Below are 144,179 nucleotides of genomic sequence, written 5' to 3' on the forward strand. Positions count from 1 at the left end.
GAACCAGAGACTTATAGAACTGCAATATTACCTCGTCCTGAATGCAATCCCCTGACTAATGAAGGCCAACATACTGTATGCCTTCTTAACCACCCTGTAAACGTGTAAGCAACTATCAGGGATCTATGCATGTGGACCCCAAGATACCTCTGTTTCTCCACAGTGTTAAAAAACTTCCTCAATGCGCAATAATCCACATTTATTTGATGTAGTAATAATGAGGTGATCTTTATTTGAATTGGTGTTCATTTATAAACTCGTGCATATAGTTAGACAAACACAATAATGACTGGTTCCTGAATCTGATGGGACATTGGTTGTTTTAAAAGCATTTAAATTCACCATTCCATTGGGATGAGTTTGCAAGAGATTCATCATTTTCGTATGTTGTATTTTTCCAGTGTGTACAAACATTAAAGTTTACGGACTTCTTCACATCTGCTCGCTGGACCTTTCACTGCAATCTTGTACAGTTACGCAACACTGCCTCTGATGAAGGAGGTTTTCATCTGCCGGATAACCGTCTGTTCACCATCTGAACCGCAGGAATTCAATTGAGATGAGCCCACACTCCATGAATTTCAACTCATAACGCTTTTCTGAATACAATGATTTCAGTGCAAGTAAACCATCCTGCTCCCTCTATTAACCTCTTCCTTATAAAATTCATTATAAATCAATGCAATGGGAACATTTTATTGGCTATAACAATATTATCAGATTATGAAAATCAACATAGATGAACTGCTATTTAAACATACAAAAAGAAATCTTAACCAATCTTAATACTTCAATAATAATGAACAAAGGAATACTCAGTTTTTGAAAACCAATAAACATTCTTGTTTTACCATAAGACTATAAACTACAATTATTGAACACTCCAAAAATATAAAGCTTACATTGGCAAAGGTTAATACAATGCAGCTAGCATTGATTCATTAGGAGAAGACAGTTTGGTTCAATAGTTTGGCAAAGTTTAGGGAATCAGAGCGTAGGAATGAGATCTGATGGCGAGGACCAGCTCTGCTAGATGAAGGAGGAGGAGGAGGAGGGTGGAGGGGAACTGGTTTGTTCATTTATTGAGAAAGAAGGCCTTCTTAATTGGGAATAGAGGTGTATAGTGACTGGACATCCATGGTGAAAATGAGGCAATCAGGGCCGGAGAACTGAAATTTAGTGAGGAGATCGAGAGCACAACAAGTGCCACAGATGTAGGTGGGAAGGGGCTGAACCAAGGGGGATAGAATAGAATCGAGGAATGAGGACAAGAATTCAGTGGGACAGGAGCAGGCAGAGACAATGAGCCTATCCAGACAGTCAGGTTTGTGGGTCTTGGGTAGGATGTAAAAGTGAGGAATATGGGGACAAGGAACTATAAATTTGATGGCAGGGATGGGAGTTCTCCAGAGCTGATGAGGTCAGAGATGGTGTCGGAGACAGCTTTCTGATGGTCTGGAGTAAGATCCTCTGCCTGACCTCAGCAAGGTAGAGGTTAGTGCACCACACTACAACAGCACACCCTCTGTCTGCAGGTTTGATGGTAAGGTTGGGATTGGTGCGGAGAGAGCTCAGAGGGGATAAGGTTGGAGGAGAAGAGAGGAGTGCTGAAGTCAAGGTGGTTGGTATCTCATCAGTGATTCAAGATGAAAAGATCCAGAGCTGGCAGAGAACCAGAACAAGGTGTCCAAGAAGAAGAGGAAGGCTGAAGCCTGGAGAAGGGATCATCAGTGCGGGGTGTGGAATTCTTGCCAAGGATGTGGGCTCAGGGATAGAGACAAGGGAAGGAAAGCCTGGTGTCTTGGCAGGCACAAAATTCACTGAGATGTGGGCAAACAGGACAAAGGTAAGGCCCTCGCTGAGGACAGAACATTCTTCCTCAGAGAGGGGAAGATCTGAGGGAATGGTGAAGACACAACAAGGATTAGATCTGGGATTAGAGGGGGGAAGAGGTTTGGCGCCAGAGGGGAGGGAAGGGTTGGGGTGTTCATGGAAAGTGGGGTAGGAAAAGATGGAGGCTCCGAGGACCCAAGTGTTGACAGTGGAGCCTGAGAGACCCAGCCTTGGAGAGTGGTGGTTGGGGTAGGGGAGCCCAAGGGCCCAGTGGCAGAATCACCTTGGCATTTTATTACTGGGGTACAGAATACAAGAGCAGAGAGGTTGTCCTAGAACCATAAAATGCTTGTTAGCTCACAGGTAGTGTCTGAACATTGTTCTGGATCCATACAACAGAAGGTTTTGCAACTGAACTAACAAAGTTATTGTGGAAGTTGTTGTGACTGGAAAATGTTAGGAAACATCTTCCGAGATTCTTTTCTCTGAAATATAGGGGATTGAGGGAAGATTTATTTAGTATGTTATTCTGCCCAGCTAAGAAAGAATAAATGGGAAGATCCATTTATTTTAGCAAGTGGTTCTTAAATCCATGCAAGTGAGGGATTTAAAATAATGATTACAAGATTTGAGGAGAGATGAGAAGAATTCTTTTTGCTCAAAGTGATAAAAATTCAGAACCCACAGTCTGGAAGGGGTTAGAGGCAGGATGCCACATTATATCAACATTAAGGCACTGTTGCCTACAAGCTGCAAATCAAGTACAGCAATATCAGGTTATATTGCATTATTGATTATCAGGTGACGCATGCAGCTGAGCCAATCATCTCCCACCATTATGTTTCTATGATTCTGGTTGGTTCTGTCAATCAGGATCATTTTCTTATTCTACTATCATTATCTCTGCACAAGATGTAGTTTCATTAAGTATAACTGAAGAAGCTGCTTAGATGCGTATGCCACAAGGTGAACATAAATACAGATTTTAATGATTTTCAACTCAAAATGAATCAAACCAAAGCGTAAGGTGAGCTTCTAGCAATTGCATAGGGACAAGCGATGGTGCATTTCCGTGCCAATCTGTGACGTCGTACTTTTTCCATCTTCTCCCCATGGGCTATGAAATGCAGAAAGCAAAACCAATAAAATCAGAACTAATATATTAATGAATCATTTTTTATTTATTATTATTTCTCTCTTCTTTTTCTTTTTGTATTTGCACAGTTTGTTGCTTTTTGTTTGCACATTGCTTGTTGTCCGTCCTATTGGGTGCGGTCTTTCAATTTCCCCCGGGATCAATAAAGTATGACTATTAGTTCTCGTGTGTTTCTTGTTTTTACTGTGATTGTCCACAAGAAAATAAATCTCAGACATGAGAAAATCTGCAGATGTCGGAAATCCAAAGCAACACACACAAAATGCTGGAGGAGTTCCTTCACCATTTTGTGTGTGGAAAGGAATCTCAGGGTTGTATATGGTAACATATACGTACGTTGATAATAAATTTACTTGGAGCTTTGAAGTATTTAGAATGTAAAATTTGGAATGTCTCCAAAAGTGCACTGATCAATACAATTTCTTTGTTTTTGTTTTAATTAGGTTAATGACTATCACAAAATGCATCAGACATTTTCATGAAGTCCCAATTCCCTCTGTTCAGACCACATCCCTCTAAACCCCACCCCTCCATGTACCTGTCCAAGTGCTTCTTAAATGATGTTATTGTGCCTGCCTCAGCACTTTGTTCCCTATACTCAGCACCCTCTGTGAAGGAAAGGTTGCCCCACACAGTTAAATTGTATATCTCTCACCCAAAGTTCCCATCCGAACCCTGGGGTAAAGACTATTACCTTGCATCTTATTTATGTCTCTCAAAATTTGAAACATTTCTATAAGGGCACACCTCATTCTCCTGTGTTCAAAGGAATAAAAATCTGGCCTGCCCAAACTCTCCTTATAACTCAGGCCCTCTATCCTGGCAACATCCTCATAAATTTTTCTATATTCTTTTCAGTTTAAGCACATCTTTCCTATAAAAGAGTGACAAAAACTATACTCAGTACTCCAAGTGCAGCCTCACCAATGATTTATATAGCTACAACATATTGTCCCAACTCCCATACTGAGTAGTCCGATTGATGAAGGCCAGCATGATAAATGCCTTCTTTCACAACCCTGTCTACCTGTGACACTGCTTTTAATGAATTATGCCCTTGTACTCTTTGGTCCTTCCGTGTCATTACACTCTCTGGCTGCCCTACAATTCATAATATAGGTACTGCTCTGATTTGACTTTACAAAATGCATCACCTCACCTTTATCTGTATTGAAATCTAGTTGCTGCGTTTTGGTCCACTTCCCTAAATTGACCAAGAACCCCTTGTGATCCACAACAACATCCCTCACTGTCAACATCTCCTCTTGATTCTGTGGCATCTACAAACTTGCTGATCAAGCCTTTTCCTTTGACATCCAAATCACTTACATAAATATCAGACATAAAAGGACCCAACACAAAAGAGCTGGCCAATGTTGATTGGAAGGATTGATGGTAGAGCAGCAATGGCTGGAGTTTCTCAGAGTAATTCAGAAGATGCAATGGGTTCCTTCCAAAGAGGAAGCATTTTAAAGGGTGAATGAGGCAACTGTGGTTTAAAAGAGTAGTCAAAGGCAGCATAAAGCAGAAGTGAGGCTATACAATATAGCAAAAATGATGGGAGCTTATAAAAACTAACAGAAGGCAACAAAAAAAGCTATAAGGAGAGAAAAGATGAAATATGATGGTAAGCTAGCCAAAAAATGTCAAAGAGAATAATAAAGGTTTTTCAAAGATATACTGACAAGAGTAAAAGAGAGGCAAGAGTGAATAATGGACAACTGAAAATGGCGCAGGGAGTGGGTAGTAAGGGGGACAAAAATGGCAGAGGAATTTAATAAACATTTTCTGTGAGTCCTCACTGTGGAAGACACTAGTTCTGTACCAGAAGTTCGACAGTGTCAGGGGGCAGATGTGAGTGTAGATGCTATTGCTAAAGAGGTGGTGCTAAGAAAGCTGAAAGGTCTGAAGATAGATGAATCATCTGGACCAGCTGTATTACACCACAGGGTTTTGAAAAATGTAGCTGAAGAGATTACGAAGGCATTTGTAATGATTTTTCAAGAATCAATAGATTGTAGAATGGTTCCGGAGGACTGGAAAACTGGAAATGTCACTACACTCTTTAAGAAGAGACAGAAAAGAGGGGAGGCCGGCAGATGAAAGGAAATTATAGGCCAGTTATCCTGAATTCAGTGGTTGGGAAGATGTTGGAGTCCATTACTAAGGGTGAGGTTTCAGGGTGCTTGGAGTCACATGATAAAGTAGGACAAAGTCAGCATAGTTTTCTTAAGGGGAAATGTTCCCTGACAAATTTGTTGGAATCCTTTGACGAAATAACAAGTAGGATAGGCAAAGGAGAATCAGTGGATCCGGTGTATTTGGATTTTCGTAAGGCCTTTGATAAGGTGCCGCACATGAGGCTACTTAATAAGATAAGAGTCCATGATGAAATAGATTGAATTTAGCATTTAATGGGAAATCTTAAGTAACAAATTTGTTGGAATTCTTTGAAGAAAAACAGGATAGACAAAGGCTAACAGGAGAGTTGGTAGATTTATGTACTTGGATTTTATATGAAAATAATATGAAATAAATAAGGAAGGTTTATTGCAGCAAAGTTAGCTGTATAAGGACAGCTAAAGTCTAATTAATAGGATTTGCATTTTAGACCATAAGATGTAGGAACAGAATTTGGCTATTCTGCCCGTCGAGTCTGTACTGTCATTCCATCATGTCTGATTTTTTTTCCTTTGACTTTCTGACTAACCAAGAACGTAGCAATGTCTGGTTTAAATATATTCAATGACATTGCCCCCATAGCCATCTGTGGCAATGAATTCCACAGATTCACCATCCTCTGGTTAAAGAAATTCCTCCTCATCTCTATTCTAAAAGGATGTCCCTCTATTCTGAGGCTGTGCCCTCTGGTCCTAGACTCAACCACTATAGCAAACATCCCCTCCATATCCACTCCATCTGGGCCTTTCAACATTGGGTAGGTTTCAATAAGACACCCCCTTGCTCTTCTAACCTCCAGCACCTACGGGCCCAGAGCCATCAGATACTCCTCATACGTTAACACTTCCATTCCTGGAACCATTCTTCTTACCACCATCCCCCCACCGACCCCCCCACCCCCCAACCCGGATCCCCTCCAATGTCAGAACTTCTTTTCTAAGATAAGGAGCTCACAATACTCCAGGTGAAGTTTGATGAATGCTATATAAAGGCTCAGCTTTACATTCTTGCTCTAATATTCTAGTCCTTTTGAAATTATTGCTAGAATTGCATTATAAATTACCACTGTCTCAATGTGCAAGTTAACCTTTAGAGAATCCTGTACAGGAACTCACTTTGTACCTCTGAATTTGAATTTTCTACTGTTTAGAAAATAGTCTATGCCTTTATTCCTTTTACCAAAGTGCACGCATTTCCCTACACTACATTCCATCTGCCACTTCTTTGCCCATTCTCCCAGTCTTTCTAGGTTCTTCTGCAGAATCCTTGATTCCTCAATACTATCCAACCCTCCACCTATCTTTCTATCATCCGCAAATTTGGACACAAAGCTGTCAATTCTGTCATCCACATCATAGACATATACGTGAAAAGAATCGGTCCCAATATTGACCCCTGTGGAACACCACTAGTCACCGGCAGCCAACCAGAAAAGGGACCCTTTAATCCCACTCTTTGCCTCCTGCCAGTCAACCAAGCTTCTATCCATGCTAATGTCTTTCTTGTATCACTATGGGCTCTTAACTTGTTATGCAGCCTCATGTGCAGCACCTTGTCAAAGGCTTTCTGACAATCCAAGTAATAACATCCCCTGACTCTCCTTTGTCTATCCTGTCTGTTGTTTTCCTCAAAGAATTCCAACAGATTTGTCAGGCTAATAGACTCCAACATCTTCCCAACTACTAAAGTTAGGCATCTGCCTCAAACAGGCTTCAACTATACCAGTCCCTAAGAAGTATGTAGTAACCTGCCTCAATGACTATCGCCCAGTAGTACTTGCACCCACAGTGATGAAGTGCTTCGAGAGGCATATCAACTGCTTGAGAAGCAATTTGGATCCACTCCAATTTGCCTACCGTATCAAGGTTAACAGCAGATGCCATTTCTTTGGCTCTTCATTGATAACAGCTCAGCATTCAATGCTATCATCCTCTCAAAACTTACCAATAAGTTTCTACCAGGCCTCATTACCTCCTTGTGCAACTGGATCCTTGATTTCTTCACTTGAAGGCCCCAGTCAGTTTGGATTGACATTAACATCTCCTCCATAATTCCCATCAGCACAGGTGCACCACTAGGCTGACTGCTGAGCCTTCTATTCTGTTTGCTTTCTAGTTATGACTGCGAGGCTAAGCACAACTCAGGTGCCATGTTTATGTTTGCAATGAAGCCACTGTCATTGGCCGAATCAAGGGTGGTGATGAATCAGCATATAGGAAGGAGATTGAAAACTTGGCTGAGTGGTGTCGTAACAACAACCTCTCACTCAATGTCAGCAAGACCGAGGAGATGATTATTGACGACAAGAAGAGGAAACCAGAGGTCTGTGAGCCAGTCCTCATCAGGTGATCAGAGATTATCACTTATTGATTTCTGTATGTTATGTGTGTTTGGAATGGCTATATTTATTAACTGAGTTGTTCTTGCTTGTTTATCCTGTAATATTATATTCGAACAGTTATAATGGATTGTCTTATCTGTAGTAATGGATTGGTCATAATATAATTTGTAGGACCCTGACTCAAATTATTAATTATTATTATTATTTTCTTTCTTTTGTAGCAGTTTGCTGTGCTTTGCACAGTTTGTGCATCCTGCCTTTCATTAATTCTATTGTGTTTCTTGTATTTTCTGTGATTGCCTGTAAGAAAATGAATCTCAGGATTGTATACGGCGACATATATCGTATGTATTTTTATAATGAATTTACTTCGAACTTTATAATTTCCTTTCTTTTCTGTCCCTTCTTAAAGAGTGTAGTGACATTTCCAAATTTCCAGTCCTCTGGAACCATTCCACAATCTAGTGACAAATTATTACTAATGCCTCCACAATCTCTTCAGCCACCTGGGGTGTAGTCCATCTGCTCCAGGTGTCTTATCTACCTTCAGATCTTTCAACTTCCCAAGCACCTTCTCCTTGGCAATAGTGAGTATTTCTGCCCCCTGACAGGCTCAAATTTTAAGCATATTGCTAGTATCTTTCACAGTGAAGATATATATATCCGACAAAATTGAATCCCTTTTTTATATCATTGGTTAGTTTAACTTCATATATCAGATGTTCTCTCTTTAGGGCTTGTCTAATTGCCTTCTGTTGGTTTTAAAAGCTTCCCAATCTACCTACCTTCCCACTAATTTTAGTGCAAGTTAATTCAGTTTCCTATCTGAAGCATAACTCACACTTAAAAGAGTGGTTAAAGTTGCTGTATCAATGGAAACAGCAGCCAGAGATGCAACTGAGTTGCAGTCAGGAATGAAAGTGAACTTGAACAAAATTGCAATGCCTAAACAGAAATAAATAAATCGAGTTACCATTGTGACAGGGGCCCACAATGCAGTTTTTAAAGGAGACACTTGCAGAACATGCAACAAATTAGGACACATACAAAAAGGATGTCAAGCAGACGATAAATAAATGTACAAGGAAGAGAAAAAGACAAAAAGTCAAGCTGAAGCTTCAAAAAGAGCACTAATCTGCATGCTGTTAATGAAAAATCTGGTAATGTTGAGAGTGACACAAGACTGAGTAGCCTCGAGATTTAAAATGTGAAAACTAACAGCAACAATATGGCTTACACCAGAAGTGAACAGCAAATTAACTTAAATGGAATTGGACACTGGCTCATCCGCTTCAGTCATTCCACAAAATGAGTTTGAACAGCATTTCAAGTATATTGATCTGAAGCCTGTAGATATCTAACTAAGACAACTACAACTTGATTGGAGATGCCATGTCCCTTGCAACAGAGTCAACTGAAGGTGAATTAAGAAAGGAACTGGATGATGCCACAGCATTGTTCAAAAATCGCATTGGAAATCTCAAACACATCAAGTAAACAGTGTTAAATGAAAATGTCACACCCAAGTTTTACAAAGCACATCCTGTTTCTTACATGATCTGCAATAAAGTAGCCAGTGAGGTAGATCAAATAGAGGGTGGAGGAACTCTTGCTAATGTTGAGTGGAGCCCATGGACAGCACCGGTGCTCCCAGTAGCCAAGAAGGATGGGTCTGTTGGGATCTGTGGGATTTTAAGGTCATCATCAACCTAGAAATGAAAGTAGATCAATACCCTTTGCCCAGGATAGAGGATATCTTTGCAAACCTTTCTGGGGCGAAACACTTCAGCAAAGTGGACTTAGCTGAGGCCTACCTATAGATGGAGAAGGAAAACAGTCCGAAGTATTTCTCACTCATAAACAACCACAAAGGGCTTTATTGCCATAACAAATTTATTTTTGGAGTAGCATCTGCACCTGTACTTTGGCAGAAAGCCATGGACCAGGTGATACAAGGTTGCCCAGGAGCTCTGTTACCTGGATGACATCATTGTTACCAGCAAGGATGACAAGGAGCATTTCCAAAATCTCAAGACAATGTTAAAAAGATTAGAAGATTAGAAGGCTCAGAGCACGACACAACAAGTGTGAATTCTTTAAACCAAGTATCATTTACTATGGTCACACTATTAACGCTCAAGGATTGCAGAAATGTACTGATAAAATTCAAGCAGTGATGGATGCCCTAAGGCCAAAGGCCATGTCACAGTTGTGGACCTTTTCAGGATTTGTCAATTACTATACAGGTTCCTGCCAAACCTGGGTACTGTGCTCCACCCCTTAAACTCATTTCTACAGCTCGGGAAGAAATGCAATGGACAGAGCAATGTGAAGTGGCTTCCCAAAGGAAAAGAAAGTGGTGACATCAGGCACTGTAATCACATTAAAATACAGATCATCCAGTGAAGCTTGCCTGTGATGCTTTACCTTAAGGTATAGGTGGAATCATGTCTCATGTTATGAGTGATGGAAGTGAATGCCCATAAGCTTTGCATCACATTCCCTTATTGCTGCAGAGAAAAATTTTGCAGGAAAGGCTCTAAGACGAATTATAGGTGGTGAGCCTGATGTCAGTAGTGGGTAAGTTATTGGAAGGCATTCTAAGGGACAGTATATATGGATTTCCTATAGGTGGGGTTAGTTAGGGATAGTCAACATGGGTTTGTCCATGATATATCATACCTAATCAATCTGATGGAGTTTTTCAAGCACATTACCATGAATATTGAAGGAAAGGCAGTGGACATTGTCTACATGAATTGTAGCAAGGCCGTTGACAAAGCTCTGCATGAAAGACTGGTCCTGCAGGTTCAGTTGCTTGGCATTGAGGATGAAGTGGTAAAATGGATTTAACATTGGTTTATTGGAAGAAGCCAGAGAGCATTGGTAGATGGTTGCCTCTTTGACTGGAGCAAGGTGATTAGTGGTGTGCTGTAAGGATTGTTGCTGGTCCTGATGTTGTTTGTTATTAATGGTTTGGATGATAAGGTGGTAAACTGGATCGACAAATTTACAGATGTCAGCATGAACAGCAATGAAGGCTATCAAAGCTTGCAGGGGGATCTGGATCAGCTGGAAAAATGAGCTGAAAAATGCCAGATGTCAGACTCACCTAGTGAACAACAGAACGTTGAGGAGTGCAGTGGAACAGACAGATCTGTGAATACAGATCCATAATTCCTTGAAGGTGGCATCACAGGTAGATGGTGTCATAGAGAGAGCTTTTGGCACATTGGCCTTTATAAATCAGAGCATTTGAGCACAAGATTTGTGATCTTATATAGAAGTTGTATAAGATATTGGTGACGCCAAATTTGGAGATTGTGTGCATTTATGGTCACCTATCTACAAGATATCAATAAGATTGAAAAATAACAGAGAAAATTTACAAAGTTGTTGTCGGGACTCAAGGACTTGAGCTATAGAGAAAGTTTGAATAGGTTAGGGCTTTATCCCCAGTGAGCATAGGAGAATGAGGGGAGATTTGATAGAGGTATACAAAATCATGAAGGGTATAGAAAGGGTAAATGCAAGCAGGCTTTTCCCTCTGGGATAAGGTGAGACTAGAACTAGAGATTATATGTTAAGGGTGAATGTTGAAATATTTAAGGAGAAACTTAGGAGGAACTTCTTCACTCAAAGGGTGGTACAAGTGTGGAAGAAGCTACCAGCGTAAGTGGTAGAGGCGGGTTCAATTGCAACACTTAGGAGAAGATTGGAGAAGTACATGGATGGAAGGGATATGGAGGCTTGTGGTTTGGCTTGGGTTGTTGAGTCTAGGCAAAATAACAGTTCAGTATGGTTTAGTTGGGCTGAAGGGCTGCTTCTGTGCTGTGGTGCTCTCACTCTATGACCCACTGCATTCCTGTCTGTTGCTCCATATTCCAGCATCTGCATTTTCTTGTGCATTCTTAATTTCTTAACCAGATTTAGAGACAGAAACTTACTCAGAGAATTCTTTCAATTATTATCCAAAGCTCTGTTGATTATTTTCTTCACCCAAGGGGCTTCAGGATCCAGGCAAACTTTCTTGCCATTTTTGAGTGTGGCTCTGGAAAGAATAAAATTACTTTAGTTTCTCAGCTGCCTGGCTGGCTGAAAAGTAAAAAAAAAGTACAGCAACTCCTCAATAACAGGAGCTGTCAGTGTCTGCATACTGCAGAAGATAGACAACATTCAGGCAAGGGCTGACAAGTAACTTTCAAACCACAGAGGTACTTGGTAATGGCCAGCTTCAGCTAAAGAGAATCTAACCACTTATCCTTGGCCTTCAACTTCATTTGCATCACTGTGTCCTCACTAACAATGCTGGAGCTCACCCAGCATTGTACCCAGAAAGTCAACTGGATCAGCCATGGTACAAATGTTCAAGAACAAGTGACAGGCTGGATATCCTATGGTGAGTGTCTCGCCCTTTGACAGCCCAAACCTTCCCTGCCATCTAAAAGGAACTAACCAGGAGTATGATGGAATACTTTCTACCTGCATGGATGAGTATATGACTCTCCGAGAAGTCTGACACCAGGTAGGAGAAAGCAGTCACGGGTGGCGCATTACTCATTGTTAGATCTGTTGCCTCACAGGCCCGGTGTTTCAGGCTTAAGGCCGGTGGTGGCACATTCTGAATGTGAGTGTATGCTCCATGTCCCAAAGGGGTGCTGACCGGCCTCTGGTTGGCTGCTGTAAGTTACCCATGGTGCAAATGGTTGGCAGGAGAATCAAAGAAGAATTAATGGACAATTGAGAGAAAATAGATTACAGGGAAATAAAAGGAGTAATGGGAATGCTTTGAGAGGTGGCATAGAGTCAATAGCTTCCTGTGTCATGAAGAATACTGTATAGAAATACATTCAACAACACTGTAGTGTCACAACAGACCTGCTGCCCACACCTTCAACTGCCTGGGTTCAATCTTGACATCTGGTGCTTCTGTGGTGTTTGCACATTCTCCATATGACTGCAAGAGTTTCCTTCTGGGCTTCTGCTTTCCGCACACATCCCAAAGCCGAGCAGGACAATTTGCCATTGTAAATTTTCCCTCAAGCGTATAACAGTGGAAGAATTAATATAAAAATTATTGCTTGATGTTTGGCACAGACTCAATGAGCTGAAGGGCATGTTTCTGTGTGGTATCTCTCTATGATTCTATGAAACTATCAGTATGATATAATTTATTAATGCCATATCCACCTCTCTAAACATCTGGGGCATGGCTCATCTCATTACTTTCATCAGGGAGGAGGTACGAGAGCCTGAAGACCCTCACTTAATGTTTTAGGAACAGCTTCTTCCCCCCCGTCATCAGATTTCTCATTGGTTACTACCTTGCTATTCCTCTTTTAAGCCATTTATTGCCATGTTTTTGTTTTGTAATTTATTGTCATTTTTAATAGCGTAAAACAACAAATTTCATGACATGTGACAGTGATAATAAAGCTGACTCTGAGTTTCCCCCACCACCAGCACATGCAATATCTATCACTTCGCAAACTTGCCCGGGCTACTCCAAAAACATCCTCCGAGCCTGCAGCCTCTACCACCAAGACGTTCAAGGAGAGTAGCCCCATGGGAACACTGCCATTTGCAGGTTCCTCTCCAGGTCACACACCAGGCTGACTTGGACATGTATTGTCATCCCCTCTTCGATTCTGAGTGAGGGTCTCCTAACAGCACCAGAGGAACTGAAGAGATTCAAGATAGCAGCTCACCATCAGCTTCTCAGGGCAATTGGCATGGACCATTGATGACCAGGTTCTAAAAATGAATGTCAAAATAAATTTCTTCATATCTAAATAGTCTAAAAAGCAATTTTGACCACCTTCTTTTATAGTATTTATGTTTTAGACTTTAGACTTCCAGAATTTGCAACATTTTGTTTTTGTATCAGTGGGGAAGGACATAGGCTGCATTTTATGATGTATAACACTGACATTACCCGGAGGTCATCCATTTCAACGTCATCCATATGCCTCATGTAAGAAGATTTAAACTCGTGACCTTACCCGTGAATTGATGCTGTTCATACTTCGAGGCTATATATTCACACTTGGAGGCTATATTTCATTAGGAGTTTGAGGAGATTTGGTACGTCACCACAGACTCTGGAAAATTTCTACAGATGCAGCTTGGAAAGCGTCACCATCTGCTACGCAGGCACCAATTGACAGAATCGGAAAAAGCTGCGGAGGGTTGTAAACTCAGCCAGGTCCATTATGGGCACCAGCCTCCCCACTATCGAGAGCATCTTCAAAAGGCAACCTCTCAAGAGAGTAGCATCCATCATGAAAGATCCAGGACATGCCCTTTTCTCAGTTACCAACAAGAAGAAGGTACAGGAGCCTGAAGGTGTACACTATTAAATTCCTTAACAGTTTATGCACCAAGAATACTATCTCACTATATTGCTCTCTTTTTGCACTATTTGTTTTATTTTATTACATATTCTTATTGTAATTTACTGAAATTTCTCATGTACTGTACTGCTACTGCAAAACAACAATTTGCAAGGCATATGTCAGTGACAGTAAACCTGATTCTGATTTGGACAACTTCCTGGTCAATATCACCAAGAGTTTTGCTGCTGAATTTCTCCAGATCCTTGACCAGTGACCAAAGTTATTGTACCTTAACCTCTCCAATATCTGTGAACAAAGATAAAACCAATACTTTAGAAATGCCTCTGTAATCGATCAGTATGACTTACATCACTTCAGTCTTTGGGCATTGAGGGCCACTTGGAAAAATATCAAAGTCTTCTATATTTTTCAGAGGGATGAAAGTAGAGACGTACTTGATACACTTGCAGTACAGCTCTCCCGTCACCACTGTGACAGACATGCCTGTACAAAAAATTAAAAATCATTGTTCAAAGTTCAGAGTAAATTTATTATCAACGTATGTATATGTCACCATATACTACCCTGAGATTATTTTTATGGACATTCATACAATATACAAAGAAGCACAACAGAATCAATAAAAACTGCACAGAAAGAAAGATGGACATAAATCCAATGTGCAAAAGACAACAAATTGTACAAATACGAGAAAGAAAAACCAAAATAATAATAAGGCAGCATCCATCATTAGGGACCCCCATCACCCAGGACATGTTCTCCTCTCACTGTTACCATCAAGGAGGATGTACAGGAGCCCAAAGGCACACACTCAGTGTTTGAGGAACAGCTTCTTCCCCTCTGCCATCAGATTTCTGAATGGACAATGAACCCGTGAACACCTCCTCAGTGTTTTCACTCTTCTTGCATCATATTAATTTATTTTTATATACAAAATCCACATTATAATTTATAGTTTTTATTAGGTATGTATTGCAACATACTTCTGCCACAAAACAACAAATTTCATGACATATGCCAGAGATACTAAACCTGATTCTGATAATAGTAAACAAATAAATAAATAATATTGAGAGCATGAGTTGTAGACTCCCTGATAGTGAGTGACGAGGTTGTGGATTCGGTTCAGTGTTGGGCTGAGTAAAGTTATCCATTCTGCTTCTAGAGCTTGACGGCTGAGGGGTAATAACTGTGCCAGAACCTGGTAGTGTAGGACCAAGGCTACGGTACCTCCTTCCTGATGGCTGCAGCAAGGAGACCATGACCTAGATGGTGTGAGTCCTTGATGCTGGATGTTGCTTTCCTGCAACAGTGCTCATTGGTGGGGAGCGCTTTATCTGTGATGGACTGGGCTGTATCCACTACTCTTGTGGTCTTTTCTGTTCAACAGCATTGCTGTGGCAGGAAGTGTTAGAGGAAGCTTGACTCAAGCACAGAGCAGTGGAGATTATTTAGAAGTGAGTCATCAGTTTAATAATAAACAGCAAAATAACACAAGGCAAGAGAGAACGGATACTTAACATGACAAGGCAGAAAGTTAACGGAAGGCTATGACCATCTGATTGAGCAGGCTGGTTTAATGGGTGAACAAGGACTGTGGATGAAAGCTAGGGTTAAATAGGCTTCAGGTAATGAGCTGAAAATGGGTGGCAGGTTATTTTTGCTAGCTGGGTAGAGACTGGGAGTTGCTTTCCGGTGCAGGCCTGATAGGAACCCTCCAGCTGCAGCCAGCACCCAATGGCCCAGGACCATCCAGATAGTTCCGGTGCCAATTCCTTGACGCCCGATTGACCCAAGATGAAACTGGACAACACCCAAGATCTGTCCTCTGGATCGTATCCCTCCCAGTCAACCAGGTACTGCACACCATGTTCACAATGACATGGATCCATCAACCAGCGAACTGCGTACACTGGATCACCTTCCACGATTCTAGGATCTGGAGGTGCAGGCTCGCATAGGTTGAGTGGTCCATGAACAATGAGTTTGAGGTGGGACAAGTGGACGATAGGTGTGATCCTGAGGGATGGTGGCAGCTAGAGACAGTAAGTAACTGTTTAATGGAACTTGAAGGGGTTGATTTAACAGGGTGAGAGCTTTCTGGAATTGGTGCAGTGGGGCAGATCTTGGGTAGACAGACAGACGTGGTTGCCAGGCCAAAGTAGTCTGGCTGGGCACTTCTACTAGTTGATCTGGCAGCAGTAGGTGCAGTTAACAGTTTACCTTGGCCCTCTCTTCCCTCTTCTAACAATTCCAGCAAACCAGGGCCCTGGTGGACAGGACCTCCCCTGTTGGCTCCTTCGCAGGGAACAACAGGAGCTGGTAGCTATGAAGCCCTTCACAAGGTAACATAACTGTGGCAGAGGAGATGTGGAGATAATGGGACAGTTCAGTCCAGAGCAGATACTTCTTCCATGAGGAAGGGTTAGAGGCCATGAAGCATCTCAGAAACTTTTCCAAATGTTGGTTGGATCTCTCTGACTGACCGTTGGTCTGCAGATGATAGCCAGAGGATAAATCACTGGGGTGCAGAAGAGGGAACAGAAGGCCCACCAAAAGTAGGAGACAATTTGTGGGCCCTGGTCCAACACAGTGTCCTGTGGGAAGCCATGGAGGTAAAGTACACACTGGAGAACCAGGTCCACCATCTTAATGGCACATAGAAGACTGGGGAGAGCAATGGAGTGAACCACTTTGGAGAACCAGTCAACCACTGTCATGACCACTGTGGTCCCATTGGAAGATGGCAAACTCATGAGGAAATCCATGGCAATTTGGGGCCATCAGCATCAAGGGGCCGATAGGGGCTGCAGGAGCCCAGAGGGCTGCTGGTTGGAGGAATTGGACTGGGCACAATGAGGGCCAGTAGTGATAAATACATCTGCATTAATGGTGGCTACCAGAACTGGCGACACAGAAAATCTGGGCTCCACCGTGCACCTGGATGGCTGGAGAGAGGTGAGGAGTGGGCCCACTGGAGTGAGTCAGCGTGCATGGCCACATATGTCGGCCTGAACGGCTTCGAGCTGTAGGGCCTAGCAGATCTGGTTCTCGGATGACTGGAGCAAGGATTTGAGAGGATGGAATGATGAGCTGAGGGGTCAATATCCCTGTCAGCAGGGTGAAAATGTTGTGACAGGGCATCTGCCTTAGTGTTCTTGGAGTTGATGGTGAAGCTGAATTGCTCGAAGAAGAGGGCCCTGCGAGCCTGACTTGGGTTGAGTTGGAGGGTCTGCAGAATGGAGATGAGGATCAAATGGTCGTTCCTGATCAGGAAGAGCTCAGTGTCCCCCATCAGTCCATTATTTTTCAGTCCACAGTAGTCAATGCAGGGAAGAAGAGCTCCATCTTTCTTTTTGTCAAGGAAGAATCCTGCACTGTCTGGGCACAGGGATGGTGGCATGAAGGCGTGTAAGCACTTCAGCGATGTAGTCACTCATGGCTTGAGTCTCGGGATGGGAGAAGCAGAACAGGGCACAGGATGATGAACGACTCCATCTGGAAGCAGCGAGGAAGATTGGAGGGTCGAGGTGAATGCAGCGAGAGTAAGAGCTGGCTCGGTGTGAGACGGTCAGCAGCCAGGTCTGTGCTATCGGCTTCAGGTCGGCGCGTTTGATGTGGATCGCTGGCGTTCAGACTGGGGTCGGCCTTCACTCTTTACAGAAGGGCTGAGTTTGTGCAGCTGCCCTCCTCGTATGTAGGTGAAACAACATTTCCCATATTCTGAGATTTACAGTATGTGATTATTGGACTGTACTTTACATCGACTTCCTTCAATTTTTCGGTGTTTTCTTTCTTCTGGCCGATAGGCGGGTGGATGTTGTGTTAAGTTTTGTGTGTAAGAGAGGGGGTTTGGGGCTTGGTGCTACTGTTGCTGTTCATTTCTGTGAGTGAGGGGGGTCAAGGGTCAGGGATTATTATGTGTGGGGGTTTGGTGATTGTTATTGTGGCTGTTTTTTGATGCAGGGAAGGGGCATTTTGGGGTCTGAAAGTTTTGTTTCTTTTCTTTCTCATGGGGGATTTGATGTCTTTTCTTTTCTCAGCACTCATGGTCTTTCTGTATTTAATGGCTATCTGGAGAAGACAAATATGAGAGTAGTATTGTACATGCACACTTTGACAATAAAATCAACCTTTGAACCTTTGAGATAACCTCAGAGGGGGGAGGTGCCCAGGAGGAGGCGGATTGTGCAGTCATGTGATCAGTAGGTGACTGGATGCTGGCTTCCATTTTACTGAAAGCAATGGCTACGTCGTGGTATTCCTGCAGGAGTTTGGTGAGCGGAAAAGTTTCTCTTTCTCCACAGATTTACTGAGGGAAGTCAACTGAGGCTGCAGCCAGGTGGTCTGGCGGCTGGGTCCCCAAATCAGCAACGAGCCGCATGACCTGGTGAAGTGAGGGTTGTGAGTGGAGAGCCAAGGCTAACCCAAGATGAGATGGGGGTGCTGGGCGAGTCAATCAGGAGGAAATGGATGGACTAGTGGTGCTCTCCAATGCCCATGTGCACCGGCCACATGCATGCTGTGACTATCGCAGACCCCAAGGGTCATCTGTTAATGGCCATGATGCAGAATGAGTGAGGGATAGTGTAGACACGGTAGGGCATCCCAACTACACACCAGGAGTTCAGTTTAGAAAGTTGCCTGCTGTGCTGGAATCCACCAGGGACTCCTGTGCTGTTGGACTGGGAGGGAAAACAAAGAAAGTGATGTTGGAACGAGGGGCCTGGTGGAGCTCACCAGATAGAAGGCCCCTTGCCTCTACTTGGCGGTGCCACTTTCCTGAGCGCAGTGGGATTTGATGCGTGATTAATCAGCTGCTTCGCAGTAAGCACACAAGTTGTTTCTCCACCAACACTCCCATTCTTTAGCGGGGTGAGGGGAGTACGGAAAGCTCTCCCTAACTGCATGGGTTCTGGCAGCATTACCGACGAGGATCCTGCAGACAGAAACAGGTTTGGAAACGAAACTCGTTCCACAGGGCACTTGTCAACATGGAGATGCAGAGTGAGGTCAATGGGCATCTCTTGGGTGGAAAGCTCATCTGTCAAGTGCTCCAAGAAACCGTGATGGTAATGGGCCAGCTGTGCTTCCACATTCCAGCTGCAGCCCGCCACGAGAGTCCCGAATTCCACAGTGTAATCCAGCACTGAGTGTGAGACTTGATGCAGGTGAGGAATCTGACTCTCTGCCTCCCTTTCACTTTTTAGATGGTCAAATACCCAAAGCACCTCAGCAGTGATTTCCTCATATTTATTGAAGATGGTGGTTTTATTGTTCCGGTTATCAGCAGTCTAGGTTAGAGCTCACCCAGTCAAAAGCGAGATGACAAGGGCAGCCTTGGCCTGGTCCGGAGAATACGGAGATGGTTCCAGCTCAAAGTGCAAGTTGTGTTGGGATAGGAAGTTGCGGCATTAAGTTGAGAATCCGTTGAACTGTTCGGAGCTCTGAGGGAGGTGGTTGACTGACTCTTGTTTGCTGTAATGAGATGGAGAGTTGGCTGAGAGTGACGAACAGATGATCAGTCATTTCCTACAGCTTCAAGATTGTGTATTCGTGTTGATGGATGACTTCCTATAACCGAGCAAGTTCTGCTGGGTCAATTGTGGGTTCACCCATCTTGTCAGGATATGTAGAGGAGGCTTGGCCCAAACACAGAACGAGGATGATTTAGTGGTGACTGATCATACTAATAATAAACTGCAAAATAAAAAGCCAAGAAAGACTACAAAACAAGAGGAAGTGGAGACTTAATACAACAAGGCAATAAGGTAACTGAAGGTTGGGAACAACTGGCTGAGGCTAGCTGGTCTGATGGGTGAACAAGGACTATGGATGAGAACTAGGTTTAAATAGGCTGCAGGTGATGTGTTTGAAGCAAGTGGCAGGTTACACTTGTTAGCTACGTAGAGACTGGGAGGTACCTGCCTGTACAGGCCAGACATAGGTGTTTCCGTACCAGGCTGTGATGCAACTAGTCAGTATACTCTCAGTGCATCTATCAAAGCTTTAGACGAAATGCCGATTCTTTGCAAACTTCTAATAAAGTAGAGGTGCTGCCCTGCCTTCTTTGTAATGGTACTTATTTGCTGGGTCCAGTTCATATCCTGTGAAATGATAACATAGAGGAATTTAAAGTTACTGACCCCCTTCACCTTTGATGCCCCGATGAGGACTGGTTCATGAACCTTTGGTCCTGTTGTCAGTAATCAGCTCTTTGGTCTTGCTGACATTGAGTGAGAGGTTGTTGTTGCAATAACAACAGCATTGTAGTAAGCACATTGATTTTATTTTACTTTATTTAGCAGTTCCTGATAACCATGTCTAGTTAATTAATGCTTACTTAAGGAGTTCTTCCGGGTCATAAATTGCTTTTTTAAAAATCTAATATTATGCTTTGTTCCCTTGCTAGTTGTGCAGTTGCCCATTAATACACGAGAGTGAAAAAAAAAATAGGAAGAGGAGTAGGCACCTTAACCCTCAAACCTGGCCCTTTTGCCCTAGGCCTCATACTTATTTCTGGGCCAGTTCCCCGTAGACCTGAATTCCCTGGCCTTTCAAAAGTTTACATACACTCCCCCACTCTTCTTTCATAAGAAGAAGATATAATTTCCACAACTTCCCCCACTCTTCTTTCATAAGAAGAAGATATAATTTCCACAACTCCCAGTAAAGAGAATTCTAGAGATTCATCACCCTCTATGATAATAAATTCTTAATTATCTCAATTTTAAATGGCAAGCTGCTTTTCTTGTAACTCAGTGTCCTTGGTCAAGACTTTCACACTAACTAAAACATTTAACCATTTACCCTTTAACTTCCCCCTTCAGTTTCAAAAAAGTCATTATTTTTCATATACCAGTACAAGCTCTTGTTTTGCCCATTCAAACTCAGTTATGTTGTGTCTAAAATGGCTCTTTATCCTAAAATTGTATGAGAGTAATTTAAAATAATTTCAAATTGAAAGTTGGCAGAAAGAGGTATGTGGGATATAAAAGGTATCGGGCATCCTCCATGGAAATTAACATCCTGTCTCACAGCCCACTTGTCACTCTTATAGAGTGAAACACTGAGCAGGTTGACCTCTGCACTTAAGAGGTGTCAGGAAATTCTTGACTCTATTTAACAGCTCTTGAAGCCATTTGAGTGCATTTTACATTCATCTGACTAAAAGACATGAATGCTTTTAAACTTATCTGACTGTGTACTCTCTCCCCACTCTGAACCGGTCCACCATTCATATTAGATTCAATTCTCTCCATTCCCCTTCTCCTTTTTATACCGTCCACCCCTGCCGCTCCACTCTCAGTCCTACCTGAGAAGCTGACTATTCACATCCTCCCACGGAAACTGCTCTTCCAGCAGTTCGCTTCTTTCTTGTGTATAAACATTGGTCAAAAGCTGGAGTCACTCCATTAGTTTGGCTCCAGTTCTTCGTGATGTAACTACTCTCTTTCCTCATGTGGTGTAGAACTGATTTGTGAACAGCAAGTAAAAGTATGTCTTTGCCATAATCAGGGAGTCAGCAACAAAGCTGATGCTCCTATCAATATGAATTGTTAACTACCAATTTTAAGGTTCTGGCTGATAGCTTAAACACCATGTGTTTCTGTCTTTAAGCTGCATGGTTTGTTTTAGTCAATATTGTTCCAGTCACTCCTCTAAGGGTTGCCATTACATTGAGAACCTAATTGACTGATGACGTTTTGGCTTGCAGCTAAGGGACTAGGCTTATGCAGAAGCACTATGCTATGTGGCTTTGTAGCTGAAGCACCTTGATACTGGTGTATTTGTGATGGATGATCACCATGGCATGTCTAGCAGTTTTCCCTGCCAGTCTTTCCTTTCAAACCAAACTCACTCATGTGGCTTGGGTTTAATATCAGTTGCTTGGTCACTATTTTCATAGCCACAGGCATCAGCCTCCACCTGCTCCCTGTCTGTGTTATGATCTACATTCCCGAATTGGCCAAAATCCTGCCCATCTCTAACCACCCCGACAATCCCAGCCACAGGACTGAAATCAGACAGAAATAACTTCCTGGGTGTCTGCATCTATAGTCAAATAAACTTCATCCGTCGTTGTCTGCAACTTTAACATGGCTCACAGCATCTTTCTACTCCAGCTGATGCGACCGTGCCCACAGCCACCACCACAACAGCCCTATCCCTGCTGCAGATTCGACTTTTATCCATCCCATTGTATGCAGAGAATCACAACCCAAGAGTTCTCTTCTATCTTTTGTAACATTGCCTCTGATGTCTGTAGCTGTAAAAGGCTGAAGAAGTAGGAATCTGATAGGGGAGGAGAGTGGACAATAGGAGCAAGGGAAGGAGGAGAGACATCAGGGAGAGGTGAATGGCAGGTGAGAAGAGAAGAGAAAAGGTAATAGGGGAGTCAAAGTGGGGAATGGAAGATGGAAGGGGAAAGGGGAAAAATTACCGGTAAGAGAAATTGATGTTGATGCCAACAGGTTGAAGGCTACCCAGAAAGAATTTGAGGTGTTGCTCCTCTATCTTGAGATTGGCCTCATTATGGGAGTAGAGGGGCCATGAACTGACATGTTGGAATGGGAATGTGGATTGGAATTTAAATGGTTAAGAACCAGGAAATCCTACTTGTTGCGGATGGAACGAAGGTGCTCAACAAAGCAATCCCCCAATTTAGAGAAGGTTGCATCAGGAGCAATGGATACAGTGGACAGTCCCAACAGTTTTGCAGGTGAAGTGTTGCCTCACCTGAAAGACCTGTTTGGAGCCCTGAATGGAGGTGAGAGAGGAGGTGAATGGGCAGGTGTAGCACTTCTTCCACTTGCAGGAATAAATGCTAGGAGAGAGATGAGGGGGAAGGGATGAATGGATAAGGGAATAATGGAACGAGTGCTCCCTGGGGAAAGCGGAGAGTAGGAAGAGGTTAAGGTGTGTTTGGTGGGAGGATACCATCGAAGGTGGCAAAAGTTGCGGAGAGTGATGTGCTGGATGCTGAGGTTCATGGGATGGTAGGTAAGGACAAGAGGAACTCTATCGTGTTAAGGCGGCGGGACGATGAGGCGAGGGAGCATGTCCAGGAAGTGGAGGAAATGCAGGTGAGGGGAGCATCAATGGTAGTGGAAGGGAAACCCCATTCTTTGAAAAAGGAGGACGTCTCTGATCTTGAGGAAAGAAGGCCTCATTTCCAGCATCTGCAGAACCTCTTGTGAAAATGAAAACAAAGTGCGCTCAGTGGCAGCACATTCAGTGAGTTGAAAATACAGCTTTCTAGCAAATGAATTTTAAGTGACAAGAGAAAAAGGAATAATAATGAGGTAACTTGATTAACATAGTAACTCAAATTACTTCTTTAAAGTCTGAAAGATGTATATTCAATTGCCATTTTCAATAACGAGTTGAGGAGAAATCAGGGAGAAGAAGTGTTGCCATACCGTGGGAAAACAGGAGGAAGTAGGACTCACAAAGCCAACAGAAACACGATTAATCTAATTTTTTCTGATTCATTCTATAATTACAATTATGTCTTTACGTACATGTTGGTGGCTGTCTATAAACTCAGGACGAAGTGGAACTACTAAACGCTCGCATTGGGAAATTCTGTTCATATTGGATCAACTTCCATGCTGATGTAAGACTGCCAGCACATTACTTCAACAATAAGGGACAGGTTACAATGGGACTTAGTGTGAAGCTTCATAAGAGGAAATAGTCGCTGAAGATTGGGATACTGGGGGCGATTGGAGAAAAGCATCAGGATTCCCAAGGAGACCAGAGGGGAGATCTGGCATTATTAAGGAGAGGCTAGAGTAGAAGAGCATGGTTCATGAAGGGAGGATCAGGATGGCCATGAAAGTCTCTATAGAAAATGGTCTACTCCTCCATTTTCTGATATAAGATTAAATTCCTATCTGATCTACCCCACACCCAGGGTCCATTCCCCCTCTCCTACCACTGAGAAATAATACAGTTCAGGTTTCCCCTCCAGAGGAAACTATTCTAATGTGCCAGCCCCAGAAGCTGATCATTGATCTGTTCGCAAATAAAAAAATGAAGATTGAAACTAGAACAAAGTGACGCACAGTGTCCCTGCATGCACACACATGCCCAGAGGTAAGATACGATCTTACTGTCTGAATCCCTTGCTAAACAATGGAGTGGACTCTGGCCCAGAGCCATCCTCACTGCTCATGCAGAACTTTTAAATTGTCGCTGAAGATTAAACTGTTAGTCTGAACATTTCTTACCTTGTGTAGATGGTACGTACAGTGCAAAGAGAGCAAAGATGGTGAAAGTAACCTTGTAATTCATTTTGTTCTAGCTGAGTAGTTTCTTTGTTAATGTAAATTTTCACTGTTGTACTGCTGTGACCTCCCTCTCATTCTTTATTGTGCAGTTAGACTTACAGCTGGAAACTCCTCTCTCAAAAACAGGAAGTTGTGCAATTATAGAGCCCATGAGAAGAAACACAGTATTCTTGATTGATGGATCAAATTATTCTTGTGTTCCAGACAGACCCCAGACTAAACTTGTGTGTGTGTTTTTGCCATTGCTCAAACCTTGAGGTTTGCTAAATTACCTCTACAATTTCTTCTGATTTTCACCTCTTATTTTGATCCAGCTGTGAATCTTTCAACTGTAACCCTGCCTCTAGGTATCTTCATCATCCAGTTTAAATACTGTTTAAATGTTTTCTTTGCTCAAGCCGCTACTCTAATGTCCTTTCCTAACCTCCTCTGTAAAATACTGATGGAAAATGTAGAATTATCTCAATTTCAGAGTCATCAGTTCTTGCATCCAATACACAGACAGGAACTGGTATTGTCTAATTTCTCTGCAAATGGAGACACATATACACTCCATGACTCTCCAAGCACCTGAGCTATGATTAAAACTATTATTTTATCTCCAATTCCTAAAGACTAGAGAAAAGACGAGGATCAGACCTTCTGCAGAAATTCATAGGAACCACTATCGCTGATTGCTGTAGCTGGAAGTTGTCACCTGCTTCAAAACGACAATAACTATACCAGTGCCCAAGAAGAGCAGGGAGAGCTGTCTTAATGACTATCGTTCAGCAGCATTTACATCTATAGTGATGAAGTGATTTGAGAAGTTGGTTGTGGCTAGAATCAGCTCCTGCCTCAGGAAGGACCTGGACCCACCGCAATTTGCGTATCACCACAGAAGGCCTACATGGACACAATCTCATTGGCTCTCCATATGGCCTTGGGTCACCTGGACAATACCAATACTTATGTTTATTGAACAAGAGAAAATTTGCAGATGTTGGAAATCAAAGTAATACACACAAAATGCAGGAAGAACTCTGCAGGCCAGGCAGCATCAATGGAAAAGAGTAAAGAGTCGACATTTTGGCCTGAGACCCTTCATCAAGACCGCTATTTATTGACTACAACTCAACGTTTATCATCATCATTCCCAAGGTTCTGATGGAAAAGCTCTAAAACCTGGGCCTCTATACCTCACTCTGCAAATGGATCCTTGACTTCCTAACTGGAGGACCTCAATCTGTGCAGATTGAAAATAACATCTCCACTTCGCTGACAATCAGCAGTGGCGCACCTCAGTATGCTTAGCCCACTGCTTACTCCCATGACTGTATAGCTAGGCACAGCTCAAGTGCCATCTATAAATTTGCTGATGATACAACCATTGTTGGCAGAATCTCTGCTATTGATGAGAGGGTGTACAGGAGCGAGATATACTAGCTAGATAAGTGGTGTTGCAGCGACAACCTTGAACTCAACGTCAGCAAGACCAAAGAGCAGATTGTGGACTTCAGGAAAGGGAAGACAAGGGAACATACACCAGTCCTCATAGAGGGATCAGAAGTGGAGAGAGTGAGCAATTTCAAGTTCCCAGGTGTCAATATCTCTGAGGACCTAACCTGGTCCCAACATATCGATGCAGCAACAAAGAAGACATAACATCAGCGATATTTCATTCGGCGTTTGAGGAGCTTTGGTGTCATCTAAAACTCTTGCAAATTTCTACAGATGATAATGTGGAGAGCATTCTAACTGGCTACACCACCTTCTGGTATGGGGGGGGTGGGGCTACTGCACAGGATTGAAGTAAGCTGCAGATAGTTGTAAACTTAGTCAGCTCCATTATGGGAACTAGCCTCAGTAGTATCCAGGACATCTTCAAGGAGCCATCCCTCAAAAAGGTGGCGTCCATCATCAAGGACCCCCCTCAGCCAGGACATGCCCTCTTCATCAGGTAGGACGTACAGAAACCAGAAGACACACACTCAATGATTCAGGGACAGCTTCTTCCCTTCTGCCATCTGATTTCTGAATGGACATTAAACCCATGAACACTACCACACCTATATTTTTGAACAACTTATTTAATTTAACTATTTAATATATATATACTTAGTGTAATTCAGTTTTTTCTCTATTATCATGTATTGCATTGTACTGTTGCTGCAAAGTTAACAAATTTCATAACACATGCCAGTGATATTAAACCTGATTCTGAATCTGATTCTGTATTCAGATGGTGCCAAGCTGTGATTTCTGTCAAGATGGTGATTCAAATATATTTGTTCTGTTAGTTTGTAGGGATGATTTTGGGGACAGAGAAGTGGGATAGTGGTCAGATTATGGTCTATGGACAGGGATGTAGAAGAGTTAGAAGTCAGGCCTCCATTCTGTGCTCCACACTTGAAGATCAATGTTGTGAATGGGTGATGAAAGGTATCTGGAGCCTATGCCTTTGATCCAGGTTTGTAGCCCACCAACCTGAACAGCTGATGAAGGACATCCGCAGGAGTCAGGCTGCCTCAGTTTGGTCCTGGGATTGGATGTCCATATGAGCAGGAGGCACGGGGAGGCATGAGGGTCGATCACTCAGCGTGCCCGGAGTTTGAACCTGGAGATTGAAGCCTCATCATTGGCTAGTGCGTGGGTCGATACCTTAGATCAAGGCCAGAGGGAAAATCGGAAGTCCAGAAGTCAAAGTCCAATGACTGAAGCCTGGAGACTGGAGACTGGAGACTGGAGGCCCAGAAGGTTGCAGGGCTGTTGGTGGGAATGGGAGGAGGAAAAGGATTTGTTTTGCTATTGTTGTTCTATTGCATGCTGTGTTCTGTTTTCTTGTGTTCCATGCTGTTCTGCCAACATTGTTGACGCCAGAATGTGTGGCAACACTGGTTGGCCCTCCCCAGCACATCCTTAGCTGTGTTAGTGTTAATGCAAATGGCACATTTTACTGTCTGTTTCGATGTACATGTGGTAAATAAATCTGAATCAGAACAACTAATGCTGTGGGAGCAAAGGCCCTGTGAAAAGTCACTTTGGTCTTAATCTTCCCTATAAGGATATTTGTTCCTGTTTTCATCCTAAAATGCCAGATGCATGAGTTAATATGCTTTTGTGTACTATTACCAGAACTGAAGTCAACAGACTTTGATGAGAGAACATCATTTTCCATTAACTACCGACACCTCACACCCCTCCAGTGATAGGAGAGGAGTCCCTCTGAAATCCCAGAACACCCAGTCCATTGCAGAAAGGTATGCCAAAACCACATTAAGGAAAGCTCTGTAGAAGAGACTCAGGTGATCCTGTTTTTAACAGCAAAGAACAGTGGAAGAGTTAATGTAATAACAACAATGTCCAAAATAAACAACTTAACCTGTGCCCCAACAGAAACAATTTAGGAACTGGTCCTTCCATTCTATTCCATAGGTTACCTTGACCTCATATAAAACAGAGAGGAATTTTAGGTTTTATTAAAGTCAGTGGTGAATAGATTTGATAGGTTATTTATCAAATTTGAGTGACTCACTGTCAGCAAACCTGACTACAGGGGGAGGAAGCTGGAGGCCCAAGAGCCAGACTTTATCAGGAGACCAGAGGTGGAGAGGGTCAGCAACTTTAAATTCCTCAGTGTTATCATTTCAGAGCATCTGTCCTGGGGTCAGCACATAAGTACCATTACAAAGAAGGCACAGCAATGCTTCTACTTTTTTCAAAGTTTGCTAAGATTCGGCATGTCATCTAAAACTCTTTTAAACTTTTATAGATGCATGGTAAAGAGTATAATGATTGGTTGCATCATGACCTGCTATAGAAACATAAATGTCCTTGAATGGAAAAGCCCAGTCCATCACAGATAAAACTCTCCCCATCACTGAGCACATCTACAAGGTGTGCTGTCACAGGAAAGCAGCATCCACCATCAAGGACCCCTACCATCCAAACCATACTTTCTTCTCACCGCTGCCATCTGGAAGGAGGTACAGGAGCCTCTGGACCCACACTACAGGGTTCAGAAACAGTTATTACCCCTCAGCCATCAGGCTCATGAACTAGTGGGGATAATTTCACTCTACTTTACTCACCCCCATCAATGAACTGTTCCCATAACCCATGGAGTCGCATTCAAGGACTCTTCATCTCATGTTCTTGATACCTATCGCTTATTTATTATTATTATTTTGTGTGTGTTTCTCTGGATTTGCAGTATCTGCAGAATCTCTTGTGTTTATAATTTGCTGCTCCACTGCAAAGTTTATTCTGACATCTTCCCACTTCCAGTCTTGATGAAAGATCTCGGCCCGAAACATCAACTGTTTGTTCATTTTCATAGATGCTGCCTCACCTACTGAGTTCGTCCAGCATTTCATGTGCGTTGATCAGGATTTCCAACATCTGCAGAATTGCTTGTGTTTATTACTTTGTTTTTTCCTACTGTGTTTGCATAGTTTGATGTCTTTTGCACACTAGTTGCTTGTCTGTCTTATGTGGTGCTTTTCATTGATTCTATTGTGTTTCTTTGTATTTACTGTGAATGCCCACAAGGAAATGGATTTTAAGGTAGTTGTGGCTTAATGGTGGCCACAAGTACTAAGTACTAAGTACTTGCATGATGGATGTAAACAAAACTAGCCTCAAAACTAACTTGTAGCTATGCTAGAAGATCTCTTGGTGCCATTTAGTATTTATTTAGGCCTGTACTCAGACTGGGAGAGATAGCATTTTAATAGTCTTTTTGGAAGTGCATATTTGTGTCATTTTCAGATTAAATTGACAATTGCTTTCTGAAATTTCACAATGACAATGCTGAGAAGACTTTTCATGTCACCTGTGACAGTTTAGATCCATGAAGGATAAATTAACCCCATTTATTTCACTGGAGGGTTTAGTGGTACATTATATCTATTTAACTCAACAACAGTTAAATAAAAATGGCAATCAAATGATACAAGGCAAACACAAATGCTTTTCTCAGCAAGGGTTCACTTTTCATGTATTACTATATGGATGGAATACAAACTTAGGCCGAATAATGCCAGGTCTGCACAGACAGGTGCCTCCCAGTCTCCACCCAGCTAACAGGAGTCACCTGCCACTCATTTCCAACTCATCACCTGCAGTCTATTTAAACCCAGCTCTCATCCACAGTCCTTGTTCAACCATTTAACCAGCCAGCCTCAAGTAGTTGCTCCTAGCCTTCAGTTACCTTGTTGCCTTGTTGTGTTCAGTATCTGTTCTCTTTTGCTTTGTGGCCTTTGTGGCTTGTTACTTTGCAGTTTATTATTAAAGTGATCGCTCACTGCTAAGTCACTTCTAGTGTTCTGTGTCCGGGTCAAGTCTCCTCCTGAAAGGATATATGAACCAGAACTTGACCCGTAGAGTTTGCCCCCTTAAAAGAAGTCATCTATTGACAGAAGCACATGATCCATAGGCAGTAAGAAACCACTGAACATCTGTTTGCCACTTTCAACCAACTCTCCATCTCGATAGAGCAACCCCACACCAGTCAATCTCCTCTTTTGGAGCCCTGGAGTCCAGTAACCAAATGCTTTGACAGATTCAAACCAAATGCTGCAACTCCCTGTCCTAGTATGACATGCACTTCAAGCTGCAGCCACCTCTGTGTTCTATGGACCATCAAGGATGTCTTTGTCATCTCTCTCTTGACTGGGCGAACTCTGACCTGGGCTACCGCTAACTTGGACAATAAAACCACCATCTACAACAAATGAGCTATTCACTGCTTGGTTGCATTGGCTTTTCAACCATCTGGGAAGTGGGCGGAAGGCGGCAGATCGGAAGCTTCATCTTTGTCAAGGATCATGCTCGGTGCTGGATTACACCATGAAATTCAGGACCCTTGTGGTGCAGTGTGGCTGAACTGTGAAAGTATTGCTGGTCCATTACCATCATGTCCACTAGGAGCACTTGAAAGATGAGCTGTCTACCCAGGAGATCTCCATCGACCTTGAATGCCTCATCACTCTGGCTCTCCTTATTGAAAAGTGTCTAATGGAAAGTCCCACCAGATCACCAGCCAGAGCCCCAGTTCCATTGTCAGAACCATTTCAGGCTGCAGTATCCTCATTAGCAATGCCTCCAGAAACCACACAGCTAGGGAGAGCTTCCTTACCACCCCCCTCCTCCTGCAGCCAGTGAATATGGGTGGAGAAACAACGTTCACTTACTTCAGAGCAGTCAATCACTGCAAATGGAAAAATGGCACCGGCAGGTAGAGGTGGGGCCTTCTATCTGGTAAGCTCCCCTCCCAAGCCCCTCATAGCTCTACTCACTCTCTCTGTCCTCTTCCACCCCCCAATGACTCTACACACACAGGAAGCTCTGGTGGATTCCAGCGCAGCAGGCAACTTTCTGGACTGAACTCTGTGTGTGCATCTTGGACTTCCTACCAAGTGTATCTCTGCATCTCTGCAATTGACAGATGTTCCATGGAGGTCTGGGATGGTCAGAGCATGCACACAGCCTGTGCACATGAGGATTGGAGAGCAGCGTGAGTCCATCTAATTCATCCTTATCGATTCACCCAATACTCCTCTCATCTTGGGTTACCACCGGCTCTCCACTCACAAGCTCACTTCAGCTGCTCATCCAGTTCACTGCTGGACTGGAGGTCCACCTGCCAGTCCATCCGCCTGCAACCTCAGTAGACTTCACTCTGAATCCATGGAGATGGAGGAAATGGTTGACCTCACCAAATTCCCACAGGACTACCATGAGTTAGCCATTGCCTTCAGTAAAAGGAAAGCCAGCACCCTGCCACCTCACATTCATCAACATCCTCCCAGACACTACCCCTCCTGAGGTCTTCTTTTCTCCTGAGAACCAGGCCATGAATAATTATGTCACTGAAGCACTATAGCATGGCTTCATTTAACCATCTCAGTCCCCAGCTGGTACAGGATTCTTCTTTGTCAGAAAGAATGATGGGAGTCTCTGTTTCTGCGTCAACCACTGTGGATTTAACAAGACCACCATTAACAACTGCTACCCTCTCCCTTGATGAATAGTGCTTTCAAAACACTGCACAGGGCCCAGATCTTCACCAAACTGGATCTACGGAACACCAACTGCATTAGAAGGATGAGTGGAAGACAGTATTCATAAAACTCACTGCTAATACTTTATGATGCCTTTCGGACTTTCCAACAGTCCATCTGTTTTCCAAGCCCTCTTTCACAAATTCCTCTGAGGCATGCTACACAGGTGTGTGTTCATTTACCTCAATGGCATTCTTATCTTCTCCAAGGATCCCCAAGATCATGTATGTCATGTCCAATCAGTCCTTCAGTGTCTCCTCAAAAACCAACTGTACTGCGGGTTAGAAAAATGCCGGTCCCACACCCAAGTCATTTCCTTGCTGGGTTCCGTCATTTATGGACCCGGAACCAATGCGCACGACTGTTGAATGCCCCTGTCGGCTCTCTCTCTCTAACAGCTACAGTGTTTCTAGGGCTTATCGAACTTCTACACCCATTTCATCAGGAACTACACCTGAATTGCCTTTCCTCTCACCTGCTTCAAGGATAGCCTGGTTTGCTGCCGTGGACCATGTTTTCGAGGAGCTTTAGAGACGTTTCACCACCGCTCCCATTCTCCTCCGCCCAAACCCCTCCAGATATTTTGTGGTAGAGGTGGATGCATCTGATGTAGACGCCAGGACCATACTCTCTCAGCAAAGACCAGAGAGGAAAGCACATCCTCTTATGCAAGTTCAACTCTACAGAGCACCCTTATGGAGTAGGGGACAGGGAGCTACTCGCCATTATATGGGCCTTAGAGAAATGGCTGATAGGGAACACCAAACCCTTCCTGGTTTGGACTGACCACCACAACTTCATGTCCATACAACAGACCCGCCAACTCAACTGACGTCAGGTTTTCTGGGTCCTCTTCTTCAAGCAATTCAAGAACACTAAGGTGGATGTCCTGTCATGACAGTTCAACCCAGCTGAAATGGAGATTGACCCTTAATTCATCATTCCCTCCTTCCAGATCCTCACTCTGATCACCTGGGATCCTGAGAAGCAGATCTGCCAGGGCCTACAGTAAAAGCCTGCTCCGGCCAACACGCCAAAGAGTCTCATGTACATTCTGGTGGTCATGCGCTTTGAGGCACTCTCGTGGGCCCATTGCTCACACCTCTCTGGCCATCCAGGTGCACAACAGACTCTGGCTTTTCTGCTCCCAATGTGCCCAGCCCAATTCTTCCACCCAGCGGCTGTCTGGGTTCCTGCATACCCTTCCGGACATGCAATGCCTGTGGTCCTACATCTCCCTGGATTTCATCACAGGTTTGCCACCTTCCGATGGGGCCTCAGTGATCTGGAAAGTGGTGGACTGGTTCTCCAAGGCAGCCCACTACATTGCCATCCCTAAGCTTCTGTCAGCCAATGAGATGGTGGATGTGATTCTCCAGCATGTAGTTCACCTCCATGGTTGCCCTCAGGACTTTGTGTCAGACTGGGGCCCACGATTCATCTCCCGTTTCTGGCGAGCTTTCTGCTCCCTCCTCCGCACTTCAGTGAGTTTATCCTCTGGCTATATTCTGCAGACCGATGGACAGTCAGAGAGAGCCAACCAGCAAATGGAGAAGTCTCAGTCATGTTTCATGGCCTCTAACCCTTTTGCTTTGAACCAGCCAGCCTCCACCAGTTGCTGCTCGCCTTCAGTTACCATGTTGCCTTGTTGTTACATATCCACTCTCTCTTGTTTTGTGTCCCCTCGTGGCTATTTATTCTGCAATTTATTATTAAAGTGATCTTTCATTTCTAAATAATCTCCGTTGCTCTGTCTTTGGGTCATGTCTCCGCTACATTTTCAGATAAACAAAAGCAAAGACACTGGCATCATGCACAAGGACTCAGCAAGAGAATTATCACTCATTCAGGAGATTTTTAGGGAGTGCCTGTCTTTCAAGGCCTTATCCATTAAGCTGTGTATGAGGAGGATTTGGATTAATAAATAAACAACCGTTGAGCACCTTTGCTCTGTCTGCTACAAAAATCTCCCAGTGGCCACCCATTTCAAATCAACTTCCCATTCCCATTCTGACGTGCCTGTACATGGCCTCCTCTACTGGCATGATAAAGTCAAACTTAGGATAGAAGAGCAACACCTCGCATTACGCCTAGATAACCTCCAAAACATCTATTTCTCTGACCTCAGTTAATTTCTCTTCCCTCTCTCCTTCTCTCTTTTTCCATTCTCCATTCTGGTTACTGTTCTCTTCTCCTCACCCACCTATCACCTCCCTCTGGTTCCCCTCCTCCTTCCCACTCTCCCATGGTCTACTCTCGTCTCTTGTCAGATTTCTTCATCTTCAGCCTTTTACTTCTTCCGCCCCTCCTCAACTGGTTTTACCTATTAATGTCAGCTTGTACTGCCCCCACCCACACCTCCATATTCTGATTTCAACTTCGTTCCTTTCTACTCCTGGTGACAGGTATTGGCCCAGAAACTCGGTAGTTTATTCCCCTCTATAAATGCTGCCTGCTTTGATGAATTCCTCCAACATTTTGTTTGTGTTGCTCAGATAAGCAGCAGATTGCCCTTTCTTAGTGGTATACTTTAATTCCCTGTGGGAAGTTGAGAATGTGCCAGTTTAGATCCATGCAGGTTATGTGGTCCCAATCATTTCAATACAGGGAGGCAGGTTAGAGCAAAATTATATCCGTTTAATTTACCTCAGTTAAGTTAAAATAACAATCAAATACATCTAATTATTTTTTCTGTGACTATCAGTGTCATGGTTTGTGTTCAGCATTTGTTGAATGTTATTCATTATAAGTCAGAGACATTCATAAACATTCAAAAACTTTGGGTGATACAGGGCTCAAACAGCTTTCCAGGCCTGTCCATGGGACGTCATTGTTGTCAGAGGGCCAACCCTTTACATTGTATCCACAATCAGCTCTGATCTGAGTATAGAGATCAAGCTATGGGCAAGAGTCGAGCAGTGTCAGCTGCTAAATGCTCCCAGGAAATTCCAGTCTGGAATCACATCACCAATAATCTGTGGAATCACAGAATTTCATACACAGCAAAAGTTCTTATTCCTATGGAAGTTTTGTGAGAGACTCTCATAATCCCCACCCACTTGATCAGGCATCACAGCACAATTTTTTTGATATTGAACTTGTCAATGAGCATGAAGCTATCCACAGCAAGATTGCTTGCCCCAAAATACCTCTCTCATGCTGCATGGTAAAGATGCCAAATAAACCCTAGTTGTACCTTCAGTTCAGGACTCGATTCTTCATCTGAAGTTTCCTCCAATGGATGTCGCGGGGAATCAGGTGCACCTTGACCAAGGCAGTCAAAACATAATTGGGGAATTAGTGAGAAGATTGGTGGCACCTGATAGTACTGTTGACAACGGCTTCTGTCAGTTGATTGAGAATTCATCACCACGTTGGATTTGTCATGTTTTTGTGAATATGACAAAACTGGGCCAAATTACCAAGCCTGATAAAACAATGAACCTTAGATAGACAAAGATTCTTGCTATTCCTGAATGAACTCGGGAAATGGTCACAGAATCTATAGAAGTAAGGCAAAACGCAGTGAAGTCATGGATCCTATAGAAATTAGAGGAGAAAGTATTTGGTGCTCTGAGGCAAATTAAGGTGGGTAAATCTCCAGAGTCTGAAAGGTGTTTCCTTGGATTGTGTGGGAGGCAAGTGCCGAAATTGCCGGGGCCCTATCAGAGATAATTAAATCATCCTTAGCGAAAGGTGATGTACAGGAGGATTGGAGGATAGTGAATGTTCTTTTGATGCTTAAGAAAGGCTGTAAAAATAAACCATGAAATTATAGGCCACTGAGCTGGACATCTGAGTGGGAAAGTTATTGGAAGGTATTATAAGGGACCAGATATGAGTACTTGGATAGATAAGGACTGATTAGGTATAATCAGCATGGCTTTGTGCATGGTAGATTGTGTCAAGCAGGTTCAGTTGCTCTGCATTCAACAGGAGTTAGTAAACTGGATTAAGCATTGGCATTGTGGGAGGAGCCAGAGTGGTAATAGACTGGGAGACTGTACCCATAGGACTGCCGCAGGGATCAGTGCTGGATTCGTCGTCATCTGTATCAATGATCTGGTTGATAATGTGGTTAACTGCATCAGCAATTTGTAGATGACACCAAGATTGAGGGTGTAGTAGACAGTGAGGACTATCAGAGCTTGCAGTGGTATCCAGACCAGCTGGAAAAATAGGAAGAAAATGGCAGATGGAATCTAATTTAGACGAGTGAAAGATGTTGCACTTTGTGATGATCAACCAGGGTAGGAGGAGTACGGTAGAACAAAGGGATCTGGGAATACAGGTCCCATAATTCCATAATTCATAATTCATTGAAAGTGACGTCACAGGTAGATAGGGTTGTAAAGAAAGTTTTTGGCACATTGGCCTTCATAGATCAAAGTAAAGAGTACAGAGATGGGATACCTGAGGATATAATGAGAGCAGTGGACAGAGGGGAACAGATGGACGTTATTTACTTGGATTTCCAGAAGGCGTTCGATAAAGTGCCACATAAAAGTGCCCATGAGATAAGGATGCATAGAGTTGGGTATAATGTAATAGCATGGATCAAGGATTGGTTAACTAACTGGAGAGAGTTGGTATACATGAGCGTTATTCTGGTTGGCAATCAGTGGTGAGCGGTGTGCCAAAGGGGTCAGTGCTGGGCCCGCAACTGTTCACAATATACATTAACGATCTGGAAGAGAGCCCCAACTGTAATGTATTTAAGTTTGCTGATGGTACTAAACTGAGTGGAAAAGCAAATTGTGCAGAAGATAAGGAGAGTCTGCAGAGAGATATAGATAGGTTAAGTGAATGGGCAAGGGTCTGGCAGATGGAGTACAATGTTGATAAATGCAAGGTCATCCACTTTGGATGGAAAAATAGAAAAGCAGATCATTATTTAAATGGTAAAAATTTGCAGCATGCTGCTGTGCAGAGGGACTTGGGAATATTTGTGCATGAATCACAAAAGATTGGTTTGCAGGCACAGCAGGCTATGAAGAAGGCAAATGGGATGTTGGCCTTCATTGCTAGAGGGATTGAATTTAACAGCAGAGAGGTTATGCTGTAACTGTATAGGGTACTGGTGAGGCCACACCAGCTGTTCTGGTCTCCTTACTTGAGGAAGGACATACTGGTGTTGGAGGTAGTGCAGAGGAGGTTCGCCTGGTTGACTCCAGAGAAGAGGAGATTAGACTATGAGGAGAGATTGAGTCAGCTGGGGCTGTACTTGCTAGGATTCAGAAGGATGAGAGGAGATCTTATAGAAATATACAAAATTATGAAAAGGATAGATAAGATAGAGGCAGGAAAGTTGTTTCCACCGTTGTGTGAGAATAGAACTAGGGGACATGGCCTCAAGATTCGGGGGAAGTAGATTTAGGACGGAGATGAGGAGGAGCTGCTTTTCCCAGAGAGTGTTGAATCTGTGGAATTCTCTGCCCAATGAAGCAGAGGAGGTTACCTCAGTAAATATACTTAAGACAAGGTTGGATAGACTTTTGCATTGTAGGGGAATTAAGGGTAATGGAGAAAAGGCAGGTAGGTGGAGATGAGTCCATGGCCAGATCAGCCATGATCTTATTGAATGGCAGAGCAGGCTTGATGGGCCAGATGTCCTACTCCTGCTCCCATTTTTTATGTTCTTTTCTTCTTATGTTATGTTGAAATTATATTAGACATTGGTGAGACCTAATTTAGAGTAGTGTGTACAGTTTTAGTCACATACATACAGGAAAGATGTAAATAAGGTTGAAAGAGTACAGAGAAAATTTACAAGCACGTTGCCGGGACTGCCAAGGTAGAAGGGAAGATTGAATAGGTTAGGACTTTATTCCTTGGAACGTAGAAGATTGAGGGGAGATTTGATAAAAGTATACAGAATTATGAGGGGTTTAGATTTTCCGCTGAGGTTGGGTGGGACAACAACTAGAGGTCATGGGTTAAGGGTAAAAGGTGAAAAGTTTAAGGGGAACATGGGGGAAGCTTCTACACTTAGAAGGAGGTGAGGGTGTGGAGCAAGCTGCCAGTGCAAGTGGGAAATGCGAGCTTGATTTCGGCATTGAAGAGAGATTTGGATAGGTACATGTACAGCAGGAGTATTGTCAGGGTCTAGGTCAATGCGACTAGGCAGTTTAAAAGGTTTGGCATGGACTAGATGTCCCAAAAGCCCTGCTTCTGTGCTGTACTCTTCTATCACTCTATGAATCATCAGAAATTATATCAGATGATCGGCCCCTTTCCTCCGCATAGAACAGTTTCACGGAAACTCTAATTCCTATCCACCTATTCTACTGCATGGTTGAGTAAACAAAAACAAATCGTAAAGACAATTTAACAAGAATGTGGAGAGTTACATATCAGCACATTGCTGAGAAGAACAGACTGAGTTAGTCTGGTGGTGTGTGTCTAGTGTGCTCTGTTTGCGCATGTTTGTGGGTATCGCATTGATAGTGTTGCTGGTACAAAGTCTTTCTATTATACCAATTTCAGCTGAGAAAACCACCAGGAAAGGGAAGAAAAATGTACACAGAACATTGAGTTTGTACAAACAGAATAGATACTAATAAACAGAGGAAAATAGATACACATTATGACAAAAGATGAACAAATAAAATAAGCTATCCTTATAACAGTAAAAAAAATGAGGAAACAATTTACAAATACACAACAAAGGAATGATGAGGTGGAATTTCTTTGTTAGGAGAAACTCAGTTTTAAAAGATTCTTTTAAATAGAAACAGTAAGAGACAATAAAGCAAAATAAATTTGAGAAACGAATGGGAAAAAACCTACCAGGAGCACGGAACGTGAGATAACAAATTAAATAATGGAAATCAAAATAGCAGCAGGTAAGCTGTTTGATTTGATTAGACTGAACTACGCCCACATTCCTTGATGCCCTGAGGCAGAGAGAGTGGGCTTTCTGCTTGTATCTCTGTAGCCTTATGAGAACTGCTCGCATTTCCTTGAGGAGTTTCAGGCTCTCTATGTAAATATGTGCCAACACACGAGTCAAAAATCTCCTTGTTGCTGCCAACACACACTCAAAATGTGCTGGAGGACCTCAGCAGGCCAGGCAACCTCTATGGAAAAGAGTAAACAGTCAATGTTTCGGGCCGAGGTCCTCCAACAAGATTGGAGGAAAAACGATGAGGAGTCAGAGTCAAACTACCTGGCCTGCTGAGTTCCTCCGGCATTTTGTCGGTGTTGCTTGGACTTCCAGCATCTGAAGATTTTCTCTTGTTTGTCCTAGTTGCTAACGTTCAGACTAATTCAAGTGTTGGACTCCTCACAGAATCCAAAGCTTCCTGCAGTTTCCCAGTGCTATTTCTGAGAAGACTTCTCACATCACTTGTGCCAGTTTAGATCCATGCAGGTTATATGGCCCCAATCATTTCAATATTTGGGGATATTTGTGTGGAGTTCTGCATAGGTACGTTCCAATGAGACAGGGAAGTTATGGTAGGGTACAGGAACCGTGGTGTACAAAGGCTGTAGTAAATCTAGTCGAGAAGAAAAGAAAAGCTTATAAAAGGTTCAGAGAGCCAGGTAATGTTAGAGATCTAGAAGATTATAAGGCTAACAAGAAGGAGCTTAAGCAGGAAATTAGGAGAGCCAGAAAGGGCCATGAGAAGGCCTTGGTGGGCAGTATTAAGGAAAACCCCAAGGCATTTTACAGATATGTGAAGAGCAAGAGGATAAAACGTGAAAGAATAGGACCTATCAAGTGTGACAGTGGGAAAGTGTGTATGGAACCAGAGGAAATAGCAGAGGTACTTAATGAATACTTTACTTCGGTATTTACTATGGAAAAGGATCTTGGTGATTGTAGTGATGACTTGCAGCAGACTGAAAAGCTTGAACATGTAAATATTAAGAAAGAGAATGTGCTGGAGCTTTTGGAAAGCATCAACTCGGATAAGTCGCCGGGACCAGATGAGATGTACCCCTGGCTACTGTGGGAGGTGAGGGAGGAGATTGCTGAGCCTCTGGTGATGATCTTTGCATCATCAATGGGGACGGGAGAGGTTTTGGAGGATTGGAGGGTTGCAGATGTTGTTCCCTTATTCAAGAAAGGGAGTAGAGATAGCCCAGGAAATTATAGACCAGTGAGTCTTACTTCAGTGGTTGGTAAGTGGATGGAGAAGATCCTGAGAGGCAGGATCTATGAACATTTGGAGAGGCATAATATGATTAGGAATAGTCAGCATGACTTTGTCAAAGGCAGGTCGTGCCTTATGAGCCTGATTGAATTTTTTGAGGATGTGACTAAACACAATTGATGAAGGTAGAACCGTAAATGTAGTGTATATGGATTTCAGCAAGGCATTTGATAAGGTACCCCATGCAAGGCGTATTGAGAAAGTAAGGAGCCATGGGATCCAAGGGGACATTGTTTTGTGGATCCAGAACTGGCTTGCCCACAGAAGGCAAAGAGTGGTTGTAGATGGGTCATATTCTGCATGGAGGTCGATGACGAATGGTGTGTCTCAGGGATCTGTTCTGGGACCCTTACTCTTCATGAGTTTTATAAATGACCTGGATGAGGAAGTGGAGGGATGGGTTAGTAAATTTGCTAATGACACAAAGGTTGGGGATGTTGTGGATAGTGTGGAGGGCTGTCAGAGGTTACAGTGGGACATTGATAGGATGCAAAACTGGGCTGAGAAGTGGCAGATGGAGTTCAACCCAGATAAGTGTGAAGTGGTTCATTTTGGTAGGTCAAATATGATGACAGAATATAGTATTAATGGTAAGACTCTTGGCAGTGTGGAGGATCAGAAGGATCTTGGGGTCCGAGTCCATAGGATGCTCGAAGCAGCTGCGCAGGTTGACTCTGTGGATAAGAAGGCATACGGTGTATTGGCCTTCATCAATCGTGGAATTGAATTTAGTAGCTGAGAGATAATGTTGCAGTTATATAGGACCCTGGTCAGACCCTACTTGGAGTACTGGTCGCCTCACTACAGGAAGGATGATGTAGAAATCATAGAAAGGGTGCAGAGGAGATTTACAAGGATGTTGCCTGGATTGGGGAGCATGCTTTTGAAAACTGGTTGAGTGAACTTGGCCATATCCCCCTGGAGTGATGGAGGATGAGAGGTGACCTGATAGAGGTGTATAAGATGATGAGAGGCATTGATCGTGTGGATAGTCAGAGGCTTTTTCCCAGGGCTGGAATGGCTGCCACAAGAGGGCACAGGTTTAAGGTGCTTGGGCTTAGGTACAGAGGAGATGTCAGGGGTAGATTTTTTTATGTAGAGAATGGTGAGTGCGTGGAACCGGCTCCTGACAACAGTGGTGGAGGCAGATACGATAGGGTCTTTTAAGAGACTTCTGGATAGGTACACGGAGCTTAGAAAAATAGAGGGCTATGGGTAACCCTAGTAATTTCTAAGGTATGGGCATGTTCGGCACAACTTTGTGGGCCAAAGGGCCTGTATTGTGCTGTAGGTTTTTCTATGTTTCTATGTTTCTAATGTAGGGAGTGCGAAACTATATCTGTTTAATTTACTTCAGTTAAGCTAAAACAACAGTCTAATACATTTAATTATTTTTTCTGTGATCATCAGTCTCATGATATGCGTTTAGCATTTGTTGAATGTCGCCTATTGTAAGTCAGGCATTCATAAACATTCAAGAGCCTTTGGTGATGCAGGGCTTTATCAGCTTTCCAGGCATGTCCGTGGGATGTAATTGCTGTCAGAAGGCAAATTCTCTACTTAGTTTCCATGGTCAGCTCTGAGCTGAGAATGGAGTGAACAATAGACAAGCAATGTCAGTTGCTTACTACTCCTAGGAAATTCCAGTCTGCAATCACAGAGTTCTGCACACAGCAAAAGTCCCGGTTCCTGTGGAAGTTTTGTGAGAGACTCTGTCATAATCCCACCCACTTGATCAGGGATCACAGCAGATATTTTTTTGATATTGAATTGTTCCCAAATTCCATTCAGGGTTCAAAATCAAAACAAAGCAATAGACTGCATAAAAGGGTTCCTCCTCATCTTACTTCCGAGTCTTTCGCCTCTGATCTAAATCTACATTCTTCGGTGTCAATCTGCGAATGTGAACAGTCATTGCAGATTACATAAGGGTCAGAGTCAGAGAGAGGCAGTCTATAGGTATGGTAATAGGTCAAGCACAAGTAATCATGAGTCACATAACAATGAGAACCCAGCATTCACCCTAACTCTAGTGCATGGTAAACCCAATGGATATGATAACAGTAAATTAAATTACAAACACAACTATGCGAAGAACACTCATTTTTGACTGCCTTGCTCGTATTGAAACAGAATCCTGTTTAAGAGGACTTTTGGCAGAGATTGTTACTGCAGACGTAGTCTGCACTATAAAAAAAATCATTATCCCTTGTGATTCAAAAGGCACTCAAAACCCAGCGCTGTAGATATAAGTAGTCTTTATTCGGTACAAGCTGATGTGTAGCGGAGAATCATTGGAAGAATCCTCCTGAACATCAAATGCACCAAGCTTTATACTTTTTAAATACAATGATGATCATCAAATGTGCCCGTGAGCATGTTGGGTGTGTCTGGATGGAAAGGGAACCAGTCTGGAACTTCTCACAGTCCATGCATGAGTTGAAAACAGGGCCCATTCATCTATTGCTTGCCCTTATAAGACCATAAGGAGCAGAACTAGCCCACTCGGCTATCAAATCTGCTCCACAATAGCATCGGGGCTGATTCATTATTTATTATCTCTCTCAATCACTCCCTAGAGAAATGGACATCCTTCTATTCTCAGGCTGTGCCATCTGGTCCTAGGTTTATCCTCTATAGGAAATATCCTCTCCACATCCACTCTTTTTAGGCCTTTCAATATTTGACAGGTTTCAATGAGAGCCCTGCTCGTTCCTTTAAACTCCAGTGAGTACAGACCCAGAGACATCAAACGCTCCTCATATGTTAACCCTTTCATTCCCGGACTCAGTCTTGTAAACCTCCTCTGGATTCTCTCCAATGCCGCTAATAGAAAGGTTGTGAGTGGTGGTAAAAATCTTCTGTGGTGTATATATTTCAATGCTAGGAGTATTGCAGGGAAGGCGGATGAGTTGAGGGCATGGATTGACACGTGAAATTATGACGTTATAGCAGTTAGTGAAACTTGGCTACAGGAGGGGCAGGACTGGCAGCTTAATATTCCAGGGTTCCGATGTTTCAGATATGATCGAGGCAGAGGAATGAAAGGTGGGGGAGTAGCATTGCTTGTTAGGGAAAATATTACAGCAGTGCTCAGGCAGGACAGATTAGAGGGTTTGTCTACTGAGTCCTTATGGGTGGAACTGAGAAACAGGAAAGGTATGGCCACATTAGTGGGATTGTATTACAGACCACCCAATAGTCAACGAGAATTGGAAGAGCAAATCTGCAGAGAGATAGCAGGCAACTGCAGGAAACATAAAGTTGTGGTGGTAGGGGATTTTAATTTTCCATATATTGATTAGGACTCCCATACCGTTAGGGGTCTAGATGGTTTAGAGTTTGTAAAATGTGTTCAGGAAAGTTTTCTAAATCAATATATAGAGGGACCAACTAGAGGGGATGCAATATTGGATCTCCTGTTAGAAAACACGTTAGGACAAGTGACGGAAGTCTGTGTAGGGGAGCACTTTGGTTCCAGTGATCATAACACCATTAGTTTCAACTTGATCATGGACAAGGATAGATCTGGTACTAGGGTTGAGGTTCTGAACTGGAAGAAGGCCAAATTTGAAGAAATGAGAAAGGATCTAAAAAGCGTGGATTGGGACAGGTTGTTCTCTGGCAAAGATGTGATCGGTAGGTGGGAAGCCTTCAAAGGAGAAATTTTGAGAGTGCAGAGTTTGTATCTTCCTATCAGGATTAAAGACAAAGTGAATAGGAATAAGGAACCTTGGTTCTCAAGGGATATTGCAACTCTGATAAAGAAGAAGAGGGAGTTGTATGAAATGTATAGGAAACAGGGAGTAAATAAGGTGCTTGAGGAATATAAGAAGTGCAAGAAAATACTTAAGAAAGAAATCAGGAGGGCTAAAAGAAGACATGAGGTTGCCTTGGCAGTCAAAGTGAAGGATAATCCAAAGAGCTTTTACAGGTATATTAAGAGCAAAAGGATTGTAAGGGATAAAATTGGTCCTCTTGAAGATCAGAGTGGTTGGCTATGTGCGGAACCAAAGGAAACGGGGGAGATCTTAAATACAAACAATAGGAATTCTGCAGATGCTGGAAATTCAAGCAACACACATAAAAGTTGCTGGTGAACGCAGCAGGCCAGGCAGCGTCTCTAGGAAGAGATGCAGTCGATGTTTCAGGCCGAGACCCTTCATCAGGACTAACTGAAGGAAGAGTGAGTAAGGGATTTGAAAGTTGGAGGGAGAGGGGGAGATCCAAAATGATAGGAGAAGACAGGAGGGGGAGGGATGGAGCCAAGAGCTGGACAGGTGATAGGCAAAAGGGATACGAGAGGATTATGGGACAGGAGGTCCGGGAAGAAAGACAAGGGGAGGGGGACCCAGAGGATGGGCAAGGGGTATATTCAGAGGGACAGAGGGAGAAAAAGGAGAGTGAGAGAAAGGATGTGTGTATAAAAATAAGTAACAGATGGGGTACGAGGGGGAGGTGGGGCATTAGTGGAAGTTAGAGAAGTCGATGTTCATGCCATCAGGTTGGAGGCTACCCAGGCAGAATATAAGGTGTTGTTCCTCCAACCTGAGTGTGGCTTCATCTTTACAGTAGAGGAGGCCGTGGATAGACATGTCAGAATGGGAATAGGATGTGGAATTAAAATGTGTGGCCACTGGGAGATCCTGCTTTCTCTGGCGGACAGAGCGTAGATGTTCAGCAAAATGTTCAGTAGATGTCCACCTCCCCCTCGTACCCCATCTGTTACTTATTTTTATACACACATTCTTTCTCTCACTCTTCTTTTTCTCCCTCTGTCCCTCTGAATATACCTCTTGCACATCCTCTGGGTCCCCCTCCCCTTGTCTTTCTTCCCAGACCTCCTGTCCCATGATCCTCTCGTATCCCTTTTGCCTATCACCTGTCCAGCTCTTGGCTCCATCCCTCTCCCTCCTGTCTTCTCCTATCATTTTGGATCTCTCCCTGCCCCTCCAACTTTCAAATCCCTTACTCACTCTTCCTTCAGTTAGTCCTGACGAAGGGTCTCGGTCTGAAACGTCGACTGCACCTCTTCCTAGAGATGCTGCCTGGCCTGCTGCGTTCACCAGCAACTTTTATGTGTGTTGCTTGAGATCTTAAATAGGTTTTTTGTGTCTGTATTTATTAAGGAAATTGGCATGAAGTCTATGGAATTAAGGGAAACAAGTAGTGAGATCATGAAAACTGTACAGATTGAAAAGGAGGAGGTGCTTGCTGTCTTGAGGAAAATTAAAGTGGATAAATCCCCGGGACCTGACAGGGTGTTCCCTCGGACCTTGAAGGAGACTAGTGTTGAAATTGCAGGGGCCCTGGCAGAAATATTTAAAATGTCGCTGTCTACAGGTGCAGTGCTGGAGGATTGGAGAGTGGCTCATGTTGTTCCGTTGTTTAAAAAAGGATCGAAAAGTAATCCAGGAAATTATAGGCCGGTAAGTTTAACGTCGGTAGTAGGTAAGTTATTGGAGGGAGTACTAAGAGACAGAATCTACAAGCATTTGGATAGACAAGGACTTATTAGGGAGAGTCAACATGGCTTTGTGTGTGGTAGGTTATGTTTGACCAATCTATTGGAGTTTTTTGAGGAGGTTACCAGGAAAGTGGATGAAGGGAAGGCAGTGGATATTGTCTACATGGACTTCAGTAAGGCCTTTGACAAGGTCCCGCATGGGAGGTTAGTTAGGAAAATTCAGTCGCTAGGTATACATGGAGAGGTGGTAAATTGGATTAGACATTGGCTCAATGGAAGAAGCCAAAGAGTGGTGGTAGAGAATTGCTTCTCTGAGTGGAGGCCTGTGACTAGTGGTGTGCCACAGGGATCAGTGCTGGGTCCACTGTTATTTGTCATCTATATCAATGATCTAGATGATAATGTGATAAATTGAATCAGCAAATTTGCTGATGATACAAAGATTGGAGGTGTAGTAGACAGTGAGGAAGGTTTTCAGAGCCTGCAGAGGGACTTGGACCAGCGAAAAAATGGGCTGAAAAATGGCAGATGGAGTTTAATACAGACAAGTGTGAGGTATTGCACGTTGGAAGGACAAACCAAGGTTGAACATACAGGATTAATGGTAAGGCACTGAGGAGTGCAGTGGAACAGAGGGATCTGGGAATACAGATACAAAATTCCCTAAAAGTGGCGTCACAGGTAGATAGGGTCGTAAAGATAGCTTTTGGTACATTGGCCTTTATTAATCAAAGTATTGAGTATAAGAGCTGGAATGTTATGATGAGGTTGTATAAGGCATTGGTGAGGCCGAATCTGGAGTATTGTGTTCAGTTTTGGTCACCAAATTACAGGAAGGATATAAGTAAGGTTGAAAGAGTGCAGAGAAGGTTTACAAGGATGTTGCTGGGACTTGAGAAACTCAGTTACAGAGAAAGGTTGAATAGGTTAGGACTTTATTCGCTGGAGCGTAGAAGAATGAAGGGAGATTTGATAGAGGTATATACAATTATGATGGGTATAGATAAAGTGAATGCAAGCAGGCTTTTTCCACTGAGGCAAGGGGAGAAAAAAAACCAGAGGACATGGGTTAAGGGTGAGGGGAGAAAAGTTTAAAGGGAAAATTGGGGGGGGGCTTCTTCACACAGAGAGTGGTGGGAGTATGAAATGAGCTCCCAGACGAGGTGGTAAATGCGGGTTCTTTTTTAACATTTAAGAATAAATTGGACAGATACATGGATGGGAGGTGTATGGAGGGATATGGTCCGTGTGCAGGTCAGTGGGACTAGGCAGAAAATGGTTTGGCACAGCCAAGAAGGGCCAAAAGGCCTGTTTCTGTGCTGTAGTTTCTATGGTTCTATGGTTTCTACATCTTATCCTAGATAAGAGGCCCAAAGTTGCTCATAATAGTCCAAGTGCAGTGTGACTAATGCCTTATAAAGCCTCAGCAGTACATTCCTGCTCTTATATTCTAAGAGAACCTCTCGAAGTGAAAGATAACATTGCATTTGTCTTGCTTACCACTGACTCAACCTGCAAGTTAAACTTTAAGGAATCCTGCACAAGGACTCCCAAGATCCTTTGCATGTCTGATTTTTTTTAACTTTATTCCTGCTTAGAAAATAGTCCACACCTTTATTCCTTCTACCTGTAGTGTAACGTAATTGGGAGAAATGTACATAATTCACAACCACCGACATCGAGTTAGGGTTTCACTTTAAGAGGTTGGTCTGACATGATGCCGTTGTTATGTGAAGATTTTTAGTATACTTTTGTGTTTGGGTTTTGGAGTTGAATAAAATGCGTCATGGGTTTCATTAACATAAAATGCGTCACTTTGTTTTATTTGTGAAAACCTACTTACCAAAGGGCGTGACATATACTTTCCTGGACTATATTCCACTTGTCACTTCTTTGACCATTCCCCTAAACTAAGTCCTTCTGCAGACTCTCTGTTTCCTCAAGACTACCTGTCACTCCATCTGTCTTCTTACCATCTGCAAACTTCGCCACAAAGCCATCAATTCCATCATCCAAATCATTGGCATGTATTGTGAAAAGGAACGATCAGAAGTACTGAAACCCACAGAACACCACCTGTCACCAGCAGCCAACCAGAAAAGGGCCCTTAATTCCAACTCTTTGCCTCCTGCCAACCAGCTGATCTACTATCCTACTGATCTACTGTAGTAATGGTATGGCTAGTATCTTTCTTGTAATACCATGGGCTCTTGTTAATCAGCCTCATGTGTGGCACTTGTCAAAGGTCTTCTGAAAATCCAAGTAAACAACATCCACTGACTATCATTTCTCTATCCTGACTGTTACTTTCTCAAACAATTCTAACAGATTAGTCAGACAAGGTCTTCCCTGAAGGGAACCATGCTGACTTTGGCCTATTTTGTCATGTGCCTCCAAGTGTACTGAAACCTCATCCTTAATAATGGACTCCAATATCTTCTCAACCATTGAAGTCAGGCTAACTGGCTTATAAATTATTTTCTTCTGTCCCCCTCCTTCTTAATGAGTGGAATGATATTTGCCATTTTCCAGTCCTCCAGGACCATTCCAGAAGCTAGTGATTTCATGATAGGTCATTACAAGTGCCTCCACAATCACCTCAGCCACCTCTTTCAGAACCCTGGGTGTAGTCTATCTGGCCTAGATGACCATCTCCCATTGTAATTTATATCCAACATTCTGGCTACTGTTCCAACGCCTGTATATAACTCCCGTCAGCGTCTTTTTACCCTTAACCCTACCCACAAGGATTCTTTATCTTCCAATCCTGCGTCATGAAACAAAAACAATATGGTACCTGTTCAAATAAAACATCAAACACCCAACGTGCAGAAAAAGAACAAAGAACTGCGTACATTCAAATATAAGACCTACAGTCCAGTATTGATCAGCTTTTTCGACATTGCCCCCATGTTGCACTTCAACTCATCCCACTGACTGCAATTACGCCCTCACAGTCTCACAACACAATTGATCAGCATGTATACCAACTGCTCCGTCATCCAAGAGACTCAGAGCCTGAAAGGCTCACCACCAAGCTCGAGGGCAGCTTGTATCCCACTGGTATAAGGCTATTGAATAGGTCTCCAGAACAATGAGATGAACTCTTGACCTCAATTTATCTTGTTATGATCTTGCAACTTATCGTTTACCTGCACTGCATGTTCTCTGTAGCTGCTACACTTCATTCTCCATTCTGTTACTGCTTTACCTTGTGTTACGTACCCCGTAACTGGGTTGCCAAACCAGCAGAAATGGATCACTCAGTTGGAGTCTGGATTACTAGAACTAAGAAAGTTTTATTAAAGAAACAAGCAACACAGCGATTGAAAGGATAATAAATGCAACAGTTCAGCAATGATAAACACACATGTACACAGAATTAAGATAACAGGATCAATCCAGCTCTATCATTGTCTAGGGGCAAATGACCAGTTTCAAAGTGACACAAAGTTCAGTCCAATTTAGTTCAGTTCACAGTAATCGTTGCCGTGGCGATGGACAATGTGGGGGGAAGGAGAGAGAACAAGAACGAATGATCATTCAGAAACGGCTTCCACACACAGTCGGCGATATTGCTCACAAGCAGCTTTCCGGGCGGGTCCTTTGTGATGTCACCTGAGGTCACCGACTGTGACCCCTCCTTCAGATGCGGTCGATCCTCTGCAGTGAACCCGGCACCCAAGCGAGGGTGGACACACACACTGGGTTCCTGCTGATCGTACCTTTCCACCCTGTGCGTTTAGGGTCCGGTACGTCCCACCGACTCGTGAGAGGTGCACCGCTTCCAGGGTCTCGTTACCTCGGGTGTCGTGTGTGTCCTGCCTTAGCGAACCTGTCCCTTTTTATCCCCCTGCTGGGGTATCGCCTGTCCATCACTTCAAACAGTTCAGGGTTCAAAGGGGGAGCCGCTCTTGACAATACCCAGACTGATGGCTCCTTCATTAACATCTCCAAATGCTGCTTCATTGTGTTCCTTATCTCTCCCTCCCCTGAGGACAGGTGGCAGACCAACTGCTGATGCCACTGGTGCTAGCCCAGGCCAGCAAACATCTTAATTTATGTGTATTCTCGTCACACTTGTATTACCTCAGTCCATGTGGAATGACTTGATCTGTATGAACAAGCTTCTCACTCTACCTTAGTATATGTGACAATAGTAAACCAATTCCATTTCCAATTCTTGATATCATGACCTGAATGGAAGAGGGGAACTGAGAGCAATGACATACCAGGAGATCGACATATGGAGAGTAAATCTCCTTTCTTACCCCAGCAATGTGAATCTTCACACATAGCCAGAGGGAGACAGGTAAAGTCAGACTGAGGTTGGTTTATAATCTTCTCTGCTCAGGATTCTTCAGCAATAAATCATCCCTCTCCAGATACCTTCCTCATTATTTGCCTTTATACTGTCATTGAGGCAGTCGTTAGTCTTGCGAGACCATGGATCTGTGCCTGGAAAGTCTTCACTCTCCAGGGCGCAGGCCTGGACAAGGTTGTATGGAAGACCAGCAGTTGCCCATGCTGCAAGTCTCCCCTCTCCATGACACTAATGTTGTCCAAGGGAAGGGCATTAGGAACCATACAGCTTGGCACTGGTGTCATCACAGAGCAATGTGTGATTAAGTGCCTTGCTCAAGGACACAACACGTTGCCTCGGCTGGGGCTCGAACTCACAACCTTCATTATAAATATGCTAACTTCAACATTAAAAAAGTTATTAGAACCACCAGGAAATAGGAAAGAAAGGTGTATCTTTAATTTTTAAAAATGTGAACGATAAACAGAGGAATATTGAAAATAAAATCAAAATAGAAGTTGGGAAAACTAAAATAAAGCAAAACTTTGAAAGAAGTAAGATTGAACACACAGAAAGACATTAGAGAAGGAGATCATAATGATTTGGAAAACGAATGTTAATATTAACCAAAAAGAATAATTGGATTTAGATTGGTAATGAAAACTGAAAGGCAATAAATGCAAAATGCGTGCGATGCAGACATCCTGAGGATCATGTGACAACCTTCTACTTCTGTTTCTCAAATTCATAATAGGAGTTGAAGAGAAAGCTATCTGATCATTGGATCTGCGGCTCTCTCAAGATATCACTGCTTTTATGACTCTCATTGAAAGACTTGCATGGAAGAGTTCAAAGTTCAAAGGTCAGAGCACCATCATTATCAAAGTATGGATAAATTATACAACCTTAAGATTTGTCTCCTTTCAGGCAGTCAAAAATCAAAAAAACCAAAAAGACCAACTAACACCCAACGTGCAGAGAGCGAAAATAAACACAATTTATGCAAACAATAAAGGCAAACAACAGCATTCAGAGCTAAAGTGAGTCCAGAGATATGAAGCCTGGAACCGGCTCACGGCCTCAGCTTCTGGGAAGAAGGAGCCATTGAAGTCTCTTTGGTGAAATCCGCCACTGGATTGTAAATATTGCAGTCACATTCTATAGTGGTGGAGAGAGTGAACACCAATCTGGGCAACAAGAAAGTTGAAGAAACGGTCTACTCTTTGGGCATTTTGTTGCCACAGACCTGGGAAGATTGGCGTATTCCATCATACCATGGACCTGAGATTGTTGAGATGGTCAATGAGTGATTGTTTCAGTGCATTCACTGTCCTTGTGTCCATTCCAAGATTTTCCACAGAAACAAAAGCCTATAGCTCTGTGAGAACCATTGTAACTGTGAGGACCACAGTAACTGTGAGGGATTTAGGATTCCCACTTCAGCAAGCAGAAACAAAAAAAACTTGAACTAGTACAGCTGACAGCATATGGGAAGACAAGGTGATGGAATCTGTAGGAATTTGGGATGGCTCAGTGTTGGAAACACTAGTTGGGGACAGGGATGAGGCAGATGCTAGTGGAAAGAGATGGCTTGAATCAGCTGCAATGAGGAGGCATTGTACATCAGATAAGCTGTGCAAGCAACGTCATCAAGATGTGCATCACCCACCATTTAACAGCACTGTGTCCGCTCAGAAAACCCTGTCAGACCACAGTGGGATTTGATCCACATCTGGAATTGTGCTTTCCATGCACAAGATATTGGATCACATTTGGTGTGTTAGGTTCAATAAAGTTCATGTGCGTAGCTTACTGAAAATACGTCATGTGAAAGTTTTCTAGCCTTAATATTTCTAGAAACATCACAGACCTGAAAATCCCCCTTTTGTCCACAAATTTTTATCAATTACATTGTTGGGACATCACTGTCCCGGAGCCTCTTGGTCCTGGCTGCGTTACCATTTTCAGGATGGTAGCAATTGGAACAGTTTGTGGTTGGGGTGACTCAGGTCTCCAGTGATCCTTCAGGCCCTTTTTACACACCTGTCACTGTAATGGGCTGTCCGCACCACTCTCTGCAGAGTCCTGTGATTGAGGGAAGTACAGTTCCCATACCAGGCAGTGATGCAGCCAGTCAGGATGCTCTCAATTGTGCCCCTGTAGAAAGTTCTTAGGATTTGGGGGCCCATACCAAACTTCTTCAACTGTCTGAGGTGAAAGAGGTGCTGTTGTGCCTTTTTCACCACAGAGCCGGTATGTACAGACCAGGTGAGATCCTCGGTGATGTTTATACCGAGGAACTTAAAGCTGTTCCCCTTCTCAGCCTCAGATCCATTGATGTCAATTCCTCCTGTAGACCACAACCAGCTCCTTTGTTTTTGTGACATTGAGGGAGAGGTTGTTTTCTTGACACCACTGTGTCAGGGTGATGACTTCTTCTCTGTAGGCTGCCTCATTATTATTTGAGATTAGGGCAATCAGTGTAGTGTCATCAGCAAATTTAATTAGCTGATTGGAGCTGTGGGTGGCGACACAGTCATGGGTATACTGAGAGTAAAGGAGGGGGCTTAGTTCACAACCCTGAGGGGCACCTGTGTTGAGGGTCGGAGGGGCAGGGGTGAGGGAGCCCACTCTTACCACCTGCCGGCGTTCTGACAGGAAGTCCAGGATCTAGCGACACAAGGCAGGGTGAAGGCTGAGGTCGCTGAACTTCTTGTCGAGCCTGGAGAGAATGATAGTGTTGAATGCTGAGTTGCAGCCTGTTGCCTGCAATTCTTGCAGCATTACAGGCTCAGGCAGTAAGTCTGTACTGTTCATGTATTTCATTATATTCACAATTCATCCATCCAAAGCGCATGAAGAATCTTCTCACTATTCCAAGTGGCTCCCACTGTGCATATGTAAACATTATGTAAGTTTTTGTAAGAAAATATCTTCGTAATCTTCTGTTCCTTTTAAAGGTCATTTGATGATTTGTGTTAATTATGTTATTTTTATTTCTTTCCCTCAGTGCCACCCTTAAAAATGGCAAAGGAGTCTGTCTGAACCCTAATACAATATGGGTGAAGAGACTTGTTAATCTGTAAATTTCTCATTTTTAATCTGATTAACAATGCTGTCAGGGACGGGGCAGTAAACCCACTTTGTTCAAGTGCAGAGTAAATTAGCCATGCAATAGACACTCATTGCTTTATCTGACAATGCACCCAAATCAAGCAGGAACGTATTTAAATAACCCTTGGCACCCCATTGTAACTGCTACTCCTCATGAACTTTGCCAGAGGAATGGCGAGGGATGTTATCATGAGGGGGCATCCTGCTCATAGTCCTGGAGTCCATGGGGCACAATAAAGGCAGGATAAAATCCCATCTGATATTTTCAATTGGAACTGTATGTGTGTTGCACATTGGCTCTAACCAGGTAAATTAAGACCATTCAGACTACAGAGAGATCCTTTAAATTTGGAATAATCCAAAGATTCCTGCAAGAAAATAATATTATCACATAGCAATACCACTGATTCTTTGAAAATATTTAGCATAATTTTATTAATAAATAAATTATGATTCTGTTTTCATAAATGATGCAACACATCCTCTGAAACAATACAATGTTCGTTCTATGTTGACATTTTCAGAGATTTTCAGTGAAAGCTGCAGCTCAGTGAGAAGTTTGACTGCCAAGATGTGCACAGGCTCTTTGCCAGCTCAGGCTTTTAATTCCCCACTGTGTTGCTTGCTGGTTTCTTTTTCAGACAATGAAACTGTAACTGAATTAAATTATTATGCTGTTACAAACACCTACTAAATCTGTTTAGCTAAAAATGTATTTGTTTGATTTTTGAATATTCTTAAAGTAGGGTTATAATCAATTTACACTGTGTGCATTGATGATGAAAGTAATTGACAGTAGTTCCGAACTTAAATGCAAAATAATCAAGGGGTTGGATGTGTTTTCATTCTTGATTAAGTAGTTTGTCAGATTACCACATTCAAGGTTATTTTAATGATAAACTGGTCAAGCTTTAATTTTTCAGTACAATAAACTGTGTAAAAATCTGTGGGATTTCACTTCCTTAATTGCAAGGAAGCTGGCAGCATTGCCAAAACATGGCTCTTACATGGCTTTTCACCAGAAAAAGCACGAAGTTTTGTAACCTGGTGTGTGTATCTACTGTTTGTTCACCTCATTTGTGGTCCTTGTAATGATTCAATATTCATGTTATTGTTTAATATTTATACATTTTCCATAATGTGCTCAGCATGGTCTCGATGGGCCAAAGGGCCGGTATCTATGCTTATATTGCTCTGAACTCTATGAATCTTGCATCGAAAAATGTTTTACATTGAATAATGTATGCATAGTAAATTGTATACATTTTTCATTAAATTGGATGCATATTGCTATAAATAATACTTAAAATATTTTATAAACAAACTACATAAAATAACTGCGACACACATCAAAGTTGCTGGTGAACACAGCAGGCCAGGCAGCATCTCTGGAAAGAGGTACAGTCGACGTTTCAGGCCGAGACCCTTCGTCAGGACTAACATAAAATAACTGTTAGAATCTGGTCTTTCTCTGAATTTAAGAGATTTTGAATGAGCCTCATGGTCATTTTCCGTTTAAAGTGTTAATTCAGTTTGAATGAGCATTAAACTGAAACTGTTGCGCATCCATCACCTGTGCACCTTCTTCAATAAATAGCAATGTATTCAACAACCATTAAAAAGGCTGTAAAACATTCATAATCTCAGAGCAAAATGTACTTCATAGGCACTGAGACTTGCCTAAGTTACTCAGAGTTGGAACAGGTAAGGTTGAAATCCAATGTCCACACAGCAGAATGTCACAAAGACCACAGTCAGATACTGTGACCAGTAATCAAGGAGAAATTAATCTTAAGGAATATAATAAGATATTAGGGCAAAGTATTTAGTATTTCTGTCTTTGCACTATTTTTAATTTAACCACTAAATAAACGTACGTATACTTACTGTAATTGATTTACTCTTTCTCTATATTTTCACCTATTGCATTATACTGCTGCCACAAAGTTAACAAATCTCACAACCTGATTCTAATTATAATTCTGATGATTATAAGCTTGAATATCAAGTTTTGTTGATCGAGAAGAGGGAAGGAAAGTTGGAGAGGTGAAATTCTGAATACGAATTTCAATCTTGAAGTCCTGGGCAGTTGCAGGCATGGACACCGGCAGTGGAATGCTTAAAACTGGGAATGTTAAATGGAATAAAGTTAAAAGTACAAAGATATCTCAAAGGTGGGAAAGCTGAATTAAAAGACCAAACTTTTCTGTTAGAATATTGAACTTGACAGCATATGGGAAGACAAGGTGATGGAATCTGTAGGAATTTGGGATGGCTCAGTGCTGGAAACACTAGTTGGGGACAGGGATGAGGCAGATGCTAGTGGAAAGAGATGGCCTGAATCAGCTGCAATGAGGAGGCATTGTACATCAGATAAGCTGTGCAAGCAACATCATCAAGATGTGCATCACCCACCATTTAACAGCACTGTGTCCGCTCAGAAAACCCTGTCAGACCACAGTGGGATTTGATCCACATCTGAAATTGTGCTTTCCATGCACGAAATATTGGATCACATTTGCTGTGTTAGGTTCACTAAAGTTCATGTGCGTAGCTTACTGAAAATACGTCATGTGGAAGTTTTCTAGCCTTAATATCTCTAGAAACGTCAGAGACCTGAAAATCCCCCTTTTGTCCACAAATTTTTATCAATTACATTGTTGGAACATCACTGCCCTTAACATGACTATGTTGTCACATATTTAACCTGCAACATCCTGCATTTCAGGATGAGGAAACACAGATTAGAAATAGCAGTGGTGGGGAAGCCGATATTAACATTTATTAACGGGATCCGATTTAGATTGAATCAGGCCTAGATCAGAGATTCACAAATAATTATGCAGAGTAACTTTAACATCTAAAATCCAGAAACAACTCGACAAAATTCCAATTTAAATGTTCACTAAAAAGACAGGTTTCACTCAGAAATAATTAAGTATAGCACTGAAGAGGTCTTTAAAGTGTGTCCATGTTATATGTGCAAATGGATGAAGCAAAAAAAAGGCCTGGACTGCAGAAGCGGAAATTTGAAAATTGCTGCAGTACGTTATTGTTAAATATAGAATTTTTCCAACCTGCTCATGTCTCAAGTCACCTAGAACTGGTCACAATGCCCCAGGGATTAAAATCATCGCACCACCACTACCTCCACAGCCACAGACTACCAGCATTTATCCTACCATTTCTATATCTAATCATTCAGAATAATACGGTATGGAACCAGGCCTTTCAGCCCAACCACACCATTCTCCCTGCTAGTCCCAGATGCCCGTGTTCAGCCCCTGTCCCTCCAAGCTCCTCCCCTCCATGTATCTATCCAAATGCCTCTTCAGTGTTGAAATTTTACCTGACTCAACCACTTCCCCTGGTAGCTCACTCCAGCTACTCACTATCTTTTGAGTATAGAAGTTACCTCGCAAGTCTCATAAATCTTTCCCTTCTTATTGTGTATCTGTCCCTTTTAGCTTTTGATTTCCCAACCCTGAGGTAAAAAACTATAACCCTCCACCTAATCATATCCTGCATGACAGTATGGCTGGCCTCTCCCTATAATTCAGGCCCTCGTGTACTGGCAGATCCTCATGAATCTTTCTCTATTCTTTTCAGTTTAACTGTGTCTTTCCCATAACAGGGTGAGCAAAACTGTACACAATATTCTGCATGTGATCTCCCAACAACATGTATAACTGCAACATAATACTCCAAAACTCAATGCCCTGAAGGATGAAGACCAACATGTTAAATAACTTCTCTTTCCTCTGTCAACTTTTTCTTTCTGCAAGTTGTGCACTCCTTCTCACAGATCCCTCTGTTCCACAACATTCATCAGTGTCCTACCATTCACCGTAAAAGTTGCGTATTGGCAGGCAGAGTTATACTAATTTGGCTTGATTGTCCAAAATGCATCACCTCACCCTTATCGAAATTGAAACCCATTTGCCATTCCTCTGCCCATCTTACTAAATGTTCAACATTTCTTTGCAATTCATTGTCACCTTCTTCACTGTCTTCCAAACTTCCTAATATTGATATCATCAGCAAACTTGCTAATCATGATGTGTACATTCATGTCCAAATAATTTTACATGCATAATAAATAACAGAAGTTCCAACACTTCCCCCAGGGCACCCCACTAGTCACAAGCCTCCAATCAGAGAATCAGACTTCAACCATCACCCTCTGCTTCCTATCATCAGATTCACACTCTCCCCAGAAGCTCGTTTGACCCAGCCTTCCAGATCAACTTACCAAGTAGGACCTTGTCAAAGGCCTTACTAAAACCCATAAATACAATATCCACCGTCCTTCCTTCATCTATCCACTTAGTTACCTCTTCCGAAAGCACCATTAGACATGACCTCCCACCTACAAAGCCATGCTAACCATTCCTGATCAGGCCTTAACAATGCGATTGAGGGTAGATCTCGTCCCTCTGAATTCCCTCAAGTAAATTCCCTACAACTGAAATCTGGCTCACTAGCTTGTAGATGTCTAGACTGTACTTGCTACGCTTCCTGATCAAAGGAACATCAGCCACACTTCAGTCTTCTGGAACATTCCAAGTGGCAAACAAAATAAATCTCTCCACAAGAGCCACAATGATTTCTTTCCTGGTTGCTCAAAAGGTCTGCGGATGAACTTGGTCAGGTCCAGGGGATGTGCTCACTTTAATATGCTTTGAGTCTGCCTTCCTTGATTCAAAACCTCACTACTTATTATCATCACTTCATTGGCATCCATAATATCCTCCTTAGTAAACACCAAAGAGAAAGTGATATTAAAAATCCCAGCCACCTTCTGCAGCTCCACGCATACAGATATAAAACAAAAGACCCTGATGGTCTCTAATAGGACTTAATTGCTCCATAGTCATCCTTTTACTGGTAGTATAACTGAAAAACCTCTTCAGATTATATACAACTCTGCCTGCCAAATCCATCTCATATCCCCTATTTGCTCTCTTGATTTCCCTCTTAAGCTTTGTCCATCTTATATTCAGAGGAATTCATTCATACTCAGCTGCATACGTGTGATGTATGCTTCTTCTTCAACCTTACTAGACCCTCACCTCGCCCGAACAACAAGTCAGCAGCAAATGCCATTTCTTTGGCTCTTCACTCAACTCTGGAACATCTGGACAATGAAGAGGCATGCGTCAGGATGCTCTTCATTGTCTACTGCTCTGCATTCAACACCATAATCCCCTCAAACTTAATCACTAAGCTCCAAGGCCTAGCAAGTGTGCAAGTGGATCCTTGATTTACTCTCTTGCAGAGCCCAACCAGAACAGATTGACAAAAACATCTCCTTCACAACCTCCATTAGCATAGGCTCAGCACAAGGCTGTGTGCTGAGCCCCTTGCCCTACTCACTTTACACCAATGACTATCAGGCAAGATTTCCTCTTAAGGAAGCATGCTGACTTTAGCCTACTTTATCATGTGTCTCCAATTACCTTGTATCTTCATCCTTAATAATGGACTCCAACATCTCCCCATACACTGGTCGGGCTAACTGGCCTATAATTTCCTTTCTTCTACCTCCCTCCCTTCTTAAAGAATGGAGTGACATTTACAGTTTTCTAATCCTCCAAAATCATTCCAGTATCTAGTGAATCTTGAGAGATCAACAACCTTCCAATCTGCACCTTGTAAGGCATGAAAATGCCCGACGCAGGCCTCTCATGGTCTGAGTCGACGTTCCCCCCACTCTCCCTCCTTGAAAGATCATTACGAATGCCTCCATAATCTCTTCAGCTACTTCTTTCAGAACTCTGGGGTGTAGTCCGTATGGTCAAGCTGACCCATCTACCTTTAGAACTTATAGCTTCCCAAGCACCTTCTCCTTTTTGATAGCAACTATACTCATTTCTGCCCCCCAACACTCTCAAACTTCTGGCATACTGCTAGCGTCTTCCACCGTGAAGACCAATGCAAAATACCAATTAAGTTTGTCCACCATTTCTTTGTCCTCCATTACCATCTCTCTAGAGTCATTTCCAAGTGATCCAATATCCACTCTCACCTCTGCCTTACTCTTTATAAACCGTGTCTGGAAGAACTTTTGGTCTTCTCTCTTATATTATTAGCGTAGATAGATAGGACAAAGGATTGGCTAAACACCTCTGTAATGTTCAAAGGCTTCAAAGGTTTGAAGGTACATTTAATGTCAGAGAAATGTATACAATATACATCCTGAAATGTTTTTACTTCACAACCGCCCACGAAAACAGAGGAGTGCCCCCAAAGAATGAATGACATTTTAATGTTAAAACCCCAAAGTCACCCCCCCAGCTCCACTCCCTCTCACATGTAAGTAGCAGCAAGCAACAATCTTCCCTCCCCCCACCAGCAAAAAAAAAGCATCAGCACCCGCCACCAAGCACTCAAGCGTGAGCAAAGCACAGCAACGACACAGACTTGCAGTACTCCAAAGAGTACTTGTTCACCCGGTATTTGACATACCACAGGCTCTCTCACTCCCTAATAAGGGAGAAAGAAATGTTTCTGTTTCATAGTAGGCGGGGAGACATAACAAACAACTCACTGGTTAACAACATTAAAAGTCCATTGCATCATTTTTTTCAAGCTCTGTGCCCAAAGATCTCGGGTCTCTGGGAGCACAGCCTTAGATCTTCCATCTCCCATGACACACTGATCTTCTGCCCAGACACTGACCTTCGATCCGCCTGTCTCCAGAGTCATGAGATCTCAGCCCTCCAAAGGCGAGTTGAGCTCTTAGGCCAAGCCCTTGGCATGCCAAATAACAGCCAGTTGTGAAACCCCGAGTGCAAATCCCATTCCCGCAAAGAACCGTAGTCAATGCGTAACTCCAGGTCAGGGTCTTCAAAAGAACCCTGAAAGGGAAAAATAGAGATATTAAAGATGGAAATGGAGCTGTTTCCGAAGATGCAAACAAAGGAGTCACCATTAGGCGCCATTAATCCTCCTAAGCTCCTAAGAACATTTTAATAATGTTTTTATTAAAATGGCAGCACCTCCTCCACTCCTACCTGTCCCTCTGTCACTTCTAAAGCATTGGGATTCAAGAATTTTGAGTTATCAGTCCTTCCCTTTCCTCGCCCTCTGTTATGGCCATAATACCCCAGTCCCCTTGCTTTGCATTGAAATGGAAGCAATTTCGAGCAGTGGTCCTATCTGTCTTTTTACTGTAAGAATAGTGATCCTGATTGCTGAGCTCACCCTCTTTGGTCGCTGCTCTTTGTACCTGTTTTCTTACTGACTTTGTTCTCTTGAATCCCACTCGCTCTGCCAATGCAGTTTAACCCCTGCCTGGTGACAAAATTAAGTTTCCCCACTGGGATATCGTCTCTCTCCTTACAGATCACAGAAAGAGACTCCAATTACTTGGAGCCCTTCTCCCATCACAAGCTCTTCAGCCATGCGTTCATCTAGCCTATCTTTCTTTTTCCTGGGCTCACTAATTTCTTACCCATCTCCCAGTTCTCATTCTGCAAGACCTCATCCTTTGTTCTACCTGTCATTTTTACCACCATGTACAATGCTGTTCTCCCTCCCCTACAAGGCTTTCCTGAAGTTGCTCAGAAACATCCTTGACCCTGGCACCCAGGAGGCAACACATCACCCTGGCATCTATTCTGAAACAACAGAACCTCCTGTCTCTACCCTCTCACTGTGTCCTACCTCCCCATCTGACCGACTGTACTCTTCCCCTCTAAGTCTCAAAGCCAGTCACAGTACCAGAGACTCAACTGCTGCTGCTGTGAAAGAACATCCCTCTCAAGAGTATCCAAGAGGCACACCTGTCTGTGAGGGCTGTGGCTACAGGGAAACCTGAAGTAGCTGCCTATTCTCCTTACTTCTCCTGGTGGTCACCTTTCTATCTACCTGTACCTTGTGTGACCAATCAGAAGAAGTCTCGTCTATGAAGCCTCCAGCTCCAGTTTCTTGACCCAGTCTGTTGCAAATCATACCTGGATGCACTTCCCACACACACATAGTCATCTGAGAGGCCATGAGGTTACCTGACATCACCTCTTTCAGAAGGAAAGCTCACCCCTCCTTTAGGAGAGCTCTCCCCTCCTTACCTCCACAGAATCAACGACTAAAGGCTGATTTATACTTGTGCGTCAACTCGACGCTGTAGGTACGGCGTCACCACAAACCCTACGCAGAGCCTATGCGGATCCCTATGCCGTAGCCTGACACGCACCTCCCCCAAAATATAACTACGCGTCGCAGCAACGCAGACCGCAACAACTGTGATTGATCCGCCTGGTAGCATCGCATTTCCTGCTACGCTACAATAGATTCCCATTGACCGACTGAAGGGCAGGGAAGGAACTCTGGCTGCAATGCTTTCCATAAAGCTTTGCAGACTCCAAAATTATGGAGGACACATTTCGCTTTTACGAAAAAAGATGCTCACTTTAAGCTTGTTTACCCCAAGAAAGACTATCATGACCATGAAGCCTTGCGCGGACAGGTGTGTGCACATGCGTGATGTGCCCGAATTGCAGAGCGACGCAGACACACCAACGCACAAGTATAAATGCTCACAATGCGCGTAGGCTACTTGCGTAGGTTACGGCGTCGAGTTGACGCTCAAGTATAAATCAACCTTAAAGATGAACTACAAAATGAATCCCTGCCTGCCCTTCTCACTGAAGTCTTAATATTAAGACCTGATCTCTTCGCACACATTTGGCGCATACTATTCCACCTCATGCCAAAGCCTTTTGAACCAAAGCCTCAAATGTCCACTCTTATATTAGCCCACTATCAAAATGACCACTCCAAAATAGCCACTCAACTCGACCATAACTTAATTTTGTTGACTACTATTAATTAGCTAATCAACTATTAACCAAGATAAGAGTCTATGGTATTACTAGCATGGATAAAAGATTGGCTGACTGGCAGGACACAAAAAGTGGGAGTAACGTGGGAATTTTCTGGCTGGCTGCTGGTGATTAGTGGTGTTTCACAGAGAGCAATGTTGTCACTGCTTCTTTTCATGTTATATGTCAGTGATTTGGATGACGGAATTCATGGCTTTGTGGACAAGTTTGCAGATAATACAAAGACAGGTGAAGGGGCAGGTAGTGTTGAGGAAGGAGGGAGTCTGCAGAAGGACTTAGAAAGGTTAGGATAATGGCCAAAGAAGTGGCAGATGGAATGCAGTGCAGGGAAGTGAATGGCCATGCACTTTGGTAGAAGAAATAAAGGTGTTGACTTTTTTTTTAATGGGGAGAAAATTCAGAAATCAGAAGTGCAAAGGGATTTAGGGATCCTTGGTCCGGATTCCCTAAAGAATAACTTGCAGGTTGAGTTAGTGGTAAGGAAGGCAGATGCAATGTTAGCATTCTTTTCAATAGGACTAGAACATAAAAGCAAGAATATAATACTTAAACACAAGAAATTCTGCAGGTGCAGGAAATCTAAATCAACAGACACAAAATGCTAGAGGAACTCAGTGGGTCAGGTAGCATCTATGGAAATGAATAAACAGTTGATATTTCAGGCTAAGACCCTTCTTCAGGACTGGGAAAGAAGGGGGAAAGTGCCAGAATAAAAAGTAAACACATTGGAGGAGGGGAAGAAGGATAGCTAGAAGAGATATGTGAAGCCAGGTGGGTAGGAAAGGTGGACTGGAGAGGAAGGAGAGGAGGTTAGACCATAGGAGAAAGGGAAGGAGGAAGGGACCCAGGGGTAGCTCATAGGCAGGTGAGAAGAGGTAAGAGTCCAGAGTGGGAATAGAAGAAGAGGGTAGGGGAGGGAATTTTTTTTTAACTGGAAGGAGAAATCAATATTCATGCCATCAGATTGGAGGCTACGCTGTCAGAATATAAGGTGCTACTCCTGCACCCTGAGGGTGGCTTCATCATGGCACAAGAGGAGACCATGGACCAACATGTCGGAATGGGAATGGGAATTAAAATGTTTGGCTCCCCAAATCTTCCTGTGCTACATGAAGACTGTATTGATCCTGATTCGTGCACCCAGTCTGAGCTTATCAATTTCATCAACTTTGGCTTGAACTTCCACCATGACCCTAAATTCATTTGATCCACTTTGAACACCTCCCTCCCCTTTCTCAGACTCTCTATCTCTGTCTCTGGAGACAAACTGCTACAGCAACCAGGTTGCTGGCACTAAGGCCGTATCTGTCTCACTAACGAGGGAGAGAGAGGTATCACTCCTTCCACAGCGAGCAGGGAGACCGACAGCTCGCTGTTTTGATGTTACAGTCTGTGGTATCGCTTTTATTTCTCCAACTAGAGAATAGGCAGCAAACTCTCTCTCACCATCGAGAGAGAGAGAGAGAGAGAGAGAGAGAGAGAGATCGCCTGAGTGCTGAGGTCTCCAACAGTCACACCCACTGCCTCGATGTTCCAATCTCCTGCAACACTTCAGTTGGCAAGGAACCGAGCCCCAAAGGCACGTGTCTTCTGGGCCATTCCTGGAGCTATTGAAAACGCTAGGCCGCTCGGAGAGCTCCAAGAGCTGGAACCCACTTCTGTGAAGAACCGCAGTTTGATTGCCACTGTAGATCATAGACTCCACCAAACTCCAGGCACCTTGAAAAGCAAAGAAGATACATTAAGGAGAGGAATTTATGCTGCCTCAAAGATGAAGTTGAAGAAATCTCCCTCTAGATCCATCCTGACTCCTCCCACCCAAAAAGTGAAATTTTGAGAGTACAGAGGTTGTACGTTCTGTCAGATTTTAAGGCAAGGCTAACAGTTTGAGGGAACTTTGGTTTTTGAGGGATATTGAGGCCCTGGTTAGGAAGAAGAAGGAGGTGCATGGCAGGTATTGGTAGAAAGGAGCAAATAAGCACTTAAGGAGCATAAGAAAAGCAAGAGAATGCTTAAGAGACAAGCCAGTAGTGCTAAAAGGAGACATGAGGTTGCTCTGGAAGACTAGATGAAGGAGAATCCTTGGGGCTTCTACAAATATATTAAGAGCAAAATGATAGCAAAGGGCAAAAACTGGTGCACTTGAAGATCAGGTTGGAGCGAATGAGATGGGGGAGATCTTAAATGGATGTTTTTTATCTATACTTATGGACACCGAGTCTGTAGAATTGAAGCAAAGCAGCAGTGAACTACATAAGAATGCTGAAGAGGAGGTGCTTACTATCTTGAGACAAATTAGGGTGGATAAATTCCCCAAGGTCTGACCAGGAGTCCCTTTGCATCTTGTTTTTTTTTTAACTTTTTTTATTGAAGGAATGACACAATACAGAATATATAATGGATTACATTTTCCTCCATTTTGCTTTAGTATCGTACCCCCAAAACAAACTCCCCCCACCCGCCCTCCCCGAACATATCATGGCAGCTAATATATTTACAACACAACAATTCACAAATACAAGTACAGACATTTCACAACCGTACTCCCACACTACTTCAATACGACAGCTCATACACATCTGCAACATGTCAGATGATCCAAAATACACTCATATTTACAATTCATCAACCACCCTGTGAGGCAAATTATAAGCGTGTTAAATGAGAGGCAACTTCCTAAGTACAATCAAATGCCCTCAACTAGTAGGTAATTCCTTAAGACTCCCAAAATATGATAAGAAAGGTCCCCATTTTGAATACAACTTTTTCACAGACCCCCCCAAAGTGAATTTAATCTTTTCTAATTTCAGAAAAAACATTACATCTTCTAACCAAGCAGCAGCAGTTGGGGGAGTGGCAGATTTCCAAACCAGCAAAATTCTACAGGCCAATAGCGATGTAAATGCAATGATATCCAACTGGCTTGCATTTAAACCCAAAACATCATCTGCCACACCAAATACAGCTATAAGCGGGCAAGGTCTCAGTGTCACCCCCAAAACCTCACTGATAATTTTAAAAACCAGTGCCCAATAGTCATCAAGCCGAGGGCATGACCAAAATGCATGTACTAAACCAGCTGGAGAGAAGGAACACCTGTCCCAGCCAGCGTCTGTCCCAGGGTATATGTCTGCAAGTCTGGCTTTACTTAAATGTACCCTGTGTAAAACTTTAAATTGTACAAGCCCCAGTCTAGCACATGATGATGAGAAATGAACCCTATTCAATACTTTTGCCCAATATTCCTCCGCCAGATCCATAGCGAGGTCGTTCTCCCACCTACTCTTAGTTTTGTTTAGATCTTGAACTCCCAAAGACATCAGCTGAGAGTATAGTTCAGAGATCAGCCCCTTATTGTTAAAGCTAAGAGTGAGCTTTTCCCATAACATAGCAGATGGTAGATCAGGAAAAGAAGGAAATTTTTCCTTGACAAAGTGGCGAATCTGCAGATATTTCAAAAAATGATTATACGGAAGGCCATACTTACCGCGCAGGTTATCAAAACTATCAAATATGTTATCAGTATACAAATCCTTAATGTGCATAAGACCGTTCAAACCCCATTGTCTGAAAGCTGAATCGAATGTGGAGGGAGGAAATAAATGGTTTTTATGAATGGGGCCCAAAACTGAAGCTGATATGAACTTATAGTGGCAGCGAAATTGATTAAAAATTTTGAGGGTGGAGAGCACAACCGGGTTAGATTTGAATTGAGAGGATTTCAATGGTAAGGAAGAATACACCAAAGCTGGGAGAGACGAGGAGTGGCAAGACCGTGACTCAAGCAGGCACCAGATTATATCTGGCCGGTGAAGCCAAAATAATACTTTTTGAATGTTCGATGCCCAGTAATAATGAATAAAGCTGGGAAGACCCATTCCACCTACGTCACGACCTCTTTGGAGAGTGTGCTTATTAACCCTTGGGACCTTATTTTCCCAAATAAAGGACATTATAACTTGGTCAACTGATTTAAAAAATAACTTAGATAAGAAAACTGGCAAACACTGAAACGAATAGAGAAATCTAGGAAGTATAGTCATTTTCACTGACTGAATTCTCCCAGCTATAGTAAGGGGTAAACTGCGCCATCTCTCGAAATCAGCCTTCATTTGGCTAACCTGAGGCCTGTAGTTAGCTTCAAACAGAGATGTAAAAGAGCGAGTAATATGTATTCCTAGGTATACAAAACCATCTTGAGATAAAGGAAAAGGCAAAGATTCCTGTTGGATCTGTAGGGCCAAGTTATTAATGGGAAAGCATTTGCTTTTTTGAAAGTTCAGTTTATAGCCAGAGAAGGCTCCAAATTGACCTAATAATAACACAATAGCAGGACTACTACCTACAGGGTCGCTAACATAAAGTAAGAGGTCATCAGCATATAGGGAAACACGGTGTTCCATGTCCCCTCTTCTAACACCTTGAAATAATGTAGTTGACTTAAGTGCAATAGAAAGAGGCTCAATTGCAATTGCAAAAAGAAGAGGGGACAATGGACAGCCTTGGCGAGTGCCACGTGTTAATGGGAAATAGTCAGATCGAAAATAATTTGTCTGTATACATGCTAAAGGCGAGTGGTATAATAGCTTAACCCAAGCTATAAATATTCTGCCAAATCTAAATTTCTCCAAAACACTAAACAAGTATACCCACTCCGCTCTATCAAATGCCTTCTCCGCGTCCAAGGCAATAACAACCTCCGGACTTGGAGAATCACTGGGTGAATAAACCACATCAGCCAGTCGACAGATATTAAAAAAAGAATAGCGATTTTTAATAAAACCTGTTTGATCGTCTGAAGTTATCTTGGGAAGGGGACGTTCTAAATGGCATGCAAGCACTTCAGCCAAAATTTTCACATCTACATCCAAAAGTGAGATGGGGCGATATGATCCACATTGAGTCAGGTCCTTGTCCTTTTTAAGAAGTAGTGAAATAGCTGCCTGTGAAAGAGAAGGGGGTAAGGAGCCGTTCTCCAAAGATTCCTGAAACACTTCTAGAAGGACCAGTGTGAGCTTATCCTTAAATTTCTTATAAAATTCTATTGGATAACCATCAGGACCTGGGGACTTACCACTCTGCATAGCCATAATGGCATTATTAATCTCTTCCTGCCCAAGAGCCCGATCTAGGTTCTCCACCTCCTCTGGTTCAAGAGTTGGTATTTCCAAATTATCTAAAAAACGTTCCATATTTGTCTTATCTGAGGGGAACTCTGAGGCATACAGAGAGGAATAAAAAGTTGCAAAGATGTTATTAATCTCTTTTGGATTGCTTGTCAAGTTCTGGTGCGTGTCTCTTATCTGGGGAATAAGTCGTGATGCAGCTTGACGTTTCAACTGATGAGCCATAAGCCGGCTCGCCTTGTCACCATATTCATAATAGAGGCCACATGTCTTAAGAATTAATTGTTCTGATAGGTTTGTAGACAGAAGATTAAACTTTGCTTGCAAATCAACCCGGCTTTTATATAATTCCGCAGTGGGTGCCTCAGAGTATTTTCTATCCAGGTCCCAAATAGATTGCAATAACACTTGCATTTCCTTCCTACGCTCTTTATTGGCATGTGAAGTATAAGATATTATTTGACCCCCTCAAGTAAGCTTTTAAAGTTTCCCAAAGTAAAGAGTACGATACCGACTCAGTTTTGTTAGTCTCGAAGAATGTGTCAATGTTAGCCGATATATAACTACAAAATTTCTCATTAGAAAGCAAAAGGGGGTTAAGTCTCCACAGAGGCCGTTCTCTAACGTTTAAAGGAAAACATAGATCCAGTTTCACGGGCGAGTGATCAGATATAACTATAGTAGTGTATTCAATTTGTCTAATCATAGGTATCAAGGAGTTACCTATAAAGAAATAGTCTGGCCTGGAATAGGAGTGGTGAACATGAGAGAAGAAAGAGAATTGCCTAACTGATGGATTCAAAAATCTCCAAGGATCCATATAATCATTTTGTTGCATAAACATCGAGAAGGCCTTTGCCATACCAGAAAATGTTCCCCTAGGGCAAGACCTATCAAGCAGTGGGTCAATAGCACAGTTCAGATCTCCGGAAAAGATTAGCTTATGTGTATTCAGGTTAGGCATTAATGACAAAACCTTATTGGCAAATTGGACATCGTCCCAATTAGGAGCATAAACAGTTACCAAAATAACAGGTATCTGAAAGAGAGAGCCAGAAACTATAACAAAGCGACCATTAGGGTCACTGATTACATCAGATGGTGTGAACTGCATTCTTTTAGTGATTAATATTGCCACCCACTTGGACCTACTATTAAATTTGGAATGAAAAACCTGACTAATCCATGCTTTACGAAGCCTATTATGGTCCTCCACTCTTAAATGTGTCTCTTGTAGAAATAGTATATCTGCTTTTAATTGTTTCAGATGAGAGAAAACTTTAGCTCTTTTAACCAGACCATTGAGCCCCTTTATATTCCAAGAAATAAACCTCACAGGGTGGCCTCCATCAGCAGCACTCAGATTAAACATATCAAAAGGCACACAGGGCCTACAATCCAAAACAGTGCAAGGGTATAAGTTGCACACATTAACGCACAATGAAAAGAAAGTCTGATCAATCCGTAACACACAAAAGAATAAACTGCCATGGTAATCCCCCAAAACACTCCCCCCACCCCTTTACACAAACAACAAAAAAACCCAATTGACCCCCGAAACCTAGATCTACCTCCCCAATTGAGGATGATCGCAGGCAATACCCAACAAAAAACTTCCAAGGCATTCCCCATACAACCTAATTTTCAATCTAATCTAGGGTGGCTCCCCTCCTTAAGATTTATCCTATCACTTATACTACTTTTAATATAACATATAGGCTAAAGATGACACAGGTCAAGCTAAGCATTAAAAACAAAAAAAAGACACACTAGGCAACTTAAACACCCGAGATATAAATCCCAAATATTTACATTTTGCTGGTTGAAAGTTTTTGTTAATCAGTTTCGGCAGCATAGCAGTTCCACCCGATCGCGTTCCACAAATTAAACTGGAAAAAGTGAACAAAGAAGTGGATTGTGAAAATTAACAGTTTGCCTCAGCATGAGGTTCCTTCCATGCTGCATGAATAACCTAAGAAAAAGGTCATTGCTCTTCTTGTTCTTCTTCTCCCCAGCACAAATGGTAAAACTCTTTGGCCGCCTCTGGTGTATGGAAATAATGCTTTTTACCTTCATGCATGACCTGGAGCTGGGCAGGATACAAGAGGCCAAACTTGACCCCTTTCCCGTAAAGCAGGGATTTCACCTCCCTGAAAGCTGCTCGTTTTTTACCCAGCTCAGCACTAAAATCTTCATAAAAAAACACGCGGTGTCCGCGGAAGTACAGCTCCTGCTTCCGTCTATTGATGATGCATTGCTTATCTTGAAAGGAGTGAAAGCAAACCAGGAACGTTCTTGGTCTCGTTTGCTTGGCTCCAGAGACACCGGATGGTTTACGTCTGACTCGATGAGCACGCGAAAGTACGAGGGACCTTGGGAAAAAATTTGTCCCCAGCACTTCGTCAAAAAACTCGGTCATAAATTTAACAGGGTCCAAACTTTCCAAATTTTCAGGAATGCTGACCACTCTCAAATTGGATCTCCACGACCGATTTTCGAGGTCATCAAGCTTTCCCTTCAGAAATGCGTTTTCGCTCTGCAACGCTGCAATGGCGGCTTCGGTGCTCACCAGTCGGTCACTGTAATCATTCAGGTTGTCTTCAACCTCATGAATGCGTTCGTCGTGTGACTCGTAAGCAGACATAATTTGTTCCATGGTAGCAGTTACTGGTGATAAAGCATCTTCAAGTTCTCTTTTTAAGGCAGAATGCGCTGCTTGCGTCATGTCAGAAATAAGTACTAAATGAAGCCTCCCCAAGTCATCGGGTAGCGCAGGTCCGGGTCCAGGTCCAGCAGCGTGCAACGGCGCCATTACTGTAACATCTGCCTTCTTGCTTGAGGCTTCGCTATCTTTTTCCCCAGTTTTACTTCGAAGGTACATTCTACTTGCCATTTCAATGTCCAGCTATGTCCCGCTTTGTTCACAATGGTAAATATTCAGTTATCTCGAGCATACGGCAAAGATAAACAGGTAGTTTTTCAATAAAAATCAGGAGCCACACTCACACGCACCGACTCACTCCATACTCGACCCCTGTTTTGTCCCTTTGCATCTTGTGTGAGGCTAGCGCAGTTTGTAGAAATCCCAGCAGAGGAACTTAAGATGCCCTTGGCTACGGGTGAAGTTCCAGAGAACTGGAGGTTAGCTGAAGTTTTCCCATTGTTTGAGAATGGCTCTAAGTATAAGCGGGGAAATTACAGGCCTGATAATTGGGAGGTAATCTAAGTGGCGGATATTTGTACATGGATAAACAGGGCCTGGTTAGGAAAAGCCAACATGGACTGTGGATGGATGGTGGATTGCGTCTAACCGACCTTATAGTTATTTGAAGGATTTCTTTCATCAGAGAGTGGCGAATCTATAGAATTCTTTGCCTCAGCCAGCTGTGGAGGTCCAATTTTAATGTATGTTTAAAGGAGAGGTTGATAGATTCTTGATTGGACAGCGCGTGAAGGGATATAGGAAGAAGGCAGGAGATCGGGGCTGAGAGGAAAATTGGATCAGCCATAATGAAACGGTGGAGCAGACTCAATGGGCAAAATGGCCTAACTCTGCTCCTATATCTTATGGTCTTATGGAACATAAAGAAAATAGAATGAACCACAACATACTATAACAAGGAAGTCCGATTTAAATTTCTAAATGCAAGAAGAAAACAGCATAGAACAGTAATACAGTCGGCCCCCCGTATCCGCAGGGGATTGGTTTGAGACCCTCCACGGATACCAAATTCCACGGATGCTCAAGTCCCCTATATAAAATGGCATTGTATTTGCATATAACCTACGCACATCCTCCCGTATACTTTAAATCATCTGTAGATTACTTATACGTAATACAATGTAAATGCTATGTAAATAGTTGTTATACTATATTGTTTAGGGAATAATGACAAGAAAAAAAAGTCTGTACATGTCCAGTACAGACGCAACCGTCGTAGATCTTCTGGGAACGCTGATGCTGCCTCGGCATCAGCCGATGCTGATTCTCCTGTGATCTTTAAGTTCTTGAGGATGTAGCGCTTTACATAGCTAGCCAGCCAACCCTTACTAGCCTTAAACTCCTTCCTCTCGCTCACAACACAAGTAGCAAATGAACTAGACGCGAGGCAAACAATGCTCAAACAACCAGTGATACTTTTAATCATCTCTAGATTACAGTACTTAATGCTCCCTCTTAGCCTTCGAGGAATTGCTTTGACCACTAAATTCCTTTTCAGGAGCCATTTTTTTCACAGAAACAAAGGGTGCACACAATACAAGTAGCGACTGAACGAGACGCAAGGCGAACAATGCTCAAACAATGAGTGCTGGAGATGAACAATGAAAATGTATTAGAAACTAGTCTGAATTCTCAAAAAGGTCAATTTTGATAAAATGGTAATGTCATTATTAAAAGTGAAACTCCGTTATTAAAGTTCAAATTATAACTAATGAAGGTTCTAATTATAAATAAAGAAGGTGCAATAAAATAAATCAATCAGAATCATCTTATGAAATGGTGCCCTTGTTTTGCACCAAAGTTGGTTGCATTGGGTCATATACTCCAACTGAAGCTCACAAGATGTCAGAACTTGGGCATTGTAAGTTCAAAGCTGGCAAATACCTCAGCAAGCTGGTTATTACCATGCTGGGACACCAGGCCTGGAATAGCTTTTGTTGGGAATGGGAGGGGAGGAAAACATTCCTATTTGGAATTTGTCTGGAGTCTGGGATAGGTGAGGAAATAGCAGCCAGGCCTAGAGCTGGAGATGGAATTATACATTGAAGCTAATGGTTAGGTTAGTGGATCAGGTGGATCCAAATGTACCTTGGACACAGACCTGGAGATCAGAGGAGCAAGGGTCAGGATGAATGGAGGGGTGTTCAGGTTGAAGAGAGGAAAACTGGAGGCCCAGAGAGGGGGAGATTAGGGTTCAAGGTTGTGCGCAATGATAATGGAAATGAAACAATACCAAAAGGAAAAGGCACAGCAGAGACATCCCTGCCCCTCCCCAGCAACACTTCCGTCAGCTTGCTGACTGAAACGAGACAGTGATCCCAACACCAGTTTTCCCAGAGGACAGCAGGTGCTCAAGTGAGTAGAAACCTCAAACGAGCAATGGGTGCACTATTTTCCTATGAAATGGGATCGATGACTCATTCATGCAGAAAGAATTTGTCATTTGTATCCTTGCCCAGTACTGAATGTGGTGAATTTCCTTCGGAAATGTACTAAAGAATTTATAAACCACAGAATCAGAATGACAGGCTGATTACAGCATGGAAGAAGGCTAGTTGACATGGTGAGATCATACCGGTTCTACGTGACAGCTAGCCATTCCATTCCCCTCCTTCCTCAGCATAGTCCTGTAAATTGAATGAATTTCCTTCACTACCCATGGAGTGAATTCCAAACCCTAACCAGTTGCTGTGCAATATCATTTTGTGTTCCCTTTGCTCCTCACCTTTATTCTAAGTCCCATGGGGCTCAGTGTCTTTTCCAGTGGAGAAGTCACTCCCTCCCGATTTTGTCCATACTTTCATGATTTCCAGCACCTCCACCAGATTTTGTTATAAAATCCTCTGCTTGAAGTGCAGTCACAACTTCTTCAGCCTGTCCTGATAACCAAGTACCTTACTCGTGAATCATTTCAGCAACTCCTTTTTAACTATAGATAAAAATAAAGGAATTTGGCCTGAAGGTAGATTTTAAAGATTTAAAAAGGAGTTTAAAAAGTATGACTTCAAAGGTAGCGATGACTGGATTACTTTCTGTAACACTTACCATCAGCTACAAAAATAGGTTAATGCTGAAAAACGTGTGGCTGAGGAGGTGGGACCAGAAGGGAGGAATTTCTGATCCCTGGGGCATTGTGATCTGTTTTGAGTTACATGTGATCTGTATAGGTTGCTTAAGTAACTCCACAGTGTTGGGTGCAAGGTTTAAAAAAGAAGCTTGGTAGTGCTGACAAGGGACATTTAAGCTAATCTGTGGGAGGACAGGGAGAAGAAGTTAACACTAGAAAGAAGAAAAAAAATTGCACAAGGCATTCGGAGAGTTAAACAGCACCAGATCAAGTTCTCAGATAGGACCAACAAAAGAGAATAAAAAGTCCAAGGTTAGTTTACAGACCATGTAAATGGAAAGTAATCTACAAGCTCAATCAGACATATGAATTCAGAATATTGTAGCAGTAACAACTCGATATTGTAGATTCAGAATGAAAAGGAACAAATTTAAGATAGAAAACTTTAAATGTGTTAAGAAGACATAGAAGTTGATACTACTAACCTAGAGGAATTTAGATTTGCTTGTCTCACCCTTTTATTGATATAAAAGCATATATGCTAGGAAGCCTTACTTTCTCTTCCTAAGTGCCTTTCATTATCGCTGTTTCATCTGCAAAGAGATGTTCCAAATCCCAATCCCCAAGAGGGAAATTCTCTCCTTGATTTTCTGCCTGACATTCTATTATTCGCACCATTCATGGGATTCTTGGTTTGCAAGGTAGGGAAGTTAGGGTATTTTTAGTAATTCACTATTGTTCAGTTCTTTTAATGGCTGCATGTGTTTTAAGAACCTTGTTTAGAAACTATGTATGACAATTTAAAAGCCTAAAAATGTTTCACAGCTTTGACAGGAGCAGAAGCTTCTTCAACTGCCAATGGCTATCAAATGTTTCAAGGCAGACTTTGGAATATGTTGCCTGGATATCACAGCTGAAGTCTGACCATCTGTCTGAATTGAATTGAATTGACTTTATTTCTTACATCCTTCACATACATGAGGAGTAAAAATCTTTACGTTACGTCTCCGTCTAAATTTGCAATGTGTAATTTATAGTATTTGTAATAAATGGTATGCACAACAGCACAGTCAATGTAGCATAGAAGTACAATTGTATCAGTGTGAATTTATCGGTCTGTTGGCCTGGTGGAAGAAGCTGTTCCGGAGCCTGTTGGTCCTGGTTTTTATGCTGCGGTACCGTTTCCCGGATGGTCACAGCTGAAACAGTTTGTGGTTGGGGTGACTCAGGTCTCCAAGGATCCTATGGGGCCTTTTTACACACCTGTCTTTGTAAATGTCCTGAATAGTGGGAAGTTCACATCTACAGATGCGCTGGGCCGTCCACACCACCTGCAATTGAAGGAAGTACAGTTCCCATACTAGGCAGTGATGCAGCCAGCCCCTGCAGAAAGTACTTAGGATTTGGGGACTCATGTCAAACTTCTTCACCCATCTGAGGTGGAAAAGGTGCTGTTGTGCTTTTTTCACCACACTGTCAGTATGTACAAACCACATGAGATCCTCAGTGATGGGTATGCCAAGGAAATTAAATCTGTTCATCCTCTCAATCCCAGATACATTGCTGTCAAAAGGGGTTAGCCTGTCTTCATTCCTCCTGTAATCCTCAACCAGCTCCTTCGTTTGTGCAAATTGTGCAATTTATAGTAATTTATATAAATAGTATGTACAACAGGACTGTCAATATAACATAGAAATACAATTGTATCAGCATGTGTTGGCACATGGCCAAGTGGTTAAGGCGTTCGTCTAGAGATTTGAATGTTGCTGGTTCGAGCCTTGGCTGAGGCAACGTACCACACATTGCTCTGCGACGACACCGGTGCCAAGCTGTATGGGTCCTAATGCCCTTCTCTTGGACAACATTGGTGGCATGGAGAGGGGAGACTTGCAGCATGGGCAACTGCTGGTCCTTCATACAACCTTGCCCAGACCTGCGCCCTGGAAACCTTCCAAGGCGCAAATCCATGGTCTCATGAGACTACCGAATGCTATAAAAGCATGAATTAATCAATTTGATGGCCTGGTGGAAGAAGCTGTCCCGGAGCCTCTTGGTCCTGGTTTTTATGTTGCAGTACCATTTCCAGGATGGTAGCAGTTGGAACAGTTTGTGGTTGGGGTGACTCAGGTCCCCAGTGATCTTTCGGGCCTTTTTTACACACCTGTCACTGTAAATGTCCTGAATCATGGGAAGTTCACATCTACAGATGTGCTGGGCTGTCCACACCACTCTCTGCAGAGTTCTATGATTGAGGGAAGTACAGTTCCCATACCAGGCAGTGATGCAGCCAGTCAGGATGCTCTCAATTGTGCCCCTGTAGAAAGTTCTTAGGATTTGGGGGCTCTACCAAACTTCCTCAACCTTCTGAGGTGAAAGAGGTGCTGTTGTGCCTTTTTCACCACACAGCCAGTATGTACAGACCAGGTGAGATCCTCGGTGATGTTTATACCGAGGAACTTAAAGCTGTTCCCCCTCTCAGCCTCAGATCCATTGATGTCAATTCCTCCTGTAGTCCACAACCAGCTCCTTTGTTTTTGTGACATTGAGGGAGAGGTTGTTTTCTTGACATCACTGTGTCAGGGTGATGACTTCTTCTCTGTAGGCTGCCTCATTACTATTTGAGATAAGGCCAATCAATGTAGTATCGTCTGCAAATTTTAATTAGCAGATTGGAGCTGTGGGTGGCCCCTGTGTTGAGGGTCAGAGGGCAGAGGTGAGGGAGCCCACTCTTACCACCTGCCAGTGATCTGACAGGAAGTCCAGGATCCAGCTACACAAGGCAAGGTGAAGGCTGAGGTCTCTGAGCTTCTTGTCGAGCCTGGATGGAACTGCGATGTTGAATGCCGAACTTTAGTCGAAGAACAGCATTCTCACATAAGCGTCCTTCTTTTCCAGATGTGTAAGGATGATGTGTAGAGCTGTGGTTATCGTGTCATCTGTCAATCAGTTGTGTTAGTAGATGAACTACAGGGAGTCCAGTGTGGGTGGTAGCAAGCTGCAGGTGTAGTCCTTGATCGGCCTCTCAAAGCATTTGCTTATTATTGAGGTAAGTGCAACAGCAAAATTGGCCTCCACACCTACAATCCAGCCCAAATAATGATGGATGTTCAGGGACTGAAGTGACCTTTGACATTCCAGGAAGATCTAGCCTAAAGGAACTGAATTTTGGGGTACAGAATATAACATGCTATGATGCCCCTTCAGTCTTTTTGTTCAGAATGGCTAGGCACTCACTTCTACCTTTACCCATCAGGTAGGTTTAAGCTAGTTAGATCTTTATCAGCTATCAGAGGTTTAATGCCCTAAACAGCCTCCCACTTTGCTGTAGATTGCAATGATGCTAAAAGAGATCAATTCACTATTTTGTGTCAGCAAAGTAACCTAACAATATGGTCACTGTCATACTTCCTAACCCTAGCATGATATAATTCACACTTATCTTTGGATATTGACTAGTTAGAAAAATTCCATTCTGTGCCAATAATGCACTGCACTGAATGATGTCATCCATTTCCTTTCAGTAAGTCTGCACATGATTAACATCCTCTAGACAAAGCACATGTAACCCTGCACAACAAATGCGACAGCAATTTTGGCGTACATTTGATTGCATTCGGTACCTCATTTTGCAATATAATCACATATGAAGAAATATATTTCTTTGCAATAGGTGGCAAAAGTTTATCTGTACATAGATTGAATGTTGCAATTGATGAACAGATAATTGTCAGTCACTTATATTTATATGCTTCATGCAACTAAGGATTAAACAATGTGCTGATAAATTGTATAATGCATCTTCACCATTTCAACATATATCTTTATATTTTGTACTGCGTGGAATTATTTTCAGACTTTCCATGATATAATTGCACCAAACCATTGCAGTGCACAAGAGAAATCTTTAAAATGTCCAACACATGGAAGGAAATGAAAAACAGACAAAATAGTTGAACTGGAACTGGCTGTAAAAGTTGGCTGTGAAATGCCCATGGAGGAAGTGCTACACATGCTGATTTTGTGCTTTGTTTGGTTTGCAATGCATGTCATCACTGTGCATTTACGTGCCACTGGATGATAGTCATTGAGGCAGGTTACCATGTTCTTCTTGAACAATGGTATAATTGAAGCCCGTTTAAAGCAGTTGGGTATCTTAGTTTGCCAAAGCATGAGATTAATGATGTCAGTTAATACTCCTATCAGTTGATTAGCACAGGTGCTCAGTGCTCGGCCAGGTACAATGTCTGAACCAGGTGATTTCCAATGGGTTCACCTTCCCGAAGGATGCTCTCGTGTTGGTCTCAGAGACTAAAATCACAGGGTTGTCGTGAGCTGTGGGAGCTTGTGAAGATGCCTCTATGTCTGTCAAAGTCAGCACCAAAAGCATTGAGTTAATCTGGGAGCGAAACCCTGTCGTCACATATGTCGCTTGGTTTGACTTTGTAGGAGGTGACAGCATTCAAGCCCTGCCGCAGCTGTTTCAAGGCTGGTCTGGAATTGCCACTTTGCATGTGAGATTGGTTGCTGCAGGCCATACCTGAGCCACTTGTTCTTTTCTGGATGGCCAGACCTCAGTGCCTCAGAGCTGTGGGGCTGCATTGTAGAGCAGGTGGTTGTTGGATAGAGATGAGGGTATTGTCCAGAATCAGTGGTAGGAGCTGAAATAGAGATACCTCATAGATGGACAGCAATGTCATCCTTCAGAACATCAATATGGTAGGTAACAGAATCGCAGTAGCCCAGTGAGCACTGGGACTTTTTCTAACAAACACTCCAGATTCATCTGTTCCTTAGGAATCCCAGTTGTCAGCTCTCTGTTCACATAGATTACCAATCTGCATTCTTTTTGAGAGCAATCTATTCCTCGGCGAAGTGTTCCTGAAAAATTTGCAATCTCAGTGCAAATTCAGAAAAATTCAAGGTAACCTCATTAAACCATATGAAGTTCTTAAGAATTGGAGTTGATGTTTCCCCAGCTAGGTTGTCTGGAATTGGAGTCACAGTCTCAAATTAAGAAGACAGCCGTTGAGTTCAGATGAGTTTCTTCACTCTTCAAGATGGTGAATCTCTGGAACTCACTGCCCAAGAGGTAAAGGAGATCCATTTGTATTCAATGAGGAGGTTGTTAGATTTTTAGATTTCAAAGGGATCTAGAGATATAGAGACATTGTAGAACATAGTACAGAGGTAATGGATGAACTGCGGGTGTAGAGAATGGTTGACACAAGGCACATGGGGTTAAATGACCAACTTCTGCTTCCATTTCTTGTGTTCTCTCTGTGGTCATATATCAGCAATCCATTCCCAAACTCAAGAGATTAAACAAACGCAGCTGCAGTGAAATAACTGTTCTGAAGTGAGCTGGGACAACACTCTGCAACTGTACATATGGAAATGATCTATAATCTTGGATACTATTCAATCCTACCAAAGTAGATGGCAGAAAAACAAATGTCCAAATACTCAGCCATAATAGTCACACATACACACACATACATACACACTCACTCACTCACACTTACACACACTCTCACTCACACACACACTCTCTCTCTCCCACACTCACTCTCATTCACACAGTCACACTCACTCTCACTTTTACTCACACAGACACACTTACTTTCACTGATACACACACACACTCATTCTCACTCACACACACTCAAACACACACTCACTCTCAAACATACTCACACTCTCACACACTCACACACGCACACACTCACTCACTTTCACTCACGCACACACTCACACATACTCACTCACACACACTCACACTTACACACAAACACTCATGCTCTCGCACACACACACACACACACACACACACACACTCACTCACTCACACACACATAAATATCATCACGTTCATGGATGATTTTTCACATTGTCACATGTGAAAATGTGATGAAAGTGTGCCTCTGGTGGAAATGAGCCAAAAGGCTTACGGGATTACAGAAGAATCTTTGCAATGATATGTGTGCAATTTTTAGCGACAGAAATACTACACCTGCCTATTCACCTCCTCCCTCACCTCCATTCAGGGCCCCTGAACAGTCCTTCCAGGTGAGGCAGCTCTTCAGCTGTGAATCTGTGGAGGTCATCTATTGTATCCAGTGCTCCCAATGGGGCCTCCTCTACATTGGTGAGACCTGACATAAATAGGGGTCCACTTTGTCGAGCACCTCCACTCTATTTGCAAAGAGTGTAATTTCCTGGTGGTCAACCTTTTTAAATCCTATTCCCACTCCCACTCTGAAATGCTGGTCCATGTCTTCCTCTTCTGCCATGATAAGGCCACACTCAGAGTGGAGGTGAAACACCTCACATTCCATCTACGTAGCCTCCAACCTGATGGCATGAACATCAATTTCTACTTCTGGTAATTTTTTCATCCCTCTTCCATTTTCTTCTATTCCCCCTCTGGTCTTTTACCTCTTCTCGTCAGTCAGTCACCACTCGACGGTTCTCCCTCCACTTTCCTCTCCTATCAGATTCTTCTACACCATCCTTTTGTCTTTGTCACCTATCATTTCCTATCTTCTTACTTCATCCCCTCTCCCACATCCACCGTGCTTCTAGCTAGTCCTCCTTCCTCTCCCACCACCTTTCTATTTGGACATCTCTTCCCTTCCGATCCAGTCCCTGATGAAGGGGCTTGGCCCAAAATGCCAAATGTTTATTCATTTCCATAGATGCAGCCTGACCTGCTGAGTTCCTCCAGCATTTTGTGTGTGTTGCAATTGTAAATGTGCTGCCTTTTTTGCATTTGTATCTAATACTGTGATGTGGCGCCAGAGCTTCTAAGATCTACTGAAAGGGGTCTATGCTGATTAAAGTTGTGACTACAAATCTTAAAGACAGTGAACATACATTCTCTGCTGAAGAGGCTGGGGACCTCTGGAAAAATAGCGAAAGAGGCATTGGGATGTGCAACACACACAAAATGTTGAGGCATTTCAGCAGGTCAGGCAGCATCTATGGAAAAGAGTTCAGTCCACTCTTCTGTTTTCCATAGATGCTGCCTGGCCTGCTGAGATTCTCCAGCATTTTGTGTGTGTTGCTGGTATTTCCAGCACCTGCAGATTTTCCCTTGTTTGTCATTAGAATGTGCGCTTACTTTTCACGAGCTGACATGCATGATTTTGTAGAATAGAGAGAAACCTTTCCTCAGAACTGACCTGAATGAGCATTTCAGAGTTAGGGCTTATGTTGTGTTTGTTCTTCAACAAAGATAAACTTGTGTGGGTAAAAATGCTAAAACTATTTTATTTACAGATTTACAGAATGGCTTCAGCCTGACCACATTTTACTCCAGACACACCAGCCCCCCAAAAGCATGTGTGCATCCCATACACTAACATCACTTCCAGTTCCAGGTGAACCACCACATCGCACACTGGGAAATGAAGTCTTTTTATTATGTACACACATTATAACATACCTTATCCCTTTAAAGAAAACAAACATAATAGTATGTCCTCATAAACCTGCAAGACACAATAATGCTTTCCAACAAAGATATTTACATTAACTTCAATTGCCATAAGAAAATACAGTTCCTTATTCACTTAACAACTTGCAATCAGTCTCTGAGGTGGTTTGATCATTCATTTTGGTCTGTTATTTGTCTCTACAGATGTATTGTTTTCACTTGCTGTGTTAGTATTACTTTGAGCAACAAGTTTATTTTTTACATCTGCTGGCCCCTCTGGTGTACTGACAGGTGACATGTCACAGCTATGGGTTAGAGATCCACACTGTTCCTTCTCAGAAGTGTTCCTCGCTCTGTCTGAGGTAGAAAAAACTTAGCCTTTTCTCCTTGGAGTGACAGAGGATGAGAGGTGACTTGATAATGTCACGTCACAACCGTTAATTCCCCATATTCTCCTAATTGCCTTTGATTGCAGCACACCTGATTCTCATCTAAACCTGCAGCATAAATATTCTGGCTTTGCATCCACTCATCGCCAGATCGTTGTTTCTGCCAGTGTGGTAATTCACGTTCCCGGTCACTTAGAATGGTGTATTCTAAGTTTTACTTCAGTACCGAGGTTTACCTGTGTAACTCTGTCTCTTCATGTCAAGATAAGTATTGCCTGCCATTTGCCGTTCCATTTAACGCTCTGTGTCAAGATAAGTGTTGCCTGCTGCCTGTCTGCTGTTTGCCGTTCAACTCCAGCAATGCCCTGTGTCAAGAAAAGTTTTGCCTGCCTCCTGCTTTTCCGTTCACCCACCTGTTTGCCGTTCAGATCCCGCCATGCTCATGCCCTCATCTGCATCGTAACTCTATCTCCATGCCTGTGTCTTGCATTTGGGTTCGCCTGTTCTCTGCAACCGATGGAGGTGTATAAGATGATGAGGGGCATTGATCATGCGAATAGCCAAAGGCTTTTTCCCAGGAGTGAAATGGCTAACACAAGGGGGCATAGTTTTAAAGTGCTTGGAAACAGGTACCGAGGGATGTCAAGGGTATTTTTTTCACACAGAGAGTGATAGGTGCATGGCGTGCACTACCGGCAGTGGTGTGGAAGTGGGTACAATAGGGTCTTTAAGAGACTCTTAGATACATACATGGAGCTTAGGAAAATAGAGGGCTATGCGCTAGGAAAATTCTAGGCAGTTTCCAGAGTAGGTTACATGGTCAGCACAACATTGTGGGTCGAAGGGCCTGTAACGTGTTGTAGATTTTTAGGTTCTATGTCTGTATCTGGTTGGAGTGTGGAACAACTTCCTCTTGCATGTATCCTTGTATGTACCATGTGCTGGAATCGTGATCTCAGATTCACACCTGATCTCCGGGTTTCAGGACTGGTAGTCTTCTTGCAGTCTTTTCGTGATACTGTTTCTCTTTTTCTTTCCCTTTCTCCTTAGCCAATTTCACCATGTGTGCTCCTTTAGGCGTCAATAGGCTTTTGTCCACTGGAAGGTTAGTGCATATGCATCAACCCATCAGCAGTAGGGCTGGTGAAAGGCCATTCTGCAGTGTCAACTTAAGATGGCACCGCTAAAGCTTGTTGACCAATTACTGGTGACAAATAAACAACTAAATGCTTTATTACAAACACCTTTTCTGGTGATCAGTCATTGCAAACAATAGCCTGTCACTTCCCTTTCAGGGTTGAACTCTTGAACCACCTGTACGACCTGGCATTTTTCCGGTGGGAACTGAAGTCTCGAAGGTGCAGGGTGGTTGTGGCCAAGTGTGTTCAGACCAAACTGAGATGGCGGGGTCCTGGCTGGAGAGTGGGGAATGAGACAATGTTCAGAAATTGCTGGAGTGGACTTGGAGGCAACTTGACGTGATCGAACCAAGGTGAAGCAGAGTCGAGGCAGAGCCCCAACAGTAAGGAATGACTCAAAGTTTGGACGATTTAAGCGCCATGCCAAATTGAAAAGGTCAGGGTACTGGGGCCAGAGGCAAGCATCAGCTGAGTTCAGCTCACTGCTCAGTGAGGTTTACTCACCTCCACACTGAACTGAGGCTGTCGCTTACAAAAGATTCACTTTCGTGATCTTTAGTTCTGAATGCTATTTGCTTACTGTTATTGCTTGCATGATTTGTTTTTTTTCTCTCTGCACAATGGTGTTCGATGTACTTCATTTGTTTTAATGGGTTCTCTTGGTTTTCTTTGTTTTGTGGCTGCCTGCAAGGAAACGAATTTCAAGGCTGTATGTAGTATACTTACCTTGATAATAAATGTACTTTGATCTTTGATCTTTGAATAAAGTCCTAACTTATCCAAATCTTTCAGGTCTTCAAGTTCTAGCAAAATCCTTGTAAATTTTCTCTGAACTCTGTCAATCTTATTTACATCTTTCCTGTAGGAAGGGGTCCAAAACCACACACAGTACTCCAAGTTAGGCCTCACTTACATCTTATACAATTTCAACATAACATCCCAATTCCTGTACTTAATACATTTCTTTATAAAGAACAATGTGCCAAAAGTCTTCTTTATGACCCTATCAACCTGTGATGCCACTTTCAAGAATTATAGATCCATACTCCCAGTTCCCTCTGTTCTACCACAGTCCTCAGTGCCCAACCACTCACTGTGTAAGACCTACCCTGGTTTGCCCTCCCAACGTGCAACTCCTCACACTTGTCTGTATTAAATTCCACCTGCCATTTCTCAGCCCATTTTCCAGTTGGTCCAGATCCTGCACTTGGGGTATTGTGAGCTGTTTTGGACCCCTTATCTAAGACAAGATGTGCTGGCATTGGAGAGGGTCCAGAGGAGGTTCACAAGAATGATTCTAAGAAAAAAATAGTGTTAGCGGATGAGGAACATTTGATGGCTCTGCAGCCGTATTCATTGGAGCTTAGAAGAATGTGGATCTAACTAAGCCTTCCGAATATTGAAAGGCCTAGATAGAGCGGATGTGCAGAGGTTGATTCTTAAAGTGGGGGAATCTAGGACTAGAAGGCAAAGCCTCAGATAAAGGGACATCCCTTTAGAACAGAGATGAGGAGGGATCTCTTCAGCCATAGAATAGTGAATCTATGGAATTCCTTGCCACGGACGGCTGTAGAAGCCAAGTGATTGGAGTATTTAAAGAGGTGGTTAATAGGCTCTTGATTAGTCAGGGTGTCAAAGGTCACAGGAAGAAGGCAGGAGAATGGAGTTGAGAGGGCAGATAAATCTCATCGATGTGATGGGCCAAGTGGCCCAATTCTTCTCCTAAGCTTTACGGTCTTTTGGCAAAAGGCTCTGTAATAATTACATGGAATTCACACAAACTGACACACACATTTTGTCCAAAACACAGTTGCACATGAACAATGTGCTGAAATTCTGCTGCTGGGGGAAATCACCCGATGGAATTGCACAAGAGTTTCTTGCAATAACTTGCATGAATAAGCAGTTGTAATTGTACTACTTTTAATAGACTCACTGACCACTATGAGGCACCTCCTGTACCTCATAGTGTCCACTGAGAGTACATTCATAGTCTTCTGCTGCTGTAGCCCATCCACTTCAAGGTCCAATGTGCTGTGCGCTCAGAGATGCTCTTCTGCATACCTCTGTTGTAAGCTGTGGGTTTTTGAGTTACTGTCAACCTTCCTGTCAGCTTGAGCCAGTCGGGCCATTCTCCTTTGACCTCCCTCATAAACAAGGCATTTTCATCAAACTACTGCTCAGTGGATGTTTGTTTTTTTTTGTTTGCACTATTCTCTGTAAAATCTTTCTTTTTAAATCTTTTTATTGATTATTATTGAAAATCAACAAAAAATACATTAGTCAAATACAATATACCAATAATAAGAAGAAAAGACAAAATGTTAGAACTATTATTTTTTTTGGAAAAAAGAACCCCTACTAACTGAAACAAAAAAAACCCTACTAACCAAAACAAAACAAAACAAAAAAAAAAAACCCATTAAGAGCACAACCCCGGAGCTACACGCCATACAAGCTTCCGTAAAAGAAAAACATCAATCCGCCAACCAAAACCAATTGCACAAGAATCAAAAGGGGATCATCTTAATTAACTCAGATCAGATGATAATACAGGCAAAAGAACCCCACCTTTTCTCAAAGTCAAATCGAGGATCAAAAGTTCGACTTCTGATTTTCTCCAAACTAAGACATAGCATCACCTGAGAGAACCATGGCATCGAAGTGGGAGCAGAGGCATCTTTCCATTTCAATAAAATAGCCCTTCTGGCCAATAATGAAACAAATGCAATTACATGTTGGTCTGATAATAGAAATACCGTGAATATATTGAGGAATTATACCGAACAAAACTGTCAATTTATTAGGTTGTAAATTAATTTTTAAAGCTTTAGAAATTATAGAGAAAATAGATTTCCAAAACTGTTTCAATACAGAACACGACCAAAACATATGTGTCAATGTAGCCATCTCAGTTTTACATCTATCACACTGACTATCAACATTAGGAAATATTTTAGACAGTCTCTCCTTTGTCAAATAGTAACGATGTACAATTTTAAAGTGAATTAGAGAGTGACTGGCACAAATTGAAGAAGAGTTAACCAACTTCAAAATTTGCAACCAATCCTCTGTTATCAAGGTCATGTTAAGCTCTCTTTCCCAATCTGCTTAATCTTAAGTAAAGGATAATTATACTGTTGTAATAGTAAATTATAAATTTTCCCAATAAAACCTTTCAGTAAAGGATTCATTTTTAAAATAATGTCCAACAGGTCAGAATCTTGTATATATGGAAAATTACTTAAATATTCTTGTAAGAAATGTCTGACCTGAAGATATTGCAAGAAATGTGAGTGCGAGAGAGAATATTTAGTTACTAATTTCTCAAAAGACATCAATAGACCTTCTTGAAACAGATCCATGAAGGAATAAACTCCTTTATTCCTCTAAAGAAAAAAGGTAGGATCACTAAGTGAAGGTTTAAATAAATAGTTTCAATAAATTAAGACAAAAAAAGTTAAATTTTTTAAGATTAAAAAAATATTGAAACTGGTACCAAATCCGTAATGACTGCTTAATCATACGATATAAATTTAGAATAAAAAGTTTGGCTAGTTGTACAGGTAAAGAGACTCCTAATAACGAAGTTAAGTAAAATTGTTTCACAGCGTTCAATTCCAAATCAACCCAAGGTGGTCGTTCATTTTTATCAGTCCAATATAACCAAGAACACACATAACGTATATTAACCACCCAATAATACATTCTTAAATTAGGCAAAGCAAGACCTCCATCCTTTTTTGATTTTTGTAAATGATATTTTCCAATTCTTTGTCTCTTATTATTCCAAATAAAAGTTGAAATAATAGCACTAATCTCTATAAAATCTAGTGACTTGTGCATGAACATCCCAGGAGATCAGCAGTTTCTGATGTACTCAAACCACCCCAACAACCAAAATCATGGTGAAAATCAGTTAGATCATATTTCCTCCCCATTGCTTGGTCTGAACAACTCTTTACCATGTCTGCATGCTTTTATGCATTGAGTTGCTGCCACATGATTGGCTAATTAGATATTTGCATTGATGAGCAGGTGCATAAGTGTACCTAATAAAGTGGCCAAAAAGTACATAATAACATGATTTGATGACATTGGCCCCATCACCTTCTGAAAGGATTCCATGCTGATTAAACACAAGATATTCTGCAGATGCTGGAATCCAGAGTAACACACAGAAAATGCTGGTGGAACTTGGCAGCTTAGGCAGCATCTATGGAACAGAATGAACAGTTGACTTTCCGGGCCTGAGGATGATAAGTGAGCCCAAAACATCAACTGTTCATCATTCTCCATTTCTGGTTATTCAGAAATCCTAGTAATTGGCTTCTGGCTTGTCTGGTTTTGTTTTCCATGCTCCCTTTAAACTCATTGGCTGTCCGTTCCCATGCTCCCTTTAAACTCATCGGCTGTCCATTTCCATGCTCCCTTTAAACTCATCGACTGTCCATTCCCATGCTTCCTTTAAACTCATCGACTGTCCATTCCCATGCTCCCTTTAAACTCATCGACTGTCCATTCCCATGCTCCCTTTAAACTCATCGACTGTCCATTCCCATGCTCCCTTTAAACTCATCGACTGTCCATTCCCATGCTCCCTTTAAACTCATCGACTGTCCATTCCCATGCTCCCTTTAAACTCATCGACTGTCCATTCCCATGCTCCCTTTAAACTCATCGACTGTCCATTCCCATGCTCCCTTTAAACTCATCGACTGTCCATTCCCATGCTCCCTTTAAACTCATCGACTGTCCATTCCCATGCTCCCTTTAAACTCATTGGCTGTCCATTTCCATGCTCCTGACAAACCCATAGTTTCCAGTACCGTCAGAGTCTAGGATCAGAGGGCACAGCCTCAGAATAAGACATCCCTTTTGAACAGAGATGAGGAGGAATTTCTTCAGCAAGAGGGTGGTGAATCTGAGGGTGGCTGCCATTGGATATATTTAAAGTGGAGGTTGGTAGCTGCTTAATTTGTAAGGTAATGGGAGAAGCCAGGAAAATAGGGTTGAGAAGAAAAATAAATTAGCCATGATTGAGTTGTAGAGCAAACTTGATGGGCCAAGTGGCCTAACTGTGCCCTTGTATCTTTTGGTCTTATTGTCTAAATCCATGGGCCGTATTCCCAAACTCCTTATAAACTTACCAAGGCCCTGATTCCCAGATTTCTAATAAACCTACAGGGCCCTATTTCCCACAGTCATTTTAAACATACAGGTCCCGATTCCAGTGCCCCCTTTAAACTCACTGGGGCCCTGTTTACCATGCTCCTTTTAAATTTACCAGATCTTATATCCCACACTTAGATGGGTCAATGGAAAGTTCATTATATGACATCACCAAGGAGTAAGGGTGTTGAATTATTGTATTATCGTTTTATTGTATTGTCCATAAAACATCTGAACAGTAAGCAGCATTCGTGAGCATTCTCCCAAGACGGATGCTCAACACCTGTTGGAGAGAGTTCCGTGGAGGCAATGGCCCCTCTGGGTTTATGCTCTGTGTGCTAAATGCACCAGCTGTAGACTGTTTATGTTTTAACCCAGCTAGGACTTCAAGTGCTCAAACCTTTGAGGATGACAAGCTTTTAGCTGAGAAACGTATAATCCCCAGATCATTCAGATACCCTTTTCTTCTGCTAGAGTGAGCGAGGAGGAGAAGAGCTGGGTGAATTTGATGCAGACTGAGCATTGATATACCTTCACATCTCTTTTGATGTTCTAACCTTCTTGAAGAGCCTGTCTGGGACAAATTTAATATTGTATTTCAAAGCTTGAAATCCATGATTTTTAAGGATTTTAGATGCTTGTTTTTGTGGACAATGTTGTTCAAGATTAAGATAATTTCATGTCATTCTAGTACACAAGTGTAAAAGAAACAAAATAGTTGTTACTCTGATTGGATGCAGCAAAAAAACACAATAAGATAAAAAACACAATTAAAAAAACAGAATAAATAAAAATACCTAAGATAGCTTATATACGTAGCTTGATTTGCGTCCATAAAGTGATGCTAGGCACAGGAGTGTCTGCACATAAGATGATTGACAGGAAATGATAAAGTAGTGGTGATTGGGGATGTGTTAATAGGTGGAGGTGTTGATCAGAGTTACTGCTTGGGGAAATTAAGAACCTGGTGGCATGGTACGAAGACAATAACTTATCCCTCAACGTCAGCAAGATGAGGGAATTGGTTGTTGACTTCAGAAGGAGTCGCGGACCGCACAACCCAATTTATATCGGTTGTGCACAAGTGGAACAGGTCAAAAGCTTTAAGTTCCTCAGGGTCAATATCACAATTGACATGACTTGGTCCAACCAAGCAGAGTGCACTGCCAAGAAGGCCCACCAGCGCCTTTACTTCCTGAGGAAACTGAAGAAATTTGGCCTGTCCCCTAAAACCCTCACTAATTTTTATAGATGCACCGTAGAGAGCATTCTTCTAGGGTGCATCACAACTTGGTATGGAAGTTGTCCTGTCCAAGACCGGAAGAAGCTGCAGAAGATCGTGAACACGGCGCAGCACATCACACAAACCAATCTTCCGTCCTTGGACTCACTTTACACCGCACGCTGTCGGAGCAGTGCTGCCGGGATAATCAAGGACGCGACCCACCCAGCCAACACACTTTTCGTCCCTCTTCCATCCGGGAGAAGGCTCAGGAGCCAGAAAACTCGTACGGCCAGATTTGGGAACAACTTCTTTCCAACTGTGATAAGACTGCTGAACGGATCCTGACCCGGATCTGGGCTGTACCCTCCAAATATCCGGACCTGCCTCTCGGTTTTTTTGCACTACCTTACTTTCCATTTTTCTATTTTCTATTTATGATTTATAATTTAAATTTTTAATATTTACTATCGATTTGTAATCCAGGGAGCACAAAGCACAGAATCAAATATCACTGTGATGATTGTACATTCTAGTATCAATTGTTTGGCGACAATAAAGTATAAAGTAAAGTAAAGTAACTGTTATTGAGTTTGGTGGTCCTGGATGTTATGTAGCCTCCTCTCTGATAGGAGTGGGACAAACAGTCCATGAGCAGGATGGGTGGGATCCCTCATGATGTTACTGGCCTTTTCCGGCACCTTCCTGTATATATGTCCTTGGTGGTGGGTAGGCTGGAGCCAGTGAAGCTTTGGGCAGTTTTGACTACATGTTGTAGAGCCTTCCTGACTGCCACAGGGCAGATTCTGTACCAAACAGTGACACAGTTTGTTAGGATGCACTCTACTACACATCTATAGAATGACGTGAGTATTGATATGTATAATCCAGCTCTCTTCAGCCTCCTCAGAAAGTAGAGGAGATGGTGCAGTGCCCTGATTGTGTGGCGTGTATTCTAAGATCATGAGAGTTTATGTAAGATGTGCACTCCAGGAGTTGGAAACAGTTTGCAGTTTCCACTGCTATGTCACCGACATAAAGAAGGGTGTGAGTGGTGTGAGTTGTCCTGAAGTTGACTACCAGCTCATTTGTCTTGTTGACATCGAGGAAGAGGTTATTTGCCTGGCACCAGGTCTCGAGCTCTTCCACCTCCTCTCTATAGGCCGTCTGATCATAGTTGGTGATGAGCCCCACCAGTGTCGTGTCATTGGTGAACTTGACAATGTGATTACTTGGTCATGTCCCATCATGTGTGATCAGAGTGCACAGCAATGGGCTCTGCGCACAGCCCTGCTAGGCACCGGTGTTGAGCATGATGGGGAGGAGGGGTAGTTGTGCATCCTGACTATCTGAGGTCTGTTCTTTAGGAAGTCCAACATCCAATTGCACAGTGGTGTGTTCAGACTGAGAAGTAGGAGTTTGTTCACCGAGGTCTGTGGGACAATAGTGCTGAAATCCAGACACAGCATTCTCACATAAGTGTCCTTGTTTTCTAGTTGTGACAGGGTCAGGTGCATATGACATTTTCCGGTAAAGAAGGAGTTAAGTGGATAGACCAGCCTGTACCTGTAATTGTTATATGGTTATATGGATAGATCCGCGTTTACCTGTAATTGTTATATGGTTATATGGATAGATCCACGTTTACCTGTAATTGTTATATTGTTATATGGTTATACTTCATACTTTATTGTCGCCAAACAATTGATACTAGAACGTACAATCATCATAGCGATATTTGATTTTGCGCTTCCCACTCCCTGGATTACAAATCGATAGTAAATATTAAAAATTTAAATTATAAATCATAAGTAGAAAATAAAAATGGAAAGTAAGGTAGTGAAAAAAAACCGAGATGCAGGTCCGCATATTTGGAGGGTACGGCCCAGATCCAGGTCAGGATCCATTCAGCAGTCTTATCACAGTTGGAAAGAAGCTGTTCCCAAATCTGGCCGTACAAGTCTTCAAGTTCCTGAGCCTTTTCCCGGATGGAAGAGGGACGAAAAGTGTGTTGGCTGGGTGGGTCGTGTCCTTGGTTATCCTGGCAGCACTGTTCCGACAGCGTGCGGTGTAAAGTGAGTCCAAGGATGGAAGATTGGTTTGTGTGATGTGCTGTACCGTGTTCACGATCTTCTGCAGCTTCTTCCGGTCTTGGACAGGACAACTTCCATATCAGGTAATGATGTAACCTAGAAGAATGCTTTCTACGGTACATCTATAAAAAATTAGTGAGGGTTTTAGGGGACAGGCCAAATTTCTTTAGTTTTCTCAGGAAGTAAAGGCACTGGTGGGCCTTCTTGGCAGTGGACTCTGCTTGGTTGGATCAAGTCAGGTCATTTGTGATATTGACCCCGAGGAACTTAAAGCTTTTGACCTGTTCCACTTGCGCACCACCGATGTAAATTGGGTCGTGCGGTCCGTTACTCCTTCTGAAGTCAACAACCAATTCTTTTGTCTTGCTGACATTGAGGGATAGGTCATTTTCTTTGCACCTCATCCCATTTGGTTACCTCATCCCATTTAAAATATTCTTGTTCTGGATATTCTACTGAGTAACTCTGGGTCATCAACTTTGTGGTTTTTCATAGGAGGGAACACATTTTTGGCTGCACAAATTTATTCCTCACTAACAATGTTGTCTTTGTGAAATATTCTTCGAAAGGAATAAGCAAGAACTTAAAAATCATTGAGGGGTTTGTCAAAGAAAGCAGTAGGATTAAATGTGAAGCAAATGACTTAGTTTCCTTTTGACTTCGAGGAACATGACAGTTATTAATAAAGACAGAAATGGAAAATTACTAACATCTAGTTAGGTTGGATTGTCTCCAGATCTTTTGAAAAGAATTGGGCAGCTGGGAAAGGTTGTGTAAGTGACTTATAGCGGAGATTTCAGAATCGTGGAAGAAGAATTTGTTTATAATAAGACTGAAAGCAGGCTTAAACTGAAGTTTTTTAAAGATTTTATTACTCACTCATTTTATATAATGCTTTTCATAATACCTTGCCAAAAATTGATAAATATAGCAAGGGGAGAATATGACATAAGACCATAAGATATAGGAGCAGAAGTAGACCATTTGGCCCATCGAATCTGCTCCACCATTCAATCATGGGCTGATCCAGTTCTTCCAGTCATCCCCACTCCCATGCCTTCTCCCCATAACCTTTGATACCCTGGCTAATCAAGAAGCTATCTATCTCTGCCTTAAATGCACCCGACGATATGGCCTCCTCATCTACCTTACTTGTGTACCCAAATACAAGCTTATGCTTAAGAGGTGGAAATGAGGGAATCAGCTACCCAAATTGAAAATTCAAATTCCAGTCATGATCATTAGGAAGCTCCAGGACTTCCAAATGACTAATGTCACCTGAGTGTTCCAATCCTTTAAATGTGATTGTTGCCAAATACAAATGTCTTCGGTGTTTTAAAGTGAAGTGGATGCTGTGGCAACCTCGATATATAACAATTCTCGACTTAACAATATCAGTTGGCAAGATGGGGAATACAAAGCATGGGCTGAACGAACATATCAGGGTATTGGAATAACATATTGTGAAAATGATAGTACGTCATATGATTGTCTGAGGGCTTAAGTCTGACTTAAACAAACTACATTTATTAATACCATATATTTACAGATGAATACCTACCCAGGCATGTGTAAACTTGCAATGAGTAAGCCTGGTTTGGTGAGAACTTGTGAGCGTGGTAGAATGGTTAATGAATCTTTTGGTCACAATTCAGGGCATGATCCACGATTAAGAATGCCATAATTAAGAGACCTAATAAAATCTTAGAAAGGCAGATCTACACAGATGGTATAAAAAAGAACCCAAGCTTGGTATGGAAAGACTTGTACTGTGTATGGGTTTTTTTTAGAAAGCATGACATTGTCCTGATAGTAGATGTAACAATTAATTTTGAGATGATCTACAATGGAAGTATTGAGAAGTCAATAAATATATTCACATGTAGGCTATTCCTGTCCACTGGTTTGACACAGTCAGGCCAAAGACGCTTACTTTGTTGCTAGTGCAGAGGGAAATGATTCATCGGAAGTGACTCTCTTCTAAGCTTCCTTGGGGATAAGAACTTAGAGAGCTTTTATTCTTAACCACCCGCAACTAATGTTTCTTAAATCAGAGGCCCCCAACCACCGGGCCGTGGACCATACCGGGCCACAGAGCATCTGCTATCGGGCCGTGAGGAAATGATATGAGTCAGCTGCACCTTTCCTCATTCCCTGTTACGCACCATTGAACTTGAACATATAGTTGCTAACTGTCCCGTATTTGCTGGGACATCCTGTATATTGGGCTAAATTGATTTGTGTCCCATATTTCCCCCGCTAAGGTAGAGCGTTCCTATGAAACCTTTCATCCCAAAATGGTGTGAAGCGAAGAAGCAATTACTGTACCACTAATTTATATGAGAAAAATTTTTGAGCGTTCCCAGACCCAAAAAATAATCTAACAAATCATACCAAATAACATAAAATTGAAAATAAATAACACTAATGTACAGCAAAAGCAGGAATGATATGATAAATACACAGCCTATATAAAGTAGAAATAATGTATGTAATGTATAGTCGGGAAGATGAAGGCAAAATGGATTTGCAGGGGAAAGGAAAATCGGCACATACGCGCATGCGCACACAGGTGCCCGCATAGGGCTTCATGGTCATGGTAGTCTTTCCCGGGGTAAAGTGTCCCAGATTTGACTGCTACTTTTGTCCCTTATTTGGGAGTAAGAAAGTTGGCAACCCTAACTGTAAAAGACATGTTGAGGTGAGTTTAACCCTACTTGAACACCCCCCCCCCCCCCACCCCGGGTCGGCAAGTCCGCAAGAATATTATCAATATTAAACTGGTCCGCGGTGCCAAAAAGGTTGGGGATCCCTGTCTTAAATGGATTATTGATATGTTATGTCCCTCTTGCTTTGATCACATAACTTTTATTGAGCATTCTTGTATTTTCTCATGTTTATGGAGTCATAGTCATAAAAAAGTACAGTACAGAAACAGGTCCCCTTCGGCCCATCTAGTCCATGCCGAACCATTTAAACTGCCTAGTCCCATCAACCTGCACTTGGAACCATTGGCTTCCATACCCCAAACATCCAAGTACCTATCCAAACTTCTCTTAAACATTTAAGATGGCTCTGCTGAGGGTGAGTGACAACTTACTGGTGGATCACAAGGCAAGAAATACAACTAAATACTTTATGAATAACACATTTTCTGTAAACAAAAATAATAATAATTTCTGGTAAATGATCACCACAAACAATGAAGAGGTGAACAAAGAGGAGGCTGGGTTGAGGATCAAAGCATGCGGGTGTGAGGCGAAATCGGAGCGAGGTTAAAGGACGTTGGAGATGGAGTTAGGGTGAGCAATGCAGAGAAAAGTTGAAGCACAGGAGGAGCTGGTTTGGGGCCCAACCACCCAAGCCGAGAGTCAGGTTTGATCGATCTAAACGCAGGGCTGATTTGGAATGGTCAGGAACAGACCAAAATGTGGTGGTGGACTCCAGGCCCAGAGTGTATTGGGTCCTAGAGCGAGGAACAACCTAATGTTTGGACGATTTAAACACCAGGCCAGATGGACTTAAAAGCCAAGGTGTTGGGACCAGAGGCAAGTGTCAGGCCAGTTCTGCTCACTGCTCTACAACGTTGAGATTAGATTAGATTACATTACATTATGAGGACATGCAGTCCTCTTTTATTGTCATTTAGTAATGCATGCATTAAGAAATGATGCAATGTTTTTCCAGAATGATATCACAGAAACACATGACAAACCAAGACTGAAAAACTGACAAAAACCACATAATTATAACATATAGTTACAACAGTGCAAAGCAATACCGTAATTTGATAAGAACAGACCATGGGCACGGTAAAGTCCCATCATCTCACACAGACGGTAAACCTCCAGCGCCACAAACTTGCCGGTGCAGCATCCCGGAAGCGTCCAACCACTGTCCGACTCCGAGTCCATCCAAAAACTCCGAGCCTCCGACCAGCTCTCCGACGCCGATGCACCAAGCACCATCTCTGTCGAGCACTTCGACCCCGGCCCCGGCAATAGGCAATAGGCAAAACCGAGGATTTGGGGCCTTCCCTCCGGAGATTCTCGATCGCACAGTAGCAGCGGCAGCGAAGCGGGCATTTCAGAAGTTTCTCCAGATGTTCCTCCGTGCTTCTTCACATCTGTCTCTATCAAATCAGGATTGTGCATGGCATCCTACTTCACAGATACGATATCATGCGGAACGGCCGCGTGCGCGGTGTCGCGTCGCCATCTTCTCCTCCCTCCTCCATTTAGTTTACTCCACTCCTTGCTGCACTGAGCTTGTGACCTGCCCAGTGGCTCTGGGCTCCGTGACGTTCAATTTGCTACGCGTTGAGCTGAGGCCGTGAGCCTGCTCCAGCTGTACTGCGCTTCATGTCTGAGGACTCACTTTCATCCTAAATGCCATTTGCTTACTTTTATTGTTCGCACAATTTGTTTCTTTTTTTCTCTCTCTGGCACTTTGGATGTTTGTCGGTCTTTCTTTTAAATGGGTTCTTTTGGGCTTCCTGTTTTGTGGCTGCCTGTATAGAGATGAATCGCAAGGTTGTACAATGTATACATACTTTGATAATAAATGTACTTTGAATTTTGAAGTTGAGCTTGAATGCACCATTTGCTCATTCCACACTCTCACAACCCTCTGAGTGAAGAAGTTTCCTCTCATGTTCTCCTTAAACTTTTTACATTTTAGCCCTAACCCATGACCTCTAGTTGTCATCCCACCCAACCTCAGTGGAAAAAGCCTGCTTTCATCTACCCTATCTACACCCCTCATAATTCTGTATACCCCTATCAAATCTCCCCTCAATCATCTACATTCCAAGGAAAAAAGCCCTAACCTTATCAAACTTCCCTTTTATCTTAAGACCTCCAGTCCTGGCAACATCCTTGAAAATTTCCTCTGTACTTTTTCAACCCTATTTACAATTTTTCTGTGGGTAGGTGGCCAAAACTACACACAATACTTCAGATTAGGCCTCACCAACGTCTTATACAACTTCAACATAACATCCCAACTCTGTACTCAACACTCTGTGTCTTTCTTTATGACCTATCTACCTGTGACACCACTATCAATGAATTATAGACCTGTATAACCAGACCCCTTTGTTCTACAGCTCTCGTCAGTGCCCTACCATTCACTGTGTATGACCCACACCAGTTGGCCTACTGAAGTATGACACTTGGCTCTTGTCTGCATTAAAATTCATCTGCCATTCTGGTCCGGATCCTGCTGCAACCTCAGATAGTCTTCCTTGCCGTCACTACACCTCCAATCTTGGTGTCACCAGCAGATGTGCTGATCCAGTTAACCACACAATCATCTAGATCATTGATATAGATGACAAACAATAATGGACACAGCACCAGTGTCTGCGATAGTCCACTAGTCACAGAACTGCAGTCAGAGAGGCAACCATCTACTACCACTCTCTGTTTTTTCCCACAAAGCCAATGTCTAATCCAATTTACTAACACATCTTGAATGCCAAGTGACTGAACCTTCTTAACCAACCTCTCTTGCAGGTCCTTGTCAAGTGCCAAGCTAAAGTCCATGTAGACAACATCCACTGCCTTGCTTTCATCAATTTTCCTGGTAACTGCCTCAAAAAACTCGATAACATTGGTTAGACATGACCTACCATACACAAAGCCATGCTGACTATCCCTAATCAATCTATGCCTATCCAAGTGCTCATATATCTGGTCTCTTAGAATAGTTTCCCATTACTGATGTCATCCCCTCCAATCTATCATGGCAGATGTTTTGAGCCTTTCTTAGACAGCAGAACAATATTAGCTATCCTTCAACCCCCCGATACCTCATCAGGGCTAAGGATGATTTAAATATCTCTGCTAGGGACCCTGAAACTTCTGCACTTGCCTCCCACAGGGTTCAAGGGGACATCTTGTCAGGCCCTGCAGATTTATCCATACTAATTTGCTTCAAGGCAGCAAACACCTCCTCCTCAGTAACCTGTATAAGGTCCATGAAGTCAGTGCTGCTCTGCCTCACTTCTATAGACTCTGTGTCTGTCTCTTGAGTAAATACAGGCGCAAAAAATCCATTTAAGATCTCCCCCATCTCTTTTGGTTCCATGCATGGATTACCATTCTGATCTTCCACAGGACCAATTTTTTTCCCTTACAATCCTTTTGGTTTCAACATATCTGTAGAATCCCTTGACATTCTCCTTCACCTTATCTGCTAGGGCAAACTCATGCCTTCTTTCAGCCCTCCTGATTTCTTTCGTAAGTGTTCTCTTGCATTTCCTATGCTCAGTAAGCACCTCATTTGTTCCTGCATGCCCATAACTGGCTATGCACCCTTGTTTTTTGTTTGTTATGATTTCAGCTTTATCTTTTATGATGTTTTAACTGTTGTAATAAAGATTAACATCTAAATGTTCCATGTTTCAACACGTCAGATGATGTTATCGAATACGAAAACAGAACAGATGTTCCCAGCAGAACTACAGCCCAAGTGACCTTCTCCTGCATTGTGTGTCTCCATCATTCCATTGTTCTTCCCTCTAATGTAGTCTCACTTTTGCTACTTAACCACTTAATGTCGCTGGTGATGTTACTCACATTGTATCTGTTGCACAGTGTGTGTCCATGTGTGTGTGTGCAAGGATGAACCAGTATTCTGAGCCTGTGTCTTGCTGGATGATCTACCCACACTGTTTTTTCATGCTTCACCTCATGCTAACCCGTGAGATAGACCTACCGACAAGCTTAAATCTAAGCTTCTGCTTGAGGTCTGCAGTCTAATAATTTTTCTCTCACAATAACTGTCCAATTTGCCCTTACAAACTGTGTAATCAACCGTGACCCCACTGTTACATAATAAAGTGTAAAACTGCTTACTCACTTCCCCGACATCAGTAATTGGGAAATCGCTCGAATCTATTACTAAGTATGATGCAGCGAGAAATTCAGGAAGTAATGAAGTAGAGAGGCCAAGGATGGACAGGTTAGTGTGGTAAGGGGAAATGGAATTGAAATGGTCTGCAACTGGGAACGTGAGATGGTCATTGCAGATTGAGCAAAACAGTCATCAAGTCTTCACGGCATTTCGCCAATGTACAGGAGGTCATACTGGGAGCTCAAATGCAGTAGGCAAGGTTGGAGGAGATGTACAGCACTGCAAAATTCTTAAGCATATATATAAAGCTAGGGTGCCTAAGACTTTTGCACAGTAGTGTATTTGCCAACGTAGGATCTCAGAGCAAGTTTGTGAATCTGGTGGGAACTAAGGATGTTGGGGATGGTGAGGATGGAGCACTGCAGGAGTGGCGTGGGACAGGTGACAGAGGAGTGCAGGGGCAGGGAGTGGCACTGCTGCAGACACACCCAGTCCTGAGACACCAGGCAAGGTCACCTGATTCCAAACATATGGTTTATTGATCATGACAGAATGTCTCTCTGGTGCTTCCCACTCCCTCCCCTCTCCCTTCCCCTTTTCCCACCATGACTCCCCTCCCTCTCTGCCCCCTTCCCACTCTCAGCCCACAGCAGAGACCCAAATCAGAATCAGGTTTATCATCACTCACATATATCATAAAATGTATTTTTTTTGTGGCAGCAGTACATTGCAACACAGTACTGTGCAGAGGGCTTGGGCCCTCTGGCTATATACTGTATGTGCGTCTAATTCTTTTGCACAGTACTGTATGTGAAACTTCACCTCGCCTGGAAGGACTGTTTAGGTCAATGGATGATGGTGAGGGAGAAGGTGTAAGGACAAGTGTTACATCTACTGTGAGGCGGGGAAAATGCCAGGGATCAGGGAGGTTTGGGTGTGGAGGGTTGAGCACAGCAGGAAGATGTACAGGGGCTTGTCCAGCCTTGACTTTCTCAGCTACCAAGATGAAGCCCAACACAAACTAGAAAGGCAACACCTTATATTCTGCCTGGGTATTCTACAACCCAATGACATGAATATTGATTTTCCAATTGTAGGTAACAGTTCTGTTCCCATCCATTTCTCTCCTTCTGATCTGTCCTATTTCGGTCCTCTCCCACCCTTCCCCCATACCCTCTTCAGTCATCTAGGGTCCCTTTTCCCCTCCTCCATCACGCAACTTCACTTCCAGGTTCATCACCACACACGCCCAGCTCCCATCTGGTTACAACTGTGGTTGACCTCTCCCTTCTCCTTTAATGGTTCCCATTCTTATCTCCTTTACTCAGCAGAATCCAGTGTTGGTGCTCCTGATAATCACCCCCAAAGCTGCTTTCCTTTTTCAAACTCAACCACCCACACCCCCTCAACCTTGCTCCACCAATCACCTCAGAACTCTTTCTTGCCATTCCAATTGTGCTCTCTAGAGTGCCCATCTCCCCCTCTACTCTCAATGCAGGGTTTCAGCCAGAAATATTGACAATTTCTTTCCTCCCACTGATATAATATTCACGCTTGCTGACGACACCATTGTTGTTGGCCAAATCATAAGTGGTTGATGAATCAATGTATAGGATGAAGTTTGAAAACCTGATTCAACCTCGCATTTAATATCAGCAAAAGTAAAGAACTGATTATTGGCTACAGGAGGAAGAAGCTGGAGGTCTTAAGGGGCTGGCAACCCTACTCCTGCTCTTATTTCACTTGTTCTTAATAAGTTCTTTATATCTTTGAAGGATCACAATGATTACACATAGATAGGTAAATGACCCTGGAGAGGTAAATCAGCTCCTTCTGGGAAAGGTAGGCTTGACAACACCTCCAAAATCTTCACTTCAATTTAAGATTTCATTTAAGATGGTCTTGTAAAACCCATTACTTTGACCAGACATTTGCCGACCAGCCTACTATATCATTTTGCAGCTTTCTTATAAAAACGTGCTTTATAACAAAAGATTTTTGACTTTCTATAGCATTAAAGTCATCACAGAAATGCAAGCAACACACACAAAAAATGCTAGTGAACTCAACAAGCCAGGCAGCATCTATAGGAAGAGGTACAGTCGACGTTTTGGGCCGAGACCCTTCGTCAGGACTAACTGAAAGAAGAGGTAGTAAGAGATTTGAAAGTGGGAGGGGGAGGGGGAGATCCAAAATGATAGAAAAAGACAGGAGGGGGAGGGATAGAGCCAATAGCTGAACAGTTGATTGGCAAAAAGGATACGAGGCTGTAGAAGGGAGAGGATCATAGGACAGGAGGCCTAGGGAGAAAGAAAGGGGGAGGGGAGGCCAGAGGATGGGCAAGCAGTTATAGTGAGAGAGACAGAGGGAGAAAAAAGAGAGAGAGAGAGAGAGAGAGAGAGAGAGAGAGAGAGAGCGAGAAAGGGGGAAAAGATAATAATAAATAAATAAATAATGGATGGGGTGCGAGGGGGAGGTGGGGCATTAATGGAAGTCTGAGAAGTCAATATTCACACCATCAGGTTGGAGGCTACCCAGACAGAATATAAGGTGTTGTTCCTCCAACCTGAGTGTGAGTGTGGCTTCATCTTGACAGTAGAGAAGGCCATGGATATACATATCAGAATGGGAATGGGACGTGGAATTAAAATGTGTGGCCACTGGGAGATCCTGCTTTCTCTGGCAGACAGAGCGTAGGTGTTCAGCAAAGCGGTCTCCCAGTCTGCGTCGGGTCTCACCAATATACAGAAGGCCGCACCAGGAGCACCGGATGCAGTATATTACCCCAGCCGACTCACAGGTGAAGTGTTGTCTCACCTGGAAGGACTGTCTGGGGCCCTGAATGGTGGTGAGGGAGGAAGCGTAAGGGCATGTGTAGCACTTGTTTCGCTTACAAGGATAAGATTTCCAACACCTCCCTCCCTTTTCTTGATCTTTCTGTCTCTATCTTTGGAGACAGCTTATCTACTGATGTCTACTATAAGCCTACGGACTCTCACAGCTACCTGGACTATTCCTCTTCCCACCCTGCCTCTTGCAAAAATGCCATCCCCTTCTCGCAATTCCTCCATCTCCGCCGCATCTGCTCTCAGGATGAGGCCTTTCATTCCAGGACGAGGGAGATGTCCTCCTTTTTTAAAGAAAGGGGCTTCCCTTCCTCCACCATCAACTCTGCTCTTAAACGCATCTCCCCCATTTCACACACATCTGCTCTCACCTCATCCTCCCGCCACCCCACTAGGAATAGGGTCCCTCTTGTCCTCACCTACTACTCCACCAGCCTCCAGGTCCAACATATTATTCTCCGTAACTTCCACCACCTCCAATGGGATCCCACCAGTAAGCACGTCATTCTCTCCCCCCCCCCCCACTTTCTGCTTTCCGCAGGGATTGCTCCCTACATAACTCCCTTGTCCATTCATCCCTCCCCATCCCTCCCCACCGATCTCCCTCCTGGCACTTATCCTTGTAAGTGGAACAAGTGCTGCACATGCCCTTACACTTCCTCCCTTACCACCATTCAGGGCCCCAGACAGTCCTTCCAGGTGAGGCGACACTTCACCTGTGAGTCGGCTGGGGTGATATACTGCGTCCGGTGCTCCCAATGCGGCCTTCTTTATATTGGTGAGACACGACACAGACTGGGAGACCATTTCGCTGAACACCTATGCTCTGTCCGCCAGAGAAAGCAGGATCTCCCAGTAGCCACACATTTTAATTCCACGTCCCATTCCTATTCTGATATGTCTATCCACTGCCTCCTCTACTGTAAAGATGAAGCCATACTCATGTTGGAGGAACAACACCTTATATTCCGTCTGGGTAGCCTCCAACCTGATGGCATGAATATCGACTTCTCTAACTTCCGCTAATGCCCCACCTCGCCTTCATAACCCATCCCTTATTTATTTATTTATTTATTTATTTATCTCTCCTTCCCCCCCCCTCTTTTTTCTCCCTCTGTCTCTCTCACTATAACTCCTTGCCCATCTTCTGGGCACCCCTCCCCCTTTTCCCCCTTTCTTTCTCCCTAGGCCTCCCGTCCCATGATCCTCTCTCTTCTACAGCCTCGTATCCCTTTTGCCAATCAACTGTCCAGCTCTTGGCTCCATACCTCCCCCTCCTGTCTTCTCCTATCATTTCGGATCTCCCCCTCCCCCTCCCACTTTCAAATCTCTTACTATCTCTTTTTTCAGTTAGTCCTGACAAAGGGTCTCGGCCCGAAATGTCGACTGTACCTCTTCCTAGAGATGCTGCCTGGCCTGCTGCATTCACCAGCATTTTTTGTGTGTGTTGCTTGAAACTCCAACATCTGCAGATTTCCTCATGTTTGCAGAAATGCAAGTTGTTTTCATTGCATCTAAGAAGCATAAGATATTTCTCCATAACTCTTAAATTAAACTTTTAACTGGAATATTCTGGAAAAAGTGCATCTTTCACTGTATTTAGATAAGAAAAATACATGTAGCTGATTTATGTATGATTAGCAAAACAAATAACTTTTTTAAAAAGACTTTAATTGAACTCTGTTCCAATACATCTTGAATAATGCATCTGAAATTTTCTCTGATGTATTGGAGGAAGTGATGACTCTGGTCTTACTCTCTTGTGACAAACGAGAGATGATATTCTTTATGTCAGAGTTAGTGCATTTCCTGTAACATTTCGTAGTGTTGTAAAGCCATCAGACCGCAATTGTGGTGAATCTAAGCCCTTGAGGAATGTCGTAGAGAGGTAGGCTTATCAAACAAGGAGGGTGGCGAACTGAACCAAGCAGGAAATCACAAAAATATGACTCACCCAGTGGATTTCAGCATGCATTTTTTTTAGAGAAGGCAAATTGTGTTTGAGAAAAGAAATAAGGTTGATGCCTGCAGCCAACTTTGCAACATCTGGATTTATTTTGTAACTGCACTATTGTCCAAATTTTGGCTTGATTGTGGTAATGGTTTATGAATAAGGAAAGCAGAATTTGTGATTTGAGGAGACACCTTCCATTTTATAACATTCTAGGTGTAAAATGTGATTAATATTATATTAAACAGTATTTTGGGATTATTGAAGCTTGCAATTCATCGCACCAATTGGCACCTGAAGCAGGGAAATACCTTACACGGAGACCAGGATCAGTGTGCAGGCTGAACTCACTCGCTAGTTATATATTTCCTTCACTGTATTTCATTATTTATTTTGAACAAACTGATCCCCTGTCACTGACCACAGAACATAGGATAGTGTGTATGGGGAAGAGGTTCTTTGGTCCTCAATGTGTGGGCACACAATCCATATCCCTCCATCCCCTGCCTATCCATATCTCTGTCCATGTGTCTCTTAAACATTAATATCACATCTGCTTCCACTACCTGCCCTATCAGCACATTCCAAGCATCTACCATTCCACTTGAAATTCAATTACAATTGCAATTCAATTAGCCCTGAATTATCTGTTTAAATGAATACACAACAAGATAAACTCTAATCTGTATATTTGAATAAATAACATAGCACTGATAACACCAGGCACATAACCATACTATATAACCATATAGCAATTACAGCACGGAAACAGGCCATCTCGGCCCTTCTAGTCCATGCCAAACTCTTACTCTCACCTAGTCCCACTGACCTGCACTCAGCCCATAACCCTCCATTCCTTTCCTGTCCATATATCTATCCAATTTAACTTTAAATGACAACATCGAACCTTTCTCAACCACTTCTGCTGGAAGCTCGTTCCACACAGCTACCACTCTCTGAGTAAAGAAGTTCCCCCTCATGTTACCCCTGAAATTTTGCCCTTTAACTCTCAACTCATGTCTTCTTGTTTGAATATCCCCCACTCTCAATGGAAAAAGCCTATCCACGTCAACTCTATCAATCCCCCTCATAATTTTAAACACCTCAAACAAGTCCCCCCTCAACCTTCTACGCTCCAAAGAATAAACACCTAACTTGTTCAACCTTTCTCTGTAACTTAGAAGGTGAAACCCAGGCAACATTTTAGTAAATCTCCTCTGTACGCTCTCAATTTTATTGACATCTTTCCTATAATTCGGTGACCAGAACTGTACACAATACTCCAATGCCTTGTACAATTTCAACATTACATCCCAACTCCTATACTCAATGCTCTGATTAATAAAGGCCAGCATACCAAAAGCTTTCTTCACCACCCTATCCACATGAGATTCTACCTTCAGGGAACTATGCACTATTATTCCTAGATCCCTCTGTTCTACAGCATTCTTCAATGCCCTACCATTTACCATGTATGTCCTATATTGATTAGTCCTACCAAAATGTAACACCTCACATTTATCAGCATTAAACTCCATCTGCCATCTTTCAGCCCATAATAGGTAGATTTAAGAAACACACTTAAATTCTGCTTTCCAAACTAACTTCTAATCACATATTATAAAGCTGTAAAAAAAAACGACTCTTAAATCTCCTTTACACTTTCCCTATCTCAGACAAAAGCCATGACTTCTAATATTTGATACTTCAGCTCTGGGAAAAAGATACAGCAACAAATAAACAAATTGTGAACATTTAATAAAATGTAATTTCTTCAAACATTTTAGAGGGATCCCATTTCTGGCTTTGAACACTTGCTGAAACTTTCAGTGAGTACCTTAGAGAATTTTAGTCACTGTAGATTAGAAATGGCTAGTAGGATTAATATAATTTTATTCCTTTAGTAAATGATTAATTTAATAGCTGTTTTAAATAGTTAACGTTTAACTATTTAAGTCCTTCTTATTTGACCACAGCCTCTGTAAAGGGAAAACCCAAACTTGCGCCACCACCTACCCATGACACAACTAGAAGGCAATAAATACAGATGGCATTTTCTATTGATTAGATACAGACTGCAAGCAGTGCAGCAACAATCAGAAGAAGATCATTTGAAAGAGTGCACCACCATGAACAGCAAACTTAACTTCATTGTCCTCACTCTCGTCTTATTTTATGTGTCTTCCATAAAAGGTAAGAAAAGAATGAAATCAGTATTTTCTCCAGCTACTGTTTTTGTAAATCTAATCTTTCTGATAAAATTATATTAGCTCTGAATTATCTGTTTAAATAAATGCATAACAAGATCAACTGTAATCTGTATATCTGAATAAATAACATAGCACTGATAACACGTAATAGTTGGATTTAAGAAGCACACTTAAATTCTGCTTTCCAAACTAACTGCTAATCACCATTTTACAGCTGCATCAGTTTTGAGATCAGGAATGGACCTGCGCTGTCAGTGCATCAAACCAACCTCAAATTTCATCCATCCAAAGTTCATGAAGAATATTGAAATTATTCCCAGTGGTCCTCACTGTGAGAAGGTAGAAATCATGTAAGTGTCTTTGATAGAATATTCGTAAGCCATCTTTCTCCTGGAAATTGTATTGGATATTGTTTTTTAGAAGGTGATTAATGAAGTGATAATAGATAGAAGTTATTAAAACAATATAAACTATATTTTATTTGGCTAGATATTTTATATTTATCCAAAATCCCTACTTTGTTCAATAACTTCAGAACCAAACTTGAGAAACATTATCTGTTATTAAGTTTCCATTTGACCAAAACCGATTTCATATCATTGGGCCAGACCTGCTTCACTGAATACATTTTTACGTATGATAGGCATTCAGCAAGTAGATAACAGCTGTGAATGTTTTAGTTGTTTCAGAATATAATATAAGGAAGTTTGCGCACATGGTTCTTGTTTAACCAAAATAGATATCACTACATTCAGACACATCGCACTGCACTGCACTTAGAACTCCAAGAACAGCAGGAGGGAGGAACTTTTCAAGTACGTTTGGCATCTTGCAGGGAGTAACCGAGCACCAGATTGAAGCCTGCTGTAGCTTAACTACAACTATCCTTTTCTGTGATTTACAGTGCGCAAGTTTATTTTATCAAATACATCAAAGCAAACATGATCTGTGAGGGTCCAATACTCTCTTGGATACTGACTACTAGGTTGGTGGGACCCTTCTGTTCTTTCAATAGGTCCTTTAATTTTGCCACAAGCTCACATAGGTGTGAAATATATGCTATCCATAAGAGAAAGGAATCTTTCATAACACTGGTCAAGATCACAAAACCAGAAAGGATGACAGAATTGTTAAAAATATTTTTGGTATTTTATTGTCTGTGGTTTTTTAATATATTCAGACAATTGATATAAAATCTGGACATTTCTTCATTTCTTTTAGTGCCACTCTTCAGGATACTAAAGTCTGCCTGGATCCTGAATCCCGTTGGGTACAAAAAATTATAAACAAGATACTCAGCGGGTAAGTTTCCATTTCTGAGCAGAATAATGAATTGTGCAAGGGAAGCCATTAAAAGTTCTGCCCTACAAAATACTCATTAGACAGGTGCATGCGTAAGTCACAAGGCCTTTTACATGACCTGAAGGAAGAGGCTAATGTCTAATTAGTATACTGTACTTCGATGTTTGATCCCAGAGAACGCATGAGAAAAGAACCGCAAGGGAAAGTCACTGATCCCACTACTCAGAAAAAAATGATCTACCAGATCTTCATTGTTGGCTTCTTATGCAACTAAAAATTCACAAACTTTATTCATGTTTTTGTTGTTTACAGTTCCCAGACTGATACGGTTCAATAAGGAGAAGCTCAGTACCTGAGAGTGAAGCGGCTGAAATGTTATTCATACCAGAGACCCAGAATCTTGCATCTTGTTCAGATTTATGCTGGGGGTTTAACAGCCTGTGAATCTGTAACAGGTTTTAAACTGTGTTTTATATTTATACATTTATCTGTTGGTGTTAATGCTTGGGGGAAGACTATTTATAAATTTATTTATATAGTAAAGCCAATGCTTGAAGAATGAAATGCATTTCTTTTGTTATTGAGTCATATCATGCATTATTTTAACAAACTGTGAATACGTCAGAGATCACCATCACAAATAGGTAGAAAGCAAATCTAAAATAAATTCCAAAATTGTCTTCAGTGGAGCCAACAATGCAAGCGCAAGTGGTCTGAGCCATATTTGCATGACCAGGGAGCAGGTAATGCGAGGCTGCCAGTTCCAAATCCTTTCAATGGAGAAGCACAAGACTGCAGGTTCTGCAATCTGGAGCAACAGACAATCTGCTAGAAGAACTCAGTGGGTTAAACTGCATTTGACCTGTTCCAGGGTTTTGACCCGAAACATGGACAATTCCTTTCCTCCCACAGGTGCTGTTTGACCTACTGATTCCTTCACAATTGTTCGTTGTAAACGCTGCAGGTTATATTTAATCAACATTGTAAGGTAAAGTCTACCAACTATTTATTGTAAAATACAACTAAGTATTTATGTATGTCCAATGATTTCATCAAAGGATTACATTTGGCTCCATTATAATAATGTTATCTTAACAACAGGAAAATAATGCTACAGGAATATATCTTTTGATTATATGATATGAAATTTTCAATGCATTTCATCAACTAGATTTTTATATGTAGTTACTCAGAGATAAATTACTTTTTTTTCGATTGTATGGCATTAAATACGCTCTTTTAGTTTCAAATAAGCCTAAAATTATTATTATTATTATTATTAAAATATTTGGAGATACTTGAATAATCGGAGTATGAATTTATTGTTTGATATCTGCCACAAGCTTGAACTACAATGAATCACAAAAAGAATACGATCATTGTAAATATCATGGAGGGATGGATTTGTGGTGATAGTACTAAAGAGTTTCATGTAAATATTGTCTGCTATAAAACTCACTAGAATGAGAGATGACATTGTGCAGGATTCTCCTAAAAATAATTAATATCTCATCTTCTGCCAAGAAGAAATCGACAGAAGCTTGGGAAATGAAATTGATGGTTCACAAAGCATATGTATTTCGTGCTGCCTGAACTTCCTTTGTCTTCCCAGAACAGCACCCTAGTTCTCCAAATTTCTTGTCATCAGCTCCTGAACCTCTGCTAGCTCAAACCTCATTAAAATCCACTTCACTAGAAAAATGCAAACATGAGGAAACCTGCAGATGCTGGAAGTTCAAGCTACACACATCAAAGTTGCTGGTGAACGCAGCAGGCCAGGCAGCATCTCTCGGAAGAGGTGCAGTCGATGTTTCAGGCCGAGACCCTTCGTCAGGACTAACTGAAGGAAGAGTTAGTAAGGGATTTGAAAGTGGGAGGGGGAGGGGGAGATCCAAAATGATAGGAGAAGACAGGAGGGGGAGGGATGGAGCCAAGAGCTGGACAGTTGATTGGCAAAAGGGATATGAGAGGATCATGGGACAGGAGAAAGAAAAGGGGGATGGGGGGAAAAACCCAGAGGATGGGCAAGGGGTATAGTGAGAGGGACAGAGGGAGAAAAAGGAGAGAGAGAAAAAAGATGTGTGAATATAAATAAATAACGGATGGGGTACGAGGGGGAGGTGGGGCATTAGCGGAAGTTTGAGAAGTCAATGTTCATGCCATCAGGTTGGAGGCTACCCAGACGGAATATAAGGTGTTATTCCTCCAATCTGAGTGTGGCTTCATCTTGACAGCAGAGGAGGCCGTGGATAGACATATCAGAATGGGAATAGGATGTGGAATTAAAATGTGTGGCCACTGGGAGATCCTGCTTTCTCTGGCGGACAGAGTGTAGGTGTTCAGCGAAATGATCTCCTAGTCTGCGTCAGGTCTCGCCAATATATAGAAGACCACATCGGGAGCACCGGACGCAGTATATCACCCCAGCCGACTCACAGGTGAAGTGTCGCCTCACCTGGAAGGACTGTCTGGGGCCCTGAATGGTGGTAAGGGAGGAAGTGTAAGGGCATGTGTAGCACTTGTTCCGCTTACAAGGGTAAGGGCCAGGAGGGAGATCAGTGGGGAGGGATGAGGGGGACGAATGGACAAGGGAGTCGCATAGGGAGCGATCCCTGCAGAAAGCAGAGAGAGAGGGGGAGGGAAAGATGTGCTTAGTGGTGGGATCCCGTTGGAGGTGGCGGAAGTTATGGAGAATAATATGTTGGACCCGGAGGCTGGTGGGGTGGTAGGTGACACATTCTTTTTCTCTCTCTCTCCTTTTTCTCCCTCTGTCCCTCTCACTATACCCCTTACCCATCCTCTGGGTTTCTCCCCCTCCCCTTTTTCCTTCTCCCTAGGCCTCCTGTCCCATGATCCTCTCATATCCCTTTTGCCAATCAACTTTCCAACTCTTGGCTCCATCCCTCCCCCTCCTGTCTTCTCCTATCATTTCGGATCACCCCCTCCTCCTTCCACTTTCAAATCTCTTACTAACTCTTCCTTCAGTTAGTCCTGACGAAGGGTCTCGGCCTGAAATGTCGACTGTACCTCTTGCTAGAGATGCTGCCTGGCCTGCTGCGTTCACCAGCAACTTTGATGTGTGTCACCAGAAAAATGATAGGTTCAGCAGTGTGAACCCTGGGTTGAACAGTCACGCATGAGTCAGTCTTAATATATACAGTATATAAGTTTTAATGGTCTAGGCTTTTACAAGATTTTCTGATGCTGGTAGATTTCAGTCCGACATTGAAATGAGGCCAAGGGAGGGACAAGAAATTAAGGTAAAATGCCAGCACAACACATGCAAAATGCTGGAGGAACTCAGCATGTCTGGCTGCACCTATGGAGAGGGAAAAACTGTTGATGTTTCAGGCTGAGACCCTTCTTTAGGGCCCAAAATTTCATTTGTTTATTCCTCTCCCTAGATGCTGTCTGACCTATTGGAGTTCCTCCAGCATTTTGTGTGCGTTGCTCAGGATTTCCAGCATCAGCCGGATTTCTTGTGCTTGTAAAATGCCAAAAGCTATTATAAAAAAATTGTAACAAGGCAATAAAAAATATCAAAGTAATCAGGTAAAGTACATATGGTTTTATGAAACCCATGGGGAGAACATTATAAACTCCTGACAGACAGCGGCAGAATTGAACCCAGGTCCCTAGTGCTGTAACGCTTTATGATAGCCGCAACACTGCCGTGCTGCCCTAGAGGTGTGATAGCATGCCGGTTACCAGAGTAGATTAAACTAGAGGACATAGGTTTAAGGTAAGGGGCTATGGGATCTGAGCAGGACTGGTTAAATCCAGATAGTGCAGATACTTCCTGTCTACTGCCCAAAGGAATGGTGGAAGCAGGGATACTGAAAGCATTTTAAGAAGATGCTAAATGAGCACTTGAATTCCTAAACATAGGCAAATTTAGGCTAAATGCTGGAAGATAGGGTTAAAACAGCTGAGTATCAAATGGTCAGTGTGAGGTTATAATGGGCCAAATAGCCTGTTTCCGTGCCTGACAACTCTATAGCTCTTTAACTGACTGACATTAGTTGTAATAAATAGCTATGAACCAGTAGCACTTAAATCCACTGTGATGAAATGCTTTGAGAGATTGATGATGAAACATATCAACTCCCGCCTGAGAAGTGACTTGGATTCGCTCTAATTTGCCTACTGGCACAACAGGTCGACAGCAGATTCCATTTCAATGGACCTTCACTCAATCCTGGAAAGTCTGGACATCGAAGATGTATGCATCAGGATGTACTGCATTGACGACAACTTGGCATTCAATACCATCATGCCCTCAAAACTAAACAATGAGAGAAAGGATCTAGTGCTTTCCCAGCATATGTAATGAATAAACTCTTCTTGGGCTTCCAACCGGGTACTTGTAATCAATAAGCTTTAAGACCTTGTCCTCAATGCTGCCTCGATTTCCTTACTTGCAAACCCCAGTCAATTCAAATTGGCAAACACTATCTCCTCCACAATCTCCATCAGCACAGGTGCACCACAAGGCTGTGTGCTTACTCCCCTGCTCTACTCACTTTATACTGATGACTGAGAGGCTAAGCACAGCTCTAATGCCATATTTAAGTTTTCTGATGACACCACTGTCAATTGCAGAGTCAATGGTGCTGACAAATCAGCATACAGGTGAGAGATTGAAAATCTGGCTGAGTGGTGCCACAACAACAACCCAATGTCAGCAAGACCAAGGAGATGATTATTGACTTCAAGAGGAAGAAACCAGAGGTCCCTGAGACAGTCTTCATCGGGGAATCAGAGGCGTAAAAGGGTCAGTGACTTTAAATTCTTCAGGGTTTTCATTTCAGAGGATATGCCCTGGGTCCAGCATGTAAGTGCCATTATAGAACATAGAACATAGAATAGTACAGCACAGTACAGGCCCTTCAGCCCACAATGTTGTGCCGACCCTCAAACCCTGCCTCCCATACAACCCCCCCCCCACCTTAAATTCCTCCATATACCTGTCTAGTAGTCTCTTAAATTTCACTCGTGTATCTGCCTGCACCACTGACTCAGGCAGTGCATTCCACGCACCAACCACTCTCTGAGTAAAAAACCTTCCTCTAATATCCCCCTTGAACTTCCCACCCTTTACCTTAAAGACATGTCCTCTTGTATTGAGCAGTGATGCCCTGAGGAAGAGGCGCTGGCTATCCACTCTATCTATTCCTCTTATTATCTTGTACACCTCTATCATGTCTCCTCTCATCCTCCTTCTCTCCAAAGAGTAAAGCCCTAGCTCCCTTAATCTCTGATCATAATGCATACTCTCTAAACCAGGCAGCATCCTGGTAAATCTCCTCTGTACCCTTTCCAATGCTTCCACATCCTTCCTATAGTGACAAATAATGAATGTCCAAAAGGAAGTCCAAATTGTGCAAACAATAAAAATAAGTAGATATTACAGAGAACACAAGTTGTAGAGTCCTTAAAAGTGAGTCCATAGGTTGTGGAGTCAATTCAGAGTTGTGATGAGTGAAGTTAAGGGGCCTGATCGGTGTAGGAGAATAACAGTTCCCACCCTCTGTGATGTGGGGCCTAAGGCTCCTGTACCTCCTTTCCTGTGGTAGTAGCAAGGAAAGAGAATGGCCTGGATGGGCAATCTAAGCCAGCATTTTCTACACCCATGTACAAACACATTTAAAAAACTGTTTGCCCTCGCTGAGAATTCTGGAATAGCTGAAATGTTCTCAAACCTTTACACAGAGAGATCTCCAACATCACTGGCAAGAATGAGGGTGGGAGGAACGCTGTCTGCTACCTGCATTTTATGAAAAAAAACTGATTGGAATGGGAAGCTAGGATGTGGCAGAACCAATTTTTCTGTTCCTGTCATTTGTTGTTAAGCTGCCATCAAAGGGAACTTCTCTGTTTTCTGTTTCTGAAACATTTCTCAATGATTGTCTGATACACCCTTCAATATCAAACTAACATGTTTAATGTCATCCATGCTTGTTGAGTATCACTCCCACCGGTCTGTGAGTCAGAAGGTTGTGAGTGAAACTCCAGTAACATGAGCGCGGACAGTCCAATGTAACGGAGGTGGTGCACATACCACCAACTGAAAGAGGTATTGAACTGCTGTCTAGAAAGGATCCACGGTACTCGTCAGGGAGTAAGGATCTTATCCTCAGTGCCCAGGATCTTTTGTTTTACCTTCAGCCAAACACCGAAGCTAAATATCTGGTCACTATCACCCCACTGCTGCTTGTGGAGCTTTGCTGTGCATGTGTCCCACATTGCAAAGGTGACTGTCACTGGCCATAAGGTTCTACAGGTCTTAGTGAGACTGATTTATAAACCTGATTGATTCTTTACATTCATGTACCAAATTATCCATCAGCATAGTCCTGAAATACTTGTGCCTTTAAATGTACTCAGACTAATGAACAAGGTGCATTTTTCCTTGCCGTCCAAAGCACAGATCAGCACCAGCATTGTGAATAGTCAGAACTTTTCCCGCTTGCTGTGCGGCATCAGCGAAGGGTGGTCGCGAGTTCAGAACAGTTACGCTAGCATGTTGAACAACTACTGTACAAAATAATCGTCATCCATTCAGGCTCTTTTCATGTATTCATTTTTCATATTTGACTGTGTCTAGAATGACAATAAGGACTATTTCTAATCACACTGAGGTTTGACTGAGTGGTATTAGTGTATTGTAAAAAAGAGGAATTGAAGACATATTGGCATATGGAAATAAAATCTGGTTTCTCCAGAGCGCATCAGTTTGAGACCAGGTTTCAAGGACATCTTGAAAATGCTTTCCACTCTAAGGTTCGGCAGGTATTACTGCAAGCAAGACATTTCACTGTATGTTTCAAGGTCCATGTGATGAATAACTCTGAATCTGATCATATCTGAATCGGATCACACAGAGGATAATGGGAGTCTGATACAAATTGTCTGAGAGGATGGTGGGAGTCAGGTACACACTGTCTGAGGGGTTGTTGAGAGTCTGGGACACACTGTCTGAAGGGGGTGGTGAGAGTCTGGGACACACTGTCTGAGGGGTGGCAGGAGTCAGGGACACACTGTCTGAGGGTGGTGACAGCGGATGATCTAGGTATTTATGAAGTAGCCAGACAATGACTTGAATTGCCATGCCGTGGGAGTCTACAGGCAAAGTGATCGTAAATGGGATTAGTCTGGATGGGTGCTGTGGATGTTGGAAACCCTTCTCTCAGAACAAGCTCACATCCTCAGTATGTCACCTCACTCACTATCCCCAGAACTGTGCTGTCGGTACCTTCAATGCAAGCCATCCCACTGTTTTCATGGACAGACATAAAACTCTGTCGGAGAAAATAACTGATTGCCTATTCTTAACCACATTTTTTCTTAAATTAAACTTTTAAATTCATCCAATGTCCATTGGTGAATTTAATCCCAAGGTAGCTCAGTTTTACCTAACAAATTGAGAATTATTTCCTTTTCAATTTCTAAACTGAAAACAAACCCCTTTGCTGAGATAACAGGTTTTGTCAATTAAAACTCAGTGTTCCAGTATGCACAGTAAACAAGCTATCCACCTGCAGTGATTCACACTGTTACACTGATTCACAAGTTACGGAATGCAAACTGATACCACAATAACTTCATTCTTTTACACTGTATTTGCATTTGCATTTTAAAAACTCACACAATGTCTAACTTGAAGATGTAAACTTATATGGAACGTTTGATTTTAGTAGGAGAAAAACTCTCCTGATATCTGAAAGATTGTATAACAAAGAAATGTAATAACTAAAAAAAATGCTTTTCTTAATGGACTTGAATGGGGATGTTACAGAGTCATGAAGTCATAGAGAAGTACAGCACAGAAACAGGCTCTTTGGCCCATCTAATCTAGCCCATGCCGAACCATTTAAACAGCCTACTCACATTGAAGACCGTGCAACACTCTGAATGAAGACATTTCCCCTCATGTTTGCCTTAAACTTTTCACCTTCCACCTTTAACCCATGCATTATCCCATGTATACCCCTCTTAATTTTGTGTATCGCCATCAAATCTTCCCTCAATCTTGTACATTCCGTGGAATAAAGGCCTAAACTTTTCATTTTTTTCTTACATCTCAGGTAGGGTTGCCAACTTTCTCACTCCTAAATAAAGGACAAAAGTAGCAGTCAAATATGGGACACTTGTGTTTACCCCGAGAAAGACTACCATGACCATGAAGCCTTGCGCAGGCACCTGTGTGCGCATGCGTGAAGTGTGCATATGTGTACATGCCGATTTTTTTCTACAAATCGGTTTTGGCTTAATCTTCTCGATTCTGATACACTGTACATTTATCATAGAATTCCTGCTTTTACTATATGTTAGTGTTATCTTAGGTTTTATGTGTTATTGGTATGGTTTGGTAGGTTGTTTTTTGGGTCTGGGATCGCTCAAAAATTTTTCCTATGTAAATTAATGGTAATTGCTTCCGCGCTTTACACCATATTGGCTTACGAACGGTTTCATAGGAACGTTCTACCTTAGCAGGGGAAGTGGGGGACAAGGGCGGTCCCGTATGGGACAAACCAATTTAGCCCAATATATGGGATGTCCTGGCTAATACGGGACAGTTGGCAACCCTAATCACAGGTCCTCCAGTCCCTGCAACATCCTTTTAAATTTTCTCCGCGATGTTTACTCCATTCTTTGTTGCAGAGTCTGAGTCTGTGACCTGCCCGGCAGCTCTGGGCTCCATGACATTACTTTGCTAAACACTGAACTGAGCTGAGGCCGTGAGCCTGCTCCAGCTGTACTGCACCTCATGTCTGAGGACTCACTTTTGTTCTAAATGTCATTTGCTTACTTTTATTGTTCGCACAATTTGTTTCTTTTTTCTCTCTCTGACACATTGGATGTTTGTCGGTCTTTTTTTTTAAATGGGTTCTTTTGGGTCTTCTGTTTTGTACCTGCCTGTATGGAGATGAATCTAAAGGTTGTACAATGTATACATACTTTGATAATAAATGTACTTTGAATTTTGAAGTTGAGCTTGAATGCACATTTGCTCATTCCACACTCTCATGACCCTCTGACTGAAGAAGTTTCCTCTCATGTTCTCCTTAAACTTTTCACATTTTAGCCCTATCCCATGACCTCTAGTTGTCGTCCCACCCAACCTCAGTGGAAAAAGCCTGCTTTCATTTACCCTATCCATACCCCTCATAATTCTGTATACCTCTACCAAATCTCCCCTCCATCTTCTACGTTCCAAGGAAAAACGTCCTAACCTTATCAATCTTTCCTTTTTTCTCGGGTCCTCCAGTCCTGTCAACATCCTTGTAAATTTTCCCTGTACTTTTTCAACCTTTTTTACATCTTTCCTGTAGGTAGGCGACCAAAACTGCACACAATACTTCAGATTAGGCCTCACCAACGTTTTATACAATTACAACATAACATCCCAACTCTGCACTCAATACTTTGATTTATGAAGACCAATGTGTCAAAAGCTTTCTTCATGACCTATCTATCTGCGACACCACTTTCAATGAATTATGGACCTGTATATCAAGATCCCTTTGTTCTACAGCTCTCCTCAGTGTCTTACCTACTAAGACTCACACTGGTTGGCCTACTGAAGGGTAACATCTTGCCCTTGTCTGCATTAAATTCCATCTGCCATTTTAATCCTATTCTTCCAACTGGTGCAGATCATGCTGCAAGCCAAGATAGCCTTCCTCACTTTTGAGTACACCCCCAGTCTTGGTGTTATCAATTTGCTAATCCAGTTAACCACATTATCATCCAGATCATTGATATAGATGACAAACAATAATGGACGCAAACTGATCCCTGTGACACTCCACTAGTCACAGGCTTCCAGTCAGATGCAAAAAAAATTCACTTAAGAACTCTCCCATGTCTTTTGGCTCCACACGTGGATTAACATTCTGATCTTCCAGGGGACTAATTTTATCCTGTGCAATCCTTTTGCTCATAACATATCTGTAGAATCCCTTAAGATTCTCCTCACCTTGATTCACCAGAGGGTGGTGAATCTATGGAACTTGTTGTCACGGGCAGCAGTGGAGGCCAAGTCATTGGGTGTATTTAAGGCAGAGATTGATCAGTATCTGAGTAGCCAGGGCATCAAAAGTTATGGTGAGAAGGCAGGGGAGTGGGACTAAATGGGAGAATGGATCAGCTCATGATAAAATGGTGGAGCAGACTCGATGGGCCGAATGGCTGACTTCTGCTCCTTTGTCTTATGGACTGCTGAGGCAAACTCATGCCTTCTTTTTGCCTTGTTGATTTCTTTCTTAAGTGTTCTCTTGCATATCTTAAACTCCATAATCATCTCCTTTGTTCCTACCTGCCTATACCTGCTGCACACCTCCAATGTTTGCTTAACCAGGGCCTCAATATCTGTAGCACAGATCCCTGTGGAACTCCACTAATTACAGACCTCCAGCTCAAATAAGTCCCTTCCACCATTACCCTCTGCCTTCTATGTGCAAGGCAGTTCTGAATCCAAATAGCCAATTCGCCATGAGCGACTTTGACAAGTGCCTTACTAAAATCCATGTAGACAACGTCCACTGCCCTACCCTCATCAGTCTCCCTCGTCACCTTGTCAAACAACTCAATCAAGTTGATAGGTCACAACCCGCCATGCACAAAAGCCGTGCCTGCTCTCCCTAATTAGGCCATGAGTTTCCAAATGCTCACCTATCCTATCCCTGAGAATTTTCTCCAGCAATTTCCCTACAACTGACATGACACTCACCGGTCCATAGTGTTGGAAGACCTATCGTGATACGGTACATGGAGCACACTAGTTCAGTTTTAAAATTTGCCTGAATTCATTGATTGGGGAACTGAATTTGTGATAGGGTCACTTCTGACTTCCCAGTATTGTTTAGACAAAATTTCTGTTCATTCATTATCGAATATCACTTTGTTTCCTCGTACTTTTTAATCTGACCCCTCATTTTCCACATTTTTCTAGGCTTTCTGTAGTTAAAATCTCAGTCTCTTACATAAGCTTCCCTTTTATTCTACCCACTAGCAATTAGACATCCAGTGCATGCAAACTTTGGAAGGTCTCTTACCCATTTCCTTTGAATCAGAATCAGGTTTATTATCACTGGCATGAGTCATGAAATTTGTTAACTTGGCAGCAGCAGTTCAATGCAATACATAATCTAGCAGGGAGAAAATAAATAAATAAATAAATCAGAGTATATGTATATTGTATAGATTAAAAATCATACAAAAACAAAAATAATATATAATTAAAAAGTGAGGTAAGTGTCCAAGGGTTCAATGTCCATTTAGAAATCAGATGGCAGAGGGGAAGAAATTGTTCCTGAATTGCTGAGTGTGTGCCTTCAGGCTTCTGTATCTCCTACCTGATGCTAACAGTGAGAAAAGGGCATGCCCTGGGTGCTGGAGATCCTTAATAATGGACACTGCCTTTCTGAGACACTGACGATGTCCTGGGTACTTTGTAGGCTAGTACCCAAGATGGAGCTGACTAGATTTACAACCTTTTGCAGCAGCACCCCCACCCCCCCACCAGACAGTGATGCAGCCTGTCAGAATGCTCTCCACGGTACATCGATAGAAGTTTTAAAGTGTCATTGGTGATATAACAAATCTCCTCAAACTCCTGATGAAGCATAGTCACCGGTGTACCTTCTTCATAATTGCCTCAATGTGTTGGACAGGGATAGATCCTCTGAGAGACTGATGCCCTGGAACTTGAAGCTGATCATCCTTTCCACCACTGAGTTCTGAATAAGGACTGGTGTGTGTTTTTCCAACTTCCACTTCCTGACGTTCGCAAGCATTTCTTTGGTCTTGCTGGTGCTGAGTAGAAGGTTATTGTTTCAACATTACTCAACCAGCTGATATACCTTGCTCCTGTATGCCTCCAGACTGCCATCTCAGATTCTACCGACAAAGGTGGTGTCATCAGTAATGTTACAGATGGTGTTTGAGCTTTGCTTTACCACATAGTCATGACTGTAGATAGAGTAGAGCAGTGACCTAAGCACCCATCTTTGAGGTGCATCTGTGCTAAGTGTCAGCAATAAAAGGATCTTATTACTGATCCTCACTGACTGCGGTCTCTCAATAAGGAACTCAAGGATCCAGTTACAGAAGGGGGTATGGAGGCCCAGGGTTTGAAGCTTGGTTACCCTGGGCCTCTGAGGAAACAAAGGCATTGAATGCCGAGCTGTAATTGATATGCAGCAGCTTGGCAAATGTGTTGCTGTTGTCTAGGCACTCCAATTCAGTGCAATAATGGCAAAGTGGAACAAAGGAGGCTGAACATTTAGGAATACAGATGAGAGCACTGAAGTCCAAACTGTAATGATTATTGGCCATATCCTCTCTCCTAGCCCATCTATAATCTCCTACAGGTCTGATTCCTTTCTTAAATTGTCATCATCCTGCTGCATACTTAATAACAATGCTCATTTTTTCAAACTATTATAGAGTCAAGTATCCATTTACACATTTACGCACACAGACAAGAAAACATAGCAGGAAGCAATAAATATTTCTGCAACCTTAAAGCTAAGCAAATCCACAGGGCTGCAGAGATGTCTCCCAGGCTGCAATAAAGCCAAAGGAGAAGATCCCTGGAGCCCTGTGAAGGGATTTTTAAATCTTCATGGGCCTCAGGTGAGGCAGTTTTATACAAGAAGGACAGCACTGATAAGCCAGGGAGTGACAGGCTGGTCAGTCTAATGTTAATGGTGGGTTAGGATTGGTGTTGAGTCCATTATTGTTAGTTATTTAATGTATATCTGAATGATGGGATGAATCTGCATTTGTCAAGACAAATTAATCAAAGAAATTCACATCCTTTTTTAGAGGAAGATCTTGTCTAGCTAGTTTGACCAAATCCTTTCAAATGGTCACAAAATAGGAGAACAGGCTGATGAAAATAGTCTATAGTGATTTCAGTAAAGCCTGTGAAAAAAAGTCCCATGAGGGAAACAAGTCAATACGTTTGGAGACAGATCCCCTTACAAGCTTTGATTGACTTCCTCATTGTTCACTATGCCCCCAACTTTGATGTCATCTGCAAATTTCTGGATCCAGTTTACCGCATTATCATCTCAATTGTTGATATATCTACAACACCAATCTTGCAGCACATCACTAGTCACAGGCCTCCAATCAGAGAAGCACCAATCGTGAGTTGGAGAGCTACGAGAGAGGAGGTGGCTCCCAGGTCCGGGAGCGAAGTTTCAAAAGGTTCGCCAGAACACGCTAAAAACCAGAGCACCAATCGTGTGTTGGAGAGCAGGGAAAGTTCAGGCATTAAAGGGAGACACTGCCTAGCGGAGCCGTCATCGACGGAGAGGTCTGAGTCAGAGTGGTAGGGATTTGGCTCATTCAGGCTTCAGCAAGGTAAGTGGATTTTGTTTTTTTCCTTGCATTTTTTGAGGATTAGAGAGCACGTCTGTAGGGTTAGCGCTTTACTCTGGGTGTCAGATGTGGGAATCCTGGGAATCTTCCAGTCTCCCAGATGGCCACATCCGCACCAGGTGCATCAAGATGCAGCTCCTGAGAAACCGTGTTAGAGATCTGGAGCTGTGGCTTGATGACCTACATTAGGGAAAGTGAGCAGGAGATAGATAGGAGCTACAAGGAGTTAGTCACCCCAAGGCTGCAGGAGTTAGATAAGTGGGTGATTGTCAGAGAAGGGAAGGAAGCAGCTCAGTTAGTACAGAGCACCCCTGTGTCTATCCCCCTCAGTAATCGTTATCTCGTTTTGGATGCGGTTGGGGAGGTTGGTGACCTGACAGAGGACAACCACGACGATCGGGTCTCTGACACTGAGCCTGGTTCCGTGGTGCAGAAGGGGGAGAAGAAGATGTGGAATGTGGTAGTCATAGGGGATTGCATAGTGGGGGGAACAGACAGGAGGTTCTGTCAGCCTGATAGAGATGCCCACTGGGTGTGTTGCCTCCCAGGTGCCAGGGTACGGGATGTCTCAGATCGGGTGCAGAGTATTCTGAAGGGAGAGAGTAAACAGCCAGAAGTCTTGGTACACGTTGGTACCAGTGACATAGGTAGAAAAAAGGGGGAGGTCCTGAAGAGAGAATTCAGGGAGTTGGGTAGGAAGTTTAAAAGCAGGACATCCAGGGTAGTAATCTTAGGATTGCTGTCCGTGCCACATGCTAACGAGCACAAGAATAGCATAATCAGGCATATTAATGCATGGCTGAGAGAGTGGTCTAGGGGGCAGGGCTTCAGGTTCCTGGATCATTGGGACCCCTTCTGGGGGATGTACGACCTGTACAAAAAGGATGGGTTACACCTGAACCCAAAGGGGTCCAATATCCTAGCAGGCAGGTTTAATAGAGCTGTTAGGGAGAATTAAACTAATTTGGCAGGGGGATGGGAGCCAGAGTGATAGGGCTGAGGAAGGGGAAAACAGAAATAAATCAAAGATAGCGTTCAACAGAGATGATAGAAAGGACAGGCAGGAGATGAGGCTAGTGGGATCAGTTACAGGGCACTAGAGACTTGGTGGAGTTAAAGCAGAAAGAAACAAATACTGGATTGAAAGTGTTATATTTGAATGCACACAGCCGTTGTGGCCATCACTGAAACTTGGCTAAAGGATAGCTGCTATTGGGAGCTGAATGTCCAAGGATATACAGTGTATCAGAAAGATAGGTTAGTAGGCAGAGGTGATGGTGTGGGCCTGTGTATAAGAAATAATATTAAATCATTAGAAAAGGATGACATAGGATGGGAAGGTGTAGAGTCTCTGTGGGTTGAGTTAAGAAATGGCAAAGGGTAAAAGAACCCTAATGGCAGTTGTATACAGGCCTCCAAACAGCAGCCGGGATGTGGATTACAAATTACAGCAGGAGATAGAAAAGACATTTCAGAAGGGCAATGTTATGATAATCGTTGGGGATTTTAACATGAAAGTGGATTAGGAAAACTAGGCTAGTACTGGACCTCAAGAGAGAAAATTTGTAGAATGTCTAAGGGATGGTTTTTTAGAACAACTTATTGTTGAGCCCTTTAGAGCAGCGGTCCCCAATCACCGGACCGTAAGGAAATGATACGAGTCAGCTGCACCTTTCCTCATTCCCTGTCACGCAATGTTGAACTTGAACATAGGGTTGCCAACTGTCCCGTATTTGCCGGGACATCCCATATATTGGGCTAAATTGGTTTGTCCCGTATAGGACCGCCCTTGTCCCATATCTCCCCCGCTAAGGTAGAGCGTTCCTACGAAACCTTTCGTGCCGAAATAGCATGAAGTGAAGAAGTAATTACCATTAATTTATATGAGAAAAATTTTTGAGCACTCCCAGACCCAAAAAATAAGCTAATAAATCATACCAAATAACACATAAAACCAAAATTAAATAACACTAACATATAGAAAAAGCAGGAGTGATATTATAAATACACAGCCTATATAAGGTTGAAATAATGTATGTACAGTATAGTCGGGAAGATGAAGGGAAAACCGATTTGTGGGGTAAAAATCGGCACGTACACGCATGCGCACATCACATGCGCACGTCACACATGTGCACACAGGTGTCCACACAAGGCTTCATGGTCATGGTAGTCTTTCCTGGGGTAAAGTGTCCCGGGATTTAACTGCTACTTTTGTCCCTTATTTGGGAGTGAGAAAGTTGGCAACCCTAACTGTAAAAGACATGTTGAGATGAGTTTAACCCTACTTGAACAACCCCCCCCAGCTCGGCCAGTCCACAAGAATATTGTCAATATTAAACCAGTCCACAGTGCAAAAATGGTTGGGGATCGGCTGTGCTGGATTGGGTGTTGTGCAATGATCCAGAGGTGATAAGAGCGCTTAAGATTAAGGAACCTTTAGGGAACTGCAATCACAATATGATCAAGTTCACTTTGAAGTTTGAGAAGAAGAAACTAAATTCCAAAGTGTCGGTGTTTCAATGGAATAAAGAAAATTACAATGGCTTGAGAGGGGAACTGGCCAAAGTTGACTGGAAAAGGACACTAGCAGGAAAAGCAGCAGAGCAGCAATAGCTGGAGTTTCTGCAAAAATGAGGGAAGTGCAAGACAGATATATTCCAAATAAGAAGAAATTTTTGTATGGATGAAGGACACAACCATGGCTGACAAGTGAAGTCAGAGCCAAAGTAAAAGCAAAGGAGGGGCATACAAGGAAGCCAGAGCTAGTGGGAAGATAGAGGATTGGGAAGCTTTTAAAAACTTGCAGAAGGAAACTAACAATGTCATTAGGAAGGAAAAGATAAATTATGTAAGGAAGCTGATGCCTAATATTAAAGAGGACACTAAAAGCTTTTTTAAGTATATAAAGGGTAAAAGAGAGTTGAAGGTAGATATAGGACCAATAGAAAATGACACTGGAGATACTGTAATGAGAGATGCGGAGATGGCAGAGGACTTGAATGCATATTTTGCATCAGTCTTCACAGTGGAAGATGTCTGCAGTATATCAGACATTCAAGAGTGTCAGGGAAGTGAAGTATGTGCAGTGAAAATTACGACTGAGAAGGTACTCAGGAAGCTTAATGGTCTGAGGGTGGATAAATCTCCTAGACCTGTTGCAATGCACCCTTGAGTTTTGAAGGAATTAGCTGGGGAGATTGCGGAAGCATTAACAGTGATCTTTCAAGAATCGATGGATTCTGGCATTGTACCGGGTGACTGGAAAATTGTAAATGTTACCCTGCTATTTAAGAAGGGTGGGAGGCAGCAGAAAGAAAACTATAGACCTGTTAGCCTGACATCAGTAGATGGGAAGTTGTTGGAATCGACTGTTAGGGATGAGATAATGGGGTACCTGGAGGCACATGACAAGATAGGCCAAAGCCAACATGGTTTCCTGAAAGGAAATTCCTGCCTTACTAACCTACTGCAATTTTTTGAGGAACTTACAAGCAGGGTAGACAAAGGAGATGTAGTAGACGTGGTGTACTTGGATTTTCAGAAGGTCTTTGACAAGGTGCTGCACATGAGGCTGCTTAGCAAGATAAGAGCCCATGGAATTACAGGGAAGTTACTAGAATGGGTGGAGCATTGGCTGATCAGCAGAAAACAGACAGTGGGAATAAAGGGATCCTATTCTGGCTGGCTGCCGGTTACCAGTTGAGTTCCGTGGGGTCAGTGTTGGGACCATTGCTTTTTACGATGTATGTCAATGATTAAGTCTATGGGATTAATGGATTTGTGAATAAACTTGCTGATGATACAAAGATAGGTGGAGAAGCGAGTAGTGTTGAGGAAACAGAGAGCTTGCAGAAAGACTTAGATAGTTTAGGAGAATGGGCAAAAAAGTGGCAAATGAAATACAATGTTGGAAAGTGTATGGTCATGCACTTTGGTGGAAGAAATAAATGGGCAGACTATTATTTAGATGGGGAGAGAATTCAAAATGCAGAGATGCAAAGGGACTTGGGAGTCCTTGTGCAGGATACTCTAAAGGTTAACCTCCAGGTTGAGTCGGTGCTGAAGAAGGCGACTGCAAAGTTGGCATTCATTTCTAGGGATACAGAATATAAGAGCAGGGGTGTGATGTTGAGGCTGTATAAGGCACTCATGAGATCACACTTGGAGTACTGTGTGCAGTTTTGGGCTTCTTATTTTAGAAAGGATATACTGACATTGGAGAGAGTTCAGAGAAGATTCACGAGAATGATTCCAAGAATGAAAGGGTATGAGGAACATCTGGCAACCCTTGCCCTGGAGTTCTGGAGAATGAGGGGGTTCTCATAAAAACATTTCGAATTTTAAAAGGCCTGAATGGATTAGATATCGCAAAGTTATTTCCCATGGTAGGGGAATCTAGGACAAGAGGGCACAACTTCAGGATTGAAAGATGTCCATTTAGAACAGAGTTGCAGAGAAATTACTTTAGTCAGAGGGTGATAAATCTGTCGAATTTGTTGCCACGGGCAGCAGTGGAGGCCAAGTCATTGGGTGTATTTAATGCAGAGATAGATCTGTTCTTGATTAGCCAGGGCATCAAAGGGTATAGGGAGAAGGCAGGGGAGTGGGGATGACTGGAAGAATTGGATCAGCCCATGACTGAATGGTGGAGCAGACTCGATGGGCCAAATGGCCTACTTCTGCTCCTATATCTTATGGTCTAAGCAACCATCTACTGGTTTCTACTGCAAAGTCGATGTCTAATCCAATTTACTATCTCATTCTGAATGCACAGTAAGAAACAAGTCTTGATATACCTCCAGAAAAGCATCTCATGCACAAAGTGGCAATTCTGGACCAAACTTGACTCACAGGAGGTACTCAACAGCTGTAGGAAGGATTGAATGCAGGTTTACAAAGTGAAACCAAGCAATATAGGTGATAACAAGGCTTCGCTCCCACGTGAGCTCAAGGCCATCTATGCTCACTTTGACTGAACATGGAGGAACCATCACGAAGTCCCACTGCACCGATGACTCTGTTAAAGAGTGGGAATAAAGGGAACCTTTTCTGGTTGGCTGCCAGTGAGCAGTGATGTTCTACAGGGGTCTGTATTCGGGCCGATTTCTTTTTACGTAATATGTCAATGATTTGGATGATCATTGTTGCAAAGTTTGTAGACAATATGAAGATAGGCAGAGGGACAGGTAGTTTTCAGAAGTAGCAAGGCTACAGATGACTTAGACAGATTAGGAGAATGGGCAAACAAATAGCAGATGGAATACAATGTTGGGAAGTGTATGGTCATGCACTTTGGTAGAAGAAATGAAAGGGATGGCTATTTTCTAAATGGAGAAATACACAGAACTGAGGTGCAAGGGGACTTAGCAGTCCTTGTGCAGGATTCACTAAAGGTTAATTTGCAGGTTAAGTCTGTGATGAGGAAGGCAAATGCAATGTTAGCATTCATTTCAAGAGGTCTAGAATATAAAAGCGAAGATGTAATGTTGAGACTTTATAAAGCACTGTTGAGGCCTTACTTGGAGTATTGTGAGCAGTTTTGATCTCCTTATCTTAGAAAGGACGAGCTGAAACTGGAGAGGGTTCAATAGAGGTTCACGAAAATGATTCCAGGATTGAAGGGTTTGTCATACGAAGAGCATTTGATGGTTCAGGGCCTGTATTCGCTAGAATTCAGAAGAATGAGGGATGTCCTCATTGAAACCTATTCAATGGTGAAAGGCCTTGATAGAGTAGATGTGGAGAGGATGTTTCATATGGTGGGAGAATCTAAGCTCAGAGGACACAGCCTCAGAATAGAGGGATGTTCTTTTAGAACGGAGATGAGAATGAATTTCTTTAGCCAGAGAGTGGTGAATCTGTGGAATTCTTTGCCACAGGCAGCTGTGGAGGCCAAGTCTTTATGTGTATTTAAGGCAGAGTTTGATAGATTCTTTATTGGTCAGGGCATGAAGAGATACGGGGGTGAAGGCAGGAGATCGGGGCTGAGAGGAAAATTGGATCAGCCATGATGAAATGGAGGAGCAGACTCATTGATCCAAGTGGCCTAATTCTGCTCCTATACCTTATGGCCTTTAACCTCTTAGTTTGGCAGTCTGAGGTACCCACCTGCTTCAAGCAGGCTTCAATTATGCTGGTGCCCAAGAAGAATCTGGTATTGTGCTACTTACATCCAGTCACACTTACATCCACTGTGATGAAGTGCTTTGAGAGGTTAGTGATGAAAAGGAGGAGGAGCTTAGGAGGATGATGGCACCTAACGGCAACCCCTTTGCTTGCATCTTCAGAAACAGCTCTATTCCTATCTTTAATCTCTCTTTTTTTCCTTCTCAAGGTTCTTTTGAAGACCCTGACCTGGAGTTACATGCTGACTTCCATTCTTTGCAGGAATGAAACCCTCTCTAAGGGCTTCACGACTGGCCACTTTTTGATATGCCAAGGACATGGCCTGAAAGACTGGCGTGCCGTCAGCCTGCCAGATTTTTATGGCTCTGGAGGCGTGCGTATTACAGGTTGGTTTCGCCACAGAAAACCAGTGTGTCGTGGGAGTACACGGAAGATCGAAAGCACCGAGCTGACTGCTGGCTGTGTGTCTGGAGACCCAAAATCTTTGGGCATGGAGATCGGAAAACACCATAAATCAGAGAGTTATTTTGTTATGTCACTCCTCTCGCTGTGAAATGTGGACACCCATTTTTCCCTTATTAGGGAGAGAGAGAGCATGTGGTATGTTAAATTACCGGGTGAACGAGTAGTCTTAGCGGTACTGCAAGTCTGTGTCTTTATTGATGCTTTGCTGCACGCTTGAGTGCTCGGTGGAGGGTGCAGATGCTTTTTTTTGCCATTGGGGGAGGGGAAGGTCATCGCTTTGCTGCTGCTTGTGCGTGGGAGGGGGGAGCTGGAGGGCTTTGGGGTTCTAACATTTAATTGTCATTCATTCTTTGGGGCACTCCTCTGTTTCCGTGCATGTTTGCGAAGGAAAAGCATTTCAGAATGTATATTGTATATATTTCTCTGACATTAAATGTACCTTTGAAACCTATTGAAGATGCCAAAACAGGTGGATAGGGGGATGAGTAAGGTGTTTGGCATGCTGGCCACTGAGGTGGAACATAATATTACGACTGTACAAGCCAGTAAATAAGACCACTTAATGAAGCAGCAGCATTTAAAATATCCACCAGCATGGGTTATGTTTAATCATTGCTGATAGCTTCTTTTACTATGCAATTCTGAAACGTGAGAGTGGAACTAGCATGATTTTGGCAACATCTATGGCCAGCATCTCTGAAGGGAACTGCCTGAGGGACAAGGTGGGAAAGAGCTGCTGAAATACAGCCAGGGATAGCTGCTCCACAAACTGAGCGGCTGCAAGCCCACCAGAATATCCGAGAATATCCTCATGTCCTGGGACTCATACCAGCACTCTTTGGGGATTATAGGTGTAATACACTAGTTGAGATTTCCACTGCTATGCTGTGAGGTAGTTTATGTTAGCAGTTTTCTGTAAAAGCAGTGTGCCATGCTGGAGGTGTGTTTTGACTTCAGCTAAGATAAGGACCTATGTTGTCCAGTTTAGGAAAGTGAGTCAGACAATCAGGATTGTGGGGTGTGAGGAAAGGTTCTAGAGAGCTAGGGGGAAGAGTTTTCTGAAGGACGGTAGTCTGGTTTGGGATCTTTTGTCAGGAGCTGCGGAGCGGGACAGAAAGGAGGATGCCGTTGGAAGGAGAGTCCTCGTTGCAAGCCGTGCTTTCTACAGATGAATGGCTCCAAGGGGGAAGGGCAATACTCCTGTGAGGGAGTCAGCTTGCTCGAGATAGTCTTCAAGGGGGGTTCGAAAATGTGGCAGGTATTTTCATGTAGACCATGGGTCCAGTACATGAGAAAGAGACACACCCTTGAACACCCACTTTTGGAAGAGACGAGCTCCAGCAGTTGTGTGCACATTGGACTAGTTTAACTGTAATGGGCCCTTTTCTTTTCCCTTCTTTTTCCTAATAGCTGTTTGATAAAGCTGAATTTGAAAATATATCTTCTTTATCACTTTATGCGGTGTACGATCTGTTATTTCTTGGTGACCAATAATTGTGTAGGGGCAGTATTTACACAGCAGTCACTCAAATCGAGGTTCCATTAATCGGAACGTCACAATGCTCCAGTTTGGTTGAACCCCAAGTCATCCTGACCCTAGACGTATATTGTTTATGAAAGGTGGGCTTCTCGCCACTTGGCTGTTAGCCGCCTTTGCACGTGAGCCCGCTGAAAGGGTTACATGGGGCTGCCGTAACAGCAAGTGGTCACATGGTGAACGTGGTAACTGACATGAATGAGCTTTCATTTGCTGCTCATGGAGATCTCTCCGACTCCAAAGAAAATATCACGCCCAGCCTGGTGCAAGGACTTCAGGTTTAGATTCTTTTTTGTAAATCACACGTACATCAAAACGTACAGTGAAATATGCTATTTGTGATAAGAGCCAGCACAAACCAAGGATACTCGGGGGGGCAGCCCAGAAGTATTGGCACACATTTCAGCGCCAACATAACATGCCCACAACGCTCGGCAGAACAACACAAAACACAATAAAATAGAACAGAAGAAGCAACAAAACAATCATAGCAAAACAAACCCCTCTCCTCCCTCCCAGCCACACACTCAGCCCTCCAACCCCAAGATAGGCCTCTAGGCCTCCAACAGACTTGTGGACAACAGGCCTCCATCTTCCCCAGTGGACTTCAGACTTGTAGATCCAGAGCTCCAGCCATTGGGTGAGTGAAGCACCTTCAATTACTCCAAAAGACTGAGGTTTGGTAAAATACTGAAAGGCTTTTATTCGCTGTACAATACGACCTCCACAGTGAGTGTCTGCCCCCGGACTGAGGGGGAGGGGCAAGGCGAACACCTTTGTACAGGACTCTGTGGGAGGAGCCACAGGGGCAGTCAGCAGAGTGGTGTGTCCAGACCAAGTTACAACATATATACATGGTTTACCACATTCACCCCTCCTTTTTTTTAAAAAGAGTCCCGCGGGGTGAAGTGACTGACAATATTTACAAGAAGTATATTTACAGGTTAAGTCTATCAGGCGGTCGAGTCCATCGCTGTGACCTACGTAGCACCGACGGTGATTGCACCGGCGATGGCGATTGTGCTGGCTCCGGCCTGACTTCAGGTGCCAGCACGTTAGGCGTCGGTAATCCCTCATGCGTGTGCGTCGCGCCCGGTATGGGAGTGTCGTGTGGTGTCTGTATAGGGTTTGGGGTGCACGGTGTCTCATAGGTACATACATTGGTGGGTACGGGGTCAATAGTCACCACGGAGTGTTCAGGATAGGGGCCCGGAGCTCCTGTGGGCGCCAGGTCGCGGATGGAGACCGTGTCCTCCCGCCCATCAGGTAAAACCACGTAGGCATACTGGGGGTTCGCATGAAGTAAGTGAAACTTCTTGACTATCGGGGAGTATTTATTGCTCCTCGCATGTTTCCGGAGCAGCACTGGCCCCAGGGACGTCAGCCAAGATGGTAGGGTGGTTCCAGTGGTCGATTTTCTGGGAAAAGAAAAGAGCCGCTCATGAAGGGTGGCATTGGTGGCTGTGCATAACAGGGAGCGGATGGGGCGGAGTGCCTCGGGAAGGACCTCCTGCCAGCGGGAGACCGGCAGTCCCTTTGACCTGAGGGCTAAGAGTGTGGCTTTCCACACTGTGCCATTCTCCTTCTCTACCTGTCCATTCCCCCGGGGATTATAGCTCGTGGTCCTACTGGTTGCAATTCCCCTAGCCAGTAGATATTGGCGCAGCTCATCACTCATAAACGAGGACCGTCTGTCACTGTGGATATAGCATGGGTATCCGAACAGAGTGAAGAGCTTGCGCAGGGCTTTTATAACTGACGTGGTGGTGGTGTCGGGGCAGGGGATGGCGAAGGGGAACCGCGAGTACTCGTCAATTACGTTAAGAAAGTACACATTGCGGTCGGTGGAGGGAAGGGGGCCCTTAAAGTCAACACTCAGTCGCTCAAAGGGGCGGGTGGCCTTGATGAGTGGTGCCTTTTCGGGTCGGTAGAAGTGCGGTTTGCACTCTGCGCAGACTTGGCAGTCCCTGGTCATCATCCTGATCTCCTCAAGGGAGTAAGGCAGGTTCCGGGCTTTCACGAAGTGGAAAAGCCGGGTGACTCCCGGGTGGCAAAGGTCTACATGTAGGTCATATAGCCGGTCGATCTGCGCGCTGGCGCATGTTCCCCGGGATAGGGCATCGGAGGGCTCGTTGAGCTTCCCAGGCCTGTACGTGATGTCATAGTTGTAGGTGGAGAGTTCGATTCTCCACCTCAGAATTTTATCATTTTTGATTTTGCTCCGCTGCTGATTATTAAACATGAATGCGACTGAGCGCTGGTCAGTTAGCAGGGTGAACCTTTTGCCAGCAAGATAGTGCCTCCAGTGCCTTATAGCTTCCACTATGGCCTGGGCCTCTTTCTCTACCGCAGAGTGCCGAATTTCAGGGCCTTGAAGGGTACGGGAGAAGAACGCCACTGGTCTTCCTGCCTGGTTGAGGGTAGCAGCCAGCTCAAAGTCAGAGGCGTCACTCTCTACTTGGAAGGGAATGGCCTCGTCCAACACATGCATTGCTGCTTTGGCAATGTCCCCTTTTATGCGGTTGAAGGCCGCGTGGGCCTCGGCAGAGAGGGGGAATGTGGTGGACTTGACCAGGGGGCGGGCCTTGTCTGCATAGTTAGAGACCCATTGGGCGTAATATGAAAAGAAGCCCAGGCACCTTTTGAGGTCTCTGAGGGTATTGGGAAGAGGGAGTTCCAACAAGGGGCGCATACGGTCGGGGTCAGGGCCAATGACTCCATTCTCCACGACACACCCAAGGATAGCAAGTCGGGTGGTCCCAAATACACACTTGTCCTTGTTATAAGTGAGGTTGAAAGATTTGGCCGCTTGGAGAAATTTTTGGAGGTTGTTGTCGTGATCCTGCTGGTCGTGACCGCAGATGGTGATGTTATCCAGATATGGGAACGTGACCTTCAGTTGGCACTGGTCCACCATCCGGTCCATTGCCCTCTGGAAGACAGATACACCATTCGTGACACCAAAGGGGACGCTCAGGAATTGATAAAGCCTGCCATCCGCCTCGAAGGCAATGTAAGGGCGGTCCTCTAATGGGGAGCTGATGGTAAGCGGATTTTAGGTCTATGGTCGAGTACACCTTGTACTGTGCTATCTGATTGACCATATCCGCGATGCAGGGTAGAGGGTACGCGTCGAGCTGCGTGAACCTATTGATGGTCTGGCTATAGTCCACGACCATCCTATTCTTCTCCCCGTTCCGAACAACCACCACCTGCGCCCTCCAAGGACTTGTGCTTGCCTCAATGACCCCCTCCCTGAGCAGCCGCTGCACCTCCGACTTAATGAAGGCTCTGTCCCCCGCGCTGTACTTCCTGCTTTTAGTTGCCACAGGTTTACAGTCGGGGGAGGGATCCTGAGGGTGGAGTGGTGTCGGTAGTGTGGCAGTTGGCATGATGTTGGGTGGGATGCGTACGTGACATATCTCTACAAAACAGGGGATTTATGACAGTAATTGGCGGGAGGGGCCCATCATACTTCATTGTCACGCTTTTCAGGTGGCTCTGGAAGTCCAACCCCAACAGCACAGGGGCACACAATTGAGGCAAGACCAATAACGTAAAGTCCCGATATTCTGTGCCCTGCACCACTAGTGTCGCTACACAACCCCCCCTGGATGTCTGTTGTATGCGACCTGGAGGCCATGGTGACCCTCCGACTTACCGGCCGTATCATGAGTCCACAATGCTGCACCGTGGCCAGGTGGATAAAACTCTCCGTGCTGCCTGTGTCAAACAGGCAGCTTGTCCTGTGCCCCTCCACCAGGATGTCCATCATTGACCTTGCGAGCTGGTGGGGAGCGCTTTGGTCGAGGGTCACGGGAGCCAGGGTGGGGTCGCTGTCTTGGTCCGGCGTGGTGGGGTGCCCCGTGAGCACCCGTTGGTCGTAGGTGGTGGGAGATGGCGCCGACCAAGATGGCCGCCCCCATGTCTCGCACGTGGTGGTGGCGTGCAGGGAAGATGGCGGCCCCCATGTCTCGCACGTGGTGGCAGTGTGCAGGGAAGATGGCGACCCCCACGTCTCGCACGTGGCGCTGCTCGATCCCACTCGCGGTTGTGACTTACAGACCTTGGCGAAGTGGCCCTTCTTTCCGCAGCTGGAGCAGGTAGCTTGTTGGGCCGCGCAGCGTTTCTGGGGGTGCTTCTCCAGTCCGCAGAAGTAGCACTTTGCGGACTCACGACTGGCGGCAGCCGAGGTCGATTCGCCGGCAGGTTGCGGGGTCTGCGGCACCCACGAGGCCATCGGGGGATCGCGTGCCTGGAGAGCCTCGGAGTTATGCAGAGCGGCCTCCAGCGTATCAGCCAGCTCCATCGCCGAACTTAGGGTAAGATCGGCTTTTTCCAGCAGCCGCTGGTGCACGTACACTGACCTGGTCCCTGTGACTAAGGCGTCTCTCACTAGGAGTTCTGCATGCTGTGCCGCCGTCAGCTCCTGGCATTTGCAGGCCTGCACGAGCGTCCGTAGGGCCTGGATGAACTCAGCACTCGATTCCCTGGGGCGTTGTTGCCGTGTCGCTAAACGGTGCCGAGCATAGACGCTGTTTATCGGCCGCAGGTATTGTCTTTTGAGTGCGTTCATTGCACCGTCGTAGTTCGGCTGGTCTCTGATCAGCGAATAGACCCGTGGACTGACCCTGGAGAGTAGAACTCTGCGCTTCGCTACGGGGTCGGTCGCTTTAATCTCCTCTAGATACGCTTTGAAGCAGGCCAGCCAAGTTCGAAAGCGTTTCCAGCATTAGGCATTTGCAGATCGAGGTCTAATTTTTCTGGTCTCAGGGCCTGTTCCATGTTTTAAAACGTACAGCGAATAAAATTGAAGCACCTTCAATTACTCCAAAAGACTGAGGTTTGGTAAAATACTGAAAGGATTTTATTCGCTGTACAATACGTCCTCCACAGTGAGTGTCTGCCCCCGGACTGAGGGGGAAGGGCAAGGCGAACACCTTTATACAGGACTCTGTGGGAGGAGCCACAGGGGTAGTCAGCAGAGGGGTGTGTCCAGACAGGTAACCAAGTTACAACATATATACATGGTTTACCACAGTGAGAAAGCTGCCATTAATTGTGGACAATTGCATAAGAAACCTGATACTGATGGGGAAGGTTTGTCCGTGCGTGTTTCACTTTGACTGAGTAGCATTCAAGCATGTGAGTATGGGCCTGTTATAGGTTTTGGAGCAGCACAACTATCTCTTCATGAATACATAACGAAGCATTATTGAGAAGGGGTCCACAGTTTCATCTGTATGGCAGCCAAGTTACTTAGCTGTCGGCCATATGCTGAGGAAGAGCAACTTAAGTTGGAATGAGAAGTTGGTGATGGCGCTGGTAAGATGGTCCCAAACCGGTGGTGGTGGTTCCCAACAGAGACATGAGGATAAATTGTCAAGGTATCTTGAACAGTCCTGCTAATGATATGCCATTTTCTTTGCTATCCAATAAGACATATTTGCAGAATTGGCAAGCTCACAATAATTTGGCAAACTGGATCTATCCCATGGTTGAGCCCTTCAGTGTCAATGAGCTGAGTGAATATCCTGTTTCCATGCTGTACTGTTCTATGACTCTATGAACTGTAACTCCAAAAGCTCACAGGAAGGTGTGGATCACACTGTTCATAGACCATGAGTTTGAAGTCTTCATCAGACCTTTCCTCAATTTGCCAAAGGCTAAACTCTTCATTAGTCCACATTGTTCACAATTGGATGGTTTCAATATGATCTGTTGGTTGTGAAATAGATCCTCAATCTGCTTTGATCAGACCTGTTGGTTCTGAAATCATTTAGCACCATTCATTGCATTCGGCCTGATGAAAAATACGCTTGGAGGTCAAGACCTCATATCTGGACAAAACTCATGGTGCACCGGGCAGCACTGATCTAATAAAGAGCAAGTGGGAAGAGGAGGCTCCTAGAATATTTCCATTCTCCTCAGTAGGGGAGTTTATCATACGAGTCCTAGAGACAAGGCTTCACAACAATGTTCAACCAGAATTACTAAATAGATGACCTTTCTTGGCTTCCTGTTCAGATCACCTGCTTTAGGACTCCAGTGATGGACATACAAAAGGCCAGGCTTGACCATCGAACCTCGCTACTGGAGATGTTGGTTCAGGAGAGGGCACTCACATTGTTTCACTCAATTCTGGAGAATTTTGTAGAAACAGTGATGTTAGTACTTCTCCAGATGTCCATAAAGGAATACCGTTGATGCCATCCTCCAGCAACAACATCAGCTGCATCTTGGTCATGACAGCAACCCAGCAAAGCCTGCAGAAAGCTGAAAAGCAACAGGGCCACTCAGACAGACAAAATTGTTGCTGGAGTTTTAAATGTGGTCACCTGGTGGGATGCTGAAAACAGTTTATTAAGTTAGAAAACCATAGAAAAACTACAGCACAGAAACAGGCCTTTTGGCCCTTCTTGGCTATCTCCTTGTCCACTATTAGTTTTCTTCATTTATTTGTCTATTTCCACTACTGAAAATACTGAGGCAAAGTAGTTAGCACCTACTGTCGTCAGTTGTCATGGGGGCCACGTGATTCCTGGATATCCACTTTATTGATATAGAAACCATTGAAACTACAGCACAGAAACAGGCCTTTTGGCCTTTCTTGGCTGTGCCAAATCATTTTCTGCCTAGTCCCACTGACCTGCACACGGACCATATCCCTCCATACACCTCCCATCCATGTATCTGTCTAATTTATTCTTAAATGTTAAAAAATTTACCACCTCGTCTGGCAGCTCATTCCATACTCCCACCACTCTCTGTGTGAAGAAGCCCCCCCTAATGTTCCCTTTAAACTTTTCCCCCCTCACCCTTAACCCATGTCCTCTGGTTTTTTTCTCCCCTTGCCTCAGTGGAAAAAGCCTGCTTGCATTCACTCTATCTATACCCATCATAATTTTATATACCTCTATCAAATCTCTCCTCATTCTTCTACGCTCCAGGGAATAAAGTCCTAACCTATTCAACCTTTCTCTGTAACTCAGTTTCTCAAGTCCCGGCAACATCCTTGTAAACCTTCTCTGCACTGTTTCAACCTTATTAATAACCTTCCTGTAATTTGGTGACCAAAACTGAACACAATACTCCAGATTCGGCCTCACCAATGCCTTATTCAACCTCAAGTTGACATCTTTGATTTCTTATGGCCAAAGTTCAGGTGTTCCAGAATAAATAATTCTTGAAGTTGTGTGGAAAATGCCAATGGAATTCAAGTTATGAAAAATCCCTGGTTTAATTCCAATGTTTTTTTTCTCTGTTTCTGGAAACTTCAAATACAACTATTATGGCTCAGCCTGCCTTTCACAGCTTTTGGAAGTTTTTCTTTGTAATAATCTACATGTATCTCCCTGAAATGTGTTACATACTTATAACGTTCTAGTCACTGTCCTGGATAATATGAACAGCTTAAGGATTGTTTTCAGTTTCTGAGGCCATCTTCAAACTCATCCAAAGTTAATATGTTCCCAGCTGCCCACTGCTGCGCCTCCTCCTGAATTCTCACTCCAGCAGCCAAAACCCTACCCTCCAGTGCAGACTAAGGAAGGAAGGGAGGGTGTGTGAGGCCCACAGGCAGCATGTGGACCTGATCCAGCATGGCTCTGCCCAATGGGATTCAAGGTATAGGAAACAATTCCAATCAGATATTCAGGAGTGCAGTGCTGGAGCTGACAAAACACTTGCCATTTCCTATATCCTCTCCATATATATGTCACACCCAATTTGTGTACCTGCTCATTTCATGTACTGTACTGGGCAACTTCCTTGCCCTATTCATGTAATGAGCAGGTACACAAATTGGGCGTGACATATATATATATATATGAATAGGGCTTCTTATAATGTCAAGCACTAAACGAAGATGAAAGAAATATATGAATTCCAGAGCTCCACAGAAATATAGTGATAGTTGACATTAACAAGATTATAGCCTATCACTACATTTCAGTGTATAACTGGTACAATAAAACATATAATCCTTAATTTAACAATATGACAAAGTATTGCATGATTGCACTCACTAATTATCATAAAATATAATTATCAAGTAAAGAAAAAGACAGTAATCATGTATTTTACCAATTTAAAAGTAATTACCTACTTACCAAATGCCACCAATGAGAAGTTTCAAAGATTTTTTTTCTGACAGACTTCAAGCGTGTACTTCGATTGGCTCCATAATAGGATACTTGTTCATCAGCCAATGCCGATTCTCCCGTGATCTTTAAGTTCTTGAGGCTGTAGCGCTTTACATAGCTGGCCAGCCATCCCTTACCAGCCTTAAGCTCCTTCCTCTCGCTCTCCTCAACCCCCTCACAGTAGTGCTCATAGAGGCTAAGTGCTTTTTCACGCATAATTTTGCCATCAACAGGGATATGCTTCTGTGACATGTCCTCTAGCCACACACTTAATGTTTTCTCAGTCTTTGCGAGCACCTTATCATGAACCAGGGAGACCACTTCTGCTGTGGTAGGGGTAGCACGAACACTTACACAAATTTCAGCTTCTTTCTGCTTTATTGTGCGAATGCTCTATTCGTTCTCACTGACCTTACGGCCCACTTCGGCAAGCGACATGCCACCTTTCAAAAGATCTAAGCTTTTTATTTTCTCGGTGAACAATTCTCAAACAATGAGTGCTGGAGAGAGACTGAGGATCTGTGAAATGGCGGGAGGCTACAGCAGGGTATGCTGGGACAATGGGTCGAGCAAGAAGGAATTTCACAAAACAGTCACAGCTCCAGGATTTCACCAAAAACAATCGAATATTCTAATGTTATTAGTGGTATTCTCCCCACCAGCCACCACCCTCGCTCCCTAACCCCGCTTCCGTAAAATTCCTTCTATTTAATATGTGGCCGCTGTTAAATTCCCTGCTTGTTTATTTTGACTTTTTTTAACAGAGGTGCCGGAGCGGCGCTCTGGCAGCACTGCACACCCGCAGATAAGGAAAATTGGAAGAAAAATTGCTAAACAATTTTAAGATAACTGGGGGCTTGTTTTTAACAGAACCAGACCAGCTGTAGAACAGCTGTTTTAGTTTTAAATCCATTGAAATAAAACCCTATGAGCAAAATAACACTGAGAAAGTAATGAGATGCTTCATGGTCAAGGAGAATGATTAACTAAAGGATTCATCTTCATTCAATCAGAATTTAATAATCTAAAAAACAAGCTCATTTTATATCACAGGATGAGGCCTGGATTACTCTGGACATCCACCCCTTCAGGCCACCATTTTATATTGACTATCCCCATTCTTTCTTTCAGTCCAGATGAAGGGTGTTGATCCAAATGTCTGTTTCTCCCAACAGATGCTCCCTGATCTGCTCTGTTCCTCTAGTGCGTTGTGTTTATGGCCATCCCCAACTTCCTACTTACTGTACTTCTCTCAATTCTAACATCTGATTTGCCACTTTGAGTATACTCTAGGTCGTAATGGCGGGAGGAGAAGACGGCGGCATGACGCAGCGCGTGCAGCCTCTCCGGTGAAATGATTGTTGTAGTGTGGTTGAAATTACCGGAGAGACAGAGTCACTGGTAGATACAAAGCAGTTTCTTTATTCGACACAACAAGGTACAGCAGGCATCATATGGACAGAGACGCTTTCCGCAGAAAGGTCTGCTAGCTTAATGTGGGCTCGATATTTACACGCTAAACACAAAGGCAATCGCTACTTAAAAAGTTATAGACAATGCTTAGACAATGCTTCCTTTTGAAGCTACATACAAACATCACACCTTCAGATTTCATCCTTTCCTTCCGACGCCAACATGTCTGGGTTGGTATCCACAGCCTTTAGTTCAATCCACAATACACTTATTTGGCATTTTACGTGCTAGCATAGAAGACAATTAATATTTATAATGTATAGATAATACTGTCTTCGAAACTACAGCATCAAGCGCCAGAAGCATCTGGTATTCACATCCTTTTAGGAAGTGCATTGTGGTGGACTCAATCCACAGTCCTTTGTCAAAGAGTTAAAATAGAAGTCTGGTGGCCAAAGTCATTTAAGTGTAAACAAATCATTTACCCAAAAAAAAACTTACTCTAACAATGATATCGTATTTGTTAAATACGGGGCCATGCACTATTCTGATTTGATTGAGACAGACGTGAGAAGCACAGAGGAACATCTGGAGAAACTTCTGAAATGCCCGGTTCACTGCCGCTGCTACTTTGCGATCGAGAATCTCCGGAGGGTCGGCCCCAAATCCTCGGCCTTGCCTGTTACTGGCGGCTGGGGCTGGGGTCGAAGCGCTCGGGAGAGCTGGTGCTCAGTGCTCGGTGTCGGAGGGCTGGTCAGAGGCTCTAAATTTTCAGACGACTCAGAGTCGGACTGTGGTCGGGTGCTTCCAGGATGCTGCATTGGCAAGTTTGCGGCACTGGAGGTTCATTGCAGGGAGAGTTTCTCCCTTCTACCATCTGTGTGAGATGATGGGACTTTCGAGAGACTTCGAACTTTTTTTTACCGTGCCCATGGCCTGTTCTTCATCAAGTTACGGTATTGCTTGCACTGTTGTAACTATATGTTAAAATTTTGAATTTGTTGTCAGTTTTTCGGTCTTGGTCTATCTTGTGTTTCTGTGATATCACACCAGAGGAACATTGTATCATTTCTTAATGCAAGCATTACTAAATGACAATAAAAGAGGACTGCATATCCTCATAATCTAAATATGAATCTAATTCTAATAAAGAAAATGAATAAGGTTTTTGTGGTTCCATGATCATACAAATACAATTCTTGGTTCATTCATCACTCTTCAGTTATTTATTTGGATTAAACCCACACAAGTTCCCAGAAATTTTATTCCTAAATATCTGAATGGTCTTATATAGAAACGTACTAATAGCTTCACATTTATGCCAGGAATAATTACCTTGTGCAAATTAAAGAAAGACATATGACATTTCCCGAAATTCATGTTGCTGGTTGCAACATAATCCTTTCACTTGGCTCTACTTCAGTTTCAGTGCTATTATGGTTTGATAGTCACCTTTTAACATACAAGGATAAAGTGAATAAAATAGATGCTATAAATGTGACAAGAGTCCTTGACAAGAACGGCTTGGACCCAGATGCTGGGGTATCCGAGGCTAGCATCGAGACACAGTTTCAACTGGATCGAGAATCTGAGCACAAAACAAACACTAGACGACATCACAAGCAGGCTTACAATTGAGCACCAAGCCTCAGTTCAGGCGTTCCTTAAATACTCAATTCTTGGCACCCAAAACATGATTATCAATTAACAGGAACAGCCTAAGCCTTTAAAGAGACTGCACCAGCTATCCATACTCCGGAGAGTTAGGGCACTTACATCTCAGAAGCTGGCATGTTTGGGAACGTCTCGTAACAGGACTCCCTCCCCTATGGCGGACTCCTGATGGCCCTGGGTGGCCGGAGAGGCGGTGATGGGAATCATGGATGAGAGTTGGATCCAGAATGTCTCTTTCCAGCACCATTCCTCCGGTCCAAATCCCTCTCAGTCCACTAGGTATTGCCAAACGCTTTGAACAGTACGTGAGAACAAAAGTCTTTCAAGACCATGAAGACCTATTCCCTCTTGATAAACCTGGGTGGCAGTGGGGCAAGTGGTGGTGGGGCTAGGGAGCTGGTGCAGGCAGGTTTTAATTTAGAGATGTGGAAGGTGGGGTTGATCTTTTCGCTACAGAAAAGCACCATGGCAATTGTAGGGATGACTTACAGCGGACTGAAAAGCTTGAGCATATAGACATTAAGAAAGAGGATGTGCTGTAGCTTTTGGAAAGTATCAAGTTGGATAAGTCACTGGGACTGGACGAGACATACCACAGGCTACTGTGGGAGGTGAGGGAGGAGACTGCTGAGCCTCTGGCGATGATCTTTGCATCATCAGTGGGGACAGAAGAGGTTCCAGAGGATTGGAGGGTTGCAAATGTTGTTCCTTTATTCAAGGAAGGGAGTAGAGATAACCCAGGAAATTATAGATCAGTGAGTCTTAATTTAGTGGTTGGTAAGTTGATGGAGAAGATCCTGAGAGGCAGGATTTATGAACATTTGGAGAGGCATAATATGATTAGGAATAGTCAGCATTACTTTGTCAAAGGCAGGTGGTGCCTTACGAGCCTGATTGAATTTTCTGAGGATGTGACTAAACACATTGATGAAGGTAGAGCAGTAGATGTAGTGTGAATGGATTTAAGCAAGCATTTGATAAAGTACCTCAAGCAAGGCTTTGAGAAATTAAGGAGGCATGGGGTCCAAGGGGACATTGCATTGTGGATCCAGAACTGGCTTGCCCACAGAAGGCAAAGAGTGGTTATAGACGGGTCATATGCTGCCTGGAGGTTGGTGACCAGTGGTTTGCCTCAGGGATCTGTTCTGGGATCCCTTCTCTTCATGATTTTTATAAATGACCTGGATGAGGAAGTGGAAGGAGGGTTAGTAAATTTACTGAGGACACAAAGGTTGGGGGTGTTGTGGATAATGTGGAAGACTGTCAAAAGTTACAGTGGGACATCAACAGGTTACAAAACTGGGCTGAGAAATGGCAGATGGAGTTCAACCCAGATAAGTGGGAGGTGGTTCATTTTGGTAGGTAAAATATGACGGCAGGATATAGTATTAATGGTAAAACTCTTGGCAGTGTGGAGGATCAGAGTCCACAGGACACTCAAAGCTGCTACACAGGTTGACTCTGCTGTTAAGAAGGTATATGGTTTATTGGCCTTCATCAACCATTGGATTGAGTATAAGAGCTGAGAGGTAATGTTGCAGCTATATAGGACCCTGGTAGACCCCACTTGGAGTACTGTGGTCAGTTCTGGTCACCTCACTACAGGAAGGATGTGGAAACTATAGAAAGGGTGCAGAGGAGATTTACAAGGATGTTGCCTGGATTGGGGAGCATGCCTTATGAGAATAGGTTGAGTGAATTACCTTGGAGTGACGGAGGATGAGAGGTGACCTGATAGAGGTGTATAAGATGATGAGAGGCATTGATCGTGTGGATAGTCAGAGGCTTTTCCCCATGGCTGAAATGGCTAACATGAGAGGGCATAGTTTTAAGGTGCTTGAAAGCAGGTACAGAGGAGACGTCAGGGGTAAGTTTTTTTTACACAGAGAGTGGTGAGTGCTTGGAATGGGCTGCCAGTGACGGTGGCGGAGGCGGATACAATGGGGTCTTTTAAGAGACTCCCGGATAGATACATGGAGCTGAGAAAAAGAGGGCTATGGGTAACCCTAGGTATTTTCTAAAGTAGGTACATGTTTGGCACAGCATTGTGGGCTGAAGTGCCTGTATTGTGCTGTAGGTTTTCTATGTTCTATGTTCAATGAGCTTGCGGGCTTTGAAAACCACCGATCGACAACCACCATGATGGCCAACTTCTACTTGGATGGCAGAAGTTCCGTGTCAAAGTCCATGGAGATGTGTGCCCATCCCAAGGTTTTTATGGAACAGGTGGGGGGTAGAGGAGCCCTCGAGGTCAGGTATGGGGCTTCTTGTTCCAGGTGCACATCTCTCATGCCTGCACATGCTGCCAAACTTCTCTTGTCACTCTGGGCCACCAATACCTCCCCTTGCTAAACTTGAGTGTCCTGGCAGTCCCTGGGTATGCTGTCACTCTTGACAATTGCCCCCATTACAGTACCTGAGACTAGATGGAAGAGCCGACCCGGAGGACCATCCTCAGCAACCTCCCCCTGCGCTTGGGCCTTGACAATTTCCCAAGCAATTGGGGCAAAATAGTAGTAGACTGCTCCTCCCCTTCTGGTTTGTCAAACTGACAGGACCGGGCATCTGGCTTCTGGTTCTTTAACCCCGGTCGATAGGTCAGGATGAAATTAAACCAGTTAAAAAACAAAGACCACCTGGCCTGCCTGGAATAGGCCAGGCTCTTACGGTCAGTCCAAATGATATAAAATGATATAAAAGCCAGTGACGCTATTCGTCTGAAGCTAACTTAACCGCAAGAAGCTCCCAATTCCCGACATCATAGTTCCTCTCTGCTAGGGCTAACCACCTGGAGAAGAATACACACAGGTGCAGTTTACTCTCTGAAGTTGATCGTTGAGACAAGACGACACCTACTCCAATGTCTGAGGCACCCACCTCCACAATGAAGGGAGGTCCGGGTTAGGAGAAACCAAGGTGAGAGTTGTAGCAAACTGCCTCTGCTTCATCAGTCCAAACAAAAGGGCCCAGGGATTCCTTAGTAAGGATTATCTGCGGAGCTGCCACCAAGCCAAAGTTCATGATGAACTTCAGATAGAAGTTAGCAAACCCCAGGAATCATTGGACCTGTTTGATATTGGATGGGGATGACCAGTCTCTGACTGCCTGGGTCTTGGTAGGGTCCATTTCTAGATTATCATTAGAGATGATGAAATCCAAAAATAAAACAGTTGTCACATGAAACTCAGACTTCCAACTTGGCGTAAAGTCCATGGTCCAGTAGCCTATTTAAAATATCTCTGATGTGAGCGACGTGCTCCCCCGTGGACTTCGAGAAGATTAGGATATCATCCAAGTAGACAAAGGCATCCTTGTGGAGCATGTTGTTTATAAAAGCTTGGAAAATGGCTGGGGTGTTCACAAAGCCAAAGGGCATAACTTGGCTCTCATAGCGCCCTGTTGGTGTATTGACCGCTGTTATTGATTGTAGATTCTCCGGAGGTCTAATTTGCGAATACCCTCACCCTTTGGAGCATCTCGAAAGCCGTATTCATAAGAGGAAGGTTCACAATTCTTGGTCATTATGCAGTTTAATGCCCTGTGATCAATGCCCGGCTGCTGGCTCCCGTCCTTCTTTTGTACGAAGGAGAAACCTGCGCTGGCAGGCGAGGTGGAGGGCCGAATGAAGCCCGTGGCAAGAGCTTCCTTTGTACTCTCCTCCGTGGCACTTCTCTCTGGGTCTGAGAGCTGGCAGCAGGTCTTCGGCACAGTCATAGAGTCCATGTGGTGAAAGAGTCAAGGCCTTTCTCATGCTGAAAACCTCGTCTAAGTCCTTGTAAACTGCAGGGATTTTGACTGCTATCTCCTCTAGACCTTCCTTTGAGGGACAACTGCATCGATCGAAACCTGAAAAGATGCACTATTTACCGAGGAAACGTGGGAAAAGAGCTGGACTGCTGGTCAGATTGAAGCTGAGGGGCTTCAGGGTCCCTACGCCCACCATCCTACTAGCTAATGTGCAAGCCATAGAGAACAAGGTGGATGATCTTAAAGGGAGACTCACCTACTGCAGGGAGATGCAGAACTGCTGTGTATTCTGCTTCACCGAGACCTGGCTCTCCCCTGCCACCCCCGACTGTGCCATCCAACCGGAGGGATTTCCTTCCTTTGAGGGATACCAGTCGCTACACAGAATCCAGGCATGAACTCCAGAAATCCATTACGGACGCCAAGAGGCAATATCGAGCCAAGTTGGAAGCCCAGGCTAACCAAAGGGATGCCAGTAGACTATGGCAGGGTCTAAATGAGATCACTGGGTGCAAAGAAAAGGCTGAGAATATCAATGACTGTGGCGCTTCTCTTCCTGATGAACTTAACGTATTCTACGCAAGATTCGAACAGAAGAGGAGCGTCCCGCTCCCTCCGGATGAACCGAACTTGGTGGCATTGAGATTCATCATCACCGAAGAGGACGTTAGGAGGGCCTTCCTGAAGATAAATCCAAGGAAGGCGACGGGCCCAGACGGCGTCCCTCGACCCTTGCTCCAGGTTTTCCTGTCTTCCCTGTTTCTGTTCTTGTTGAGCTCTAATTGAGGCAGCTGATGCTCGTTGGGGCTGGCTGCATAAATACCTCCAGAGACCAGGGTGTGGCTGCTGGATTGTTCTTGTCCTTACTCCTTGTATCCCTTCCCCTGCTTTCTGTTTCCTCACCTGAAGCCTTGCCGGTAACTCTCGCCTTGCCTGAAGTTCTCGTTTCGCCTTGCATTGCCTGAAGCCTTGCCTGGTCTTGCTGGTAATTCTCGCCTTGTCTTGCCTTCAGTCTTGTCCTGGAGCCACCCCGTACCAAGCTCCATTCCTGTCCCTTGCCTCCGCTGGGTAAGTCAGGCTGTCTTGCCATTACCCTGCGGCTGGTTCTGTCCCTTCCTGTCCCTTGCCTCTGTCGGGTAAGCCAAGCCGTATTGCCATTACCTACGGTTGGTTCTGTCCCTTCCTAACCCTTGCCTCTGTCGGGTAAGCTAGGCTGTATTGCCATTACCTACGGTTGCTTCTGTCCCTTCCTAACCCTTGCCTCCGTTGGGTGGTGATCCGCACCCTGTCCAGGAGTACTGCGGCCTGTCTAGGAGTACCGCGTCCTGCCCAGGAGGAACTGCCTAGCCTCAAGCTTGAAGACTCCAGCCTCCTGCCTAGCCTCGCCTCAAGTCTCTAGCCTCCAGCCTCAAGCCTGAAGACCCCAGCCTCCTGCCTCCTGCCAAGCTTCGCCTCTAGCCTCAAGCCTGAAGACCCCAGCCTCGTCCTTGCCTAGTTCTGGGGTATGAGCCAGAGGCAAGACCCAGGTACTGGGTCCTTGTCCAGTCTCTGGCTTGGAGTCCAAGCCTGGGCTCCTGGCTCTCTTGTCCAGTCCTGTTCCGGGTTCCCGATTTTTGTGTCCATGTCCTTGCCCTCAGCCTGTATCCTAGTCCAGTCCCTAATACTTCAGTGTCTGTGTCTTGCACTTGTGTCCGTTCCCAGCCACAACTTTATCACAGGAGCGGGAAGCGCAGAATCAACTATCGCTATGATGATTGTGCGTTCTAGTATCAATTGTTTGGCGACAATAAAGTATAACTCCTGAAGCTTCTCAGGTGACAGGGTGACTGGACAGACTTCAGAGTCCTCTCTCTGAGCTCACAGAGTTCACCTGTGGAATCAGAGGCTAAATCAGAGTCTGACTCCTCGTCCATATAGTGAGGTGTAACAGAGGGTTCTTACATCCCGGGAATAGGCTTCAAGAATTGGTGTAAAGGAGTCTTTTCCTTCCTTGACACTTGGTGGCTGGTTCACTTCAGCTTAGCGGCAAGTCTCCCAGCTACTCAAGCATCTCTTTGGTCTTCTCCTGACCTAGAAATTCCCTCTCTCTAGTTCCTATAGGACTCCGACTAGACTGTGTCGGGACTCGCACCGTCCTGTTGGCCGGATCCGGCTTGTCTGCTGTTGAGGACTGGACTGGGCCAGGTCTCAGGTTCCCTTGCGCTGAAGCCTGCCCCCTCATAGGTCGCTGGTCACCAGAGAGTCTGGGTGTTGGAACACTGTGCCATAAGCAAAGCCTCTTACCATGACTAGACCAAGCAATGATTCTCACCTCTCCACGGATGGATCAGCTGGGACAGTCAAGGGTACCCAAGAACCAGGGGTATGCAGTGAGTCAATAAAGTAGAAACTAATATCTTTAACATGATTCCCCCATCTTCATCTGCAGTTCCACAGTCTGTTGCTGGATCTGCCCAGAACCAAGTGGTTGACCATCCAAGACAGCTGCAGGCAAGGACTGGCTGAACTCTTACAGCTGCACGTCAAACCAATGGGCGATTTCTAATTTCAGAACAGTACCTACTGCTCCAGAGTCCACAAAAGCCCTCACCTGCCTCAGGTAAATGCCACCTTCAGCACAAAATCAGAATGCGTGGTGTTGGGCGTAGTGGCTGCTATCATCACAGTCCTCCCGAAGTGAGGTGGCATTAGCAGTTCCCCAGGTGGCTGCAGCTTTAGACAGTCAGCCCTCGGGTGACCTGTGACCTGCTTCCCCACAGTAAAAACAGCAACCTTGACTCTGGTGCCAGGACCTCTCATCAGCAGAGAATCTAGTGCATCAATCTGCGTGGGTTCATCCAGATCTTGAGCAGGTGATGGGCTGGTCATGGTCCATCGATGCATTGAGGCCGGGCTCGGGCAAGCCCTCTTCAACCTCATGTAGTCCTATTTACGCTCTGCCAGACAATTATCGAGTCGGATGGACTGGTCGATGAGAACCTCTAAGTTCTCAGCTGGCTCTCCCAAGGTGAGGGCATTCTTCAGTTTACCTTGGAGTACAGAGCATAAC

At 43.4% G+C, this 144,179-nt stretch overlaps 1 protein-coding gene across 1 annotated transcript; it reads left to right on the forward strand.

The window, feature by feature from the left end:
- Positions 1–25,970: 25,970 nt before the first annotated feature.
- LOC140196027 (interleukin-8-like) lies at positions 25,971–105,894 on the forward strand. The gene is made up of 5 exons (XM_072254728.1): positions 25,971–26,101; positions 103,183–103,307; positions 103,539–103,674; positions 104,546–104,626; positions 104,939–105,894. Exons 1-5 carry the CDS (start codon positions 25,992–25,994, stop codon positions 104,961–104,963), a joined length of 477 nt encoding a protein of 158 aa, XP_072110829.1. The 5' UTR covers positions 25,971–25,991; the 3' UTR covers positions 104,964–105,894.
- Positions 105,895–144,179: the final 38,285 nt, after the last annotated feature.

This window comes from Mobula birostris, chromosome 4 (assembly GCF_030028105.1).
Source record: "Mobula birostris isolate sMobBir1 chromosome 4, sMobBir1.hap1, whole genome shotgun sequence".
Lineage (NCBI taxonomy): Eukaryota > Metazoa > Chordata > Chondrichthyes > Myliobatiformes > Myliobatidae > Mobula > Mobula birostris.

Excerpts from the sequence above, each read along its gene's own strand:
- LOC140196027 (XM_072254728.1), top strand. The coding sequence starts at position 25,992 with ATGGGAACTAGCCTCAGTAGTATCCAGGACATCTTCAAGGAGCCATCC. Across the intron at positions 26,102-103,182 it reads GGACATGCCCTCTTCATCAG|ATACAGACTGCAAGCAGTGC; the intron begins GTAGGACGTACA and ends TCTATTGATTAG. Across the intron at positions 104,627-104,938 it reads ATAAACAAGATACTCAGCGG|TTCCCAGACTGATACGGTTC; the intron begins GTAAGTTTCCAT and ends TGTTGTTTACAG.